This window comes from Thamnophis sirtalis, unplaced genomic scaffold (assembly GCF_051295495.1).
Source record: "Thamnophis sirtalis isolate CommonGarterSnake01/CBP01778 unplaced genomic scaffold, rThaSir2_p1.2 scaffold_5, whole genome shotgun sequence".
In the NCBI taxonomy this organism is placed as follows: Eukaryota; Metazoa; Chordata; class Lepidosauria; order Squamata; family Natricidae; genus Thamnophis; species Thamnophis sirtalis.
The window spans coordinates 24,360,475-24,475,474 of record NW_028261385.1 but is presented as its reverse complement, the minus strand read 5'-3'; the positions used below and the strand labels follow the sequence as shown (position 1 = coordinate 24,475,474).

Sequence of the window (115,000 nt, the reverse complement as noted above, 5' to 3'; positions counted from 1 at the left end):
TCCGCATAGCCTTGAAGAACTGGCTCGCCCGTCAGGCCTGGGGATAAGGATCGTTACCCCGCCCGAATGATGAATGTATGTTGTCTATTATTTTATTATATGTTGTTATCTTAATGTTGTATCCCCCCCTTCCTGGTTTTGTGTGAGCCGCCCTGAGTCCCCTCAGGGAAAAGGGCGGCCTACAAATGCTAATAAACCTAAACCATAAACCTAAACATCCAACTTATTTTGCAATTACCTTTTGAGGCTTTCCCTCCTTATGGAGGGTGTCAATGATGGTTTTCTGCACAACTGTCAGGTCAGCAGTCTTTCCCATGATTGTGATTCCTACTGAACCAGACTGAGAGACCATTTAAAGGTTCAGGAACCCTTTGCAGGTGTTATGACTTAATTAGCTGATTAGAGTGGGACACTTTGAGCCTAGAATATTGCACCTTTTCACAATATTCTAATTTTCTGAGATTGTGGATTTGGGGTTTTCATGAGCTGTAAGCCATAATCATCCCAATTATGACAAATCACAGCTTGAACTATCTTGCTTTGCATGTAATGAGTCTATCTCATATATTAGTTTCACCTTTTAAGTTGCATTACTGAAATAAATGAACTTTTGCACAATATTCTAATTTTTCGAGTTTCACCTGTATATCTTTCTTGTTAGTACTAGTTTTAATGAATACCCCAGCGTATCCCTCAAATGGTTCCAACCAATAAATCAGCTTGCACAGTGTCACTCTCATTGCCGCAAACTGGGATTTGAACCATTTCTTTGGTGGTGACAGGAGAATAGGGGAGGAAAACATAACACAATTTGTAACCTTCCAGAAAACCATAACACAACCTGTAACCTTCCACAGGCCTATCAATCAGAGGTGGGTTTCACATAATTTTACCACGGTTTGCCACACACTGAAAATGTGAATGTGCTCCTTCCATGCATGAATGCATGCAGCTTTCTGTGCATGTTTGCACGCATGTGCGTGGCTTAGAAAACGTGGCTAAATAGGATGGCACAGTGCCGGAGCGGGTAGCACAGCGCCAGGGCGGGTGGCCCATCCACAGGCCGTTACTACCAGTTTGCCCAAACTGGTTCAAACTAGCTGAATACCACCATTGTTACCAATCTATAAGGTAGTGATTTACCAGGGGTGAAATGCTACTGGTTCAAACCAGTTTACTTGAACCGGTAGTAAAAAATGCTACCAGTTCGGGTGAACCTGTAGTTCCGACCAACAGCTCTCAGACAATCAGCTGTGCTCCGCGATTTATATTCACTAGAAAGTCCTGCTTCCTAGCAAATCTAAATCACACGGCACAGCTGTTTCCCCCCCTTGCTGTTCTACTTACCATTGCAGACTCAGAAAAGGCTACTTAATCTGCTTTTTCAGTGCTTCACAGTAGCGCCTGCGGTGCGCATGCGCACATGAAACAAACTAGTAGCAGACTTCAGAGCATTTCATCCCTGTGATTTACCCTTTCCTTTCCTCTTTGACTTGCTGTTTTGAACAATAGTAATCACTCTTTTAGAAAGAAAGAAAATGCGCAAGTTGATGTTTCTCTTCACTCTCCCAAATGATTTGCTGGGAACAACATCTATTTCCGGGTCTTTCAAACTTGGCAACTGTAAAATGTGCAGAATTCAATGCCTAGAATTCCCTAACCATGCTGAAGGATTCTAAGAGTTGAAATCTATGCATTTTAAAGTTGCCAAGTTTGACTAGCAATGGTTTATTTGAATAAGGTGATAAAAGCTTTTTTCTTCTTTCTATAATTTATCCATCAAAACCATATTTTTTCTCTTTTACATAAGAACCACAAAGGTGTTTTGGGGCAGAACCTGGGTTTATAGCTGTTCGGTACGCCCAATGTGGCACATCTTACATAAAGATTTTTAAAATCCACATTGACTTGGTCTTTGTCATACTACAAATAACCATGCCACCAAAATCTCAGGCCATGTCCTTCTAACTCCAAGAGCTTTCTATTTCACATGGGAGTCACTTTTTCATCCAAACCAAACAAGAAGTTGCAAACTACCATTTAAAACCAGGTAAACACAATCTCCATTGTCCTGATAATCCATCTGCTTCAGACATCTTTTTCAGTTTAATCTGTTTTACAGTTTCCAAAATTTCCCTATTGTTACAGGTGCATTGATAATTTTCTCTATTCCTCTGTAATTCTCAGTAAATTTTGTTTCCATCTATTTTCTCTAGAGACAGGTCACTTCCTTTATACAAGTTAGAATAATATTGATGCAATGCTTTTTGTAGAGCTGTTATCCATTAATACAGTCATTCTTTCCCTCTTGCAATTTCAATTTTCTTTTCTTTTTTCTTTTCATAATTTATATGCCAACCACGTCTCTGGTTTATTTGCAAACTGAATGATTTTTTTATTACATAATTCATTTTATTTCCATTTCTCTCACTATTAACAGAGTTAATTGTCATTGTAAAATCTTAATTTGTTCAGAAATACTTCATCTTCTTGGGACATTTCTTTAATTCTTCTTCTCTTTTTATCTCATCCAAAACAGCTTGTGTTTTCTCTTGGCTCTTCTTTTGGGTCTTCACTATGATATAGGTTCTACATTTAGGCAAGAAAAACGAAATGCACAGGTACAGTATAGGTGGTACCTTGCTCAATAGTAGTAACTGTGAGAGGGATCATGGGAGTCCTAGTGGACAACAATTTAAATATGAGCCAGCAGTGTGAAGCAGCTGCCAAAAAACCCAACACAGTTCTAGGCTACATAAACCAGTGTTTTTCAACCACTGTGCCGCGGCACACTAGTGTGCCGTGACATAGTGTAAGGTGTGCCGTGGGAAAAACACCCTGCCTATAGTCAATATAGGCACAGAGTTAAAAATTTTTAACATTTTCTAATGGTGGTGTGCCTCGTGATTTTTTTCATGAAAAAAGTGTGCCTTTGCACAAAAAAGGTTGAAAAACACTGACATAAACAGAGGGATAGAATCAAGATCACGTGAAGTGTTAATACCACTTTATAATGCCTTGGTAAGGCTACACTTGGAATACTGCATTCAGTTTTGGTTGCCACAATGTAAAAAAGATGTGGAGACTCTAGAAAGAGTGCAGAGAAGAGCAACAAAGACAATTCGGGAACTGGAGACTAAAACATATGAAGAACGGTTGCAGGAACTGGGTATGTCTAGTTTAATGAAAAGAAGGACTAGGGGAGACATGATAGCAGTGTTCCAATATCTCAGGGGTTGCCACAAAGAAGAGGGATTCAAACTATTCTCCAAGGCACCTGCGGGTAGAACAAGAAGCAAAGGGTGGAAACTAATCAAGGACAGAAGCAACTTAGAACTGAGAAAAAATTTTCTGACAGTTAGAACAATTAATCAGTGGAACAGCTTGCCTCCAGAAGTTGTGAATGCCCCAACACTGGAAGTCTTTAAGAAGATGTTGGATAGCCATTTGTCTTAAATGGTTTAGGGTTTCCTGCCTAGGCAGGGGGTTGGACTAAAAGACCTCCAAGGTCCCTTCCAACTCTGCTATTGTATATTGTATGTAACCTCTAATGAAAGATTTACTTGCATCCCAAACCGTTCTTAAATCAATCCTTTACCTAAATTCTTTTCACTATAGCTACTTTCTGTAGCAAATTTCATTTGGTCTCCATTTAAAAGAACTAGATTTCCTTTTATAAACCACCAAGTCACATGACCACTTAGCCATGCCCCCTCTGCCGGTCCAGCCCCCCAACAGTCTGAGGGATCGTGAATAGTCCCCTGTTCAAAAAGTTTGAGGACCCCTGCCAGTGGGAGGTTTCAGATCCCATTGCAACCGGGACAGTGCAACAGGGCCCGGTGTCTCCCACATGCACGCGCGCAGCACAAATGTGTGTCCTTACCTCCACGACTCTCCAGCTGCTCGACGGAGTGTCACGCAGGTGCCATATGCTTCGTGCACATGCGCGGAGGTGCCAAAGAGCTCAAATACAGGAAAGGAGTTCGGGCGGGCGGGCCCTCTGGAGCACCGAACCAGAACGGTACCCAGTACTCCCAGCAGGCATTGGTATGCCCATACCGGGGCACACCGCCTGCAATCCATCACTGACCCCTGCCCTACACAATTTCTGACAGATGGCAATCCAGTTTCTTCCTTAAAAGCTTCCAGTGATGAAGCTCCCACAATTTCTGAAGGTAAGCTGTTCCATTGATTGATTGTTCTCATTATCAGAAAATTTCTCCTCATTTCTAGGTTGAATCTTTTCTTGATCAGTTTCCATCCATTATTCCTTGTCTGGCCTTTGGGTGCCTTGGAAAATAGGTTGACCCCTTTGTCTCTTTGACAGCCCCTCGAGTATTGGAACACTGCTAACCGTTCTTCATATGTTTTAGCCTCCAGTCTCCTAAATGTGTTGCTCTTCTCTGCACTCTTTCTAGAGTCTCAACATATCATGGTGACCAAAACTGGGTGCAGTATTCTAGGTGTGGTCTTACTAGGGCTTTATAGAGTGATATTAGTACCTCAATTGATCTTGATTTTATCCCTCTGTTAATGCAATTTAGGATTGCATTGGCTTTCTTTCGCTGGACACTGTTGACTCATATTTAGCTGGTTGTTCACTAAGACTCCAAGATCCTTCTCACAGTCACTGCAATTAAGCCTGGTTTCACCCAGTCTATATGTGTACTTTTGTTTTTTTCTTGTCTAAGTATAAGACTTTACTTTTCTCTACATTGAATTTCATTTTGTTAGATAGGGCCCAGTGTTCAAGTGTATCAAGATCCATTGGATCTTGAGCCTATCATCTAGGGTGATGGCTATTCCTGCTCTTGTCTTACACTCCACCAGATGAAATTTCTTGGCTGATAGATTCTGCAGTAATCTCCTTCTGACAGAAGATGTGTGTGTCTGTGTGTGTGTGTATGTAAAAAAAAATCCTTTGATAACTTTACATTTCTACAAGCATGAAAAGAAGAGATAGCCTTCAATCTGAAATCACCAGAAACTTTTCAGAATGTATTGTTTGAATTGGCATCTTTTTTTCTGCATGATCACTTAAAAACTTATCTATCTGCTATTTCATGACCTCACTCATTTGTAGATGTTAATAATTCTAATTATGGAGCCCAACCACATGGATAACTCAAGGAAAGTCCAAAGGGGTGAGGTCACCTTGATCGTCATCAACAGTTTACTGTCTAAATCAGAAATGTCAAACTCAATTTCAAATGTATGAGATAAAAACAAAGCTACATGATTGGAATTACGATATTTTTATATTTATAAATATTGAATAGACCAAATGTAAATAAGCATGGTGGTTATAATGTATAACTTTATATCTTAGTATGTAGGGCAAAGACTTTGCCAGGATGGTTACACTGTGTCCAATGTTTTAATTTGTGTTCAATAAAAAAACTTTATATATATATAAAAAAAGAATAATTCTACTCCAGAACATTGCTAACCTTGTTAGGGAAATCCTCTAATCCAGTGCTTCTCAACCTTGGCCTCTTGAAGAGAGATGGACTTCAACTCCCAGAATCTCCCAGCCAGCAAAGAGCTCTGGGAGTTGAAGTCCATCCCTATTCAAGTGGCCAAGGTTAAGAAACACTGCACTAATCTCTTTCCTTAACTTGCCTCACTTGTGCCCTTGGTTGTGATGACACAGTGTCTCGATGCTTCCAAGATGGGACCAATAGCACATCTAACTCAAAGGCTCTTAGAATTATTTCCCTGCAATGGTTCTTAATGGAAACTATTCTTTGCTGGACTAATAAAAACAGAGATGGGTTGTCTTGCATGTCCTCTATGGTTTGTGACTGGTAACTGTTTTGAGGAATGGAGAAAAGGAAGCTTAAGGCCATAGAAGTCAAGGCCTGAGATGAAATGGAATCAGTCTCAGCTGGACAAAGGCAAAACCTAGATTTTTCTGGCCATTCGGGGATATTATAAATAACCCATAAGAAAGGACTGTTAGATAATAACTAATGAGCATTAGAAAAAAGGTCAATGTTCACAGATAAGATCGGGACTTTTATTTCCTGATTCTCTTCCTTTTTTCCTCAGGGAGTTTTCAGGCACTAATATTAAGTCTTGCAGAAAGAGCATTTTACTTCAATCTTTACCATCTAACCTACCTTCTGGCTCTATTTTCTGAATACCTTGAGCCCATCCATTTTTTACTCTTAACTTTCACCTAACTGAAATACAGGTAGTCCTCGACTTACAATCACATTTGAGCCCAAAACTTCCATTGCTAAGCAATACCGTTGTTGAGCTTTGTCCTATTTTATGACCTTTCTTGCCACAGTTGTTTAAGTCAATCGCTGCAATGTTTAAGTTAGTAACACGGTTGTTAAGTGAATCTGGCTTCCTTGTGGGCTTTGATTGTCAGAAGATTGTAAAAGATGATCATGTGACCCGGGGACATTGCAACCGTCATAAATATGAGCCAGTTGCTAAGCGTCTGAATTTTGATCATGTGAGCACGGGGATGCTGCTATAGTCATTAGTGTGAAAAATGGTCATGAGTCACTTTTTTCAATGCAGTTGTAACATCAAACAATCTCTAAATGAAAGATTATAAATTGAGGACTTAAAGATATAGTACTTACCATATTTTTTGTAGTATAAAACACACCTTTTTCCCTCAAAAAAGAGGCTGAAAATCTGGGTACGTCTTATACATTGAATACAGCATTTTTTTGCCTCCTGAAATGCCGCCCCTTCACCAAAATGGCCGGGCAGAGCCTCTAGGAAGCTTTTAGAGAGCTCCTGGGGGTTGGGGAGGGCAGAAATGAACGAAAAATTGTGTGTTGCCCCCCCACAGCCTTCAGCAGCACTCTATAAGCTTCCTAAAGGCTATCCATGCCCTTTTTTGAAAAAAAAATGGGCCTGTTTTCATGAAAAAAAGGCCGTTTGTAGACTGCAAAAACTTTTTTTTAAATTTTCCTCTTCAAAACCTTGCTGGGTCTTATACTCCAGTGCATCTTATACTATGGAAAAATATGGTAAATGTTCTGTTCGGATTACCTGTTTAAGATTCCAGGCAATTCCCTATGGCATCTCTACAAAACTGTATTCCATTCCCAATTCCCACTGATTTTTGCCTAATCTCCAGCAGCCAATATGTTTTACTTCACCACGAAATCCACAGAATTCTCTGTTTACAGAGTCTGTTCCTTAGGATTTTATTTTTTTCCTCTGCTTTGGAACATCAAAAACAGAAGAATTGGAAAATATTATTTTTATAAGATCAGCCCAAAAGTGCAAATCCTGTTGTTTTACAGATGCCAGAGAAATAAGATTTATTCTGGGATTTTTTTGTAAAGATTATAGAAAGTGCCGAGATACATGCATTGCATCCGATCTCAATAATCCGAAATTGAACCCCAAGATCTGTATATTAAAATGATTCCAGACATATCCTTGAAACTGCTTGAAAAAAATAGTTTCAATCGATCAATCTTGCCCATTTGGGATAAACCAACAGGATACTCTGATGAGAAAACAAGTGACCCCGGATATTTCTGAACCACTAACTTTCAGAAGCCCAGCCAACATATCTGACAATGAGGAAGCTGGGAGATGTATTTCCATACAAAATGTTCTGCATGCAAATAATTAAAACTTCAGTTCAGGTTTTTCTCCTTCCGTTCAATTGTTTGCAGTTCTCAGAGACTGGATGGACAAATATCTGTAGTTTTCTTAGCAAAGCTATTTTTCAGAAATGGCTTGCTATTGCCTGCTTCCTAGAATTGAGAGTGACTGACTGAAGGTCACCCAGCTGGCTTTGTACCTAAGGCAGGACTAGAAATCATCATCTCTCAGTTTCTACCCTGATGCCTTAATCACTATAGCAAACTGGCTCTCTCAATACAATATACAAAATACAATAAAGGACTTTTATCCCAAAGGTGCTTTTGCCAAATAGCAACTGGACTTTTTTTCCCCCTGGTGGAACTGGTAAATAGTTTAATTTTAATTTTATTTATTTTGCCAAGCATGTATAAAATAACAGATATAAGTATAAACATGATTATGAATACAGGAAATGGATATGAATAAGTGGAGACAGTAGGACAGGGACGATAGGCACATTGGTGCGCTTACGCTGCCCCTTACAGATCTCTTAGGAATGGGGTGAGATCAAAAGTAGACAGTCTAAGGTTAAAGTTGTGGGGGTTTAGGGAAGAAGCCACAGTCAGGTAGTGCTTTCCAGGCATTGACCATTGACCATAATACCAAACTGCCTCACACTTCAGTTTTATTTGACCCCTTTTCTTGTACATCCTTCACACTGCAGGTTAATATCTATGTGTCTCATATTGCATCCGGGCAGCTTGGTATGCATTTCTCCCCTCCCAATTAAAACTATTTATTAGTTTATCAAAGTATAAAATACAAAGAAAAAAAAAACATGGAGAAGTAAGGAGAGAGGAAGGGGGAAAGAGGGGGTATAATGAAATGGGAGAAAAGAAAAGAAAAGAAAAAAGGAACAAAATTCTGACACTCTTTGTCCCAAAGATAGCAACATTACAACTACAACTTTTTCCTTTTACACAGAAATATGTACAAGCCATTTCTATAATAATGTCTAATTTACAAAAACTGAATCAAAGTTTCATCTTTTTTTTCTCATTGCAAACCGAAAATCCGGTATCTGCATTTCTGACATATTTCATGTTGTTCCAAAATATTGTAACAGGTTGTTTCTTTAATTCAAAGTCAGCAAAAGTGGGCAGCCACACAAGTTGCCTGCATGTGTATTTGGCACCTCGTTACCCAGCCTCTCTAAATAGCAAGCCTCTTGTGCTTGCTATCTAGACACAGAACAATGTCCTAAGATTCATCTCCAACACAATGTGAATTTGGGTATAAACTTTGGATTATCAGTTTTAAATGAAAGATGTTGATTATGAATGTTGAATGTTGAATGAAGATTATCAAAAATTAAAAAGTTCATTAAAAATGTAATTCCTTGTCAATCTCTGCCTAATCTTTTTACTGCTATACCATCCTGTTGTATTGCTTCCCTGCAGCTGGCTGTATCACATCTACTCACAATTGTCATATATAATGGCTTTCTGCTAGCAGTCTTACCCTGCATATTACTAGCTTTGGTTTCCTCCTTTACGTAAACACACAACTTCTATGAATATGCTGGGCTCCTTTGCAGTGGTGGGATTCAAATAATTTAACAACTGGTTCTCTGCCCTAATGATCAGCTGTGTGAGCGTGGCTCAGTGTTCATGTGACTGGGTGGGCGTGGCCAACTCAACATCACTCACGTCAATGGGTGCTTCACCTTAGCTGTTACAATGTAATAAGAGTTAACCAGAGAGGCAGTGTCTGTAAGCAGGGCAGATTAGGCTAGAAACAACACCAGAATGTTTCCTTCCTGCCTTTCTTACAGGATTAGCCCAGCAAAGTGGGAAAAAACAAAATGAGATTACCGGTTTGCCCGATCCTGCCGAACCGGCAGAAACCCACCTCTGTATTGAGGGCCACATCAGGTTCGTGTTTGCGCTGGAGGGGGGGTAGTGTGTGTGTGGCCAGCTCAACGTCACTCATGTCAGGGATTCCTGTGGTAGCCCACGTGCTCTGTCAGGCTCAGTTTTCAGCTGCGATGGCCTACTGCAACCCTCTACCAGCAAAAACGGAGCTCAGGAGGGCTGCGGGGGGCCCTCCCGAGCTCCCTTTTCACTGGCAAAGCACCATAGTCTGGTCCTTCGCTGTTTCCAGGGCGGCCCTGTGGGCCAGATCTAAACACTCTATGTGGCAGATCCGGCCCCTGGGCTTTCAGTTTGACACCTCTGACTTAGACCTTTTCTGACATTTGTATATTTAATTACAAGTGTAAATCATCATCATAGGCCTGGCAAAAATTTTGTATGTCACCCTTTGATACAAATCTAGTTTTTATGGCATTACAAGCTACATTTTCCACGAACATTGTTAGATAAGCTCCGTACACAGGAGTAGGCTGCTTTTCATGGACCAGGAAACATAGTTTGTTCCATCCAACCGGGTTATCATCGATAAGCTTGTTGATGGGTCACTCACCATCTTCTCCAGGATAGTAACAATCACTAATGAAAACAGCTGTCTGTATGTGGTATTGCGTATCAATACCAACTCTCCTTTAGCTACATCTGGTACATTCTGGGCCCATAACCATGTTAGGTAAGCTCAGGGGTGGGTTTCGACCGGTTCGCACCGGTCCCTGCGATCCGGTTGGTCGCCGAACCCGGAAGTAACTTCCGGGAACGGCGAAGCCCCCCCCCGCGCGCCCGCGCGCGCCTGCACACCCGCGCCCGCTCCTTACCCGTTTTTTTCGAATTTCGCGCTTTCCACGCATGCGCAGAACGCCTGCGCGATCCTCCAGGAGCAGCTGGAGCATCGCGCAGATGCTAGTGCGCATGCGTGCATCACGTGCGTGCACGCGCGCGTTACGTGCGTGCACGCGTGCGTCACATGCGTGCGCGAGGACGCCGCGTGCATGCGTGAGGACGCCGCCGGCCTCGTTCCAACCGATCCGGTTGGAACGGGGCGAGAAACCCACCCCTGGGTAAGCTCCCCGTTGGGAGAACGAATACGTTCAGAGAAGCATTGTGAGAGTGTTGTTGGAGAACACACAAACCAGCATACAGAGACACTGCAGTTTAAGTAGGCTTTTACTTTCGTGGAAATAGAGGTATCAGAGTCCATCAAACAGTCCAAGTCATACACAGATAAGACAGTCAGTCATCAATGTCTTTCAGTTAAGGGATAATCCAAATAACATAGTCCATAATCATACAAACAGTCTGGTACTCAAAGTTTGCTAGCAGTTGCACAACTTGCAATAGCTCACGGCACTTTCTAACAGCCAACTTCCAAAACACTCAGATCAGATCAGCCCAGCATCTAACAAACAGAGAGCTAACAGTCATTCTGGCTCCTTCTTATGGCCGATTGAGGAAAACAGCAACCAATCACATTTTACAGTATGATTTAAAGAAACAGGTATAGCATTGTTACATGATTTATATATTGCCAACCCAACCGTTAGATTATATTCCTAACAAACATCATGTGCTGTTTTGAAAACCCACTTATAAAAGCACACTTTTTAAGGCACTTTTGTATCTCTGTTAATCTATGTTTTAGTACAAGAATTCAATTTCTTTTCATGAGTTGTAATCATTTACACCCCTTGTCTAATTGTGCAGCACATTCTTGCAGGATTTATGATTCCTTGGTAAAATTTACGTGATCTTTATAATTCTAAGTGTCAACAACACTTTAAAAAAAGGTTACTACAGGTAGTCCTCACCTTGTGACCACAAATGGGACACACTACACCATTGCTAAGCACCACAATTGTTAAGTGAAACATCACATGGTGATAGACTAATGACTTCACTTCCACTATGTCGTTAAGCAAGACATCATATAATTATAATTTATGGTTTCTCTTCTGTGTTTTCCATTATCTTTGCTTGTACAAGCCATTTGGAAAACACACAAGTGGCAATCTTGTGACCACGAAATGCTGAGACAGTTGTAAATTCCTGCCAGTTGAGATGCAACTGAATGTTGATTACATGACCCTGGTGATGTTGCCCAGGTCTTAAATGCAAAGACAGATCCTAAAGTTATTTTTTCAGAGCCTTCAAACCAGTGGTGAGATTCAAAAAAATTTACTACTGGTTCTGTGGGTGTGGTTTGGTGGGTGTGGCATGGCATGGCTTGATGGGCGTGGCAAAATCCCCATTCCCTCCCAATCAGCTGGTTCTCGGGAAGCAGTGAGTAGATGGGGGCAGGGCCAGTCAGAGGTGGCATTTACTGGTTCTCCAAACTATTTAAAACTTCCACTACTGGTTCTCTAGAATTGGTCATAAACTGTAGAATACCACCTCTGCTTCAAACGAATACTAAATGAGGCAGTCAGTAAGCGAGAGCTGCATGTATTTCATATAGACCCTTCTGACTGTGCAATATTATTATAGTTGTTTGTCAGCCAGATGTTTAGACTGGATTTGGCATTTTTATCTACCTATGGATTCCTTTCCAAGGTACTAGTTGTTGTTTGATGATGTTAAAAGCATCGCTGATGTATGCAATTCCAAGTAAAACTGTCCTTTGCAATTGATTGGTGGTGATTTTGTTAATGCTGACAGTGTTCAAGTGGTGCTCCAGATGTTGATCTTGTTATTCCCTTTTTTGCTTCCTGGGTAGATACTCATACATCAAACTAGATTGGCTTGTTTACAGACTGCAGGCCATTTGGGGATATCCCTTTTTCTTCATTAAAATGAGCAACATTGAATGTATTTACTTTTCCAGTTCTTAGGTCCAAAATCTATAACTTTTTGTTCCTGTGTGGTACTATTTTTAACTGGCTTCTGTAATTTAATTTAATCCTTTTTTCTTTAAGAATAAAATGCATATGCTTAGCAACTAAATACCATGATAATTACAAAGCTTGCTCAAGCAATAACTATGCTGACTTGAGTTCTTGGAAATTTTACTCTAAAACGCTTAGAGAACTTCATGATAATTCTAGTACCATTTGATGCATGACTGTTCAGTATATAGTCTCAGTTGAGCAGCCCTTATCTTTCGCCACACTGGTTACTGAGTTATAATAAAAGTAATGTTTTCTATTTCTTCCAGCTGTATTTCCTGTCTTCTTTGACTGTTGCACAGAAGTAGCCCAGCATATCCCCAAGAGATGGTTAAGAAGAGTGGTGAAATATGAGAGACAAAAGAGTGATGATTTATGCAGAATACCAGCTGTGATGTAAGTGGTACACCACAAATACATGTACGCGCATACACAGCAACAGGATATTCCAACAAAATGGATATCCACACTACTTCATCAAAAAGTGCCTGACCACTCAACTCAATATAGCACAACCAACACAAGCTGCAAAAAAGATAACACTAGCATACATCAAAAACATTTCAGAAACCACCAATAGACTATTATAACCATGTGGCATCAGTATAGTACACAAACCATTTAAAGCCCTCCAAAACATCCTAAGTAAACCAAAAGTCCCAGCTGCCCAGAAGAAAAAATAGGAGCTACTTACAACATACAGTGTAAATACCGCAACAGCACTACATAGGACAAACAGGCAGGAGACTAGCAGAATACATCCATGACACCAACTACTGTGTTTTCCCAAAAATAAGACAGGGTCTTGTTTTCTTTTGACCCCAGAAATAAGCAATTGGCCTTATTTTCATGGAGGTCTTATTATTTTTGAGGTGCAGGAGGCGGCAAGCATGGTCACCTCATGGCTGCTGCTGTGTTGCAATATTTTGGGGAAGGTTTATTTTTGGGGGAGGGCTTATTTTAGTGCATATGCTCAAAAGCCCAATTAGGCATTATCTGGGGAGGTCTTATTTTGGGGAAACAGGGTAGCAGTCATAAGACATGACGAAAACTCTTTAATTTCCCAACACATGGAGAGACTTAGTCATAGTTTCAACTGGGAAACTGTGATCATCCTAATCCAAGCCAAGTCAAAAAAGCTAGAGAATTCCTGGAAACCTGGCCCTTTGACAAATCATCCATTGACAGGCACATAGACATAAACAATATCTATACACCATTCAAAAGAGACAAACAACAAGCCAAAAAGAGAACAAAAAGGAACAGCAATCAGCACCCAGATGAGCATAGATTAACTCCAAAATTAACATCAGACCAACATTCAAGAAGTAAACAATACCCCAATCAAGGATCTGCCAAACAAACTAACTGTAAACAGTCCAGCCAAAGAACCACCAAGACCACTCGCAATATTAACAGAGCTAGCCACTGGGATATAAATTGAGAGCAAACCCCACTCTTTACTAGTACTGATGATGTTATTTAGTTTGGGTAATGAAATGTATGCAAGGAAACAAAAAACACCAAGGACCTTTGTGCCTAATACCAAGCATTATCTTTGCTTTCTTTTGCCATAGTCATTATCTTTCTACATTTTCTTTTGTATGTTGAGAATTTCTCCAGTTCTCTCGCTTCTTTTCTGCTCTCTCCAGGTTCTGCAACATCCATTGTCCAGACTTTTTTTTTGTTTTTCTTATTGACAATTGTTAACTCAAGGGTGTTACATGACAAGTGCTTGTCTCTTTGAATTTTAAAACCCTGAGCACTTTAGATTCTTTATTTTCTCTTACTTTGTCCGTTTTATGATCCCTCCAGTTCTTGACTGCAGACAAATCATATTCTTTGCAGATATTGTTATTAGTTCCTTTTAAAATCTTTTTTTTTATTCCTATAGCCTTCACACCAGGCGCAAAAAGGTATGTGTAAGTCCACTGAATGAAAATGTGAAGAGATGGATAAAGCAGATGACCAGGTGTTGCCAGAAAAGTGATCCAGAGATCTGGAAGAAAAGGAAACTCAGAAGGGGGAGGAAAACTATGAGGAAAGATCATATATTTGCAATGTGCAAGAAAGAAATCTGTGCTACGCAATAAATATGACAAAAGTCTCAGAATAACAGATCCCATAAACATTTTGACTTGTCTTTCATTTAAAACTCCTTCCTGAAAAGAATACCACAGCTGAATGTTTGCAGATAATATTTGCAAGGAACAAATCATACAATTGTTCTTAGTTTGCACATTCTCTTTAAGTCATGACCTGTGATTGACAAAGCACATTGTGCAGGTCCATGCAACATGCTAACCATCATGCAATCATTGACTTTGGCTTATATAGGTAGTCCTTGACTTACAACCATTCATTTAGTGACAGTTACAGTAGCACAGAAAAAAATGATTTAGGACCATTGCAACCTGAATTAAAATAATTAGAACAATAAACTGTATAAACATGGCAGGAGCCCTACAGATACTACATCAAACACATTAGCCCCAGATTAGGAAACAGAGCCCGGGGATAAGGACTTTCTGGATCTGCACATTTGAGAGTGTGTGTCATTCTTAACTCTGGGGGCATGATGTTCTAGAATAGAGGTGGCATTCAGCCAGTTCGACAGGTTGTGGAGAACCGGTAGCAGAAATTTTGAGTAGTTCAGAGAACCGGCAAATAGGATGACCCCGCCTCTGCTGCCTCTCAGCCTCCCAGCAGACCTTCACTTGTTGCCCTGAACAAGAGAACAGAGCTGGAAAGCAGGTTAATCCAACCAATTTCGTTGTATTTAAGTACAACGACAATAAAGATGATACTTAGTGGGGTGGGGAGGGAATGGGGATTTTGCAGTGACCTTTCCCCAGGAGTGGGGAAGAAATGGGGATTTTGCAGTATCCTTCCCCGCCCATGCCCACAAAGCCATGTCCACAAAGCCACACCCACAGAACCTGTAGTAAAAAAAAAGTTGAATCCCTCCCCTGTTCTAGAAGGTGCAGGCTGGGGCAGAGAAGGCAGACTTCCTCAGCCATATACAATGGCAGCGCTAAATAGACTGGATCTGAAGTGTCCTCATTGTATCCAAATAAAGCAGGCAAGCAGAAACAAGTGGAGATAGGCCCTATGCCATGTTGCACGCACATAGACTTTTGCAATTGATGACAGGCGTGTGGTTGTTCTCACTTTTGAGCTATCGTACATATGTGTTAAAAGATAGCCACTTAACTCTTCTTAAAAATAACTCCTCGATTTCTATCCACACATCTGCCCTTACCACTGATCCCATGTTTCCATGACACTGAAATTAATCTTTTGCCACCACCATTAAAGATACACAGGGTGAAAAAGACTTCAAATAAAAATTGCTATCCCTGTCTATTAATCTTTGGGAGATATTAAGACTGGGTAGGGATACAATCCCAAAGGGCCAAGTCTAAGTTGGGGAGAACTTTGTCTTCTATCTCTTGTTTGCTTCCCTCTTCTTCCACACCTGCATTCACTCTAGAAGTCCTATGGCCATGGGGATGCCTCCCTCCCCCAGTAGGAGGGAAAGCAGGTGAGCAAAGCAGAGAAATTCCTTGCTTTCATCACATGTTCACTTTATGTCAGTGGTGGGTTTCAAAAATTGTTCGAACCTACTCTGTGGGTGTGGCCTCCTTTGTGGGAGTGGCTTGTCACCCATGTGACCGGATGGGAGTGGCTTGCCGCCCATGTGACCGGATATGAAGATGCTGACGACACTTGTCAGAACCACCTTAAATTACCTCACACACAGCACTGGCATGCATAAGAATAGGATGTAAACTTGTTTTTTAAAAGGCATCTTTGGTTTAAAACAACTTCAACACACGCAATGTTCTGATTGCACCACAAACGCAGTAGTCATCCTTACCTTTCACAGAGGCACTGAGTTTTATAAATATGAGCATGATAGTGTAGAATAATCATATCCAAGGACCAGTGGTGGGTTTCAAAAAATTTTGGAACCTCTTCTGTAGGTGTGGCCTGCTTTCCGGGTCCACTGGTGGAACCTCTTCTAACCGGTTCGGTAGATTTGATGAACCGGTTCTACTGAATAGGTGTGAACTGGTAGGAACCCACCTCTGCTTTATGTGCAAAGCATCCTGTCTCCCCCCACTCCCTCTGAGCAGCTATACTGATTCCCATCCTCAGAGTGCCATTCCTGCTTTCGTCCTAGCACCTGTCAGCTCCTCTTCATTAATTAATTAGGAAAGAAAGACCACGAGACTCCATGTGTGGAAATCAAGTGTACTTTTACTAATTAAGAATGATTAAAGGCAAAGCGTAGCGAAGTCTGATTATTTAGGCGCGAAAGCGATTGATATATAGAATAGCCCATTCCCCACCCCTTGGCATCATAGTCCCAGTCCAATAATTCTTTCAAGTGTCAGGTGTGAGATAACTTCAAAAGGCATCACGAAGATGGAATGTCGGTGCCGTTAGTCCTGGTGGGAAACACCCACGCATGCATAGTCCGATCAGTCGGTGAACTCCAGAACCTTCCTCCAGCACAATGAGTAACCCCTCCCAAATACCATGCCCTCCCTCCCCGTTTCATGGCAGCTGAAGCAACAGCAAAGCAGAAGCTGACAGCACCTGCTTCTGTTCATTGGATGCATCATCTCCATCCCCCCAATTGTTCCCCTTAAGATCAAGAATAAAAGAAAGATCACCTAATATCTGACTTTCCACCACTAATCTGCTGCTGTTATATAGCTATATTGCTATAAAAGGGTTAAAGCAGAAGAAAACGAAGGCGACTCCCTTTGGAATATCCCATGCTTATTGTTTCCAGAGGCTTCGGAAAGTTCTGTCTCCTTTTGATATAAATAATATGAATTATTGCTTATTTTCCTGTCTATATTTACTTGCTTTTGTCTGCCTTGTAAAGCATTTTACCAGTTCACTGCTATTTTAGGACTGAGAATGGGAAAACATAAAGCTAGCCGTATTGAACGGTGTGTGCACTTACTCTGATCTGTATACAGACTGGGAGCATGTTGGGTATAAACAACACTGGAAATTAGAGAGAGTAATGTTCCAATCCAACTCAGAGCAATTAGAGAATAAATTAGTCTATGCTGCTGCTTAAATAAAGGTTGCAGGCTGTGCTGAATCTCTCAGCTGCAAATGGCAGAGATGTTTAGGCCAAGAACAAAATATGAATTCTATTTAAAAACAAGTCTGATCTAGAGGTTAAGTCACTCAGGCTAAAAAGGAGAACATGAGTCCTAGTCTCACCTTAGCCATGAAAGCCACTGGCTGATCTTGGGCCAGTCACTGTCATTCAGCCTAACCCACTTCACAAGGTTGTCATTGTAGGGAAAATAGGAAGAAGGTGTGTTGGTCATACCAGCATGAGTTAGAACAATTAATTTCAAAAATTGATTGACTGATTGTTAACAGTTAGAATATTCTGCCTTTTCAATATTTCCTAGGATATTTCATTTTTCTGGGAGAGGGCTGGATGATAACTTCCCACAATACAAAAGTAAAACTGTAACACACAAGCTAAACCAGCTGCATTTTACAAAAGCATTTTATAATGCAATGACCGTCATAATCTTCCTCTTTAATCATATATCTCTTTCCCAAAACAGGCTGAACAGCTTTTTGGAATTTCATAAGCCATGAGAAAAAAATTATTTTCCTCCTGAATCCAAGATTATCTCACCACCATTTCAGATCTATAATATTTTGCCATTTTTATCTTTGGGGTGTGGTTAGAGTTGATATGACCCAAGGTAGGTTTGAGCATCTGGAGAGATTGAGATTATACCCTCTCCCTCTGATCATTAGCCAATTCTAGCACAGCCATTTCTCTTGTGTTTTCCTCCCAATAATTCGATCAGTGCTCCATCGCTCAGGCTGGGGGGTCAAATTCTATACCCCTCAGAGAAGGTTCGCAACTTGGGAGTCCTCCTGGACCCACAGCTGACTTTTGACCATCATCTGACGGCTGTGACCAGGGGGGCATTTGCCCAGGTGCGCCTGGTGCACCAGTTGCGACCCTACCTGAACCGGGAGGCTCTCACAACAGTCACTCGGGCCCTTGTGACCTCTAGGCTGGAATACTGCAATGTGCTCTACATGGGGCTGCCCTTGAAGAGCATCCGGCGACTTCAGCTAGTCCAGAATACAGCCGCGCGAGTGATTGTGGGTGCACCTCGGTTCACCCACATAACACCTATCCTCCGCGAGCTGCGCTGGCTACCTGTTGATCTCCGGGTGCACTTCAAGGTGCTACTTGTCACTCATAAAGCCCTTCATGGTAGTGGGTCTGCGTACTTGAGAGACCGCCTCCTGCCAATTACCTCCCTGCGACCAATTAGATCACATAGATTAGGCCTCCTCCGAGTTCCATCTGCCAGTCAGTGCCGACTGGCAACTACACGGAGGAGAGCCTTTTCAGTAGTAGCACCGACCCTTTGGAACGATCTCCCCGTGGAGATTCGTACCCTCACCACCGTCCAGACCTTCCGCACAGCCCTCAAGACCTGGCTAGCCCGTCAGGCCTGGGGACAAAGATAATTGCCCCCACCCGAATGACGAATGAATGTTGCTTATTATTTTACTTCTATGTATTGTGTGTGTCTAATGTTTGTATACCCCCTCCCCTCATTTTATGTAAGCCGCCCTGAGTCCCCTCAGGGAAAAGGGCGGCCTATAAGTATTAAATCAAAAAAAAATCAAAATCAAAAAAATCTTGCAGTATTTGCCCCATTGCATTAATGTTTTGTTTCCTGAATTCCTCTCCTATCAATCATCTCCTCCATTGGCTATTTTTGAAATCAATTTTTCTACAGGCTTTAAGCCAGATAAGGAGCGGAAAGCAGACCTTCACTGTTTTGTTTGATAGGAGATAGTAGTTTATTGTTTAAAGTCAATATTTCTAAAATTCTAAAATGGTAATGATGGATTTTTTTTTCTCTTTTGGCTCAAGTTACAAGACAGCTTTTCCTCGCTGAAAGTAATGGGATACATAATATTTGGAGTTATTATTTGTCAATCACACCCACTTCCCTACTCATGATTAGCCCCTGAACTTGGCCCAGTGGTTAGAGCTTTGGTTTCTATCACTGTACAGACCTAGCTGAAACATGATCATGACCAGGTCTGTCTCCTTTCTCTCTAGAACTGATTCTGCCTTGATGTGCCTTTTTGTCTTTGTCTCAGTGGTGGGATTCAATTTTTTTTACTACTGGTTCTGTGGGTGTGGCTTTGCGGGCATGGCAGGGGAAGGATACTGCAAAATCCTCATTCCCTCCACAAGCCACTTTCCAGCTCCGTTCTCCTGTTCAAGGCAATAAAAGAAGATCAGCTGGGAGGCTAACAGGCAGGGGGCCCGGGGCCAGCCTATTTTGCCGGTTCTTTGAACTACTCAAAATTTCCTCTACCAGTTCTCCAGAACCGGTTCTGAACTGGCTGAATACCACCTCTCTGCTTTGTCTGTATTGTCCACGTTATAATCTTTCAAATATTGCTTAATTAATTATGGAAACTGATGCATATTTATGATTGGAAATCACTTTCCCATATGCTTATTTCCCATCATTTTGAATTTGTGGCATGATTAGATGGGATATATGAAGTGACACAAGGAGGAAATATTCTTGAGAGGTTCAAGAAAAGTTCCAAAACTGTACAATTATATAATAATACAAGTCCCATCCCATTCATACTGCAGGTACCCTCCTACTTAATGCATCTCCACTGACATGTGACATGCTGAAAAGCTACAGCAATCGGTTGTTAAATTATTTGAATCCCACCACTAGACAGCAGCAAAACCCACACAGAGAACCAATCACCTTTCTTATAATGAGCAGCACCAGTAATTCCTGATGACTGTCTGAACAAGTCTCTGCAATTTTCCTGGCAAACCAGAAGTGTCTTTGCCATTGTGATTGGTGCAAAGTCACTCAGCTGGTTTCAGGTCTATGGCAAGACTATTACGCACAGTCTTCTTGTTTCTAGCCTTGTGCTTTAACCCCTACATCAACTTGGCTCTAATTCAGTGGTGGGATTCAAAAATGTTTTACTACTGGTTCTGTGGGCGTGGCTTTGTGAGTGTGGCGTGGCTTTGTCGTCATGGCAGGGGAAGGATACTGCAAAATCCCCATTCCCCACCCCACTAACCTGCTTTCCAGCTCTGTTTTCCTGTTCAGGGCAACAAAAGAAGATAAACTGGGAAGCAGGGAGGTGGGGCCAGCCTATTTGCCGGTTCTCTGAACTACTCAAACTTTCTGCTACCGGTTTTCCAGAACCTGTCAGAACTGGCTGAATATCACCTCTGCTCTAATTGGATATTGTGAAAGTTCAAATCCAACACATGAAATTGAGGAATATTTATGTAGTCCAACTTTCTGGTTTCAGAAGTACCTAGGAATGTGCTTTGTGAAAATCAGCAGAGCCAAGGAGTTCAAAGCTCTTTCAACAAAAAAAAGGTGTAAGAGGTGCAAAACTAAAAACAACACGTCAGAAATTCCACTGAAAAAGATTTCCCGCATGAAACAGCTTACATTATGCTAAACTGCTGCAGTCAAGCCAGACAAACAGGCAGAAATAAAATAAAAACTGAAATTTTAATCAAAGAGTTGTAGGCTTGGGGAGCTGTAACAATGTATTTCCTGGTAACTACACAGCTTGTTGATAAACCTGTGTGGTGCATGGATTCTCTTGAGATATTACATTGGCTACCTCTGTGGCAGCTTTTATTCTATAATAAGAGATTTAGTGAGAAAAATGAATAATTGTGTACTTCTCTGAAGGAATTAATGATGATAAAATAATAAATTGAGAAGAAGAGATAAATTTATTATCAAGATTTACTTTAGTGAGATACAAAAATATAATTCAAAGATCCAGTACACTTCAAATCTAAGACAAGACACAAATGCTGATTTAAGGTAGCAGAGATAAAACTAAAATCTATATCTATGCAAGTAAACTATTGTACATTCTGCCAGCAACAACATGAAATTTGGCGACTTTCTTAAAAAACTGCAGAATTGCAATCGGACAGTGGAAAAGCTAAATAAAATCAAACTGTTCTATCAAGCATTTGAAATATGTCATGCATTATATAAATGGTGGAGGAAATATTTACAGTAGTGTAAGGGCAATGCAAATACACGTGCCGCACAAACACACCCAATATTATTACATCAATTTCACTAGGACAAAGGTGCTGCCAGAGGGTGATATTACAGAATCTTCGTTTCAACAAACACAAAACTCATTGAAACTATTCTTTGTTTATTTGTCCATAGAAACTCATAGAGATGAGAAACAGAAGTAGATCTCATCTCAAATATCCATCCTAAGGCAGACATCGTTGGGAGCCTTTGCATTTTTCTTTCTATTTCCTTCTTTCTATTTTTTTTTTCCTTCCCTCAAAATTTTCTATTGCTTTTTAAAACTTCTCTTTGTATTTTACACTTTGATAAACTAATAAAAAGGTATTTTTAAAAAGGTCTTGTGGCCTCCTGACCAGAGGCTTTGTTAAAAATTGTAGTGTGGTCCTCTTGTTGTTGGGACCTTCTGCACAGAACCCAGGACTGACTACAGATAGTCCTCAACTTTCAACTGCAATTGTTTTGGGGAACTTCTCCAAAGGTACACATAGTTGTACTTGAAGAGCATCCGGCGACTTCAGCTAGTCCAAAATGCAGCCGCGCGAGTGATTGTGGGCGCACCATGGTTCGCCCACATAGCACCGATCCTCCGTGAGCTGCGCTGGCTACCTGTTGATCTCCGGGTGCACTTCAAGGTCCTACTTACCATTCATAAAGCGCTCCATGGTAGTGGATCTGGCTATTTGAGAGACCGCCTTCTGCCGATTACCTCCCTTCGTCCCATCAGATCGCATAGAGTAGGCCTCCTCCGAATTCCATCCGCCAGTCAGTGCCGACTGGCGACTACGCAGAGGAGAGCCTTCTCAGTTGCAGCTCCGACGCTATGGAACAATCTCCCCGTGGAGATCCGCACCCTCACCACCGTCCAGGCCTTCCGTACAGCCCTCAAGATCTGGCTATCCCGTCAGGCCTGGGGATAAGACTTTACTCTCGCCCCTCCTGAATGTTGAATGAATGTTGGGTTTTTTACTGCTAATTATTTTCAATCACATTTTCTTTTTGTGTTTTGTCCTGCACTCCCCCCCCCCCTATTATTGTAAGCCGCCCTGAGTCCCCTCAGGGAAAAGGGCGGCCTATAAATGCTTAATAAAATGATTTTTAAAAAAAGTCCTCGACATATCCACAATTTGGTACCAGAGCGTCCTTTGACAAAATGGTATTTAAGTGAATCGTACCTGATTTTACCACCTTTTGTGCTGCATTCTTTAAGTGAATCACTGTGATTGTAAGTGAATCACTGCGGTTGTTAAGTGAATCCAGCTACTTCTTTACTTGACAAAAGCCCCCTAGGAAAAGCCTTAAAAAGGCCATCTTAAAATTTGATCAGATGCTCTTCTGGTCCTAAGTGTGAGGACTGATCATGAGTCCCTTGTTTCAGCACCGCCATAGCTCGGAAGAGTTGTTAAATGAATGGTCATGTGTCGAGGACTATCATGTGGAAAATGGACCCCCTTGGACTGCCCTTAAGGAGCAACCAGGCGCAACCAGCTGTCATGCCTGCAAGCCTAATTTTCTTTTGGACTTCGGGCCTGCCACACTTTTTACTATGCATTTTCTACTGAGGGAAAAGGGGACTGGAAGCTAAAACATACGATGAATGGTCGCAGGAACTGGGCCTGGCTAGTCTAGTAAAGAGAGGGACCAGGGGAGACATGATAGCAGTGTTCCAATATTTGAGGGCTGTCACAGAGAGGATGTGGGTCAACCTATTTTTCAAGGCCAGACAAGGAATAATGGATGGAAACTGATCAAGGAGAGATTGAACCTAGAAATAAGGAAAAAAATTCTGACAGTGAGAACAATCAACCAATGGAACAGAAGTTCCCTTCAGAAGTTGTGGGAGCTTCATTATTGGAAGCTTTCAAGAAGAGACTGGACTGCCACCTGTCAGAAATGGTGTAGGGTCTCCTGCTTGGGCAGGGGGTTGGACTAGATGACCTACAAGGTCACTTCCAACTCTGTTATTCTTAGTAAGATTCCTAAGTAACTCAGTCTAATTTACAGGAACTGGTTGTTAAAACGACTAGCTGGAACAAAGCTGGCTGACTCCTGTGGAGAAATGGGCACTTGCCTGTCTGCTCTCAAAAGTACACAGAGTGAATTCTGATGACAGTTTACTGCAGGTGGCATCAGCCTTTGTACCATACTCATTCCTCTGGGCCTTTCGTACTGCCTCTCTGGAGGAGCCATACTCTGGGTGAGGGAGAACTCAGGTTGCTTTCAGTTGGCTTTGTGTCTTCAGCAGCTACAGAACAAATCGTAGTTCAAAGAGGGAGCTATGTTTGCAATGGCCCAGTGTGGTCTGCTGAGGTGCAGTAGACCACTTTGGGTCCAATGTTTCCCCCCCCCCCCCGAGATATCAAGAATAGAACGCAAAACCATACTACTTGGTTTTTGATCAGCATGCTTTTCCAGGCAGAATAAAAGCTATCCTATACAACTAAAAGTTCAAACCATGATTGACTCTTTTGTTTGTTAGATACTATTTCTAAAATGCAGTTTTATGTACATGACTGAAAAGATGGCCTGTAAGAATGTCAACCGAACAATTTCAGCCAATTGTCTTTATAAGTGAGTGTCTGAGTGTTGCAAATAACTGAACCACTACTACTTGGTTTCATGTATCTTAATTGAAGATTGGATATGTAACTACGAAACTGTAGGAATATCTAAACAAGAATTGCAAAACAGCTCTGGATTTCTCACGCATTTTAGGAAGATGGAATCTGTCATAGATCAAAAATATTCGTACCCCAAATCTCTTTTTATTAAGATGACCTGTTCAAGCTGAGCGGAGAAGTATAAATGATTCAAATAAAAAATATATACACATGATAGTATATTGACATCACATAAAACAGTATCATGTGCATCAGGGACATGCAGTCAGGGGAGGCAGGGGAGGCGGGGCCTCACCAGTGTCATGAGGAAAAGAAAAGAATAATTAAAAGGAAAAAAGCTAAGGTAGTTGCTGACAGAGTCACAGGGGATGACTCTGCTTAGTGCTTAACTGCAGGGGGAGGCGAGAGAACTACGGGCCTCCTTTACTCTAGCTTTATGATCACTTGAGCAGAGTTAAGCAAGGGTTAAAAGGTGAAAAATTCCTTATGCAAATGAGGCATGTGCTCTCGCCTCCTGTAAAGGGCATTTTTAGAGGCTTTTTAGAGTTCTCTGGGAGCAACTAGCTCAGTCTGACTCAGACTTCTGGCCTTTCTCTTTTTACATTTTTTTTCTTTTCATGAGGGCAGGCAAAAACAGAGTTGAAATCCTCTCTGAAACAGCTAGAAAAGGTGTGTGTGGGGGGAGGAATTCAAAAAGTTTGATTGCATGCAGAACCATGTTGCCTTTTCTCTCTCTCTCTCTCTCTCTCTCTCTCTCTCTCTCTCTCTCTCTCTCTCTCTCTCTCTCTCTCTCTCACACACACACACACACACACACACACACAGAGCTGGATAAAAGTATATAAGCCCAGCTTCACTGATTACAAGTTTGAAAAGGCAATGTGGCTTCACCTACAATCAAAGGCTTGGATCGCAAGGCAGCAGGGGAAGGGTGGCGTATGGCAGAGGAGCTGCTTTCAAGCCATTGGAAAATATATCCAATCCAACTTCTGTGTTTGTGTTTGTGTTTGTTTGAGAGTGAGTGAGTGAGAGAGGGATCCAACTTCTCTCTCTGTGTGTGTCTGTTTGAGAGAGGAGGGAGGGAGAGAGGGAGGAAGGAGGAGGAGGGAGAAGAAAAAGAATGGGAAAACTTATTTTGCAAGGGGAAAAAATGCTGTCGCTTTAAATTGGAACTGAGCATGCCTGGCTGTGGAATTCTGGGAGTTGAAGTCCACAAGTCTAAAAAAATTGCTGCCTCACCAGCCATAAAGCTCACCGCACGTTACTGATGTGCATCTATGTGACACACAAATGAGCATGCAATAATGAGAGGACTCTATAAAGTCATTCACACAACATAATAGCAACCTGGGGTGAGGCAAAACAGCAGGAACATTCCAGCATCTCACCAGTAACAACCATCCATTGTTGTTAACATAATCTTGTGTAGCTTCTTCTCTGGTAATATTGTACTGCTAACTAGAGCAAACAAAACATTTGCTAGACAAATTCTTGAATACAACACATCTGTCTGGAGCCCACACTGCATATCGCACATTAATACAATTGAGCAAATCCAGAGATATTTCACAAGAAGAGTCCTCTGCTCCTCGCAACAGAATACCTTATGCCACCAGGCTTGAAATTTTGGGCTTAGACAACTTAGAACTATGTCACCTTCTGTCTGACCTAAGCGTAGTACATAAAATTATCTACTACAATGTCCTTCCTGAAGCTGACTACTTCAGCTTCAACCGCAACAATGCACGAGCTGACAATAGATACAAATTTAAGGTAAACCGCTCCAAACTCGATTGCAGAAAATATGACTTCAGCAGCAGAGTGGTCAATGGCTGGAATGCACTACCTGACTCTGTGGTTTCTTCCCCAAACCCCCAAAACTTTAACCTTAGACTGTCTACCTCACCCCATTCTTAAGAGGTCTGTAACAGGCGTGCATAAGCACACCAAAGTGCCTACTGTCCCTATCCTAATGTCCCCATTTATTTGTATCCATTTCATGTATTCATAATCATGCTTATACTTATATCTGTTATCTTATACATGCTTGACAAATAAAAAAAATAATGAAGTATTGTCAGCATCCTACATCTATTTCATGCAAAAGACATGCAGCTTTGAGAATACAAAAAAGGTTTTCACAGACATTTGTATTATGTATAACACACACACACACACACACACACACACACACAAAAAGTAGGAAACAATCAAGCACAGTTCATGAAATCACTAAAACAGGGCATTATTTCTTAAGTACAGAAACCCTATCATGTTTTGCCAGTCTACTCCCTTGCTCATACAATAGAGTCCTATTTTGAGACAAAGGGTGCATCAGGCAGGTTGTATAGATTTCCCAATGTGCAATTAATCCTCTGTTGACTAATTATCATAACAAGATAGTCTCTTTAAATTGCAGTAAAGGCACATAAGACATCTTCTGCAAAAATAAAGGAGATCTGTCTAAAACAAGTAATCCTGTACTGTAATCCACTTAACTGAGAGCAAGTGCTACCTCAATGAACTTTCAGCTGAAGGTGGGGAAGCAATTAAGGGTGTCTTACTGCAAAGAGTACATAGCAACTAAAAAAAAGAAAACAATAAAGATGTTCAGTGCAATTTTATACATTTGCCTTTCTCAGCCTGATCCCTCCAAATCAGGGTGGGTTCCAGCTTCAGCTTCTGCTATTGCTCAGGAACGTGCTTCGGGCACACACACGCTTTGGGCGTGTGTGTGCTTGATGCGCACTACACGCACATGGTCAGTAGTAAAAAAAATGCTTAGAGATAGAACCAGGGGCGTGGCAGGCCAAATTACCACCTACTTGGCTGAGCCAGGCCGAACCCACCTCTGCTCCAAATGTACTTGGTTTAGAACTTTGCTCTGGAATTAGTTGAGTGGTGACCTGGCCTGTTTGGAGACTGCCATATTGAAGAGGGAATCTATACATTTCTTTTTAAAGAAAGAAGAAATTAAAGTCTTCTTCAAATCAAAATGGATTCTTGCTCAGTTTGTAGACTTATCCAGATGCTTTTCGTGACAAGTATATGGAAGCAGCTTGCTATCATGTTTCTCTAGCTTCCTAGACCAACCCATGGGAAGACCAGGAATTTTCTCTGGTCTCCTACCCAAGTAGTAATCAAGTCCAACCCTGTAAGTTTTGGGAGATCCACTAACCAGATTTACTGAGAAATACCTATTACAGTATTCATAGCACTCACACCCAAATGAATGTGGGGTTGCAATCTTCTTATCTATCCCTATGCTAAGCTGTTGTTGTTGCACTTGCAGTGTTGCATCTCTCCTACCTTAGTCATCAGGTATTCAGAAGACAAATCCTGTAAAAATATTTTACTTAAAATAATAATAACAACAACAACAATAACAACAACAACAACTCTGCCGTTGCCGGTCCCAAACCCAGATGAGAAAGGAGGAGGGTTGGGGTCAGGTTGGCAACCTGGCCCCATTAAAAAAAGCCACCAACCCATACAACATGGTGAAAGAAACGAATAAAAATTCTATACCGCATTGGTCGTCGCACGGGTTAACAAGGGCTGCGGTGGATGTTGGGGGCCCTGGACATCCGTCGACAAATGGGCTACACGTGGACCAGCCAACAAAACGACAAAAATATAGTGCAGATGAAAGCCGTGCCATAATGGCCTGTTACTACAACTCAGAGCCAGAAAAAAGAGGTTATTTAAAGTGAATGTATTATGGAAACAACAATATCCAGATTAAAATGTTAGTGAACAACGACTAGCAGATCAAAGGTGATTTACTATACGGAATAAAGTCTTTAGTGAAGTTAAACTTGAGGAAATTCAGGCAAATTGCAAAACCAAAAAACAACATCACAAGTGGAAATAACTGATACTCAAGACACAACTAAAGACATTGTAGTAGAACTCCCAGAAGAAGCTGTCGGGGAGGAAATAACAACACTACCACTAGAACCAGTTACCACTGAACCAACTGATGAACTAACTCACAAACAAAAAGAATTGAGGGATAAGATCATGGAGCATTTTCTGCTTAATGAGGAAAGGCAACGTTTACCATCACTAAAAACTGTGTCTAAGAAAATTTTCGCCCCAATCATGAAAATGGTTAATGCAGCGTTTTCAACAATTGAATCAGGATCCATCTTGGAAACGAACCAATTAATGTACAGTGCAGCTGTAATAGTCACTAATGAACTAGGCATTAAAATCAAAGTGCCTAGTCACACAACGGAAAAAGCATCAAAGCCAAAGTGGAAAATCCAATTAGAACAAAAAGTCAAAAAATTAAGGGCAGATGCTAGCAACTTAAAGAATATGCATGAGCAACGGCTTCAAAACAGCAAAATCATAGATCAATAGCAATAGCAATAGCAGTTAGACTTATATACCGCTTCATAGGGCTTTCAGCCCTCTCTAAGGGGTTTACAGAGTCAGCATATCGCCTCCACAGTCTGGGTCCTCATTTCACCCACCTCAGAAGGATGGAAGGCTGAGTCAACCTTGAGCCGGTGAGATTTGAACCGCTGAACTGCAGATAACAGTCAGCTGAAGCGGCTTGCAGTACTGCACCCTAACCACTGTGCCACCTCGGCTCAGCTAATCAGAAGATCTAGATTGGATACAAGAAACATCAATGAAGCTATAGAGATTGTAAAACAGCAGATAATAGCAACAGCTAGAAAAATTGAAAGATATGAAGCACGAATCATCCAATATAAACAAAATCAGCAATTTCGATCAGACCAACGGCATTTTTATCAAAGCCTTAATGTGAATGGTGACACCAAAAGTGAAAAACCAGAAAAGCAGGCCACAGTTGAATTCTGGAAAGAATTGTGGGAAAATGCAAAGGACTACAATAAGAAAGCAAAGTGGATAGATGACTTTGAGAAAAGCATTGGCAACAAACAAATGCAAGTATTAGAAATAACAACTGAGATGGTCAAAAATTGAGTAAAAAAAGTAAAGAATTGGACATCACCTGGAAAGGACCAATTACATGGTTTCTGGCTCAAATATCTGACCAGTTTACATGCAATATTGGCCAGGCAACTGAATGAAATTTTACAAAATGGCCAAATTGATGAATGGTTAACAACTGGAAAAACATACTTGATTCAGAAAGATGCAACTAAAGGAACAATACCTGAAAACTACAGACCAATAACATGCTTGCCAACAACCTTCAAATTACTCACAGGCATTATTGCAGATAACATGATGGATTATTTGGAAACAAACAACATCTTGCTAGTAGAGCAAAAAGGCAATAAAAGAAGGAGCAGGGGCACAAAAGATCAGCTCCTAATTGATAAAATGATATTATAAAATTGTAAGAATAGAAAAATGAACTTGAATATGGTCTGGATTGATTACAAAAAGGCATTCGACTCATTGCCACATAGTTGGATCATAAAATGCTTAGAAACAACTGGCATTAGCAAAAATATTACATCCTTTACTGAAAAGGCAATGAAACAATGGAGAACTGAGTTGGCAGTAGGGAATGAGAACTACGGAATGGTTAATATCAAGCGAGGAATTTTCCAGGGTGATTCGCTTTCACTTCTTCTCTTCATCATCGCGATGATCCCACTATCCGTAATCTTAAAAAAAATGAAATTAGGCTACCAAACAGCCAAAGAAGCTAAAAAATTTCGCATTTATTATATATGGATGATTTGAAACTCTATGGAAAGTCAGAAATAGAAATCCAATCACTGATAAACACAGTCCGAGTATTCAGCACCGATATTTCAATGCAGTTTGGCAGGGAAAAATGCGCCACTGTATCCATAAAAAGGGGCAAAATCACTACATGTGAGGGAATTGAAATGCCCAATGGCCAACTAATTAAATGCAACAAAAATGAAGCCTACAAATACTTAGGCATTCTGCAGTTGGATAACATCAAGCATGGAGAAGTAAAAACTATTGTCAGGCGAGAGTACACCAACAGAGTTAGGAAAATTTTGAAATCTAAATTGAATGGTGGAAATACAATCAAGGCCATAAATACCTGGGCAATACCAGTTATAAGATACACAGCTGGTATAGTTAACTGGACACAAGCTGATTTGGACATTTTGGACCGAAAAACCAGGAAACTAATGACAATGCACTACAGCTTACATCCCCGTGGTGATACTGATAGACTATACCTGCCCCGAAAATCAGGTGGCAGAGGATTATTACAAGTGAAGCAAATAGTTGAAGAAGAAAAACATGCACTGGCTGATTATTTAAAAGGAAGTCAAGAACATCTATTAACCGAAGTAAAGAACAAAAATCTATTGAAGGCCCAACAGACAAAACAAGAACACAGAAAAGATGTGATAAAATCAAGAATGGAGAGTTGGCAGAACAAAGCATTGCATGGCCAATTTCTGGAAAAAATAAAAGATAAAGTGGACAGTGGAAAAACTTGGTAATGGTTAACAGCAGGTACATTAAAGAAAGAAACAGAGTCACTAATCCTGGCTGCGCAAGAACAAGCTATCCACACAAATGCCATTAAGGCCAAAATCGAAAAATCCTCTGATGATGCCAAATGCAGACTTTGCAAAGAAGCTGATGAAACTGTTGATCACATACTCAGCTGCTGTAAAAAAATCACACAGACTGATTATAAATTGCGGCACAATTCAGTAGCACAAATGATCCATTGGAATTTGTGCAAAAATTATAATATTAAAACAGCAACAAACTGGTGGGAACATCAGCCTGAAAAAGTCACCGAAAATCAGATGGTCAACGACTATGGCACAAACCAGCAGTGGTAATTCAGTGGTAATTGGCACCCTGGGCGCTATTCCCAAAGCACTGGAATTACATTTAAAACAGTTAAAAATTGACAAAATCACCATCAGTCAAATGCAAAAAGCCGCACTGCTTGGATCTGCACGCATATTACAAAAATACGTTACGACGTCCTAGGCCCCTGGGTGGGGCCCGACTAGTAACCAATGCCAAATCTGGTGAAACAACTGGCCGCTGTGATACAATTGTATAATAATAATAATAATTCCAAATCATTCTGCCAGTCAGAATATCCGTAGTGTCCACTAAGTATGGCTCCTGAAACATGTGATAAGAAGACACTGTTGTTGACTTGTTTAGGTACATCTGACAACCATCTAGGTTGCTACTGTAAGAACAGAATGTTTTGGCTATTGGCCTAGGCCAGCATTGACATCAACACTTTTCCAGGGAATAAGCCAGTTATATTAGTTATTCATTCAGGAGAGAGCTAGGTTGTTTTCTAAATTTTGAGTCATGCCACTAAATCGAGAAGTGTTTTATTAACAGTGTATGGTTACATTTTAATAAATATTTATTAGAATGCAGAGAGTAAGTAGAAATGACTTAAGGGTATCTGAGGATAAATTTGGTTCTGCTTACATTACAGATCATCCTTCTCCAAACTGGTACCTTCTGGTTGCATTGGGTCACAAGTTACTATAGTCACACGGACTAAGAAAGATGGAAGGTGCATTTGGACAGTAATCGAGTTGGGAAGATTATTGTAAAATATCTGTCTAATAAGTGGCAACTTTAAATTAAGCACAGAAAAGTAAATATACAACATAGGAGTTGGGAAGGTAATGGCTATTTGAAAAATAAAGCATAAAAAATATATTGACAAATGGGACCACTGTTCTAATAACATGGATAGTAATCAAGGACTCATTTATACAGATCTGCACATTTCTAGAGAGTAACACTTGACACTATAGCCTGTAGTTGCAGGGCCTTTTTGCAAAATATTCAAATACTGTAACAAGTAAGTAAGTACCAAGAACGTCATTCAAAAAGAAAGTCATACCACTGGAGTTTTTTGTTAATGATTTTGGAAGATATAATTTTGGAGAGAAATTAATAAAATGGGTAAGATCATTTTACATTTCCCCCAAAACCACAAATGATTGCTAATGGAAATCTTTTTTAAAAATCCTGTGAAATTAAAAAAAAAAGAAGAAGAAGGAACAATAAAGGATACCTTCTGTCTCGGCAATTGTTTATTTTGGTTCTTGAAATACAGAATAGAGATATAAAACAAGAGGAGAGAATTGTGGGAGTAAAGATTTTTTTAAAACTTGTAAATTAAGGGCTTTTGCAGATGATTTAGTGCTGGTTATGGAAGTTCCTTTAAAGAGAATTGAAATATTAATGGAAAATTAAGAGAATGTGGTACATTAGCAGGTTTCAATATTAATCATCAGAACACAAAAATGTTAATAAAAAAATGAAAGTAGAAGATCAAACAGAATTGATGAATAAATGAGTTTTAAGATTGAGAACATAATAACATATCTGGGTATCACTATTACAGATATGAACTGTATGTTATTTCAAAATAATACCACTAAGATGGGGAATGAAGTTAAAAAGACATGTGAAGAAGAGAAAAACTGCTACTGCCATTGTTGGGGAGAAATTTTGTGATAAAAATGAATATCTTGCCGAGAATTATGTTTTTTATTTCAGATAATATCTGATGTACCATTCAAACCGTGGATATGTGTAAATTTGTATGGTGCTGGAAAAACCATAAATTAAATATAAGATGTTGCATAGAAATTGTCAAGAACATAAAAAAGTGCTTCAGATTTATGTTGAAAATGTGAATGACAAGAGAAGACATTTTATCATGTTTGGTGACCATGTAAAAGAATTAGAAAATTCTAGAACTAGAACCAGAAAACAACTAGAAAACACACAAATACCTCAGACTTTAACATTCAGATATTTTAAAGATTAATATACAATTGAGACCAGTTGTTTTTTTCTTTTGTGACTGACAAACAAACAGTTGGGAAAACGTTATGGAACTTCTTTTTTATACATGACAACTGCAGCAAGATTATTGGATGCACAAAGATGCAATGATTTGGAACTACCCATAATAGAGGAATGGTTGGTGAAGATGATGGAACTTACTGAGAAGGCTAAATTGACTTTTTTGATCACATAAGACAGTTATCTATGTTTATTGCTGACTGGAGAGCCCTGAATGGACTTTTTGTGTAAAACAGGGAAAAAAATGATCTCATGGGAGACGAGAGATATGTTGTAACCATAAATGTATAAATTTATGGTAAATTTATAATTGCACTGTAACTAATGTAAAGACTTTTGGAAGCTTTGTATCTTTGTTATTTTCTATTTTCCTTGGCTCCCCCCCCCCCCCCGCTTCTTGCACTTTTAGCTTTCTCTCTGATTTCTTTTCTTTTGCTTTATATTAGATTGTGTTATCTTTTTAAAAATATTTAGTCACGCCTAAAATATTTACTGTATATACTCGAGTATATGCCTAGTTTTTCAGCCCACTTTTTGGGCTGAAAAAAGCCGCCTCGGCTTATACTCGAGTCAGTGAAAAATTTGCCCGAAATGGAGGAGAAAAAGGGGCGGGGCCATGCCACTGGGTGACACTCGTGAATGGCCCAGTGCCCCTGTGAGTTTCCCCTCCCTCTGTGTCAGTTTGCCACGCAGCGCGCACCGCACCATCCCCCCTCCTCACGTTCTAATGTAATGCAGGGCTGTCTTACGATTCCCCTTCCTCCCCCTCCTGCCGCTCTGCAACGATGTCCCACCTCCTCCTTGTTATGGCAAGCAGCCACATAGCGATGTCCCACCTCCTCTGGTACAGTGATCCAATGATAGGAATCACTGTGCCGTGTGTCATAGGAGGCGGGACATCGCTCCCGCGGCTGCACGGGACATCAGCATCACAGCGGGACATCAGCATCATGAGGTGAGTGAAGTATTTCATTGAATACACCGCTAGTTTACTGTTTTTCTTTGAAATAAATATTCAAAAACATTATTGGTATCTATTTTTATTTTTGAAATTTACCGGTAGCTGCTGCATTTCCCACCCTAGGCTTATACTCGAGTCAATAACTTTTCCAGTTTTTTGTGGTAAAATTAGGTGCCTCGGCTTATATTCGGGTCGGCCTATACTCGAGTATATACGGTAGTCACATATATAGTACATATCTACATATCTGCCTACCATATCTCTCGCTGTCCCTCCTTCTCTCTCGTCCCCTCTCTTTCCCTCCCTCCTTCTCCAGATCACAAGGGTTTCTTACCAGGGTTGTACCAGTTGGTGAACTGGTAAGTAAATCTGTGCCCTGCCTTCTCTTCTGCAAAGTTGGGAACTTTTATTTTTGCTAAAGCACAAATATGATTTAAAAAATTGTGCAACCCACAGTTTTCAAGATTGCTTTTCTAGTCACCCCAAGAAAGTTCTCCTGGTCATTTAAAAAAAAAATCCCAACCAAATGTGGTGAGAAAGTACAAAGATGTGATTTCCTGTTGGATTTTCAAAGGGGAACAAACAAAACTTCATATGCTAAATAGCAGTGAGCAAAGCCTGGAGAGACAGAAGCGACAATTCACATCCTATCATCCAAAAGTCATTTGTTGAACAGAAGATATTATAGCCTTGCTTACTGTAGCCCTCAGCTACATACATACATATATACATATATACATATATACATACATACATACATACATACATACATACATACATACATACATACATACATCTCTCAGGCTGGGGGGTCAAATACTACACCCCTCAGACAGGGTCCGCAACTTGGGAGTCCTCCTGGATCCACAGCTGACTTTCGAACACCATTTGTCAGCTGTGACCAGGGGGGCATTTGCCCAGGTTCGCCTGGTGCACCAGTTGCGACCCTACCTGAGCCGGGAGGCTCTCACAACAGTCACTCGTGCCCTTGTGACCTCTAGGCTGGAGTACTGCAATGTGCTCTACATGGGGCTGCCCTTGAAGTGTATTCGGCGACTTCAGCTAGTCCAGAATGCGCCCGCGCGAGCGATTGTGGGTGCACCTCGGTTCACCCACATAACACCTATCCTCCGCGAGCTGCACTGGCTACCTGTCGATCTCCAGATACGCTTCAAGGTGCTACTTGCCACCCATAAAGCCCTCCATGGTAGTGGATCTGGGTACTTGAGAGACCGCCTACTGCCGATTACCTCCACGCGACCTATCAGATCTCACCGATTAGGCCTCCTCCAAGTTCCATCTGCTGGCCAGTGCCGACTGGCGACCACGCGGAGGAGAGCCTTCTCGGTAGCAGCTCCGACCCTATGGAACGATCTCCCCGTGGAGATTCGTACCCTCACCACCCTCCAGACCTTCCGCATAGCACTTAAAATCTGGCTATCCCGTCAGGCCTGGAACTAAGATTGTAACCCGCCCGAATGGTATGAATGTTGTGTTCTTAAAATTGTATTGTTCTATATGTCTAAAGTTTGTTTCTCCCCCTTCCCTTTTTAAGTTGTAAGCCGCCCTGAGTCCCCCCAGGGAAAAGGGCGGCATATAAATTTAATAAAATACAAAAATACAAATACAAATACATACATACATACATAATCGTTTCCCTGAAAATAAGACCTCCCCGGACAATAAGCCCAATAGGGTTTTTGAGCACATGTGCTAAAATAAGCCCTCCACCGAAAATAATGCAATACATCAGCAGCCATGAGATAACTACACTCAACACCTCCTGCATCTCACAAATAATAAGACCTCCCTGAAAATAAGGCCAAACGCTTATTTCGGGGGTCAAAAGAAAATAAAACCCTGTCTTTATTTTGGGGAAAACATAGTAGGTATATTAGAAGTGTGACTGATAGCTGTCAAAATATTGTCCACCCATCCTAAAACAGACTATAAAACATTAATTCAACAATACAGATAAATCAAATCAGAGGGCATTTGGTTACTGGTTAAACTCTTCGAAATCAATGAACTTTACCCTGGAATCAGTGTATTTAGGATAAAAGCCAACGTGTTCAAATTATAGCTGCAATATATCTGGCTTCATTGTCTAAGAATTCTTTTCCCTGTGGCATTGTAGATCAATTAGAATTGGATTTCATCATAGTATATGCAAATAAATTGCATGCAACTTTTTGACGCAAGTAACGTTTTCTAGGAAAAAAACAACTCTTTTGTAATGAATTGAGTTAACTTTGAGCAAGTCAATTTATGTAAACATTTATCAAAGATTTTTTTTAAATAAATGCCCTTATTTTCTTTTTCTCGTTCTTGGCCATGGCAAATGATTATATTCAGAATTACCTTAAGAAACCTTACCAATCTTTTTGCAAACCTTTTGGACTATCATGTCAGTCAAATGAGTAAATTGACATTTGCATGTTTGTCTACATAACAATATCATGCTAATGGGATTATACCGGGTACTAAATATTTATTATTAGGAACTCCTTGACTAAACTCTATGCCATCTCATAGAATTATAGTTCCCAAAGGAATTATTCCTGGAAGAAGGAATAACTATTTGTTTTACTGATTTATAGTCTGTCTTTTCTCCCAGAGTTTAAGGTACCTTAGCCAGGAAATTCGCTTCATTTTTTACACCCAATACGTCTGATATAAGTTGATCTCAAAAAAAGCAACTCGCCCAAAACTATCCAGGGAGTTTTCATGATTGATCAGATACTTGATCTAGGTCTCCTAGCTCTAATCCAACCCATTGACTGCTATATTTCATTGACTCTTAAAATCTTTGAAGTCTGTATGGCATGTACTGTATATGCCATCTGAAAATTATGGTACTATGTCTCAATCTCATCTGAAAAAAAGGCTAACTTCTGTTAGTGTGAGTACTGAGGATGCTTTAATCAAATATTTAGTGTGCTTTATGTGCAACTGAGTTCTTAAGGCTTCATCTTCAGAATATCTCTTAGGTATAAAGCTTTTATAGTGGTTTTGCTCTGCCTCGTTTGCAGTATTTTACTGGAGGTCTGGATATTACTGCCTTTATTTTCTTATCATTTCATGGTTTATGATACCATCTTTCTTTTTGTTTTGAATTTTTGAAGATATCTGTTAGAATGAAAAACTGGAATAACTGCATAAGGATTGGTAGCTGAAATACTCAATAACACAACTGCAGTGATCTATCTATGATCAAAATACTCAAGATGGCAAGTGTAACAGGGCAATTCAATAACATAAAAACAACTGTAGTTGCAATCAGTTGCAACTACAGTGGACACCCCGGATGAGTAACTTAATAGTAAGTTTGGAATGTGGCTGTCTTGGCTCCAAAATCATGTACAGTTGGCTAGAAAAAAACAGCACATTAGAAGAAAGCTATTAGAAGACACTTCTATCCCACTGCTTGGAAAACTACATATTTGCATCTATGTCATCCAAACATTTTAATGTTTTTTCCCAAATGCCTAGAAATTCCCCCCAGTATGGCACACAAAATAAGTATTCTCTACTTCCAAGTATTATTTCTTAGAGACAGTTCTTGCTCAGGCCAGCAAGAATGCAATAATTTTCACTGAATATAAAGTTAGCAATATTCTACTTTTTGCAAAACATTAGAGTAAACCATAAAGAATATTATTAATAAGTTTATATTCAGGAGTAATCATTTGTGTGCCTGCCTAAAATATGTTACTTCAAATATTTATTGAAGACAGGATATAAATGAAATAATAAAAGAATAGAATTAAAATAATTGAATAAACAATGCAAATTATCATTACTTTCCACAAGTAATGGACGTTTAATATTTTCAAAATATCAAAACATATTCAACTATATATTCTTCTCAACAAACTTACTTCCAAAAGCAGACAACCTGCTCTGGATAAATCTACAAAAGAGGACTGCCAGTCAGTAGTCCCTTTTTATTGGAAGTAATTAAGATGCATTAAGAGTTTCCACATGGTCACAATAGGCTCATTCCATACAGCACCAATTGTCTTTTAAACCGAAGATGTGAGGAAGTGAATAGAGGACCTTTTGAATCCCATGAGTTATTTTTACGAGATTTTCCCAATGTGACATCACTGAGAATCATTAATACCAACAGCATCATTCCCAGTATGTTTTGCTCCATCTTTGTGTCAGGTTTAACAGTTGCTGTTAATGTCCAAGGAAAGGAAGTTAACTTAACTATTTGATTTGGGACACATGGTATAATTGGTTGGAGAATAGAAGTAAAGATCAAGGAGGTTAAAGTAAATTAAGATCTGACAAAAATGTAAATATGTGTGTGTGTGTGTGTGTGTGTATGTATGTATGTATGGATGGATGGATGGATGGATGGATGGATGGAGAGAGAGAGAGAGAGAGAGAGAGAATTATAATAATAGTATACTGTATAAAATAGATATGCACATAAAAGAAAAGGAAAAATAATGTAAATAACTTATATGTACATATTAGATATACCAGAGCGTTGTAAAGATTGAAATTGTGTTACAAAATGAAGAAAATTGTTCAGTAATTTTTTTTAAAAAAAAAGAAAGGACGCTAACTTTTTAAATAACAATCACCAGAACTTTTACTTTTTCTCATACTGATTTCCCCCTCCCATTCATCCCCTTGGAGGAGTAACACGATTCTTTCTGCGCTCAGATAAGAAGAGCGCCTTCCTCCCGTTCCTAAGCAACCATCTCCTCTTTCTCACCAGAGGACCTACAGCCGCACTACCCTCACCCTGCAGTCAGCAGTGGACTCCTATTGGGCGCCGGAGTCTGACGTTACGCACTCCTTTACCGGCCTGGGTCTGAGAGAAGCGCCGATTGGTCGCCCATTCTCTGACCACGCGGCGTCACTTTCTCACACCACCCCCGCCCTTTTTTTCCATCTCGCTTCGCTCATTGGCGGCGAAAGAGAAGAGGGCGAGGCTTCAGAGCACCGGCTTCTGACAGGGCAGAGGGAGCTGCCACTCACCGGTTTCGAGTAGCAGCCGAGGCGGCGGGGCTGGTTTAAAGGCGCATCTCCAGAACTGTTGCCTACCAGAGCTACCGATTCGGCGATTGAGGTTGAAGGCGAGCCATTGCTGCACACAGGTGGGTTGGACCTGGAGGGAACGGATGCATTAATAGTATTTTTTATTATTGTGGTTGTAATTATTAAGTGTGCTGGCCGTATGGTCCAACAAAGCAAAGCAAAGCCGCCCTCTCCACCTCTCTATAAATTCTCAATGGGATTTACTTTCAGAAAACCTTGAATGCATGGAAGGAAAAGAAAAAAGAGTTGACTAGATAGGAAGGCGATTGCCCTTTGAGAGAGGATTCTTCCCAGATTATTTATGGAGTTACAGAATTAGATGGGAGTCGTCTTCTAAACCTTTGGTTTGTTTGCTTGGTTAAGATTGGATTTTTTTTTAATTTATATTTTATTTTGTTATTTTTATTTATTTGTCAACATGGACAAGGTAACAGGTATTTGTATAGACAGGGACATTATTGCATGAGATTATTGCATCTATTATATCCAATAGATGGATATAAATAAGTATTAACATGGCTATGAACACATAAAATGAGTACATATCAATGGGGACAGTAGGAAGGTACCTGGTGCACTTATGCTTTGGTTTTCTTGAAGGACAATGTAAAAATGTGTGAGTATGTGAATTCATTTTTAAAAGACCATCAGAGATCCCAGATATGATGAATCCCAGATACGGGAAGGGGGTTTATTTATTCACAAGGCTAGTTTAAAATTAAGGGGAGCTCTTTTTTTGCAGTAGGTCTCTGGTGCAAGCTCACCTTCCCTGCTCCCTCATGGGGATCCTGTCTGCTGAAGAACTGAATGATAACCCGCAGAGGGATAATAGAGCAAGTGGTGGGTGTGAAGAGTCAGCCATAATCTGATTTATTTGTTTATGAATAAATAATTTATTTGGTATCTATTTGGTGATGGTGCAGCAGAACATGTTCCCAGAGTGTGAGATTATTTGCTCAGCCACTTGCCTTGCTCCCTGGTAGGAGTTAGGTTTTACTGCAAAGCTCAGTCATTCACCCCATTCAGGGGCGTGGGTTGTCTCAGAGAGCTGCCTGCATCTCTTGCTTAAATTCTTCTTTTAGGCAGCATAGCAACAAGAAAATTGGCTTGTCTTAAATGGGCAGGAGCAGCAATTGAAACCGCTTTTCTTATGACAGTTGCATTAGATCTATTCTTTCCCACAGAGACTGAGGGAAGGCAAGTAGGTCATGGGAGTGGGCATTCCTTTGTCACTGACTTGTCTGCCTTCTTTCTGGGTGCCCTGCCCAAACAAAACCCAGAAGCGCTCACTCCTTAAAAATATTAGCCACTTGCCCATATATGCAAATAAATAAATTGTGCTTCCCCTTTCCTTCTCATGAATTTCTCTCAAATAACAAATGAACAAGATAATGATTAGGACAGGCTTTTCAATCTTGGCAACTTTTAAGTGGTGTAGACCAGCTCCCAGAATTCCCCAGCCAGTAAAAGAATTGCACTCCTTCAAATTCAAAATCTATGATCCCACCCACCCCCCTTTGACAATGTCAAAGAGGGAAAAAAGAAGCATGAAAGTTGTTCAAGATACAACAATTAACATTAAAAAAATAGAAAATATTAACAGAAAAGAATTCTTACAAATCATATTGGATTGAAACAAATATAAGGATATTTGGTCGTTTAAATATAATACTGGAATCAGGTCAGAGGTTGTCTAAAATAGCCAAAGCATTAAGAATTGGCAGTTTAAATAAAAAGAATTAAGACTTTCTCATTTGAAACAATAAATCTGGATTCCTAGTATGAAGAAATTTAGATATGATGTATCCTTGCTTGGCTCATTTTTACCATACATTATATTATCAACTCTAGAGTATTTTTTAGTTTGGTGACCCAACTTTCACTGATTGGGTTCATATAATACATTAAACCTTGTATGCTCGTATGGTTCTTAATACATTATGTGAACCCAGCACAAACCTGTATAATTGGATTGTCATTTGGAACAGCTGTCTTAGTTGAAGGGTAAAATTATGGACAGATGGTTAGATGAGGAGGATGAAGATTAGCTCCCCACTATATCTGTGAAACTAGTGAATGTTCTGTATTTTTCATCCAACATATAATAGTCAAACTACCAAACTTTAGGATGTCTCTGACTGAAATAGTCCCCACCAGTTCTACTTAGGGAATTTAATATTTCACCGGAATACAACTTGCAATTTTCTTGGCAGCTTTATAGAAACAGTCTGAGGTTGTCTTCTACCAGATTTGTTTTTTCTTCATAGTGCATAATGGGGATCCAATTTAATGCATTTTTCTCAGATGGATTAAGTGTTTCAGAAGGATACTAGGCATCTGTGATTTCTTTTATCTAAAGAAGCAGGAAAGGATGCTGGTTAACCAAGAGTGTTATTGGTTCCAGAGTGATTTTACAACTTCTCCTTAATTTCAGAGAAGCTGAACAGAACATTATGTTGGGGTTTGGAATGGTAGTTAGCCATTAGAGTAACCACACTTCCTCATTGCTTAATGAAATATACCAAAATGAAGACTTAACCGTAGGGTGAATATGCAAACTGGACACTTTTATTATGATGACTTTGGTAGAAATGTCTGCTAGTTCTAAGGATATCCGTCCCCATTTATAGATCAAAGATTATACTAGCAAAAAAAGAATTGTCTATGTGAACCAGCAGTACTAAGATCAGTGAGGCAAATTAGCTGTACATCTGGTACTTTCTAAGAAATTCAGAACTGTATTAGCCGTTGGGATTTATTTGTAAATAAATCTGCTACAGTTGCACTGTTGCAATTTATCTCTTTGATTTTGGCAGAGGTAATAGTAACTCTGTGTCCAAAAGTGTCTCACAGTTAAATTTCTAAAAATTTTAGCTTGGTTGAATTTTAAGGTGTGTCTGTTTCTGGCTAATGTTTTTAGAAAATTTTAAATTTAACCAAGCAGAATGATGTCATAAGTTGTTCAGTCTCTATTAAAAAATAAATTGGTTCTTTCTAGTTACACCTAAGTTCTTCTAAATTGCGTTGATGTCACTGATGTCTGCATATGTTTAAGTCCTTCCAAATGAAAACAGATTTAGAAGCTTCAATGTGTGCTTTTTTCCCCTAGCACACTGATCCTTTCCTGCTTGTTAGTCAAATAGTTAAATGAACAATGTAAAGATTCTATGATGAATTCATTTAGCAAATTTTCTATTCCCTTCCACTGCTCTATTTGCTCCCTATAATATGACATTTATTTTTAGAAAAGCACAAAAGGAATAATTTAAAATATAGGAAAAGCCGCAATCCACAACAAGGCAATAATTTGATTCAAGATCATAAAAAAGTGTGCAGGCTCTTTAAGAAGCAGCCTTTGTTGGCTAAAATTGTAAATATGGGCCATTAATAAAAGGCCTTCTGATGAGAGAAAATTTGCATTCATCGTTCAGTATTTGTAAATTTGTTTTGGTTTGAAAGAGAAACATTAGTTTGTCACTTATTTAGGAATTTTTCTAGAGGGGATAATTGTAAGAATGTGTGAAAAGAAGAAAAAGTAGAATTTTGTGAGCTTCTAACGCTTAATACATTGTGATGTAAGACTTTGCTACCCCACAGAGCAGCAGTTCTCAACCTGTGGGTTGTGACCCCTTGGGGGTTGAACGACCCTTTCACAGGGGTCGCCTAAGACCATCAGAAAACACATATTTTCAAAAAAATACGGAAAACCTAAAATAATTTTATAGTTGGGAGTCATCACAACATGAGGAACTGTATTAAAGGGTCGCGGCATTAGGAAGGTTGAGACCCACTGCCATAGAGTATTGCATCAGGCCCCCACAAAACAGTATTTTTGTGAATGACATCTTGAATGTCTTACATAATGAATGATTTTGGCCAATACTTGCATACCTAACAGTTTGGAGAAAAAGCTTTCTTCTCCCCAAAACTTACTAATTTTTTTAATTTGATTGACTTGATTAATGCCTTTTTCTATTATTCAGCTTCTTTAGTTGAGGTATGTCATGTTTTAAAAAAATTGAACTTAGCTTCCACAAACCATGGTTAAACGAGCAAGGTCGAAAAGCAGAAGTTGAATTCTACTCCCCCCCCCCTTTTTTTTTTGCACACAGGATTTAATTATCCGGTATATCTTAGAGAGAAATTTTTTTTAAAAATAGGTCCTCTTGGGTAGACTAGAAACAGCGACATCTTGTGGTTTTCTATAGTGATAAAAATAGAGCTAAAGTAAGTTAATTCTTATTAATAGTATTAAGTATGGATTAAGTAATGGCTTACTGGTAATTCAGAATGAGAGTGCTATAATTATTGTAAAGCATGAATGAATGAAAGAAATATGCATACCTGTAGGTCCTCAAATCAGGCTTCTATACAGTTTACTTCCAGGGCTTATCATATGAATAGACAGCCTACTATGTTGTGCATATCAGTTCCAAACTGGTGAATATATCATTTTGTACTTTCAGACATATACAAAATTAGATTTGGTTTCATAACCACAACCTTCTACAGTTGAAACGCATTATTTTTTTATTATTGGCAACTGACCTGATACTTATTGCACTACTGTATTTGTGGGGCTTGCAAAAAATAAAATAAAAATCTAGAGCGTGACAATGAGGGGATAAGATCAAATTTGTCTAGGCTTTCCCCCCATGATTGATACATGAACAAGCTGGACGGCCTACTTCTTCGCCCAGGCCTTTGGTGAGGGTGATAGAAGCCCTCTGCTCTTCTTTTTGTCCCACTGGTTCGTTATCTCTGCCATTTTGTTTGTTTCTTTTGTGCTGTTTTCTGGCTTTAATGTTTTTAACAATTTGTAAGCAGCCCAAAGTTGTAGGGAGTCAGAAGGCCTATACATTTCATAAATTGTTCTTATTCAAAGAAGACTATTATAATTATCACTTTTGGATAATAGATATGCAGAATAGTGAAGAAGTAATTTTAGAGCAGAAAATTAATACTTTTAACAGGCAAAATAGGCTCCAAAAGTAGATTGGAAGTTTCTCATTCAAATGCAGACTTAAAGACCGGGCTGTGTTTGTTTCATTGGAACTGGAAAGAAAAGACTGCCTTTCTGCTATTCCAAGCCACTCCGTTCCACTCTCTATGTCTGACATTTTTACAAGTTGTGAGTGAGTTATGGTTTGCTAACTTATCGGCTACAGTGACTAATCATGAGTACTACCCTGTTTTCTGAGAGGAACTGGAGCTAGGAAACAATGTTTTTCCCTCATGGCTCCAGCATTTTTTGAAGAGCCTTCCCCCAGAAGCTAGGTTTTCCTCTTCAGTGATTAAACACCAGAAGTATTGTGTTTTCATGTATGGCTGTTTATTTTGATTGGATGATATTTTTTTATGCTGTTGTCCTAACCTGCTCTGAGGCTAATACAATTCAGCAGCATGTAAGTTCAAAAAAACAAATAAAGCAATGACAAACTAATATAGCATGTTAACCCACAAATTGGTTTGTATGGTTTCCACTAAGTTTAGAAATTCCCCAATATTCTCAGTTCACAGGGTCCTTAGCATCTCCAAAACTGTATGCTTCGTGCCCCAGGGACAATTAGGACAGTTCACAAGGGATGTGGTGGCTCAGTGGCTAAGACACTGAGCTTGTCGATTAGAAAGGTCGACAGTTCAGCGGTTCGAATCCCCAGCGCCGGATAATGGAGTGAGTTCCCGTTATTTGTTACACCCCAAGGGAGATTTAACTGTATTTTCCATGTTTCATAAAACATTTAACAATGAGGCCTTCGCTTGACTATAGAAAAGGAACAGCATTTAATGCTACAGAATGAAAAGACAGCAAGTGACAAGATTAATGTGTCCTTTGTTTCCTGAGCATCAAAGCCAGAGAATTTACATAAATCTATAAAAACTCAAAGAGCAAATCTGCGTGAATCGTATTTTCCACCTTCTTTTCACAATACTGTGCTTTGAAAATAGAACTAATGCAATATTGCCATAATGGTTTGACATCTAGTTTTAAGCTAAGTCTACACATCACATTACAGGTAAACCATGATATGATTGGCTTCCGCTTATCATGGGAAGAAGGGGAATCTTTGGCGGGAAAGTTATGCTTTGATTCAGTGGCTGACCACTCCTGGTTTATGATTTGATATTAGAAGGTGGCAGCACCTGGATGACTGAGGTTGGAAACTCAACAGCATCAGGCCTTGTTAATACCCTACTTGGATCGGAGACTACAAAGGGATCTTGAAGCTAAGGCTATCCTTGGCATATCAGAAAAATACCACTGCCCTAGAAATCTGCCTTTGGTGATTTGAAGGTAGCATTTGGTTCACTATTGACGAGATTAGGGGCTAAATTAGAATAGTCTATAGCAGGGGCCCAATCCCCAGGCCATAGACCAGTAGCAGGCCATGGCCTGTTAGGAACCGGATAGCACAACTGGAGGTGAGTGGTAGGCAAGCAAAATCAAAACCACGGTCCCTGGTCCCGGTCCATGGAAAAATTGTCTTCCATGAAGATGGTCCCTGATGCCAAAAAAGTTGGGGACTGCTGGTCTACAGTAGACAAATTATTATGACCTATTCTTATGCTAAAAGGGACGTGGTGGCTCAGCGGCTAAGACGCTGAGCTTTTCGATCAGAAAGGTCAACAGTTCGAATTCCTAGTGCTGCATAACAGAGTGAGCTCCCGTTACTTGTCCCAGCTTCTGCCAACCTAGCAGTTCAAAAGCACATAAAAATGCAAGTAGAAAAATAGGAGACGTCTTTGGACAGCACTGGCTCTTTGGCTTTGAAATGGAGATAAGCATTACCGCCTAGAGTCGAGAACAACTAGCACATATGTGCGAGGGGAACTTTTACCTTATTATGCTACATAAAACTGTCTAGCAATAGCAGTAGCAATAGCAGTTAGACTTATATACCACTTCATAGGGCTTTCAGCCCTCTCTAAGCAATTTATAGAGTCAGCATATCGCCCCCACAGTCTGGGTACTCATTTCACCCACCTCGGAAGGATGGAAGGCTGAGTCAACCTTGAGCCGGTGAGATTAGAACCGCTGAACTGCAGATAACAGTCAGCTGAAGTGGCCTGCAGTACTGCACCCTAACCACTGCGCCACCTCGGCTCTACCTGTCCAACAAGTCAAGCATGAACTTAGAATTGCTCATCGGTTATTTCTATATTAATTCTTTCACACGTTTCCTTTTTATATGTTGACAATGCTATCATTTTATCCCTTATCATAGATCTAAATGTCAGTAATGCATTGTAGACTTATTTAGTCTTATGACAGATTTATGCAAAATTTAAATTGTAGTCTTTCTCAAGAGATGCAACAGATGTTATTAATTGAAATATAATTGGCATCACTATTGTGCAATTAATAGATGATTATGTTTTGATGTTCTTTAACATGCAAGAACCAAATAAAAGACATTAATGTGTACGCACAGAATACTTTCAAAACAATAGTTTTATTTGCCAGTTTCAAACGAAATAATTTTGGCTATCGCATGCAAAGATAGATTTGCAATGTAGTGTTATCTGCATAAGGAGGGTAGTAGAGAAAGTCCAGATTAAAGTTATCAGAGTATAATTTCTCTTGCATTTAGAAATATCTCTTCTTTCTACAGAGGTAGACTGTATGTGAAATGCTGGCGCAAAGTAAATTGTATGGAAGATTCCTTATACCCTTAAATTGTGAAGTTCACTTTCTCTCAGAAGAAAAACACAAATGCAAATTTAAATTACTGTTTACAATTACTGTTAACAAATGCAAATTTAAATTACTGTTTACAATTAAATCATTGATGTTTGCTTTATTGAGGCTACAACAAAAAGTCACTGGAGATAAAACAGCATGCACAATTCCAATAAGGAATCAATGATAATCTGTGCAAAAGGTCATTTATACTAGACACTTACTAATATTTTATTTCTTCCACTCTGGATAACTTTTTTACAGGGTAGAGTTAAAGTTTTGTCATCTAAATCTGGAGGAAAAATATAAAGCATTTCTGCAGGATTATTTCTGCATATAGAGGCATTTTCCCATGTTTTGCTGCATGGGCCGAGAGATTGATCTTGATGTTTTATACGAACAGACTAGTTAGCAGGCCAGAGGAGGAAAATGTTAGCAAACATTTAAGAATTATTTGCTTCGCAATTCCACCCCCCCAAAATGACTGAAGTTGTACACTAACTCAGTTATGCAGTGAATGAACAAGAAGCTTTCCTCCCTGATAGACATTGAAAAAAGAATCTATTAATATTTGTATCATGTACCTTTGGCCTCAAATTCCTAGGACAGTAAAAGATAGTGAGATTCACAAATCATTAGCAGTACTTATAAATAATAAGTGAAAGTACGGAGGTAATGTGCAGTATATCATAGGCCTTCTATGCAACTCTGGTTCTCTTTCTTGGAATATAAATTGTGCTAAAGGCTGGTTCTCAATCATTGGAGATTTAGCCACTGAGAAAAGATTACCATATTTTTTGGAGTATAAGACACACCAGAGTAAAAGATGCACAGGGTTTCAAAAAGGCAAATTAAAAAAAAACGTTTTTGCACTCTGCAAAAATGGCCTTTTTTTTTTTTTTTTTTGTGAAAATGGGGCCAGTTTTTTTCAAAAAAGGGCATGCTTATAGAGTGCTCCTGGGGGTTGGGAAGGTAAAATTGAGCAAACAATGGGCCATTTGTTGCTCATTTCTGCCCTCTTCAGCCGCTCTCTGAAAACTTCCTAGAGGCTATGCACGGCCATTTTGGTGAAGGGGGCGGGGTTTAGGGAGGCAAAAAATGCTGTGTTCAATGCATAAGACACACCCAGATTTTCAGCCTCTCTTTTGAGGGAAAAGGGTGCGTCTTATACTCCAAAAATACAGTAATTCCATTTCTTCTAGCAAGAGCCGCTGTGGCGCAGTGGTTAGAGTGCAGTACTGCAGGCTACTTCTGCTGACTGCCAGATGCCTGCAATTTGGCAGTTTGAATCTCAATAGGCTCAAGGTTGACTCAGCCTTCCATCCTTTCTAGGTCCGTAAAATGAGGACCCAGATTGTTGGATGCAATAGGCTGATTCTGTAGACCACTTAGAGAAGGCTGTAAAAGCACTGTGAAGCAGTATATAAGTCTAAGTGCTATTGCTATAAGCTAGGGCTCAGTGGCTAAGACGCTGAGCTTATCGATCAGAAAGGCCGGCAGTTTTATGGTTCGAATCCCTAGCACACTTTATAGGTAGCTGCATGGGAATATTATAAATGACAATCACATGACCCCAGGATGCTGCAACTATCGTAGACACATGCTGGTTGCCAAGTGTCCAAAATTTGATCATGTGACCACTGCAACAGTCATAAATAGGAGGACCAGTTTTAAGTCATTCCTTTTAGAACCATCCTAATTGCAGATGGTCATTAAATAAATGGCTATTGGTCAAGGACATTTAATTACTTTTCTGCTTTTGAAACTGGATTGTTGCACAGCCATACAATTTAACTATTACAATTTTTGAAGCTCTGATCTGTTCCTGGTACAAATGATTGAGAATGCATATTTGCCAGCTGGCAAATGCATTGGCTTCTACAGTATCTTGTCCACTCACATATGACACATTCAGAACCTCTTCTATTCCCTAATGCTTGCTTTCTTGACTTTATTTTATTGTACTTTTGTTTTTTTTCTAATCTGGGAAGTTCTACTTACACCAGTATTTCTCAAACTTGGCAACTTTAAGACTTCAACACAATTCTCCAGCCAGCCAGCTTGAAGTTGCCAAATTTCAGAAACACTGTAAAGTACTACACTACTACACTCAATGAAAGCTTAAGACCTAATCGATAGGGAAGAGGGGCTTTGGGAGAACACTTTTTCAAGCTGAGGACAAAATATTGTTTTTCTGACACCTACTTTGTTGCAAACTACCATATTTTTGGAGTATAAGACGTACCCTTTTCCCTCAAAAAAGTGTGAAAATCTGGGCGCGCCTTATACACTGAATACAGCATTTTTGGCCTCCCGAAACTCCACGCCCTTTGCAAAAATGGCCCACCAAAAAATGGTGTTTAGGAGGCTTCCAGAGTGTTTCCTGGGGGCTTGGAAGGGCAATTTCTTGCTCATTTCCCCCCCCCCCCAGCCCCAGAAGCATTCTATAAGCCTCCTAAAGGCTACACATGCCCCTTTTTTGACAAAAAATGGGCCCATCTGTAGAGTGCAAAACCTTTTTTTTTTTATTTGCCTCGTCAAAATCTTGGTGTGTCTTATACTCTGAAAAATACGGTAGGTCTTCCTGCCTTGATCTGTTCTCAGGGTGACCCTGTCCAGTAGACTGTTTGTATTACAAATTCAAAATAAAAAGCATGCCTAGAACATTTAGTACATGCCCCAAGTTGCTTGTGAACAGACTATATGCCCCATTTAATGATTTCCAGGAAGCTGCACACAGTACAACTGTATGAATATTTGCTTTTGATTTCTCAAACAAATGATGCAAAACTCTGAAATTGAGTAATGAGTATTGTTTCCAGAAAGTCCTCCAAACATTACTGCAACATCAGCATGTTTAGCAGTATTAAAGGTGAAGAATCACTAACCTCGAGTGTACAAATTCTAATCTCTTTTGCAACCATTTTCTTAATGTGGCTATCGAGGTATGCATTCAATCACAACTTCAATCATTTAATAATCTGTTGGTCTAGGATAGTGGGAAGCTTGCACTCAATTTTGTAAACATCCCAGTGGCTCAATTAAAAAAAGTGGAAGAACCATGCAGTGATTTAATAAAGATAGACCTACCTTTAGAAAGCTCAAGAGATAAAATCACAAGTCCTATATACATTGGAGGGCTCTGAATGGGGCAAATGCCGTTTGTAAAGTAGCCAGTTTGATTAAGGTGCTAGACTAATGAATCAAGAGATCATGAGTTCTAGTCCTACCATAGCCATGAAAACCAGCTGGGTGACTTTGTACCAGTCAAACTCTCATCTTATCTCATAAGAGGAGTTAGGGGGAAAACAGATGAATGAAAGAATATGCTCGCCACCTCATTTATAAAAATCATAAAGGCAGGATAAAATAAAAATGTAAAAAGCAATCCAAGGTTAAGTAGTGAAACTACTCTTCACCAATTGTGTATTTGTAGATGTGATAGCTTAGTGGCTAAGACTCTGAGCTTGTCGATCAGAAAGATCGGCAGTTGAGTGGTTCGAATCCCTAGCACCGCATAAGGGAGTGAGCTCCCATTTCTGCCAACCTAGCAGTTCAAAAGCAGGTAAAAAATTCAAGTAGAAAAATAGGAACCACCTTTGGTGGGAAGGTAACAGCGTTCAGTGATGCCGGCCACATGACCACAGAGATGTCTTTGGACAGCCCTTGCTCTTCGGCTTTGAAACAGAGATGAGCACTGCCCCCAGCACATATGTGCGAGGGGAACCTTTACCTTGAATTGGATTACAACTCCCATCAGATAGTAATGGAGCTTGTATTGGCACATCTGGAGCGCAGCCGCTAACCTAATATACAAGTGCTGCAAGTACGCAGACCTTTAAAAAAACACAATATCGAGGTATCTTAATAATGTTAGGGACGCCCTGGCGCTAATTATCCAAGGCGAAACCATGGCAGATAGGAGAATCCGAAATCCTCTCCGACTTCTCGGAGTCTTAAGGGTTCGTTCATCCCCATTTCAAGCGAAGACAATCCGTAGCTCCCAACTAAGCGTCGCTCGCCCGCTTCCTGCTTTACGCTCCTCCGCGTGCGCGCGCGTGTCCCCTGAGGGAGTGGCCGCCCTCGGGGCAAAAGAGAGGGGCGACCGCGCGAGCCACGGAACGGCGCCTGCCCCGCGGGCGGCGTCGGAGGACTCCCGATTTCTGAGAGAGGGAGGGGGGCGTGTCGCACAGAAGCTGGGCGGGCGCGTCAGAATGAAGCAGGGGGCGTGGCTCCGCGGAGAAGGAGGAGCAGGAGGGTGGGGGGTGGGCGGGGAAAAAGGTGCGCGCGCGGCCGCTTGGCTTTTAAGAGGACAGTACCGGTCTTGACGGGAGGAAAAGGCATGACATGTACGCATGCGCGGTTAGGGGCTCGCGGCGTCTGCCGGAGCCGGCGGTGGGATTCCACTGCGGGTGAGTAGCCGGGCGGGCGGGAGGCCTTGGCGGGCGGGATTCCAGGGCTGCCCGGGGGTCGGGAGGCTGTGGCGGAGCCGAGGGAAAGACGGAAGGCTCCTAGTCTTCTGCCTTGGCGGCATAAGGGGGAAGCAGGATGGGCATCTCCCCTTTCTCCCCTCCGGATCCCCGAGCGCCTTCAAGGAGGCGGCTGCGGCCAAGGGCATCGCGTGATTCGCGGCGAAGAAGCGCCTTCTCTCCCCTCGCCTTTTCCCGGCTTGTCTTTTGGGGGGGAATCGCGAGCGTTGCTTAGGGCAGATTCCTTTCGCCACCTCAGATGAGCCGGACTTCAACTCCCATGGATCCCTACCTTGGGGCTTGGGATTGTAGGAGCCGAAACCCTGCAGGTCTGGCCCGCCTGGGACTTTTGGAGGAAGCGGGCAACCTCCTGCCCGGAATGTGTGGGCTGATTTCAGACAGTTAATCGAGAAGAATCAGTTTCTGTTTCTGCAATAGAAACAAATCTGTCTCTGGATGTTACACTCCAGATCCTAACTTACATTTTATATGTAATGAGATACGCACGCACAAACAAACAAACTCACGTGTGTATGTATGTGTAGCAGATGGGTGTTATAATCGAGATCCTAACTTCTGGTTTCATTATATATATGTAATGAGAGAGAGGAAGAGAGATTCACACAAACACGTGTGTGTGAGAGAGAGTGTTTGTGTAGCAGATGGATATAGATAGAGAGATTGACACACACACGTTTGTGTGTGTGTGTGTGTGTGTGTTTGTGTAGCAGATGGATGTTATACTCCAGATCCTAACTTTTGGTTTCAGTATGTATGTATGTATGTATGTATGTATGTATGTATGTATGTATAATGAGAGAGATTGACACATACATACACATACGTGTGTGTGTGTGTGTGTGTGTGTGTAGTAGTAGTAGTAGTAGTAGCTAAAGTATTAACGAGTGGGGGAAAAATCTTCATTTTAACTATCTGAAGATATTGTCTCTTTACAAAACATCTGCCTTGTTACCAGCCCACCCCTGTCCCATGATCCTCAATATCTACCAGTAGGCATGCAGTATTTTCTTTGAAGCTGTTAAAGTTGAACTAATGTTTAGACTTGTGTCCATGGTGGCAGCAGTCTGCCACTATTCTGCCTTTTTGTGTGTGTGTTGTGTTTGCTGTTTGTAAATTTCTTCAGTTGGGTAGAAAAATGCACCAAATTTATTTTTCAGTCTTTCTGCTGAAGACAGGTGTTCAAGTAACATACTTAGTTGCTTTATTTTTATAACAACATGCCAATTTTATTTTTGTATTTTTTTTAAAAAAAAATGCTTTATATTGTGAGTAAAAAAAAATCAGCTGTCAATCTGGTCCAGAGTTTCTCTTGAGGGGGAAAAAAGAGGCTGTAAAATTCTGGTGTAGAGTGTGTATGTGTGTGTGTTTCGAAGTAAGTTTGTGTAAGAATACATGACTATATAAGAATGTGATTCCGTAACATAGGAATGTTTTATATAGAATTTTCCTTGCTGATTATATTGCTGTTTTAATCCTGCTTGCCTATAGTAGGATTATAAACTACTGATTCAATTGATAAACCTAATAAAATAAATTAAAATATAGTAAATATGTCTTTGAAAGGAAAAAAATTAAATACCTATATTTCCCTGGGGAAATCACTAATATAAAAAACCATGAATTAAGGACAACTCAGACAATTATTTTTTGACATTGACAGTCATGTTAATTTCTGCTTTGGTAGCTGCCAAGGTTGCCTTTTTATTCCTGAGGGCCCTGACTATTAAACTCTGTTGTTTGTTGTCATTGCTTAATTAGTTCATTAGAATATGCATTTATTTTCCAAGAATAAGTAGGGCAAAGGCCAATGGTTGTTCTGACTTTGGTTTGAAAACAAAGCAGTGCAAAGAGGAATGGGAGTGGCAGAAAGAAATCAAGTAAGAAAAATGTAATAAGACTAAATAGGTTATTATTATGAATTTGAAATAGTTGATTCTTGGAATTGCCTCTTCAATCAAGAGTGGTAATGTTCAAGAATGTTAGTAGCAAAGAGCTATTCAGTAGACCTGCCAGTAGGGCATGAAGTTTCATTCCAACTACAATATGTGGAAATAGAAACTAGCTGTTAATAGGCATATAGTTTCCATGTCTGGATACTGTATTATACATTTCTGAATTTCTTTAACATTCTTGTCATTTCTCTCTTGCATGTTTGTTTCTTCCCATTCTTTTCATAATTTTAAAAGAAAAATGATATTCCAGAAGATAGTGATTTTTTTAATGCTGTTCAATAGTATTTATATGCTGGATACTGTATTATATATTTCTGAATTCCAATAGGTATCTTTATGAACAGAAACAGCATTTTGTTGCTGTGGTTTATGTTTTTTAGGGGAAGAATGCAAAATTATATTTTCCATTCTGACAATATTTCTGCTCTTTTTTAAAATCTTGGACATTATTAAAAAGTGTGAAGCAAAGCAAGTTAGGTGTTCATCTATAGAGTAGGGAGAACACATTCTCCTTCAGTGCAAGATATCTGGTGGTATATCCTTTTAAAAGACTAAGCAAAATGAGTATTTGCTTTTTTTTAAAATGAATTCTTATTAAAATAATGAAAATCCACACAATTGCATGGATGCATAACTGGCTGGAGAATTCTTACAGTTAAAATCCACATGTCTTAAAATTGACCAGATTGAGAACACTGATAGACTAGAATTAGAAAGTAGCTGACATATATAGCATCAGTTGAAGAAAAAGATTACATTTCTATATGAACTATTCTTTCTGTTTACTCATAGTTGTTTCTGGAATAGCTTAAAATTGTCTAATAGATAATATTGTTCTTGACAATTACTATGTGAAATATTGGATTATTGATATTTTTTAAAACTAAATTTCAGTATTGTACATTGGTATAAAAACTATGACTTTTTTTTTAGATATACCAATATGCCTGGATCCCTACCTGTGAATGCTGAAGCCTGTTGGCCAAAAGATGTGGGAATTGTAGCTTTGGAGATCTATTTTCCTTCCCAGTATGTTGACCAGGTAGAGTTAGAGAAATTTGATGGAGTGGATGCAGGCAAATACACCATTGGCTTGGGACAATCCAAGATGGGCTTCTGCTCTGACAGGGAGGATATCAATTCACTCTGCCTCACTGCAGTCCAGAAGCTGATGGAGCGCAGTAGCCTGTCCTATGATTGCATTGGAAGACTTGAAGTTGGAACGGAGACGATCATTGACAAATCCAAATCTGTAAAGACAGTCCTGATGCAGCTCTTTGAAGAATCTGGTAACACAGATGTGGAGGGCATTGACACAACAAATGCATGTTATGGAGGCACAGCTGCACTCTTCAATGCCATTAATTGGGTGGAATCTAGTTCCTGGGATGGTAAGTTTGATCTGGGGCAACTCAAATCCTTGAATAAATTGAAAAAAGAGTCAACAAAGATACAATTTCCAAAACCCTCTATATAAGTAGCTTGGTACTTAACACCTACTCAAATCAAGATTCAATTATTGCCTCTTAGCCACACATTAGAAATGTTATAGAAATCCAGAGAGGTGAGATGCATTGCAAAATCCTCTGTTTACATTGCAGAAGACTGTTTAAAAAAAGTTTTAATTAGCACAGTATCTGTGTGACTCTATGGGAGGAACTAATGATGAATGCTTTTCAGCTTATAATCAAGTCTAAAGTATCTACCATATTTTTCAGAGTATAAGACGCAACTTTTTCCCTCAAAAAAGAGGCTGAAAATCTGGGTGCGTCTTATACACTGAATACAGCATTTTTTGCCTCCCGAAACCTTGCCCCCTTCACCAAAATGGCCATACAGAGCTTGTAGGAAGCTTTTAGAGAGCTCCTGGGGGCTGGGGAGGGCAGAAATGAGCAAAAAAAATGGGCCATTTTTTGCCCCCCAGCACCCAGCAGCACTCTATAAGCTTCCTAAAGGCTATCCATACCCATTTTTTTTTTTTTTTACAAAAAATGGGTCCGTTTTTGCAAAAAACGTCGTTTTTTGCTCATTCCCCCCCCCCCTTTTTCAGGAGCACTCTGCAGGCCCTCTAAAGGCTACTCATGTCTTTTTTAGAGGGAGAAATGGGCCCGTTTTCTCAAAAAATGGGCCGTTTTGGGGAGGTTTGCAGAGTGCAAAAACTTTTTTTTAATTTGCCTCTTCAAAATCTTGGTGTGTCTTATACACCGGTGCATCTTATACTCCGAAAAATACGGTAGTTGAAATAGTTGCTGATTACAACACTATACGAAGTAGGATGATGCAATGTTGACATGCGGAGATATCAGAAATTATCTGGGTGAGGATAGAGGTTTGTATCCTGATATGTGAGGCATGGAAACATTATAATCCCCAAAAAGATAACAACGGTGCTAGTCATTGTTCTATCTATAAAATAGGATAAATTCTGATTGTCAAATCACACTTAGTTGAGTAACTTTTGTAGCAGTTCTTGCTGCACTAGAAAATTGTTTGAGATAAAAATCTTGATAAGTGTCATTGAGTGTAGCAACTAACAGGTTTCTAATGGAGTAGGTCAGTTTAAGTTGAAATATAAGAATATTCTGAGATAATATCTTTACAATTTATCAGGCTTTCATAAGAAACCCAGCATCATCTAAAGCTATTACTCTATGAACATTTTCTGCTTATCCTACAAGTTCTATGGCAACCAATCTAGACATACTTTCCTCTGTGCTATTTCCTTTTATTGACACAAATGCCACTTATAAATGCTCACACTTGTCCTCATATACAAAATGCAAATTTGTATAGCAGGATATGTGTCAACACAATATAATCAGAAGATTTTAATAGGATTGTAAATGCTAAATGCAGAAATGAATGGTTGAGGTTGATTAAAATAGTTGCAGGTTGAATAACTCTGGATGGGATTGTTTCTGTTTGCATAAGGTTGTCGTAACTGACATGTCTCGTAATCTTGATGCCGTCCTTTCATAGCTTGTATTTATATATTTTCAGGGCGTTATGCACTTGTTGTTGCTGGAGACATAGCTGTATATGCCACTGGGAATGCCAGACCAACTGGAGGAGCTGGTGCTGTTGCTATGCTTGTGGGTCCAAATGCACCTCTCATTTTTGAACGAGGTTAGTGCTCTGTTACCACTTATTCCCTTGATGGCGAACCTATGGCACATGTGCCACAGGTGTCACGCAGAGCCCACTCTGCAGGCCCGCCACCCATTACCCCAGTCCAGCTCCACTGTGCACGCCTCCCTCCGGCTAGCTGGTCTCTGCCGCGCATGCACAGAGATTCACCAATCTCTGCAGTTTCCCCCCAGCGTGTCCTACTTTTCTTCCCCCAGTGCACCCTAGCTTTCTCCTGCATTCCTGCTGCCCGTGCCTTCCCCGATCTCCACAGGTTCCATCCTCCGCAGGTGCTGCTCCGTGGCAGGAATGGAGGAGAAGGTCTGGGCACGCTGGGGAGAAATTGTGGAGATTGCAAGCTCCCCCCCCCCCCGCACCCCGTTTTGGGCCTGAAAAGCCTCCTGCACCAATCCGGAAGCCAAAAGGGGGGGGCATGCGGGGGAATGTGCACGCATGCACGGGAGCAGGGGGCATGCTGGGGCGCTGGCATTGCATTTTGGGGATGGGGCAGAAAATTGTTCGAACCTACTCTGTGAGTGTGGCCTCCTTTGTGGGAGTGGCTTGCCGCCCATGTGACCGGATGGGAGTCGCTTGCCGCCCATGTGACCGGATATGAAGATGCCGAAGACACTTGTCAGAACCACCTTAAATTTCCTCACACACAGCACTGGCATGCATAAGAATATGATGTAAATTTGTTTTTTAAAAGGCATCTTTGGTTTGCGTTAAAACAACTTCAACATACGCAATGTTCTGATTGCACCACAATTGCAGTAGTCATCCTTACCTTCCACAGAGGCACTGAGTTTTATAAATATGAGCATGATAGTGTAGAATAATCGTATCCAAGGACCAGTGGTGGGTTTCAAAAAAAAAATTGGAACCTCTTCTGTAGGTGTGGCCTGCTTTCCGGGTCCACTGGTGGAACCTCTTCTAACCAGTTCGGTAGATTTGACGAACCGGTTCTACCGAATAGGTGTGAACTGGTAGGAACCCACCTCTGGGATGGGTCATGCATACAGTTCTACACTCACATATCTGGTTAGTTTAACTTCCAACATACGCAAATATGTATACCTCAGGGTTGAATTGTGGGTCCTTGCTGCTCTCCAAATTTGATGGTTTGCTTGCAGACATTTCATTACCCAACTAGGTAACATCATGCCAGTGATGAGGTCACTTAGTTGGGCAATAAACCGCGCTCTGAGCACTAAGGACTCATGCTTCAACTTTGATCAGAGTTTTTTGGCTAGCTTTGCCTGATGCGCAAGTCCAGGGCATTTGTTTGAGGTTCTTTGCCATGGTTGAGATAAAGTGCTTAAAGTCATTGAACCAGCATATCCTCTGTTAGCATTTATGGTAGCATATTCTAATTTTTGTTGACCCAGTGGTAATCCTTATCCTTGCACATATAGGTCAGCAAATGCTATTATGCAGGGCATGCTAAGGATAGGGATTAATGGATTCCTTAAGATTTATTTTTCTCCCCTCCCACCAAGTATCAGCCTGCTCTTTCAATGGGTTCTGCTGGAAAGAAAGAATCAGATTTTTGAGATATGGGTTGACTGGCCACCTATCAAAACCTGCCCAGACTTAGTACAAATCTTTTTGCCCAGGTCTGTCAAAGAAAAACCAACCACCAGCCAATTGTTGGTATTATTAACCGTTCAGAATGAGCTTAGGGCTACTCTGAAAGTGCCAATAAAAATCTGAAAGCACCTGCTCAAAGCACTTCTGCCAAATCAGAACTGATCAGCAGGTCATTCCAGAAAAGCAGTAAACATGTCTTTTAAAAACAGCTCTTACCCACTAGCATCATCATTCAGCCATTACAGGTGGTCCTCGACTTACAACCGTCCATTAGTGACTGCTTGAAGTTACAACGGCACTGAAAAAACTTAATGAGCATTTGACATGTTTGCAGCATCCTCATGGTCACGTGATCAAAATTCAGATGCTTGGCAGCAGTTCCTATATATAATGATTGCAGTCATATTTTTACAACCACCTGACCAGCAAAATCAATGGAGAATCCGGATTCACTTAACAACTGTGCTACTAACTTGATATCTGTTGTGATTCATTAACAGCTATACCAAAAGGGGTTGCAAAATGGGGAAAATGCACTTAACAATTGTCTCCCTTAGAAACAAATTTTGGACTCACTTGTGGTTTTAAGTCTAGGATCACCTGTATTCAGGCTGATCCAAGCGTTCAAGACAGGATTTAACTGGGAAACTTAACGTGGGTGGGGGAAAGATAAGATTGAAAGGTCTGATCTTCAGAATGGCTTTAAAAAACAGTGTCCAAGGATGAGAAGGGATTTGACATGTGTGTTGCAGCCTAAAGTAGCTAAGTGATGCTTGCTGATCCCACCTCTATGGTGAGATTAGCTGACTGATGGTTGCTGAGTATCAGATTGTAGCTACAGTTTGTTTCTCACTAAAGTGTGATAAATTGTTTTAAACACTGGAACAACCAAGGCTAACTTTAAACAGTCTCTTGGATAGGTTAGGGATGAAATAAAGGCAATCTCACATGAGAGCCACGCAGAGTTTTCTGGAATATGTTTGTGCCCTGATTAAGTACAACTGAGGAAAGACTGTTGTTTATGGCTCATTGCATTGTGCAACCCCAGAACAAAGGTTAAGTTAGTTACCACATCAAATGAATTTCGTAAACAATATCCATTGACAGTTTACTTGCTTTGCTTACTTTGGACTTTTGCACTTTTAAAACATCACAGTAACAAATCTGAAGTAATTGCCTGTTTTTCTACCTGTTAAGAGTACATTCATAAGCAATTTTCCAAGTATGGTAGCCAGGATGTTAAACGTATTCATTTTTCCGCTGGTAATGCAAATGGATTGTTTACATCAGCATTTATACAAACAAACTGGCTCAAAGATCAAGAGAACTGAATACAATAATTGTACAAAAGCGGTCTCTTTGGATGTTAAATACTGCACTTTCCCTTTTCTGAGAGAAATGAGAAATTGAAAATACTATCTCACTTCTTCAACACTTCCCATTAACTCTAGTTCTGCATAGTGCATCTCTGTGTTGGAAAAACAGCTTGTGAATATCTAACGCTTTCATATGTGGATTTTTCCCTTTAGGATTGCGTGGAACTCACATGCAGCATGCATATGACTTTTATAAACCTGATATGGTATCTGAGTACCCTGTGGTAGATGGCAAGCTTTCCATACAATGCTACCTCAATGCACTGGATCGCTGTTACAATGTCTATCGCAAGAAAATCTATGCCCAATGGCAGAAAGGTACGTCTTGCTAGAAAATGTAGTTATAGACTCAGGCTCCCCTTTTTTCTCTTTGGGATGTTCTTCTTTTTTATAACATTTTAAAAGCTACTACAGACATAAAACATTTTCCATCCACACTTGAAAATGGCACACAAATCTTTTACTGCTTTAGGAGCAAAACAGATCATTTCGAAACTAAATGTTTATTGCAAGGACATTGTAGCAATTTATTAATACCATTTTGACTCAGGAAGGGCTTTGTTTGAAATAATAATAGGTTTTGAGAGGTGTATTTTAATAATGCACAAGATCTATACCCGGGATGGCGAACCTATGGCATGCGTGCCACAGGTGGCACACAGAGCCATTTGTCAGGGCACGTGAGGTGTTGCTCTGCAGTTGAGTTCAGCCTTTTTAAAAGCCATTTTTTGCCCTCCCCAGGCTCCAGAGACTTTAGAGGAGCCTGGGGAGGGCAAAAAGAGCCTTCCCACCCCCCACCCCCCCGTAGGCCTCCGGAGGCTTCAGGAGCTTCCCCGAAACCTCCAGAGTGCCAAAAAAAATGGTCCTATGGGCAAGCCGGAAGTTCAGGAACGGAACGGTTTATTCGTAGGGGCGTTTTTCCCTGAAGCTCTTTTCGCCCTCCCCAGGCTCCTATAAAGCCTCTGGAGCCTGGGGAGAGCGAAAAAAACATGCAAAAAATGGGGAGCGCCTCGCATGCACACTGGGGGGGATGTCACATGTTGCATTATGGATGTGGCACGCCCATGCACGACTCCCCTGCACTCCCCCCACTTATGGCACACGAGCCAAAAAAGGTTCTCCATTGCTGACCTATACATTTTTCAGAGAAAGACCACCTGATAATTTTTAGAAAGTGGGTAAACACTGGATGGGGAAAAATAGGTATTTCAAAAGAGCAATAGCACTTATATACTGATTCATAGTGCTTTAGAGTCCCTTCTAAGCAGTTTATAGAATAAGCATATTGTCCACAATAATCTGGGTCCTCATTTTACCGATCTCGGAAGGATGGAAGGCTGAGTCAACCTTGAGCCAGTGAGACATGGGTATGCAAGAGTAAGGAATAACTAGAGCACATCAATAAATAAACACTCAGCCTTATGTGTTTTGAGGCTTTAATCAAACCGGGATGGTTTGTGAGTCTTCTGAGAGATGGTGTCAAATTTTATTAAAATGATAAGTGTAAGATTTGTAAATTGTAAACACTGTTTTCAAGAGTCTTAATCTTAAAATAACTAATATATTTACATTCCAGTATCATATTTGCTTACATGGAAATAAGCTCTGTTTTACAACAGCATATGTAGGATTTGCAGTTTTAAGACAGATCATTTCTAGTGCCATTGTTTTTTATTGTTTTCCTTTCTGATTTTTTCAGAGGGAATTGACAAGGACTTCACCCTGAATGATTTTGGCTTCATAATCTTTCATTCTCCATATTGCAAACTTGTTCAGAAATCTGTAGCCCGCCTGCTGCTGAATGACTTTCTTAATGAGCCAACACTCTCGAAAGAAAATGACATTTACAATGGCCTGGAAGCATTTAGGTAAACTATCCCAATACAAGAGATAACCTCAAAAGCAAGATTTGGCAAATATTTTTAACACTGTACTTAATGGCAATATATAATTGAGACCTACATAATTATGTGTCACCTAAATGTTTTATTCTCATTGGTTAAAGATAATTTGTACCAAGCCTCTTCACAGATGGGTTGTGTCCAACAATGTTTACCTACTAAAAGAAGAGGATGGGCTGAAAAGTTGATGTTTTTTGGACATGCTTATGGATAAGGGAAGGGATATGAGACAAAGAGTTATCTATTTAACTTTATAGAAGGTGAAGAGTGATTACATTTGTTTACACTTGTTTTGTTAAAGGTTGGAAGTTACTTCCTTATCTATTTGTTTTTTTATTATATTTCTTCTTTCATTCTTTTTTTGTCTGCTTATTAATCTTTCAATTTTATTTTCTTTACATTTAGCTTGTATTAGTTTTTACTATTGTAAATAAAATGCTTAATCAAATTATATATAAGAAAGAGCATGTGCCAACAGAAAAGATTATCCCTTTTATATGCCATCCTAATATGTGCCCGAGATTTACTGTTGAGTGCCCAGTGATCCGCAGTGACACACTAAGGGCATATAAAGAAAATGTTAAGAAGAAGAACTCGAGAGAAAGATTCTTTGCACAAGTCAAGATGATAGCTGAATTGTAGCATAAAAGTAAATAGAGTTTTTCAGAAATATTTTCTAAATAATTCAGTGGAATTTATATCCCAGTAAGTGAGTTTAGATTGTGAAGCTTTAGGATTGTTCCTCATATAATTCAATATATGTAAATCCTTTGATAAGACGTCTTCCAAATCATCACTAATCTCAAATCACCCAGCAGGTTGAAAAAAGGATTCTGTATGTATTTATTCTATATATTTATTTTATTTACAGAGATCTAAAACTGGAAGACACCTACTTTGACAGAGATGTGGAAAAAGCTTTTATGAAGGCTAGCTCTGAAATCTTCAGCCAAAAAACCAAGGCTTCTTTGCTTGTCTCTAATCAAAATGGAAATATGTATACACCATCTGTTTATGGCTGCCTTGCTTCCCTGTTAGCCCAGTAAGTATGATGGTAATAGTTTGAGATGCATTGAAATGATTTGACTGATTCAGATAGCATATTCCTAAAGCCCAGGTTTAATTTGTCAAGAAACAGAGACAAATCCCCAAGATGTTAATGGTATTTTTATTATGTTCCCCAAATATATTTTTTCTAGAAACAATATAGGAATTTCTGAAACTGAAAATCTTGGTAATTTACACACCATTAATGTACTCTTTCAAAAATCCATACATTTCTAAGAAAAATTGCTTTCTGGTACATTTTGTGGGTAGAAAACAATTGTGAATACTTGAGGAGAAGCAAGAAAGGAGAAAAATGTAGAGAAAAGGCATGTACCTTTAAACAACAAGGCTGCCTGTTTTTTTTTAATCTAAATGTAATATTTGCTTTTAGATTAACATCCAACTCTCCTATAAATGCATGTAGCATTGTACATGAAATGGAACAAAAGACAATAAGAATGGACTTGGCATTTTCCCAAGAGCAATTAGGAAAATGAGAAAAAAGTGACAATGCTATTTAATAGGAAATATTGGCTGTAACAAGCCAATAAGATTTTCTAGATAAATAACCACGAGATGCTTTCCTTCATCTTCTTTAAACTTTTTGCTAACTACTGGACTCCTGTGACATGCAGGTACTCTCCACAGCAACTGGCAGGACAAAGGATTGGAGTTTTCTCATACGGTTCTGGTTTTGCTGCTACCCTCTACTCCATCAAGGTTAGCCAAGATGCAACTCCAGGTGAGGAAAGCCATCCGGGGTGTCCGTGTGTACGTGTGTGTGCGCACTCATGCATGCACGCACAATAAGATATGGCCAATTTTGAATTCCCATTGGGTGTAAATACTAATAGATGTTTATAGTGCTTCGACTCTGTGCAAGCATACAATTCAACATGTTTAGAATCTTGAGTTTAAAATTTTCAAAAGGGTATATAGCACATGTGATTGTGGAGATATGCATAGATAGATAGATAGATAGATAGATAGATAGATAGATAGATAGATAGATAGATAGATAGATAGATAGATAGATAGATAGATAGATATGCATATCTCCACAATCACATGTGCTATATATATATATAGGTTCTCTGCCCTAATGATTTCTTCCAACAACCATTTCACCATACCGCTCAGAAAGTTAACAACTGAAGGTTCTCGCGAAGTGATACAAACTGGCTGAATCCCACCACTGAATTCAACCATTCTGGAGGGCAATAGATTGGGAAGGGAATCTCATGTATAATAGAAATATCTTTTGTACAAAACATTAAAACTAAAGGAAGTTGCTTCTGTGGTCTACTATAATTTTCTCTGAAGCAAATTATTTTAGAAGGTCTGGGCAGTGTTTCAGGTTAGATTCCAAAAAGGTATTTTGGCTTGGACCAGAGTGCGAATGTACCATTACTTGTGGCTCTTTAAAACAATTATATTGATTCAGATGCTTTAAGGAGTTTCTGACAGATCTTGCATTTCTGGCCTCACACGGTTTGAAGCATATTTTGGATACAGATCTGTAGCATTGTCCAGGCCTATTGCATAGATTTAAAATTTATCAGAATTCAGCTGCGATGATGAGTCCTGATATAATGTGGGATATAATTGTTTATGCTGGCATGAATGTCAGGAAACTTTTAATAAAAGTGAGTTTCTGCTTTAGTAGTTTCTTTGAGTTCCCCTTTTGGGTATCTATAGGAAATCAAAGGGTTGTATTACTAGCTTTATTCTTGCATGTCCAAGTCTGTAACTGTTTGTGTATTATAATATTGTTTCCAACAAAATATAACTTACTCCTTTATACTGCAGGCTCTTCTCTGGATAAAATAATAGCAAGCCTGACTGATTTGAAAGCAAGGCTTGATTCAAGGAAATGTATCTCACCAGAAATATTTGCCGAAAACATGATGCTGAGAGAAAAAACTCACCACTTAGGTGAGTAACGGAGAATCTATGATATTATTTGATCTTGATTTAGTCATAATTGGTGTATGTTCATGGAAATGAATAGGACCTATATCAGTAAATTTGTCAAATTTGGTGAGTTTGTTTATTTAAATCAAATCCATCTTTTCTAAGATGACATTAAGGACGATGTACTGTGCATTAAAAAGTTCAGATACATAAAAATATTGATAGTTATTTTTCTAACAACAATAATGAAATGAATCTATCTTTTCCAATTATTAGGAAACTTTCCGTTGAGTTAGAGATATGTGGATAAGTTAAGCCATATCTAGGAAATAAAACCATCCCATTTGTGATTAATAAGGATTTGCATCTTAAGCCCTGCTTCCATCCCCTTTTAACTTCTGAGCTGAATTATCTGAGTAACATATTTTGTATTCAGATAGTAAACCTTGATACATAAAATGTATTACAGTTCCCAATGAAGGAGATTTGCTAATAAATGGGAAGGTTATTAACAGATTAGGATCAATAGCTTTAAAAAAATTATATTTGTTGCACTAACATACTATATAGCCGTACTGCATTCCTAGAAACCATAACGCTTCTAACTACCGACTTATCTCTAAAAATATGAAAAATTGTAGAAAACAAAAATGTTTAGTAACTTTTGGGTTTCTGTGTTCATGTGTAAGATTGCTTTAGGTTTTTTTTTTTTTAAGAAATAGAATTTCAAGAAAAACATACTTATTAAACTTTAATTCACTTTTTATTTTTGGGACTCTTAACTTTATTCAAAGTAATGAGTCATCTGAAAAGGTGCTGATTGCTATAGTATGCGAATACCTGGGATAAAATGCCTATTTAGAATTTCTGCTTCCCCACCCTCCTAATTTTTTTTACAGCAAACTACATCCCCCAGTGTTCAGTGGATGATCTTTTTGAGGGAACATGGTACTTAGTACGAGTTGATGAAAAGCACAGAAGGACATATGCCCGTCGTCCCATGCTGGGTGACAGACCTCTGGAAGCAGGAGTGGAAGTTCATCTGAACCTGGCTGGCGAGGTAAGCGGGCAGTCATATAATCTCCCTCCCTCCCTTATATTCAAGGGCAAGTGCACATATTGACTGGGTTTAAGACTGCATAATTGCAAGTCTTAATTATTATTTAAAACTGCATAATTGCATATTCCGTCCCCTTCTATTTTAACTATGACTTTGCTGAAGTTGAAGTCTTGGCCAAATATAAATTCTGCTTAAATGCAAAACTGTGTGCCCTGAATACTATTGATGTTAGTGCTGATCAGTCTGTGTGACTCAAAGGAAGGGTATTTTTGTGGGAAGAAGTGCAGCAGTCTGCTTGCTTTCTCTAAACACATTTCCCTGCTATTTTGCATGTTCGTTTTCTCTTAATTGTCTCTTTCGTATTTCTATCTCCTACAAAATAAAGAGCTGTGCAACAAGCACATGTAGCAAAGTGCGTCTGTATTTGTTATTCTAGCAAATCAGAGTCTTAAATCCTATTAAATCATGTGTATTCTCACTTTCTTGAGCTAATGTAAAAGAGAATCTTCTCTCACATGTACACAGTTCAATTTCTCCTACGTACTCCATTTAGTTTTTGTGGCTCTATATATTGTCCAAAAATTATAAATTGGACTTTCATTAAATTTGGAACATAATACTCAGAATTATTTGTTTTCATTCTCCAAATTTTAAAGCATGCCAGATTATTTCATGCTGTTATCCAATTCTTACCTAATTATAATTTATTGTCACCAATGTCCTTTAAATCTGGGGCATGGTTTTCTAGGGGATTTTTGGCATTCATTGTTCAATTATTCAGTTGAGAATATATTGCCACCCCCAATATGTGCTGGGCTTTGACCTGTTTTCTCCCCATGTGCTTCAGTCCAGAGAACTGAAACTGCCACTTGGTTCAGGGGTGGGTTCCTACCAACGTCAGTACTGGTTCACTGCCCACATGCACAATTCACTGTAAATTGTTCTGCGCATGCACAAACATGAAAAACTACTAAAAACATGATGGCAATGGCAGCACAGACCGGGGAAATGGTTTGGGGGCGTGGCCAGCCTGGGTCGCTGCCAATTCTGCAACCGAGGCCAAATTACCACTACCGGTTAGCCCGAACTGGTGCAAACTGGTAGAAACCCACCTCTGACTTGGTTATGCTTTATAGAGAATTGTCTGCACTAACATTACTAACATTTTTCAACTTTGGCAACTTAAAAATGCATGGACTTCAACTCCCAGAATTCAGCCTGAACAGTATTTAGTACTATGTAGCTCAAGTATCTACAACCATGTATTTATTATTATGCTACTCTTTCCTTGTGTGTCATTAGGTTTTCTCATTACGTTTTGAAACACACATTTAAAATAACTGTCAGCTTTTTTTTTTTAATGGGTTCTAATCTATGGCTTCTTTCTCCTTTCCTAGCATATTCCCAGCCCTGCCAAGAAAGTACCACGAATTCCTGCAAAAATGGACACTGAAGCAGTTGCTGTTACCCTTTCTAATGGGGAACATTAAGACGCCTCTGTGAGGTGGAAGCCAATTAGATATGGGGAACATGGGGACATACATGGGATTAACCTGTTATAACCCACATTCAGCTGTACAATACTGCTTAACTGGGGCATGAAAAGTGTTAAGCTTGACACTCTGTTGTCTGATGCGGTTTGTTGATGTATGTAGTTTAATAACACTAAAGTTCTTGTGCTTCTTGGAATTAAAATTACCAAGGGCTCTTTGTGAAAACATAGTTTTTATTAAAAAAAATAGTCATGATTCAGGAATAGGTTATGTAACTTCAGTTGTCGTCCTCCTCCTACCCATTTTTTGACTAAGATCTATATAACATTTTCTGAAACTAGTTTCCAGAGGAGAAGCCAGATTTGTTATAAAAATCATTATTGTGATCAGTTATTGTGATTTAAAGCCTTTCATATCTCTATTTGATCTTAGTGTTAGGGTCCTATGTGCCTTAACAATAAAAATGCCCTAAATCTTAAATATGACTCTGATTCCACTTTTCAGAATTCCCCACATTTTTTAGGTCAGTGCAACTCACTTGTTCTTCAAGGTGCTAATAATTAGATATAGTGGGTTTTTTTTCCAGTTGTTCTTTCTACCCTATCAAGAAAGCTGCAGGCATGTAACTATTGATAAGATGGCTTCCAGTTTGTGTATGTGTGTGTTTACACTTTTGTAAACGCCTTTTGCTTTCCTTCTCCCAAATATAATGTTTCTGTTCTGAGCAGATTTTCTTCACTGAAAGTACTGTCCGGATAATGGCCATTTAATTAAAAAATGGTTGGAAAATAAATTTCTTGGAACCTCTCCCTTGTAATCTTTTATAAAGGTTACTCAAGAGTAGGGTTTGTATCATTGGCTTCCAGGTGACAAAGATCTGATCAGATGTTCAATCCAAGATCAATGATCCTGAACATTTTGTGCTGTTTTAGGGTTGTGTTGAAAGTTGTTCTGCGAGAATATCTGTGGCTTTGCACTTGTGTAAGTTGTTTGATATTTCGGGCTTATGTAACATTCAGTTTCACCTCTGAAGGCATACTCAAAGGCTGCCATCTCCAAATACTTAAAAGCAGACATGCCTCTTGAACACAAGCCACCAGATAATGCGTCTGGCTTGCTAGATGTGGCTCCTATCTTGATTGCCTATCTTGGACAGCAAAAACGTAGAGCATTAGTCAAGGGAAATGCATTACGTGTAAGTTGATTTTTGGCCTGTGAGTTATCCTTAAGCATAATTCAATAATTTCTGTAGATCTCCCATCACACTAAGCGTTTGAACCTTTGCAAATATAGGCTTCACTGAGAGAATCCATTTGCCTTTTGGATGAACTGGAACTTAAGAGAGAGAGAAATCTTCTTGGCTTGTAGAATATAATGCATTTACATTGAAGTTTCTGTTTTGGTTCCTTTTCCTTTTTTAAAATAGTTCAAAAAGCATTGTCTAATAAAACTTGAAGAACTAATGCAGATTGTGCAAACATCACAAGATGTGGTCTTGTGTTACACAGTTTTTGTTTTTTAAAGTGACAAAGGTTTGGCAATCTCTACGTATGTATATCCTTTGATTTAACATTAACTGATTAAACTGGTGGCTTAAGAGCTGTGGGATTCATTTTTATGTCAGAAATGTATCCAGTCCATTGCAGGCGATGGATAGGCTGAGAAAACTGTAGCACAAATTTAACCTTTATAAACCTCACAAAGCAATGAGGCAAATGCCTTGTAAAAATAAATGTTAAAACTCTTTGAATCTTTTGTGTCAGTGAAGTTATGCTTTATATCCTATGAACCTGTCAACAAGGAATTAATAGCAGGCATTTCCAAAGACAGATCTACATAATTAAGCCAATAAGTCATCCAAGTTTGCACTGGGTGCTATGGTGCTTTAAAGATTAGCCTAGTTCTATGTATATACTTTCTTGAATCCTGGTCCAGATGCATAAAGTACACAAGCCTTGTAAAAATAAAATGATCTTTGAAGTGCTGCAAAATTACGGGTGTTACTGCAAAAAAAATTAACATGGCTATTGCCTTCAGGCTGCTGTTTTACATTCAGATTATACATGCTTTGGAATCAGCACGTTTTGGCATGTCCTCTTCTGCATCATCATTTTAGAGGGATCTGATTCAACAAATGGATTTGGGGATTTGGTTGAGAGGCTAAATCAGCTACTACTTTCTGTCTCAAACATGTGAAAGTATCGGGGGAGGGAGAAAATTAGGATTCTCTTTTCACTCTATTTTAATGGGGGGGGGAGATGTGTCTTCTGATATTTTTCAGCTTGAAATTTTTTAATGCTTTCCTATTTCAACTGTGTTCTAATACAATTCCATATCTAAAGGAAAATGTTAACACGAGGAAATTGCCTTTTGGAGAACATGCTTCTGACCTTAACCCAGAAACATTTTGAATATTTATAGTTCATTCCCATTTGTAATGTCAAGAGTGTCAGCACAGTAGTATGGTGAGAATAGATGGATCAGAGTCATAGAACTGGTAAGGACAACAAGGATCATCCAGTTCAACCCTCTGCAATGCGTGGCCAACCAGTTAAACTATCCATGGGAAATGGCTGTACAGTTTCCTAAAAACTCCAAAAATGGAAATCCTACAACCTTCATGAGATCATATATCTTACTAAGCCATAATGTACTTTGTGTGCTTGTTTGCACTGATATGAACTCAGCCCTGGGGTATGCAATTTGTAAATGGTATAATGTGTTGGGTACATTCAGCTAACCATGACTTATTCAATAAACAATGATTTACTATGATTTATGAACTCCCATCAATGGACATGAGAATCAGACACATTTATGGGAAAGGCAACATCTATATATGATCTAGATCACGGGTGTCAAACACATGACATGCGTGTGACACATCTGGCCCACCGGCTGCCAATTTGACACCCCTGATCTACATTTAACACAAAAGCATGGATATTAAACATAACTACTGTTGAATTCCACTCCCATTGGAGTTGGGATCACCAACTTGTAAACCACCAAATATTTGAAGCAATCTAAATAGTATCTACAGATTACATGTTTTAAAATTGTATTTACACAGAGACGGCTAGTGTTTTATAAAAGCATTACATCCAGGCATTAATGAATGCTTGTTAATTCTGGGTGAAGAACTGGTCCATCTGCCTGGGCATGTTAGATGATCCAATGAGGTGGGAGTACCCCAATTTAAAAATCATACTCTTGGCATCATTTTGGTTTTCCTGCTGAGATTCCCAGGAAGCCGCTCCTCACTGGCTTCAGCTAACAGTAGAGAAAATATTAGACCACCAGAGCATCTGTAACTATAGCTTTCTCTTGACTTGCTAGATGTTTTTCTTGGATCTACATACCTAAGTCAGTGGGTTTTAAAGACTTTTCCTACCATTGTTGTTTGATGATTGAATGACAAATTTACATGGAAAAATACTGTGTTTTCATGAGAATTATGATGCTTAGAGTTTAAAAACCAAATGATGTGTCGTTTTCAGAGTCGGTACTGAAGGGCATATATATTAAACATAGCATGGAGATTCTCAGTCGTCCAGGTCATGGTTGTCCCAAAGGTGCTTTTTCAAGAGGCAACTGGATTTTGTTTTTTTTTTCTTTGAAGACGTGTGAAGTGAAGAAGCTTCTTGAATGAGAAGAGAAACTTCTTAAAAAAAAAACCCCAGAAAGTCCAGTTGCCTCTTGAAAAAGCACTTTTGGGAGTAAACATAGTTAATGTAGTTTCCCATCCAGAAAAACAAAAATGATTACTAAGAAAATACCAGATTGTGACCTGGCTCAAGACTTCAACAAGGGACAACATATTTTAATCCTATAGTTTCATTCATGTCAGGCTCTCCAGATAGGATGACTAGACCAGTGGTGGGTGCCGGATCCCGGTATGGTTGCAACAGGGCCCAGCATCCTCCACATGAACATGCACAGCGTGTGTATGTATCTTACCATCCAGCAACGCCTCCACAAGCCTCCACGATGCTCCAGCTGCTCGGCAGAGCATTGTTTGCACTGTATGCGCATGCGCAGAAGCACCAAAGGGTTTAAAGACAGATAAGGCGCACGGGTGGGCCCTCCAGAGCACCATACTGGAACAGTACCCGGTGCTCCTGGCAGGCTCCGGTACGCCCATACTGGGGCGTACCACCTGCAACTTACCACTGGACTACACAAATGTGATATTCAACTTGGTCCCAGATTTCTAACTTTACAAGTGCTTCCCCTCTTGGATATCTGCATGTTGTAGGATAGGATAGGTCCACTGCTAGTATTCCAGCTTGCTCCGTATCATCCCCTCTTGGTCTAGCAGGACCCTCTTTTCAACCTGCTGTCCTTATTTGTAGTGTCTACACCAGTGTTTCTCAACTTTGGCAACATTAAGGTATGTGGACTTCAAGTCCTAGAATTTAAGACTGACTGGGAAATTCTGGAAGTTGAAGTCTATGTATCTTAAAGTTGTCACGATTGTGGAATATTGTTCTACATCAGAGGTGGGTTCCTACCAGTTCGCACCTTTCGGTAGAACTGGTTCGTCAAATCTACTGAACCGGTTAGAAGAGGTTCCACCAGTGGACCTGGAAAGCAAGCCACACCTACAGAAGAGGTTCCAAACTTTTTTGAAACCCACCACTGGTCCTTGGATATGATTATTCTACACTATCATGCTCATATTTATAAAACTCAGTGCCTCTGTGAAAGGTAAGGATGACTGCTGCGTTTGTGGGGCAATCAGATCATTGTGTGTGTTGAAGTTGTTCTAACGCAAACCAAAGATGCATGCCAGTGCTGTGCGTGAGGTAATTTAAGGTGGTTCTGACAAGTGTTGGCATCTTCATATCCGGTCACATGGGCGGCAAGCCACTCCCATCCAGTCACATGGGTGGCAAGCCACTTCCACAAAGGAGGCCACACCCACAGTAGGTTCGAACAATTTTTGAAACCCACCACTGTTCTACATCTATAAATAAGCCATACAATGGCCAGAATGATCAAATAGCTATTTCACAATTGCATATTTCCATTAGAAACAGCAATGCTTTGCTTTCTTCATTGGAAGTACAACAAAATAAGAGAGTTGGAAGGGACCATGGAGGTCTTATAGTCCAACCCCCTGCTCAGGCAGGAAACCCGGTATTTCGGACAAATGGTTGTCCAATCTTTTCTGGAAAAAAACGTCAGTGTTGGAGCATTCACTATTGGAGGCAAGTTGTTCCACTGATTAATTGTTCTAACCATCAGGAAATTTGTAAAAGTGTGAAAGATGTGCGCCAGGCCACAAGCTGGGCTGTGCATGTGACAGTGCAGACTGACAGCAGTGGCTAATTGCTTTTGTTCCTGTTGCTGCCACAGGTTTGCAATATGTGGCACACAATAAGGTTTTTTATTCTTCGTTCCATTAAACTCTTAAGTCTTCCATGTAACTGAAGCCCATTTTCTTCTGTTCTCTTATATATGATACAGTCACGACTTCTTGCCCTCCAAGCAGTCTCACTGGTTGCAGTTTTAGAGGGGGGGGGGGCGGAATTGATGACAAAGTATTCATACACACTCTATCAAACAAACCTATAATGATGTATTTTAAAAAAGTTAATGGTGTATTTAAAACTTGTGCAATCACCTAAACCAGTTCCTAAAGCAGCATTTTGCAACCCACTAATTAATATGGTGACTCTCCTTTTGGAATCCAGGAAGCGCTCAAAAGAAAGGCAAGCCCAAAGTAAAGCCATTGGTCTCCAGTTGCGTTAAGGCAAAGCAACCAGAGCCTTTGCTGCAGTTGGGAGCCTGGAGCAATCTTCCAACAGGATTGGGCTTAGAAGACTCTTTCTGCAAAGACTTTGGGATAATAAGCTTTGTCTCACTATTATAGGGTGTACAGCAGGGGTGGGTTTCAACCGGTTCGTGGCGGTCCCCGCGAACCGGTTGGTCGGCGAACCCGGAAGTAAGTAACTTCCGGGAACGGCGAAGGGCCCACCCGCCCGCCCGCGCTCCTTACCGGTCTTTGAAGGTTTCTGCGCTTCCACGCAGGCGCATGACACATACAGCGGCTGTGTGATTCTCCGCGAGCAGCTGGATGACACATACAGCGCCTGCGTGAATCTCCGCGAGCAGCTGGAGCATCGCACAGGCACTAAGACGCATGCGTGAACTGCGCGCGTGCATGAGGACGCGGCAGGCCCCATTCCAACCGAACCGGTTGGAACGGGATTAGCAACCCACCCCTGGTGTACAGGTAATCCTTGACATAACGACACTTGGGATCAAAACTTCCAATGCTAAGCAAACTCATTTGAGACATTGTTTTGCAACAATTACTGCAGTTGTTAAGTTAATCACATGGTTGTTGAGCTAATCTGGCTTCTCTTATTGATTTTGCTTGTCAAGCAGTCTGGGAAAGTCACAAATGGAGATCACATAACCCAGGGATGCTGCAGTGTCATAAATACATACTGGCTGCCAAATACCCAAATGTTGATCATGTAACTGTTAGGATGCTGCAATTATAAGGGCAAAGAGCAAGCATAAATTATTTTTCTCATTGCCATTGTAATTTTGAATGGTCACTTAGCAGAAGGTTGTAAATTGAAGACTATTTTTAATGTTATTGTTAGGATTTATGCCGAATAGTGCTTCAATTTCTCTTGCCATTCATTATCTGGATGTTAAGGAAAGACTTGTCCCATCATGGCAAATGGGATTTTAGCTCCCAACTGGCTCTTCTTTGAGACACAGTTTGGTGTAATAGTTAAGCTAGTAAGCTGAAAGTTGCTGGCTGGGTGACTGGGACAGTCTCAGTCTAAGCCACCTCACAGGATTGTTGTAGAAGGAGAATGATATGTTTGCTGCCTTGAATTGCTTATAAAAGTAATAAAGTCAAGATAACAAAAAAAGCAATTTATTTTACAATTATAGCAGTTGGTCAACAATGATACTAATAAAATAATAGGCATGTCAGAAAAAGTGGCTTTTTAAAATGACTGGTTTGTTTTCTTAGCAGTGCGATAAGACATGAAAAGTTGAGAATTACCGTCCTACATTAATAAATGTGGTGGGAGGAAAGCAAATGTTGTGTTTATTTAGGACATTAACCAGCTGATGCCTGCATCTATCCCAACAAATGCAACACAGTTCTATGCAGCAGAAACTCCAAAAACGGAGTTTTATCTTCTCCTCAGACAGATTTTGAAGTCTAAAATAGCCTACAAAAAGAATTAAATCACAGAATGCATAGGCTTTGGCATTACGTTTTGGGAATGGAAACCATACATTAGGAGCTTTAAGGCATCCTTTTTAATTTTTCAAAATCACAAAAATGCTCAGGGCAAGGACTTCACTGCTACCAAACAAAAGGACTCCAAAAAGTCATTCTCCCTTTGCCCAACCCACCTCAAAGAGGAGTTGTAGGGGAAAGACGGAGTATTGCACATATTCGCTGCCATGAGTTACTTATAAAGTAATAAAGGTGGGATAAAATTCTAAAAAGAAATATGTTGTGTCAGACTAATCGAGGAAGGTGCTTTATAAAATCAAACAGAGTTTTGATGAATATTTGTGGCCCTGATAGGGACACAGATTTTTCTTTGACCTTTCTTTCTTGAGTTCAGGTTGGCTGACGAGAGGGACAATTTCCATGGCCCGTTTTCTCTGCACTCGGTGAAGAACAATTCTGTAAGTCCCAGTTACTGAGGTGTAGTAATCTGTCCCGTGGTTATTCTGAATGTGCTTTTCTGTGATTCCCAAATGGTTCAAAATGATTTTTACCTCAGCCTCTTCCTTCTGAAGAGTTTTGTCCTCTGACAAAAACCTGGGATCCAACTTAAAGGGTTCCAAGGGTTTGGGATACTGCACACCATTCATCCATTCACTGTTCATAATTTTGTCGATGGACCAGCGTTCTGACGGAACTGGTTGTAGGATCGCCCAAATCAGTCTCTGGCAAGGTTCAGACAGGAATGGTGGCACACTATATATCCCACCAAGAATGTACTTTTTTAGCTTGGCCACCGTGTCTGCTTGGAATGGCATGAACCCCGTGGTCATAAAATACAGCAGGATTCCTAGGGCCCAGATATCCACATAAACCCCAATGTAATTTTCATCTCTGAAAAGTTCCGGGGCGGCATAAGGAGGAGAACCACAGAAGGTGTTCAAGGGTTCCTCTTTTTGACTTACTGTGCTGAATCCAAAATCTCCCACCTTCACACACGTGTTACTGGCGTAAAAGATGTTTTCGGCTTTCAGGTCCCGGTGAATTATGTTGTTCTCATGCTGCAGAGTAGAATTTAAAAGTATAGATATAAGCAAAAAGCCAATGCAGATGGTGCAATATGGAAACTCATTCATTTTTTAGGGTTTTAAACTCTATCTGTGCTAAAAATGCAAATTTAGAATTTTTAATAAAAGCATTAAGGCAGAGATGCGAGAAATAATAAAGCGTGTTAAGAATTCTGTGCAAAATTATCAGGAGGACTGTTTTACAAGCTTCCTTAAGGATATTGCAATCTTTTCCTTCCATTTTCTCCTGGGCTTTTTCAAGATCGAATAACCACTTGTCTGGAATGATCTGAGAATTTCAGCTGTGAGTGGGGACCTCCAAAGTCCTTTCCAAAGTGTACAAGTCTATGATTCTATAAGCAATATAGGAAAATGGAAGACAGGCTGGGAAACACTGAACAATGCGATCAGTTCTGGCCACATAGTCTGAGTGAAGGCAGATTGAGATGGTTTAGGAATATATGAAGAGGCGAAGGAAATAGCAGCTGAAGAAACCCACAGCAGGTGGAGCTGGCAGGCAGAGCAATGGGGGCTATGAAGAATTAGAGAGTACTGAGCATGCTGCAGTATTGGATGCAAGCGAGTGGATGTTCAAAGGGATGAGGTTAACAAAAGGACGGGAGGAATCAGCTGAGAAACAGTATGGAGAGAAGCAACATTCAAGAGGTAGGCAGAGATGGTTTGGTCACTTTGAGGAATGTAACTGGGTATCTTAGACCACACCTAGTAGACTTCTGTCCCCTTGCCTTAATCATATGGCTTAGCATTGAATACACGGCTGTCGGTACCACTCATGTCCCTTGTCTTCTTCCTTGAATTTGGAAGCCACACCCTGATTTGCAACTCCTTCAATTAGGAGAAACTTGCAAGAGAAGCCAGTAGTATGAGCAAGAGGTAAAGAAAATGTGTTTGTCACAACTTAGGGCAGTAGGTAGCCTATATGGGTTTGTTACTTGCTCTGGGAACTCTCAAACTGAGGAGCAGGCTGTAACTTGGAATTAACAAATTCAGGGAAGATGATAGTGTTCAAAAAAAAACATGAATTGCTGCTACTATATAAAACAATAGATTCCATCTAGCTATAATAATTAAACAGAAGAAATTGTGGTGCCCTATGTACTTCCTTTTCATGCACAACTTTGACATGCAGAGTCTAAAAAAAATCTCTTGTCCTCAAAGAGTAGATTGAAAGGCAGAGAACTACAATACCTGGCCTTCAATCGCAATTACTATTTTTCTAACAGTTAATTTAGTTTTCAGCAGCTACTGAGCTACCACTCCAGAGGTGGTATTCAGCAGGTTCTGACCAGTTCTGGAGAGCCAGTAGCAGAAATCTTGAGTAGTTCAGAGAACCGGTAAATACCACCTCTGACTGGCCCCGCCCCCATCTATTCTCTGCTTCCTGAGTCCCAGCTGATCAGGAGGAAATGAGGATTTTGCAGTATCCTTCCCCTGGAGTGGGGAGGGAATGGAGCTTTTACATTATCCTTCCCCTGCCATGCCCACCAAGCCACGCCCACAGAACCGAATAGTAACACTTTTTGAATCCCACCACTGTACCATACTCATCAACCCCAGACAGAAAGGACTCACCAGGTGTTTAACGGCCGACACAATCTGAGCAAAAACGTGCTTGCTTTTTTCTTCCGATAACTTCCCATCTATGATGATTTTAGCAAAAAGCTCTCCTCCATTAGCATACTCCATGACCAGGTACAGTTTGGAGAAGGTCTCCATGACCTCATAAAGCCTGATAATGTTTGGATGGTGCAGCTTCTCCATGCTAGAAATCTCAGAAGAGAGGAGCTTCTTGGTATTGTAGTCTAATTTACTTTTATCCAGGATCTTAATGGCTACTTTTTCTGGAAAATATCATTTTGAGGTTCACATTGTTAGGCAACAAGGCTAAGAAAAATAGTACAAAACATTATTCAAGGATAACAAATTGAGAAGAATTCTGTCCTGCTGAGATGATAAATTATTCGTTCAAAGGTCTTTACCACAATCCAATTTAAATCAACTTCACATGAACCTGAACGCATTATTTTACACAATTATCAGCTTTTAAAGAAGATCTTGACTCCCCAAGTGAAGTAAGTCTTGCCACTTAGAAAGGAAAAAAAATAGAAAAATTGAATAGGTAACCTGAGTAGATCAATTTGTGCACAATCCTCAGATTGCTGATGCTTTGCAACTAAGCTTGACATGTGACTGGTATCTCCGTTGATCATTTGGATATACTTGGCTATTTGGGGCTTATGATTATCATATCCAAAGATTAGTAGTGGAGATTACAAAGACTTTTGAACCTAATTTAGTCCTCCAGCATGAACATCCAAGCCTGCTTGTGTAACAGAAAAATCTATCATTGGAAGTATTTCTAGCAGGATTACCAGATTCTGCAACAGCTTTGTTCCCTATGCCACCTGCCTGGTAAACTCGCAAGATTTGTTTTTCTCACCATGTACTTGTATACATCTGAACTAGACTGTGTTGTTTCTCTTAATATATGTGGGTATATGCATAACTTTATATTTATTTTGTCATGTTTATGTAATGTATATTGGAAGTGGTGACCCTTTGAGAGCTGTATGCAACAAAATTTCATTTTAATGCATGTTGATTAATGTACATTCAAGGTGACAATAAAGTTATCCTAAAGTCTTTTTTAAAAAAAATCTAAATATACTTGATTTACCCAATTTTTCTGCGTTAGGCATAGGGCAAAAGAAAAACACACACTTTGGGCTGCCTTTACAAGTTATTCCCATGTTTCAGTTCAGCTGGAATTATTGATTCTCTTGAAATGCTCCTGAAAATTGCAATGTAAGCTACCAGTTAATAAAGACTTTGCAAACTTGTAAATGAAAGAACATTCACTATTTCTTTGCCTTACATGAAATTCCATGATCCAGCACCAGAGCTTCATAGCAATAGCAATAGCACTTAGACTTATATATCGCTTCACAGTGCTTTTACAGGCCTCTCTAAGCAGTTTACAGAGTCAGCATATTGCCGCCAACAATCTGGGTCCTCATTTTACCAATCTTGGAAGGGTGGAAGGCTGAGTCAACCTTGAGCCAGTGGGACTTGAACTGCCAAACTTCTGGCAATCAGCAGAACTAGCCTGCAGTATTGCACTCTAACCACTGCACCTGCACAAAAGTGCACAAAGTATGCACAAAATATGTTTAAAAACCAGTCAATAAATATGTTAATCTTTCAGCCTTTGCATTAATTGGGATGATTTAGCCTGAATTGCTGCTTTCAGGACATTGTTGTGGCCTGCCATCAGCCAGTGGAGCTGGTAGCAGACTCAAGACAGTGAAGAGGCTGGGGAGGAACATGGGCCAGTCTTGGTGTCTGGGGAAGGCTCTGACGAGTCAGGGGCCAGGGCTGTCTGACAGTTATCAGCTGCCTTCAGAGTCAGACATCAATGGGGCAGAACAACAGCAGGGGCCTGTTCTCAATGTGTGCATGCGCAGAGCTGCCAGGAGAAGGGAACAGCTAAGGAACAAAGGGTCAACTCAGGAGTAAAGCCACAAGTGGACGGTGAATGGCCCCTCCCATAGGGAATAAAAAGGAGCGAAAGGGGAGTTGAGTTTGCAGGAGACAATTAGTTCAATTCATTAGGGTGAAGATCTGCTCCTGAATTCTTGCCAAGTATTGTCTTTCTAGAGTGGCATTTGGAAGATATTGGCCTGGCAATTCTCCAAGCCTGATAAAGGTCTGTAGTTGTGAAATCTCTTGAAAGACTGTTGCCTTGATTTTGCTGGAGAGGAATTCACTTTAAACTAAATTAAAGGGGTTTTATTGGGACGAGGAGTCGGCTTCGTGCTTTTGGGAAGCCTAGGTCAGAACAGACACATCTTTTCTGTACTGTATATATGGGAGTATATGTACTCCCAATATATGGGAGACACATATAACACAGGACTTTTTCAAACAACATTGTTTCGCGTCTTCTCTTTGGCCTACATGAACCCTCCATAATTCAAATTCCATTCACTGAATTGTTCTTACCTTTTGTCAGAGTGTGTATTCCAAGTTTCACTTGGGAGAAGTTCCCACTTCCAATTTTACCTCTGATGCTGTAAAACCCAATCCTCTTTCCCAGAGTTAATTCTTTTACTATTTTTTCACTCTGGGACATATCTAGTATAAGTTTCTCAAACGGGGTCAGTTGGTGTTGATTGCCTGGATGTGTTTCTGTGTTCAAAACTTCATTAGCATTGTTCTCTCCATTATCTTCATGATTCCCCCTAACATTACTGTGGCTCCCTGGATCTCCATTGCAGTGAACCATACTCATGGTCCATAGAAAGACACATATCCATGGGATATAATAAATTGATTCCAGGGAAACCTTAAAAAGGAACCTGCAATTGTAGAAGCAGCCATGAGTTCAAGATTAGTTCAGTATTGAGTATATGGAATTTCTGGGGTAGCCAGAGATGGCAAGTTTCTTCCAATTAAAGTCGATAGTTAAAGTGGATTAATTTCCTCTAATGTTCATTAGCCATTTTTAACTGCCAAGGAAGATGGTAGTGCTTATGATATGCAGGTTTAGTGAAAGATTTGCAATCAAAGCTACAAATTCATTAACTCCTAAGCAGGGAATGGTGGTGCAGCACCCAATTTAATACTTCTGAGGACTCGGGTTTCAAGATTCTAACCATTCACACAAATCCAGAGCTGATGATTCTGTATACATTCTGATCCCTTAGAATAGCTGATCACGTCAAAGAGGGGAGATGAGTGGAGGTTCTTCTTCTTCTTCTGATTCAGATCTCAGCCCAAGAACTGAACTGTTGCGATATTCATTATTATACCCTTTGGTCAGCCATGTTTCTGCTCCAACCTGGAAAGGCTTGGGCACTCTTGCAAAGTTCTGCTGTCATGATGTCACTTGTGTTCCTTCCGTTGTAGCTGCAGGGAAAAGGGGTGACACCAGAGGATGCTAGGAAGACTTTAAGCGCACAAGAGGCTGAGGGAAAGAGAAAACAAAATGTATTTTACCAATGAAGTCACGTGAAAGATCAGTGAAATGTCAACGAAAGGGCTGTCATTTCAACCATCTTCGGTTTAGAAGATGGCTTGCTTTCATATTCCCACTTCTCCAAATATTGCCAGCTGCATGCCTTCCTAAATGGAAAGAGATGCTATTTATTTAGTCATTCATTTATTTTAGTTTATTATCCATTTGCATAGACACCCATCTCAAACCATCTCTGGGATGCAAATAATCATAAATAAATGCAATCCTAGCAAGTCTTGCCTCATTTGTCGTGCAGGCCTCTGCGTGTATGTGTAACACACACCTTCAGGTTAGTTTTGACTCCTGGCAATTGCCTGGACAAGTCCCAGCTGTTTCATTGGCCAGATTTCAGAAGCAGTTTGCAATTTCCTCCTTTCTGGGGATGACAGAAAATGACCTGCCTAAGGTGACTCAGCTGGCTTTGTGCCTAGAGCAGGACTAGAAATCAGTCTCCTGGTTTCTAGCCAGTGCCTTAACCACTAGAGATGCACTGGGCTCTCTTGCAGGCCTGTAGGGCATCTGTTCACACTCTTCTAATTACGTACTGTTTACCCAAGTGTTACCACTGAATGCTTTTTACCAACACTGCGCAAACAGTGTTGATAAAAAGAGAGATGGTGCATTCTGACCCGTTACTTGTAGGCTGGCGCTGGTACAATGCTCTCTCCCTTTCTGTTTAACATTCACATGAAGCCACTGACTGCAGTCACTTGCTGCTTAACTTGGATATCATCAAAAAATGATGATACTCAAGCTGTATGTTTCAACCCCAATCTAGCCAAATGATGCTGTCTCCATCCTATTCCTATGTCTGAAAGTTGTGTGAGTTGGATGAGGAGGAACAGATTCAGGTTCAGTCTGATCAAGTGGCTATGATCAAGTGGCCCTCCTCTAAGCTCTTGGGTGTGCTTTATTTCAGTAGTATATGGAATTGTCTTGTATGGCCACAGATGGGTTTTTCCCAGATAATGGTGATGATTTTAATTATAAGTTGCTCTGAGTAATTCTGGAGTCAAGTAGTATTTAAATCTAATAACCCAAACAACAGATAAAGAACGAGTCATAGGTTGCTCTTGACTTACAACCACAACTGGAACTTCTGTTGCTAAATTGTTAACTTCTCTTGGTGATCATTAAGTGAATCACACCCAATTTTATTATCTTTTTGCCGCACCCATTTATCAAATCACACAGTCATTAAACTAATCCAGTTTCCACAATTGATCTTACTTTTTAGAAGCTGTTTGGGAATGTTGAAAATGGCAATCACATGACCCGGACTGGAGGCTAAAACATATAATGAAGAGTTACAGGAACTGGGCATGGCTAGTCTATTGAAGAGAAGGGTCAGGGGAGACATGATAGCAGTGTTATTTCCTGTCAACTTAGTTGCAGTGAATGAATCCAATGTTCATTGTTACAGGATGAAAAACAAAAATAAATAATTCTGTTATTTTCCTTTTGTTTTCAAGTTGTATTAAGAAATCCCAAGTGTTTTAGCACAGTTTTATTTAATTAAGCTCACTTTAATTTGCTGTGGATACTACTAGAAAAATGGATATTTTGGAACAGATGCATTTTCCCCAGTTCAAAACAAAAATAGTACCATTCTAGTTTAGGAACATGACCATCATGATTCATAATTCTCTCTTTGCCTCCAAGGAGACAGTTAACATCATATTGGTTCTTTTGTATCTTAAAATGCCTCTTATTTTGTTAAAGCACCTCAAATTTCTGGACAGGTTTTCTACCCATCACTATATAAAGTGAGCACTGTGAAAATGCAGTTGAAGAAAAATAGCAATTTCAAACAAATTCCTTGATGTAACTTGCATTGCAATTACCAACCTTCTACTTTAATGATATTTCTTTGGCAAGCTTTTAATCTCTGGGTGAAGTTGGCAAGACTTTAACCAGCCTGCTGCAGTTATATCACTTTCATTGCTTTTAACTCAAGGAGATGTAATTTACAGTAGGGTATATTTAACTTCGACTGTTGGCGGAATGATTTCTGTGCTCTTTTCAAGAAGCATGAATTTCAGAGCAGTCCCTTAGGTGAAAAATGAAGCGGCAATGTCTTTCTCATAAGATATCTTATAGGCATGATGGCCTTCAACTCCCATATTTCTTTGCCAGCAGAGAGGGCATTAGATTATGGAACACTTCAGAGGAGTCTTGCAAACGCTGTAATAATAATTTTGGGGTATGTGCATACCTTCAAGTCAATTTTGACTCCTGGAGACTGCCTGGCCTAGTCCTTGCAATTTTCTTGGTCAGATTTCAGAAGTAGTTCCCATTGCTTCTTTCCTAGGGATGACCAAGAGGGATTCACTCAAGTTCACTCAATTGGCTTCGTGCGTACAGCAGGACTAGAATTCACAAGTCTCCTGGTTTCTAGCCTGATGCTTTAACTATGTAATAATAATAATATAAATTAACAAGTTGACTAGTTTAGTGCAGAAGTGTCAAAACATGTGTCGTCCTGGCAGCATCACGTGATGTATCGGGACTTCCCCCCCCCCTTCGCTAAACTGGGCATGGGCGTGGCCAGCATGTGAAATATCCAGCCCATGGGCCGGGAATTTTACAACCCTGATTTAGAGTTTTCAATGTTCTATTTTCTTTCCTGCTCCCTTCTAATGCATATATTTCACCTACGAAGGTTTACAAGTTTTAAACTCAATATAATGTTTAAGAATCAAATCCCAGGAAACAGGGTAACATCGAACTCCAGTTGTAGAGTTTAATCAATATCTGATTTTAAGCTAGGCTTCAAAAGAGCTATTGCTTTGTTTTCAAGGCATAAAAAACATGAAATAATGCAGCCTCTAATTATTTAAATGGATTTATTAAGTATTGTGTTCCTTTCCTAAAAGCAGCTGCAGCAGCTTGGCATAAAAAAAAAATCACACAGCTGCAACCTCCTCCTCATCTGATCCTCTCGTGTTTGTATTTTTTCCTTTGGTCACACTAGTCAACCATTCTCCCACCTCTTTGAAATACAAAGTACACAGTCCCCCCAAGTGGGGTTCTAATGAATAGGAAATATTTTAAATTAACCTTTTCCTTGGTTCACATTTTCATTTGTTTTTTGAAGTACCTTTGCCACTACTCTACCACAGGTGAAATGGAAGAGGGGATCTCTTATAATAGCCATTTTCACTCTTTTCAATGTTTCCTTACTGTCCTTTATCATAATAAACTAACTTTCTACCAGTGTTTGCATATTTTAATAGTTATCCTTCTTTAATAAACATTCTACCAACCTGCAGAATGTATACACCAACTCAACTTTTGCCATTTGAATCTAACTTGAAACTGTTTACTACATTTCTTTTTCAAACACAATTATCTTGCTCTTTATTATATTAATTTCCAGACCCATACAGCCGGCTCCATCATACAATCTTTGGAACATTTTACTGCAAGTAATCTGGGTTTCCAGCCAACAGTACAATAATATCTGCATACCAAAGTACCTGAACATTCATATCCTCAAGTGTCACATCTCTAATATCATAAGAACCATTCCTTCTACATTTACCCATTAATACATTAAAGAACCATGAGCCATCCAATATCTCACCTAACACTGAACTATTACCTAAGCATTCATTCCATTCTTCTTTTTCCCTCAATCATTCCCAGCATTAGGCTCTTCTCCGGTGAGTCCTTCCTTCTTATTAGGGGGCCAAAGTACTTGAGTTTCATCTTCAGGATCTGGCCTTCTAAAGAGCAGTCAGGGTATCATCGAATAGAATTAGGTGACAGCAAAACAGACGTTGTTGTTACAAAAAACTACAGCTGCAGCTGTGTGCCTACTATAACAGCCAAAAACAGTATGAAAGCTGAGAATTGCATTTAGTCTCTGGTTTATCCCTGGATATTTCTTTGAAAAAGAGTTTGCTTTCTGATATCTATAAACTTAGTTCCCTGAAATGCAAGACTACAGTAGTATGAATAGAGAAATCTTCTTCTACTAGAATTAGAGAAAAGCTCTTGCAGCTTTTAACTGGATGGTCATGCAGGGAAGGAAGATAATCCCTATTATTTTTGCTAGATATATTTCCACGGAATACACAGACACATACCCATGCTCATCTTAGTCCATGTCGGTTACAATTAGCACCAATCTACCTTGCCCATATATATCAAAGCCCAACATTTCAGCAGTGCAGACCCCAGGATCCCACATAAAAGCAATCTCCTCTACCTTCAGAATGCCAAGGAAATGTTCCACATTGAGAATCCAGACTACAGTAGGAATTCTGAGATTACTATCCAGTATTTAAAGCCCAAGAGAGTCTGCAAGCTAATACTGTACTCTGGATCTCAAGATTCAAAAGAGCTAAAGCTATTTTTATATCCATGATCATACACTCCTTGTGGCATTTCTTTCACTCACTAATCCATTCAGGATTTGCCTAAACTTTCGCCCGATACCAGCCTGCACAAATCACAGCAACTCCTTCAAATGTATTTGTTTACATTCATTTTGCAATTTAGAAGCTTTACCGACTGGGTGAGAGTGTTGGTCTGCTTACAGTATTAACAACTGTAAACAACAGCAAGAGAAACACAGGCTATGTAGTTCTGGAAAATCACATAATCTAATAAACTGCATGACAATTTGAGTTTGGGGCCCTGCCTTAAACCATCAGTGCACGTTTTCCCACAGTTCTATGAGTGACCAACAGATCTGGAAGCCGTGGAATTTTTCATTGCATCCAATCAATTGACTCTTTTGTTGCTTTGGCAGCTATATTTGAAGGAAGAGACCTATAGCACTTAGCAATAGCACTTAGACTTATATACAGCTTCACAGTGCTTTACAGCCCACTCTAAGCAGTTTACAGAATCGGCCTATTGCCCCCAACAATCTGGGTCCTCATTTTACTGACCTGGGAAGAATGGAAGGTTGAGTCAACCTTGAACCTGGTGAGATTTGATCTGCCAAATTGCTGGTACCCGTTGTTCAGCAGAAGTAGCCTGCAGTACTGCACTCTAACCCCTGCACCACCAGGGCTTTTATACCAAGAATAAGTTGATTTTTCCAGTTATGGTAAAGAGTAAGATGGCAAGAGAACATTGCAAGCAAACTTACAGGAGCAAAAAACCATTCTGATGATACTGCAGATTTAATATTTTTCCTGGATTATGTACTGAGCCAGTTGGAATATCACACCAAATCTTAATTCACTATGATAAGAATAAGGTACACCAAATCAAAAGTTGGGTTCACAGACATCCTGTTCTCACAACGCATTTAGGTGGAACCAGTAAAAATATGTTAAAAGCCCAGTCAGGTAACAAATTCAGCTATACCAGAGTAACAATAATTCTGCCCACTTGAGGGGTCTTAAGATTGCTTAAACCCAGTGACTTTGCTTAGTCCTTCAAGAAAAAGAGGTAGAGATTCTAACTCTTCAAATAAATATTCCATCTTGTACACCTAAATATCTATGGAGATTCTCAGCCATCCAGGTCATGGTTGACCCAAAGATGCTTTTTCAAGAGGCAACTGGACTTTCTGGTTTTTCTTTCAAGACGTTTCACTTCTCATCCAAGAAGCTTCTTCAGGCTCTGACTGGATAGTTCTTCTTCCATTCCCCACTGTCCAGTCAGAGTTGAAGAAGCTTCTTGGATGAGAAGTGAAATATCTTCAAAGAAAAACCAGAAAGTCCAGTTGCCTCTTGAAAAAGCATCTTTGGGACATCTTGTACACCACTGCAGGCAATTGTTCTCAAATGGGGAGTCTTTTCTTTCAAGGGCCCATTTGGTTAGCAGCATCTTTTTTTAAAAAAAAGAAAGAAAAAAAGACAGTTTTCTGACTCTTTGCTGCCATCTAATGGTCACTCAGATTTTTGCAACTGAGATTTGGTAGCCCTGTTGGAGAAGAAACAAGAAACTTGAATTTTCCATACAATACTAACTCTTAACTCTTCTTGATGATGAACAACTATTTCCAGCATCTTCAGTTAAGAACAATGTGACCTCGGAATGCATCCAGCACCCCAGTATTTTGGAAATGGGTTCATTTTAGTTAATCCCAGGCCATTGAGCTCAGACATTATTTTCCATTTCTTTCTACTGGTGAGCTAATTCTGAAATTGAATTTCTACTGATGAGCTTATTCTGAATTAATTAACATCTCAGTGGAGTCATAGTTGTCAGGACAACAAACAGAAAAATGCATCCTCATTAGACCTCTTGGAACAAATTTATTTTTATGTAATATAGCCAATCATAGGTTATCAGAGAACCCTCATAAATGCTTTTTATATACTGTAGATTTTTTAAAAAATCTCAGGAAGCTGAACAACAAAAGAAACCCATCTTTTTAAGGAGATGGGCTGTCCATTATAACTCCTGTCTGCAAAGCCAGTTTTTCTCAATCTCAACATCTTTAAGACATGTGGACTACAGACTTCCAGAATCAGCCAGTTAGCATGGGGAATTCTGGGATTTTTAAGTCCACAGTCTTAAAATTACTGAAGTTGAAAAACCCTCAACCACAGTAAGCCAACACGACAACAAACTACTAGAGGGAGTTACAGTACATCGTGTGGATGGATTCAGGTTTTCTACACCTGATGTGAACTATGGCATACAGCAAGGACAAAGTGAATGATTGTGAATACATTTGGAGCAAGCCTGAAGAAATAAATTCAAAACCCTTCCATTCATACAGCATTCATGAAGAGAGTCCTTTCCTTTATAAAACAGTCAAAGAGTCAAAATGAGGCAAATGTACCCAATATCCAGGAGATGTTTTAACCTGACACTACTGGGGCAGTGATGAGATCTGATTATGAGAACAACCAAGATACCACTGAGAGATCTAAAAGGCCAATTTTAGATAGTCTGGGAGAGAATATGATTGCTAAGAATCAACAATGACTTGATGGCTCATAGTTAATCAATCAGTCAATCAATAACCTAGGACAGTCTTCCCCAACTCGATTTCTTCTGAATGGATAGCTCAACCTGTCTGGACATTATTGGACCTTAAGACTGATCTAGTCAATTCTAGTTGCTGAACAGAACTCCTTCTTTCATGCAGAATAGATACATCCTTAAGTGATGCAAGCAAAACCACAAAATGCACACACTAAGCAACAGGACTGTGCTTCTCACTCACAGAGGAGGAAGGGGAAGGAAACAGAGAGAACAACTTTCCTGAAAAGTTTGATAATGCTTCCACCAATGACATTTGTCTAACTGGATGATTAGTGGCATGAAATTATGCTATGCCAATGGCATATAACAATACTGTAAAATCATGCTGTTTAATCCCAATTAAGGGTACAGTTTATCAATGCCACATTCTACTGTGCCTAGATTTCTCTGCTTTACAGTTACTAATATTGATAGTGCACAGTTATGTCTCCAGTAGTTCATAGTACAACATCATTGCGGATATTTCCTTTCCCCAATATTTTTTTTCCTTTCAAGGAAATATTTCTTTTTATGCAATAGTCTTTTGCAATAATTATGGACCTATTTTAAAGCATCATCTGTGAAGTTCACAGAACTTAAGTTTCCATATATGGATTCCTCTTGTATAGAAGAATTAATATAATGAATATTTAGAGGAATTTTACATTCACAAAGAAACTTTGCACAGGATCTAATCTAAAACTAATATTACACATGAAAAATAACATTGCTAATTATATTAACCTGGATTCAGAATGAACTGTAATAATAATAGAAATTTTTTTACAGTAACAGAATTTCAGACCTAGTTAAGAAAAACCCTAACCCTTAACACTTGATCAAGGATGTTAAAATAAAATTCAGCTTTCCAAAAAATACATGCATCCACAGGCAGCTTCCTATGTTTCCTGTAGGCGTACCTGCGCATGTTGTGAGGATGACACATACATGCATGTATATATTTACATATTAGGAAGATGCAGCTCTGCATTATCCTTAGTTGCCCAGCCAAGCCAAATAAAGCAGTTACCGCCCTATTGAGCCTTAACTCCCAAGAATAGTTTCCTGGTTATTGTTTTGATGCCAAATATGAAGGCATAATAAATTATAGCACCTTTGGCTGAAGATATCAGACGGAAGGCAAAAAAAAAAAAAGCCTTGGGAAGCTTCACTTCCCCATCCTGCAGGGCAGTTTTTCACAATCCTTGTGTGATACGTTAGAATAAATCATAATTCTTATTCATATGGAAGAAGAAGAATGAATAAACAAGAAATAAAAATAATACATAATAATTTCCTATTCAGGTAGAAGAAACGAAGGCGGGGAAGGGACCCGAGGCTACCCCCGACCCTTCAGTCCTTCCAGGCGCCCGAATGAACTCCAACTTACTTCCTCGCCTCCGAAGAGCCGCCCTGTCCCCGCTTGCCTCGCTGACCCAGGAACAAAGCCGCCCGGAGAAGAAGGCGAAGAGCGGCACCGGCCTCGCCCGCCGCCCGCAGTTCAGAGAAGTCGCCTCCGGGCTGGGCGGCCGCCCGACAGCTTCTCGTGTACGCTCTGTGAGTCGCGCCTAAGAAAAGGAGGTCGCCTCAGGTCGGGAGGCGTCCGGCCACGTGGAACCACCGCGCATTAGCGGGCAGCTGGTCGAAGAAGGAGACGGTTGCAGTTTTTGCCTAGGTCGCCATTCGATGCCTGCCTGCTGCTCCCTTGGGAACCAAAGTTAGCTGGTTGAAGAGAGGGACGCTTGCAGTTCTTGCCTGTGACGCCGAAGGTTATTAGCAGGGAGCCCAGTCTATTTAGTTAGAAATATAAATATATTTTAAATGCATAGAGCGGGCTGCCTGTTAATAGCCTCCAGAGTCATCAAGCAGGCAAAATTGCAACACCCCCCCCCCCTCTTCAACCAGCTAACTTTGGTTCCCTAGGGCAGTGTTTCTCAACCTTGGCAACTTGAAGATGTCCAGACTTCAACTCCCAGAATTCCCCAGCCAGCGAATGCTGGCTGGGGAATTCTGGGAGTTGAAGTCCGGACATCTTCAAGTTGCCAAGGTTGAGAAACACTGCCCTAGGGAGCAGGCAGGGATCCAATGGCGACCTATTTTTTTTCCCCTCTCCAACCAAAGGTGTCCGGAGTTGGGATGTGATAGCCTTCATGGAGATCTTGTAATCTTCACTTGTAAAACAGAAGAGGCTGTACTTCCTGAGAATGGTAAGGAAGATCAATCTATCTCAGTATCTATTTCTGTCCTACTAGCAGCACCATTGAGAGTGTCCTGACATAGGGCATTCTTGTATGGTTTGGGAGCAGCTCTGCAGTGGACAAAAAAGCTCTACAGAGAACCATTAAAATTGCCCAGAATATCACTGGGCTCCAGCTACCAGCCCTGGATGACATCTTCGCATCTCGCTGTTTGAGGAAGTTGCATAACATTTTCAGAGATTCTTCCCATCCAGCCTACAATCTGTTTGGACTGTTGCCTTCTGGCAGAAGACACAGAACAATTAAAACTAGGAACGCACGTCTTCTGAATAGCTTTTATCCCAGAGCTATAATTGCACTCAACAATGAACTAAAGGGTCACCATCAGTGAGCTATTGGACAGCACTACTTGGTCTGTTGTGTGGATGCTTGGGTGGTTTAGGGGTGGGGAATTTTTGGTGGTTAGGGGTGTGTTTGGGGATTGTTATGTGTGTTGGGCCTGGTCTCTGGGTGTTATGTGAATTCCGTTGTATGTGTATACTGCGTACATATGTACAATGACAATAAAGTCCTCAATGGAACTGCATCTACACGGGGGGAGGTATGCAGTGGAGTACCCCAAGGTTCTGTTTTAGGCCCAGTACTCTTCAACATCTTCATCAATGATTTGGATGAGGGAATAAATGGGGAACTCATCAAATTTGCAGATGACACCAAGCTGCCAGGAATAGCCAACACTCCAGAAGATAGGCTTAAGATACAGAAGGATCTTGACAAACGTGAACATTGGGCACTATCTAATAAAATGAAATTCAATGGTGAAGAGAGTAAGGTTCTACAATTAGGCAAGAAAAATGAAATGCACAGGTACAGTATAGGTGGTACCTTGCTCAATAGTAGGAATTGTGAGAGGGATCTTGGAGTTCTAGTGGACAACCATTTAAATATGAGCCAGCAGTGTGCAGCAGCTGCCAAAAAGCCAACACAGTTCTAGGCTACATAAACAGGGATAGATTCAAGATCACATGAAGTGTTAATACCACTTTATAATGCCTTGGTAAGGCCACACTTGGAATACTGCATTCAGTTTTGGTCGCCACGATGTAGAAAAGATGTGGAGACTAGAAAGAGTGCAGAAAAGAGCAACAAAGATGATTAGGGGACTGGAGACTAAAACATATGAAGAATGGTTGAAGGAACTGGGTATGTTTAGTTTAATGAAAAGAAGGACTAGGGGAGACATGATAGCAGTGTTCCAATATCTCAGGGGTTGCCCCAAAGAAGAGGGAGTCAAACTATTTTCCAAGGCACCTGAGTGTAGAACAAGAAGCAATGGGTGGAAACTAATCAAGGAGAGAAGCAACTTAGAACTGAGGAGAAATTTCCTGACAGAACAATTAATCAGTGGAACAGCTTGCCTCCAGAAGTTGTGAGTGCCCCAACACTGGAAGTCTTTAAGAAGATGTTGGATAGCCATTTGTCTGAAATGGTATAGGGTTTCCTGCCTAGGCAGGGGGTTGGACTAGAAGACCTCCAAGGTCCCTTCCAACTCTGCTATTGTTTTATTGTAAGTAAAGTAAAGTAATCCAAAGCATAAGAGGAGCTGTCCTGTATCGTGAGCAGGGCAGGGGTGCCTCGTCTGGCTGCTCCCACCAAAGCTGATTCTTAACATTCTGCAAAAAAACATTGGCAGAGATGCAGTGTAAGTGGTCACTCTTGTCCTACAACCACAATTTCTGGTTCCTGCTGCTAAGCAAAGCGGTTGTTAAGTAAGTTCCACCTGATTTTATGTCCTTTTTGCCACATTGAAGTGAATCACTGCCGTTAAGTGAATCATGTGGTTTTAAAGCAAATGCAGGTTCTCCCATTCGTATTGTCAGAAGTTTTGGCTTGGAAACTTGTAATGATGACGTGACCTCAAGATGCTAACTGTGGTTTATTCAACAAACCTTAATTAACAGGAGGCTTAGCTTTGTATGAATGGGAATCAATTTACATGAAATAGTTCTTTTGTGCCTCTTCTGTTCTCCGCAGTCCTGACTCATCACCATTTAATTTTGTAACTTGCCCACTCCTGTGAGAATAACCTAGTATGATGGATAGATTTTTTATTCTGTCTTTTTATAAAGCTGTATACTTGATCAACCCAAGGTAGCTTACTTAATACTCATACCTCCTAATTGTTGCCCTATCCACAACAACTTTGTAAGGTGGCTTGAGCCAAGAATGGGAACATTTTTTTTATCCTTATGAACCTCTTTCAGATTTGTCTTATTCAAGTTTGTCTTTTATTTTTTCCAAGAAAATGTGGCCGCTGTACTGATGTTTCCATGTCAGAAACACCAGTGCTTCTGTAGTGAAAGGATTTGCTGGTGACTGCACCGTAGCCTTGGAGCCTTCTTTTGAATAGAATAACAGTTGGAAGGGACCTTGGAGGTCTTCTAGTCCAACCCCCTGCTTAGGCAGGAAACCCTATACCATTTCAGACAAATTGTTATCCGATCTCTTATTAAAAACATAGTGTTGGAGCATTTACAACTTCTGGAGGCAAGTTGTTCCATTGGTTAATTGTTCAGGAAATTTCTCCTTAGTTCTAAGTTGCTTCTCTCCTTTATTGGTTTCCACCCATTGCTTCTTGTCCTACCCTCAGGGGCTTTGGAGAAGTTTCACTCCCTCTTCTTTGTGGCAGCCCAATATAGATAGATAGTGCCAAATATTCAAGCCTGTCAAGATTCTTCTGTATCTTAAGGCTATCTTCTGGAGTGTTGGTATTCCTGCTAGCTTGGTGTCATCTGCAAATTTGATGAGTTCCCCATCTATCGCCTCCTCCAATTCATTGATGAATATGTTGAAGAGTACTAGGCCTATAACAGGGCCCTGGGTTACCCCACTGCATTACCCCCCCCCCATGTAGATGCAGTTCAATTGAGCTCTGCATTGAGTTCCATTTCCCTGTGAAGTTGCTCACCAAAGTGGTACTCATCTACTTGCAGTCACCTGCTTTTGAACCGCTGGGTCAGCGGGAGCTAGTGTGTGTGATGGGAACTCACTCTGCCCCACAGCAGCAATGGATCTCGAAAGTGAAGCTGCTGATTGCCAATCCAGCGTTCTAACCAGGTGAGCCATCCTGCTCCCAGAGGCCACTGTACTGGTGCTATATATTTTTACAAAGCAGGGAGTGTCTTCCAAATGTTGAATTTCAAAGTGCCATCAAATCTAAGGACTAAGTCTTGATTTGCCTGGTAACTTTGGGTCTCTCATCAATTTTTAACATACAAGCCTTAGACAAAGATGGAAGGCATCACTTCAGATAACAAAAAGTCTTTGGTTGGCACTAATAAATTGAAGACAGACGTAATGTCCATATGGTTGTTGAAGAACCAGGACCGCAGTTTCTTCGAGAGAAGAACCCAGGTAACCTCAAAATGTATTGATTCTACTTTCTACAATTCTCAGGGCTGGTCTGAGTGAAATGTATCTAACTGAAGGCTGGTCAGCTTCAAAAAAAAAAGTACCTGTGGAATTTACAGTGATGAAAAATTCACCCCTCCCCCCTCAAAACTATATCCATCCCCAAAGAAAATAGTACTGCATTGACTGAAAGCTTATGATAGGTACTGTTTTATTGTCCAATAATACTGATTAAAATATTTACACTCCTACGTCTGTAAATCCACAGTTAAAACACTCATACTTATGGCTTTGGATTTTTTTTCAAACCTTTTAAGCACAAGATCTTTCAATCATGGGTCATAAAGTTTAAATAATAAAACAGTAGCCTGATGCATTGCGTAGACACATTTACTTCGTATTTTTAATGTTTTTCCTTTAAATATAAAATGTACCTTTTTTTCCTAAAAAATAAAAATCTGGTGATAAGATGCCAGTGCAACCTATTAGCCAACTCCTATCTTGTTACAGATGCAGCTGCATTTTTCCAATATAATTGGCCCTTTCAATTGCCAGTGTTCAATCCATTTTCTCCCATCCAAGTTTATTTTAATGCAGAAAAAAACCCTGATAGCGAACAATTGAAAGCAAGATTACAAAGCACTATACAGTACTATGTACACTGCCTTTTCTATTAGCTTTGTAAGAATTGTAAAAGCTTTGTGGAAGTTTAATTACTTTATTGTGTGAAGGCACAAAGGTTTTTTTTTTGTTGTATTCACAAAACCTAAGCACACTCTACCTCCATCCCAATAATCTTCTAGACCTTGAAAATAGTGCTTAAAGTTAGGAACATCAGCAAATAATGCAACTACTGCAAAATATTAAATGGGAAAGAAGGAAAAATATCTTTTTTCTTAAAGCAGATTACCCAAATTTATAGATAATCCATACTAACATTGCCATTTTAACACTAAACTCATATTCTGAAAGGAAAATAGAACTTGCTTCAGAAATTTCTCACAATGACAAAACAGTATAATCTAGCAAAACTCTACAATTAAACTTCACACAAAGCTGTTCATCTCCAGAATAGCCTTTGCTCCGTGGTATTTTAAGAAAACACACACACACACAAAAGGGTTTTTTCCTTCCTAGAAATAAAGAAGGGGAGTTCAATCAAATATTCTAACTTTGGTCCACCTGTCCACTTCCCTAAGGGCACCGATGTAAGAGAGCTGTCCCATGGGTAGGGCAAAAGTCAAACAAGTAATTTAACAAAAATAATTTGGTATTAACTTTTCCTCCCAAAATCACATATAATGCAGTCAAAATTGTTTAGCTCTCCACCTTTTCCTCTTGCGTTGCCATTATTGGCTGAGTTTTTAAATCAGATTCTTCATGATCTATTCCATGTGCTTCCACCTCGTCCACCTGAACAGTTGTGCTTGCTGTCAATTCTTGATCCATGGGCACTGAGTCTCCCTGTTCTAGATCATGTTCCTCCATAAGCTGAGCCTGAACTTCTTCCATTTGTAACTGGTTCACATGTTCCACATCCAGCTCTTCCATGTGTACTTCAGTACCTTGTTCAGTCTGAATGTGTTCAACCTCTAAGTAGCTAATTTCAACCTGCTCTTGTAGCTCTGCTATTTGTTCATGTTTTTCTTGATTATTCTGTATCAAATCTGGATGTACCTGTTCCACAGTCACTTGGGCTGGATCCACCTGGACTTGAATTACAGGCAAGACGTGAACTTGTTCCACCTGCTCTATAATTGTCATGGACGCCACTGGATCACTGTCCACTGGAAGAATATCCTCAGATACTAGTCGCTCTGAAATGTTGTGCATATCTTGCAGATGCCTCCGGAGTTCACTGCCTTGCATGAACCAAACATCGCATAAGGTACAGTGGTTGGGTTTGTCACCTGTGTGTATTACCAAATGGTCCTTGAACTGATCCCAGCTGTTAAACACACTGTTGCAGACCTGAAAGACCAAAGGCAGTGATTTTAGGAAAGCTATTTAAACATTTAATATACAGCTGATGATTTTGGATATTAAAATTCAGTTGATCCAAGAATAAAACAAGTTGATTTAGAACTGGACCACCTCCTGACACATGTCAATCCATTTCAGGTTTTAAGGATTTTTTGCTGAACCCCTGAACTGCAAGGTCTAGAGGAGATTAAATAGAGTGGAACGACCCTGCAAATAGGCTAATCTGGCATCCATTTGTCCGTCCTTCCTTCCTTCCTTCCTTCCTTCCCTTCCTTCCTTCCTTCCCTTCCTCCCTCCCTCAAACAAGGCAATACTTTTTATTTAATGTGCTAAGTCATTATGTCTCTTGGCTCTGTGGATCCTCCCATTAAAAAAACAGAATCATGGTTTAAATATACACAAAGAGATCCTGTCTCGTGGTTCATTGTCCAGAGAATATTGTTATCCTGATATGACCACAGGCAATGAATTTTTGTTCCCAGCAAGTGGCAGCCTCAACCAGTCTAAGAAGCTAAGCAGCAGTGGGTCCTGCTAGATGGGAGTTTTCCAGTAAATGTGATTTAGACTGGAAAATCATCCCAGAAGAAGGCAATGGCAAACTACTCCCATAGTATAATGTGAGCTGCCAGGAATCCACTGAATTAGATGTAATAAAATATAAGCAATGTAACAAAAAAGCAAACCAAAAGATATGCTGGGGGTGGGGTGGGGGAGGACATGACATCACCAAAAATCAAACATGTCTGAAGGAGACATAATAAATCTTCTGTTTACTGTAGGGGTATCAAACTACATCAGGGTTGTGTTTGATCTCAGGGGACCGGGAGTGAGCATGGTTGGGGTGGGTGTGGCCAGCTCGATGTCACTTGTCGAGGCTGTGTTTTTGGCTGCAATGGCCTCCTGCAGCCCTCTGCCAGCAAATGGGCTCTGTTTTTGGCTGAGACAACCTCCTAAAGCTCTCTGCCAGCAAAAACAGAGGTTGGGGGGGGGGGCACTGCCCGGGCTCCATTTTTGCTGGCAGAAGGCTGCAAGAGACTGTCATAGCCAAAAACGGAGCTCAAGAAGGCCATGTAGGGGCACTGCAGGCTGGTCCTTCGCTGTTTCCAGGGTGGCCCCACGGGCCAGATCTAAGCACCCCGGCCCGCAGGCCTTGCGTTTGACACTCCTGGTTCGCTGAATACAGAGTAACAGCAAGGAAGTTGAAGAAAAAAATCTGTAGGTTTGCTATAAAAGAGTGGATGAAACAAAAACTAGGCAGTTTTCTTCCTTATATACAGGGTCAGGGAGTTTTAAGCCTTGCAAAATATTTAAATATCCATTTTATTCTTTCAAAATCTCCAACTCCCCATGAAAAAAAAAGAGGCGCTGTCTTTTCTAGTTTTAAAGCACAGCTCAGGCCACCCAACGGTCAGCACATTCCTGAAGGCCAAAAGGTTGTATTGCTCTAGAGTTGAGGGCAAAGTAGTATTTTTTTTAAAAAAAATCTTCCATCTCTTGGAAGAAATCAATATCTTGGAAGAAGAGCAGCATCAAGGAGATACCCAATAGCCATTCAGGTAGTTTCTCAGCTTTGATCAGTTTCCTAATAGATGCTTAGGCAGGTATGAAAAGAATAGTTATCCCTCATCTATCTTCAGTTAGAACTGAAGAAACTTCTGGGATGAGAAACAAAACATTTTCAAAGACAAAAAAACCCCAAAGAAAATCCAGGTTGCCTTTCGGAAAAAGCATCTTTGGGACTCTCACCTATCTATTCTTTATGTTTTCCTGGTACAAAAATAGTTTTAAAATAAGATATTAAGTTAAGGAGAGGATCATGTTGTTCCTCCTTAATTTTGCTACTATGCCATTAAGAAATTCAAACCCAATTATTTTCTTTATTACGAACCTGGCATTCATAAAGCTTCTTCCGTCCCTTTTTAGCACCTGCACCAGACTGGCATGCTGTCAAGTGACATTTGAGGGTGCTGTTTCGAGCAAAACGTTCGTGGCAATTTGGACATTCAAATGGTTTTTCACCTATCAAGGTAAATAGAAACAAAAATTCATTTAAAGACCACCATACAGGATCAGTCATCTATTGCATTCCATCTGTAAGATTAGCACTGTAGATTGCTGCATTGAAAATTAAGACACTATTTACAACTATAAATTCATTCCAGAAATTGAAAAATTTCCTAAGGTAATATTAAGCTATAATGGGCAAATCACTGACATAAGATATAAAAAGATAAAACATTGCTGTTAAGATAATGCCTCAGTTGTGACCACACTGATTAAAGTTGTTGGGAGTTCAAATCAAGGAGAGTTACAAGTATAATACAAAATATCAAATGAAGAACTACATTTCCATTCAATACACTTCATAAATTTGTACATTAATGAAACCATATGAGAACACATATCAAATTAATGTGAAATTTACTTTCATTGTTAATACGGCTGAAACGGTAGTTCTTCAAAGATGTACCAGAAAACCTTACTTCATTTTACACTACTCCTTTAAGTAAAGCCAAAACAAGCAGCTCTCTTAGGATAAAAGACTATTTTGCTTATCTAGTTATTACATTCAATCTAATTATTCAGATTTCTTCAAGCTCAAGAAAAAAAAAAAGAACCCAGCAATTTCCATCCGATTTGTTCAAGTCTTCAACCATGGGACTCTTTCTGGAACTTATATCATAATTCAATGCTCCATGGAGTTTTGTTTCCAGTCAGTATGTACCAACTCACAGAAAAACATAGATTATGCTTACCCAATTTGTTAATCACTCCAGGAGTAACAAATGTCCTGGCTTGTCTACATCAGTAAACATCACCACTCTGCCACTTCATATAGGAAAATAAACGATAGATAACCAAGACCAAAAGCAAATGTTTTCCTGTTTCTCTTGCAAACCTTGGAATTGAAATCTCACTGTCTGTAGCTTATTCTTGCCTTATGCCTGGAAGAAGTGGCTACAATGGGTGCACAATGGTAGGAAAAGATGTGCTTGGTTCAAAGTTATCTACATTCACATCCTCACACTTCTGAAGCACTTTTTTGCCATTGAATCTAAAGCACTGCACAGCCTTAAGGTATATCGTATTGAAGTAAGAGTTTAGCATCTCTGGGCAGAATTATGGAAAGAGATGTAGCCAGTATACAACTAAAATTGCAGGTACCTGTGTGTTTCCGAAGATGTTCTTTAAAATGTCCAAAGTGATCAAACTGCTTATCACAGTATTGGCAAACGTGTATTTTTTTGCCAGGTCTTTGTTTTTTGTTTGCTCCACCTTCATCAAGGTGGTAACAAGTAAGGTGCTGCTTCAACGCACTCTCACGCAAGTATCTTTTGTTGCATAGGTCACACTTGTAGCTTTCGGTGGAATGTGTTTTCATATGCTCCTTAAAGTGGTAAAGGAATTTAAATGTGCGATTGCACTTTTCACAATGGAAAAGATTGTTGACATGCGACAGCTGAAGTTCCATGATCTCAATGCCTTCCACATGTTTGCCCATTGGATCAGATAAGTTGTTACATTCCTCCTGAATTTCATTTTTCCTTTCTCCATGGCGGAACTTGCTGGTGATATCTGCCAGAAGAGCCAAAGCAGAGTCATCTGAAGTACCTGTAGTCTGTATGTACTTTATTGGCTGTTCACCAGAAGCCACTTCCTCAAGAGACTCAATGTTATTTTCCTCCACATCCAGAGCTCCTTCGGTAATCTCCACCTCAATTTCAACTGGTTCAGATTCTGCACAAGGCAGTGTTTCAGTAATAACATTAGAGGTCTCTGCTATCTTCCTCTTTTTGGCTTTATTTTTATCTTGAACTTGATTTGATTCAAGCGATGATGTGTTTTCCTTGTTCCTAGAGAAGATCATGAAGGACATAGTAAGGCATGAAAAACGAAAAAGAGCCAAAGTAAGTTGGCTATTGATATAGGGCTGAACAAGAAACAGGATTAAAGTTAAGTGCTGCAACACTGCTAAAGAAGCAATGCTTTGCTATACCTAGACTTGATAGCAGGCATGTATTCTCCTTAAAGGGAAGGATTGGGGAAATGAAAATTGCTCCTAAGCAATTCCTGATACTTAAACAAGATTAAATCATAAGGGAAAAGGATGTCCACAATATTGTCCATTGCAATATATGCAACTTCTACCAACATAACAATGCTATGTAAGTTTATTTAGGTTTCAGTCCTATGATGATTGATTTGTCAAATGCTAGTTTGTAAGGGAAAGAGATTTCAAAGCTTTTCTGAACATTGGTACCATGTTAGGAACAGACTCCCAGAATTTTGGGGTAAAGTTTCTGATCAGAATGTTCCTTCATTTGCACATTTGTGATGCGGTAGCCAATCAGAATCACAAATACTCATGTTGAATAGCACTTTAATACCTTTAACAAGAAGACTGTGTAATAATATTGCTATATCAGATTTAAAATATCCTGCATTTTATTAGTTAAGAAGGTTCTTTCTTCTTCTATTGGCTGTGTCTCCCATTTTCCACTTTTCTAGAATTCCAGCACTAATGGTTGAGCATTCCATGTTGTTTAAGCATAAGCTTTCTCTACTTATTTTCCAAAGTCTGGTGTTTTGGAGATAAGGCTTGTACTTCTTTCCCAGTTAACGTGTAGTAATATTCCCGGATGTCCCATTAGTATCTACCAGCCCTGAGTGGGCAGTTACAGAAACTTTGTGGTTGTCTATAATAGTGCTTCCCAACCTGGAGAACTTAACATGTAGACTTACAAAAAACCCAAGCCAGCTTGCTGACTGCAGAATTCTGGGAGTTGAGGTCCATGCAATTTAAGTGGCCATGGTTAAGAAGCATTGGTTTAGACATTCCTAGACAGCTGAGTAATACAAGTTACTCTTCCACTAGCCATGGTTTGTGATGACCCAAGTACTTGGGAATTTCTCCACCCAGTCCTTGCTCAATTCTCTCCCACAATTCCCATGCTAGTAAGCTGACACTCCTTGTTCTCTCTTCATAAATTGATAAAATTTTATGTGGTTATATTCCCTGGTTAAGTCTTATCAGGGAAGAGGATATAGGGCAAGGCAGGACTCCTCCCAATAGTTGGTACCCACTTACAATGCCACATAGCCTTAGCTGGCACTGGTAGAAATACTATATTAAACACTGGTGGTGTTCACCAGCATAATGTTAACACAATCTCTATATTTCAATCTTTTATTTTTATCACTTTTACAACCGTATCAGCCTGGCAAATTCTTCCAGAATCAGCTAGTCTATCTATCTGCTGATTCCTATCAACTGTTATTTCTAATCTCTCATTCTTTCTATTGTACCTAAGTGCATCTGTCTTTGTCTCAGTCATGATTTTATGCTTATTTTCCATGGCGACTTCTCCATACAGAAAATGGTCTCCCTTTTTTCAACATTATCCACCGACTACACTTTTTTCTGTAAGCTCCTTAAATCCCTAGCTCTCTTCTTAACTTATTTTGTTCTGATTATGCTTTCCTCCCATCCAACTGGGTTGCCAGGGGTACAAGCTCGAATTCAGATTCGATTCCCAGAATAACATACCCCAGCTATTTCTTTATAAAGCCTGGTCCTCTATGATCAAATACGTTCTGCCCAGTTCATTTAGACTGCAAGCTCTTTGAAGGGAGACCATAACTCTTCTGCATTCTGCAAAACATTAAATAGTAGTGCTTGGCTTTCAACAACATTTTATTCTACAAACATTAAAACTGTACACAGAGGGTAATTCACTAACAGACGTGGAATCCTCTTGCCATCCAGATATTGTTAGGCTTCAGTTGTCCTCAGTCCAAGACACCGTGGCTAACTATCAGAGACTATGGGAGATGAAGGCCAGCAATATCACAATGATAACCCCTAGTTCCTCATCTCAGCTTATTGCATTAGGACAGTAGATTTTATCATCTATTGTTTGTTTCAACTTACATATGTTCAGCATCATAAAGTCTACTTTACTGTGCAGCCTAAATGCCTTCAAGCAAATCAAGAATCATGCTTGGCCCAACTATATGTTATGGTTTTTCCAGGATGCACATATTTTAGATTGGGAACATGTGCTTAAAAATAATATGCAGGAAAATGAATAAACCTCACAGTTTCTCCTGGGAGTAAGAATTGAGTGTGTTTCTCTATCAAATTGCCTTTTCAGCTGCAAACACTGCAAGGTGTATATATAAAATCTCCCAGCAGCACTGTCATATTTCAGAGACATGTCAAAAGGGAATGAAAATGTAATTTGACCACACTCACCTGATTTCAAGTGCTTTAATGGCTTCTAACATCTGAAGATACTCAGCTGCTTTCCAGACATCATTTGCTTCCTCTTCTCCTTGGACCATTAGTTTTGCAGTATATGTAAACTCAATTAAATGACGAAAGGCCATGTTACTTACACCTGATTGTGGACAAAAGACAAAATATAGAACTCGATCATACATTTTTCACAGATTTGTGGCTGTAAAATATAATATTTGTTGCACAAGGGTTGCTTTTCAGAAACATAATATCTAGCACTTTTCTACAACAAATGGTCATTTCCTATATTTCAAAATTAAAAGCTATAACATCTCCAAATATGAAAAAAATCATTATAGATGTGCACTATGAGAACAGAATGAGAACAGTTATTTCCATACATATCTAAAGCAAAGATGAGCTGACTGTTCAGTATTTTGGGCCTATTTTTATACCAATATTCAGTATATAAGTTGTCTGAGAGCCAATGTCCTATCATGATTAAAGTGCTAGGGAGCAGAGAGAAAAAGATCCGAGTTTCTTTAAGGCACGGAAGCCAACTGGGTGACCTTGGGCCAGTTACTCTTTCTCAGCCTCATAAAAATTCAAAGCAACTCATCAACTTCCACTGGATTTTTGTAATTGATTATGATCCATAAACTTCACTCTTCAGTACATTGTTTAGGTTGATAAAAATAAATAAAAGTTGGTTTGGTTTAATGGTTAAGGCCCTGGACTAGGAACAGGGAGTTCTAATCTCGACTTGGGCAAGGAAGCCAGATGAGTGACTTTGGACTAGCCACTCTCAACAAAGGGAAGAAGGCAAGGGCAAAGCCTCTAGACATCCCAAAATGATGCCTAGAAAATTGCATGTCTATGTAATTATCAGATGTTGAAACTGATTTGAAGATGACATCACCATGTAATTAATTTGTAGACCCAATATTTTAAAATCTATTAAGAATTATTAGGCAGAAACTAATATTCCAGCCTAAGTTTATTAAAATTAATTTTGATAAAATTGTGATTATGTAGTCTTGCTGAAGTATATAGAATATTTTTTGCTGGATCAAGTATTTACATGGCATCTGTCAGTATTCCAACTTTTAATAGGTATCGATGAACTAGAAACTGGTTACTGTTTCATCATTGAAGAGAGCCGAGGTGGCGCAGTGGTTAAATGCAGCACTGCAGGCTACTTCAGCTGACTGCAGTTCTGCAGTTCGGCTGTTCAAATCTCACCGGCTCAGGGTTGACTCAGCCTTCCATCCTTCCGAGGTGGGTAAAATGAGGACCCAGATTGTTGTTGGGGGCAATATGCTGACTCTGTAAACCGCTTAGAGAGGGCTGAAAGCCCTATGAAGCGGTATATAAGTCTAACTGCTATTGCTATTGCTATTGGACCAGGACCTTCTCTCTTTCTCCTGAACTACAAATCGGGTTTTTCAAAAAAATATCTAGTGATCTAATGGTCCGTAGTGGAATGAAAACAGAAATCCAAGCTTTGCAAGACAATAAATAAAGGTAACTTCACACATTCAAAGATCTGAAAAGGGCAATTTAGTCTCACTCTAGAATGCATGTTTAATGAAGAACAATTTGAAGATTAAAAAAAAAATCACAACAGTCAACTATCCAGCAGCCCCCTAAACACCTTAATTGAAAATAGTTTATTACTTCTTTAATTGTGAAAGTGTTCTTACTGTTAAAAAAAACCCTTGCCCTAGCAATCAATTGGAATCTGTCTCCTTGTGATTTAAATCCATTATTCCATGTCCAGAATTTTGGGATAAAGAAAAATAAACATTGGCTTTCTTCTGTGGGACACTCCTTCCAGTTATTTGAAAGGTATTCTCCCTCCTTCAGCTTCTATATTCAAGAACAAATAGGGCAAACTTATTCAGTCTGACTTCATAGGACAAGTTCTCTGATTATCTTCACCGCTTTTATGAATCTATCCCAGTTTGTCCGAAATCTTGGCCTGGAGTGGCTGCTGCTGGTTAGCAGAGGGTGCGTGAGGATGCACAAGTAACAGTTGTAGGGAGTAGTAGCAGGGAGACATGGTACAAACATGGCAGGGCTTGGTGTGACAACTGCTAGGTTGGAAAAGGAAGGCTTGGTTCAAGCACAAAGAAGCTCAAGAAGGTGCATGTGTACCAGGAAGGCATGGTGCAAGCATGATAGGGCTTGTGGCTGTTGGAGGGTGAGAGAGGTGCACAAATGGCCAGGGAGGCACAATGTGAGGGCAGCAAGGCTCAGGAATGATGTGTGTGTGTGTGTGTGTGTGTGTGTGTGTGTGTGTGTGTGTGTGTGTGTGTGTCGAAGGGGAGGAGGATGTGTTGCAAGCCTGGTGAAGGGGAGGCTTGGAATAGCTCCTGCCAGTTGAGGGGTGGGTGTGAATAGCCAAGGATGCTCAGAACAACCACATCATGGTTCAGGAAAGGTGTGAGGATGTCCATTGACTTTGCTGGTATGAAGCCAACAGGTAAGACTAAACCACAGTCACACAGTGGTGTTGGAGTAGCTGGGACTTAAGAGGACCGGTCATAACCACCACTCCTTCAGCACCATTGTGACTTCAAACAGTTGTTAAACAAAGGTCGTTAACTAATAATTGCCCGATAATTTTTATTTTGCAGCCAAAAGAGCCAAATAGTGTATAGATATAAACTAAAACTTGGCGTTAGATAAAAAAGCTTAACAAATAAACTGATAAATCTTACACAAAACATTTAAAACTCAAACTATTAATGTGTTACTAAAGAATTGTCTTCTAGGATAATTACTAAATTTGGAGAAAAGAGAATGATCTTTTTTTCCAAATTAAAAACATTCTCCAAGCAGAAGGAATGTTTCACTTGACTGGGACAGAAGTATAACCCGGCAAATACTAGTTCATCAGCCAGAATACTCCTTTGGACCACAAACTGATTTTATCTAGAAAACAGATTTGAAACACTGGAAATAGTTTATAATAATCAATGAGGGTCTCACAGAATATATAAAACAGCATTACAATAGAAATAGTTTAACAAACAATGTTCAATTAGTGTCGACCAAGCAAGTTTTTTTTTAATGCAGCCAATGAAGATACAAAAAAAAAGAAAAAAGAAAAAAAGAATAAGGCATCAGAAAATGTAACACCATCAAAACTAGACTGAATTACAAGTCCTTCTATTCTCTTTCAATATCTTCTGGCCTTTAGCGTACTCCAAGTTTGTTGACAACCCAATGCAACAACTGCATTTATCACTATTAGTCTGGTTGACTTCCAAGATTGATTAAACCTTACTACCCAATTCAGTAGTAAGAACTAGTGTAAAGAAAAGTTGCCTGGAGTTAAATCACAGTCAGTTTTTTTTTCTTTTGTAATCCTGCTATGATATTATGTCTACCAGAGTAGATGGCTTCCAAAGCATTCCATGAGCCCTTTTATATTATATCCCCTAGTATTTCTGTACATGACTGAACCAGTAAATTACCTTCAATTTCTACTAGAGGCTCCTGAGTGAAGTCTTGGAAGAATTTGTAGAAAAACTGACTGCAAGCAGCGAGAACAGCTTTATGAGCTTTAAAATGATGACCTGGAAATGAAAAACAACATCACCATACTATATGAAACCCCATTTTGGATATTACTGGAAGTAAGAAAAAATATGTAATATCAAATTTATGTTAATTGTCTATTGTTGACCAGTCATAGTTCTCAAAAAAACCTGTCCAACAAGACTCTCTTCCTTACACTTACAAGTACTTAACAAGTTTTGCTGTTGTTTCAACTTTATAAAAGAAAGATAGTGCAAATAAAAGCTTTCAGATGACCTGCTGAGAAATTTTAAGTTCTAACACTCCTAAAGATATTTGTAATTTGTTTTAAGGAACTAATAGTCTGTAGCGTAACACAATTTGTCTCTTACAAATATGTGAGCTCCAATTCTATGTATATTGATTTTGGTGTCCCAAGCTCCAGTTATATATATTTCCTAGATACGTATATAATAATTAATTTTAAAACTTTAACCTTTAGGTTAAATGACCCAGGCTCCACCCACTTCATGTAACAGAGCAATCTTATAGCAATTTTGAGAGCAGTTTGATGTAAGATTTGGAACAGAACTGCCAATTTTAAAAGCCTGCTGGCTTCATCTGAGCAGGTGGTGAGAGAGCTCCCTGTTCTACTGCTTGCAGTATGAAGAAATACACTATGCAGGTTTTAGCACAGTTAAGAGGAAGAAGAAAAACTAACAAGACTGGCAAGGAAATCATGGTAAGAAAAAGGGTTGCTACCCTCCAAGGAGAATTTTAGAAGTATCTCTCTCTCTCTTTTCTCCCCCCCCCCAACTCCCTCTACCTTTCACCAAATCCAACAGCTCTTCATCCAGCTTTACAGGTGGCAGAGAATTACTCCTTAAATAATTTCAATTTTAATTTATAACCAGATACTTCAGATTAACGTTTCTGTGGAGTAGACCTGGACTGAAGCGTGTCTAATTTGATTTTGTTTGCATCATCATAACATACCATCCACAATCAAAGTGATGTCTGTAAATTGATCCTGTTCCCGCTGTTCATTTAATCTGTCCAAAATTACTTTATAATGTTCTGGAAATTCCTGAATACAATCCATCGTCTCTTCAGCTTCCATGGCTAATAAATTTGTCTAGGAAAAAGATCAGGAAAAAGTGGACATGGATTTTTGCCAAGATGAAAATTTCAAATAGGAAACACAATTGCTTAATAATAGTAAAAATAGAAGGCATTATACCAAATATCTTGGTAAATAAGTTTCCATCTTCTGAAGCCATATTTTTTTTAAAAAATCTTCCAGTTCAAAAATTCAACTCAGAAGCAGATGGAAACAACATGAGTCTTGTAACATGGATATATATATCCATATTTTATATTTTTGGATATATATATATCCAAAATCAGCTATTTTGAAATCCAGCTGAGCACGTTTTTTGAATATTGAGCCTAGAGAAGACAGTCTTTCAAATATAATGACTAAACGTAAGCTATTCTTAAATTTTGGATTTAAAAAGCAAAAAAAGAAGAAGATGAAAATGCTTTAATGAAATAAAATCATTGTGAAGGAAATACTTTGGGGTGGTGATAGCTTAGGCATCTGAAACACACTTCTCACAGCCTCTCCATTTCAGCTATTCTGAAATGCAGCAGAAGGGGTTGACATCTCCTGTCTTTAACTACAACTAATTAGAGAAGATTAAAGCAAATCCATCTATTGATTAAATACATGTACTCTATTTAATATATTCTTATGTTGCTTTCAACAGGAACAAGAAAGCAAAGGAAAAGAAAGAAGGGCCAAATTGGCCATTTATGAGCATGGCTCAGAAAAAAGCTCAATAAATATTGGAAAGCAAATTGTATAGATGAAGACTAATAAAAAATAAAGTTAGTCCCATTGCTGCATCTCCTGAAGTGATGGTGCAAAAATGGTTGCTCCGTGGCCATGAATGAAACTGCATGTCTTTATTTACAACATTTATATCACTATCTTTCTTTAAAAAGTGCTCAGGTAATTTCCCATCCACTGATCAGACCAAGGCTATTAACAATGCCTTTACGTGAAGGGTGAGTAATTGGTTGCTCTGAAATTGCATGTGATATTCAAGGCCCTTTTTTGCAGCTCTCAAAGCTATAGTTGAATACCATTAGCACACTTTCGGTACAGATGAAAATGACACTAAAAAAATGCACCATGGCATAAATAAACCACTTCAAACTCTTCTTCACCCTATGTGTTTGTGGCTCTCCACCTCAAATACCAACATGTTTTTTATTTATGCATGTACTTCAATTTTAATTTCAAAATTTAGAAGTCCCCTGATCTTCTGACAACTGTGTGGCTTACAAGGCAAAAACAGCAGAAATACAAATAAAAGCCTGACCAACTGGAAAACAATGTACCAGCCATTTCAGCACACACAACCCCCCTCAAAAGGGAGGGGCTCTTTCCAAAAGCCAGGGAGAATCAAATCTTCAGGGCCTTATAGACCACCAAGAGGATGAAAGCCACATGGATTTCAGGGGCAAATCTCCTTTCAGAGGTGAAGCACTGCACAAGAAATGCACTTTCTGGGTCCCACAAGATGACTTTTGTGTCATCTTGATGGGACCTGGAGCACATCCATTCTGTTGCATTGCGCTGGATGGGCAAAAACAACTGGCAGGCAGTTCTTCAGGTAGCCAGGCTCCATGTCAAAAGATGGTCCACCATTGCTATGTCTTAGCAGCACCTAAATATTGCAATTAAAGGGAAGGAGCATACAATATCCCCCCCCCCGCCCCATGTACAGTCCTAAGGCTGTCAGTTGCAACCATCTGGACAGTGGCAGAAGGGAGCCATGAGCAAGACCTTCAGGCTTTCGCTCTTTTCTGTATTCTAGGGGTCTTGCCTCCAGCTCTGGTAACCCCTCTCTTCGTGCCCATAATAAAGCCTTGTTGTGGCCACTCTAACGGGCGTGGAGATTTGCTCGTTTTGGGATGACAGAGGAAGAGGACTTGGCTGTTGACTTCCCCTCGTGCGGATCACACAGAGACCCCAGGGGCTGGCTGGCCCCAGACACACACCTGGCCGTAACTACAGCACTGCACGTACGTTAACCGGCAGTTCCCGGCGCCAGCCATCGTGCTTATGCCAGCTGGGGTTGGCACAATCCTCGGGCCGGCGGGGAAGGCTACCTTTGGGGACCCACACTGCGGATGACCCTATTGGGGCTGCCTGTCAATCATCTCCACAACTACCAATCGGACCCCGGAACGGAAGAGAACGGAGCCAATGAGCGCTCAGAGCGGGCTAAACGGAAGGCCTAACCGCTGGGGGGCGCCGAGGAATGAAAGGGTCTCTTAAAGAGAATAAAGGGCGGCGAGGGAGAGGCTAAAGCGAACCGGGGCGAAGGGAAAGAGGCTACAGGAGCCGGCGCATGGACCAGCGCAACTCCTGCGGTGGCTCCGTCTCCAGAGCCGTTATTACGTCATCAAATCGCGCATTAAATCGATCCCTTTTCGACGCCCGCCTCGTCCGGAGGGAGCGCCGGCCCCGACAAAGTCGGACCGTTCGGCATAACACTCACCGGGAAAAATCTCTTGCCCCGCCAAGCCGCATCGGCCGCCGCTTTTCCTTCCTGCCCGCCTATCTCGGCGAAAAGCGGGGAAAGCGCCGGCCAATAGCGCTACTCGCATTCCCGTCCTGCATTGCGCACCGGAAATGGCGAATTCAGTGACCTCCTTTACCTGTCAGGGCGCTCTCGGGAAACTGGTGGGGCCAAGTGCATGCTGGGAGAGACTGACTTGGCCTCTCAGCTGTGCAATGCATTCTGGGAGGGGCTGAGTTTTGCTTAGGTTCGGGTTATAGGCAGACGTCAATTTTTGCTTAGTAAAGAAAGCCAGGATGTCATACTGGGCAGCCTACATAGTCATTTATGAACATATATTAATGCTAATGCACACATAGCATTCTTCAATCTCGGTTTACACAAATAGGCAGTGAAATAAGTTTGTTTGGATACCATGAAATATCAGGAAAGAAAACTGAAAATGAGTTTACATTCTGCATGTAAAATAGACCTCTCAATAGCAGCACCTGTCTTAGTATGTTAAACGATAACTACTATCATTTAAAATTCAAATTGTTAAATGATATTAGCCCATGAAAAGGAGACCACTAGGAAGTATCTGGATTATAGGTTAAAAACTGGAAAGAAATTTTAAAAATGGCAGAAAGTGACATTGTTTCTCCCCAAAAAATATAGTGCACTCTTCTGAATCATCAGAACACAATATCATTTAGCATGTATGAAATTATATTAAACTGTTGTCTAATTTACTATGAAAATGTTTTTGTTTTTATAGCAAAAAACATAAATGCTCTTCTTTGTGAACATATTCAACACGTGTTTTAAAATTAAATTTTGTGATAATTGTTGCTCCTTTAATAGAAAAGATTTTTTCTAAACATCCTTCAAACTAGCCTGAGATACTTGATTTAGTGACAAATATCTGAGACAGTTTTTATTAATTATTAGTTAGAAAACCTCCCCAAAGAATGGCTAGTTAAGAACTACCAAGTAGCACTAGCAAATGAATTAGACTCTTTTTCTCCTTGCATATTTTGAAGAGGGGAGCAGACTGTAAGAGAGAGAGAAGAACAATTTGGGATGACTGGAGAAAGAGATATCTGGATCCTCCATAAAACGTCAACAACAAAGCAGGCAAAGATTTAGGCAGTAATTGAAATGAGTCAGTATACTTTTGATAGCTAGCACCACCAAGATCTAACATGGTATTTATCATAGTTAATCCTGGGTTAGGAGAACAAATGAAGAAGAGAGAGAAAAACAGGAAGAAAGCACCCTTGAGTTCTAGTCAGTTATTCCATACAACTATTGAAGAAATTGATGGTATAAATCACATTGCTTCCTTAGTATGCTCTTAACCCACATCTAAAATAAAACATACTGGGCTGCTCTCCATAGAGCCCCACGTAACACTGCAAGGGTGATCACTGGCAGTTTCCATTGGCTAAAATTCAAATGTCGCAACTGTAGGAACACCAGTCTCCCATGCCCTACTCCACCTTGCTATAAGAATGTGTATTGTGATAGGACTCGTCAATCATTCCCCCCCCCCCCCCAAAAGGATTGTCCATTTATTGACCTTATAACCACTAGATGGCAGGAAAGTGTTCATCTCTGCAATGCAGTTGACTGGATTTTTGCCGCCCAGACTCAAATGCATCAATGTCTTTTAGGCAGTGCCAGTATTCAAGAAAAGTATGCAACACATGTACATGTTCCAAAATATTTTTTGATCTGTTAACTGATTGATCTATCAATTATTGGTGATGGTAAAGAGAACTTTGTCTCTTTTGGCTACCATCTGGTGACTACCCAGATTCATATTGGATAGTGTTGAAGAACCAACATTTCAGAAATGTTATTAATTATTGTGTAAAATCTCAGGATATACAAAAATGGGTAGGAAAGGGAAGGAAAATGGCTATATATTGAGGCCATACCAGACTATGGAAATTCCAGAGCAGAGACTTTTCAATCACACATCCAATGACATGGGTTGAATGGAAATGCAGAGAAGAGCAACTAAAATGATTACAGGCCTGGAGTCTAAAATATATGAAGAATGGTTGCAGGAACTGGGTATGTCTGGTCTAGAGAAAAGAAGGACTGGGTGACATGATAGCAGTATTCCAGTATTTATTGAGGGACTGCTACAAAGAAGGGGGGTCAACTTATTTTCCAAACTACTAGAAGGCAAGAAAAGAAACAATGGATGGAAACTAATCAAGCACTCTACATGGGGCTGCCCCTGAAGAGTGTCCAAAGACTACAGCTGGTCCAGAATGCAGCCGCGCGAGTGATAATGGGTGTACCGAGGTACACCCATGTTACACCTATCCTTCGCGAGCTGCACTGGCTTCCTATCAGTCTCCGGACTCACTTCAAGGTGCTAGTCATTACTTTTAAAGCCCTACATGGTATCAGACCTGGCTACCTGAGAGACCGCCTCCTGCCATTTACCTCCCAACGACCAATAAGATTACACAGGTTGGGCCTCCTCCGGGTGCCGTAAACCGGACAATGCTGGTTGGCGGCTCCCCGAGGGAGGGCCTTCTCTGTAGCTGCACCGACTTTGTGGAACGAGCTTCCTGCTGAGATCCGGACCCTCACCACCCTCCCGGCCTTCCGTAAAGCGACTAAGACCTGGCTGTTCCGGTAGGCCTGGGGCTGTTGAGTATTCCATCCCCATTTGTTGAAATGGATGCTGTGTTGATTTTAATTTTGTAATTTTAAATGTTTTAAATGTTTTTATTTGCTGTTTTTATTTGCTGTGAGCAGCCCAGAGTCCCTAGGGAGTGGGCGGCATACAAATACCATTAAAGTTTAAAGTTTAAAGGAGAGATGCAACCTGGTAGTAAGGAGAAACTTCATTCCATTGAGAACAATTAATCAGTGGAATAGCTTGCCTTCCGAAGTTGTGGGTGCTTCATCACTGGAGGTTTTTAAGAGATTGGATGGCCACTTGTCTGAAATGGTACAGGGTCTCCTGCTTGGACTACAAGACCTCCAAGGCCCCTTCCAGCTTTTATTTTGATAAAAGAATTAAAGGGTTAAGCCTGGGCCAGGTTTTCAACTTCAGGATTTGGAACCATTCAAGAGATGTGAAAAAATGAAAATGGTTCCAGTCTCTTTCACAGCCAAAATACTACTATAGAACAAGCTCCGGGCCCAGGAACTGGACTGAATGGGAAAGTTACTGCCCAGCCAAGGGGTAGCTAATTCTCAGGCCTCCTCTTTTTTTCATGTACTGGGGAATGTCTGGATGGCATGTCTTCTGCTTTCCCAGGAAATACATTATTTTAATCTGGAACATCTAAAACTGGTTCCAGCCTATCTCTGTAATGTCTGCCTACAAGTTGTAGGGGCCCTTGTGAGGATATTTTCTCAATAAATACTACAGTAAATGAGGCATCTTCACATCACAATAAGCTTGCTGTGTGGATGACCCTTAAGTATAAGAGGTCAGTGAAACTTAAATTTCTTTCCTAATGTGTATCTCCTTGTGTGTTGATTTATCCAGCCCCATTCTAAGCTATATGAATGTTGTGGAATTTTAATGTCTGTTCCTTTTAATTTTTATATGTTCCCCCTTCCTGCTTTATCTGTAAGCCGCCCTGAGTCTCTTGAGAGTGGGCGGCATACAAATCCTAATAAACCGTAAACCGTGTGTTCAATTCTCCATGAAATATGGTGCACTGAAACAGGGAATTCCATACTTTTATGTCAGTTCTCATAATGATTCTTTAGAAATATGGCAGAGTAAACTTAATGTAACACCTACTAAACCCCATAGTTCTGTTTAATTATGAACTATCACACATATTAATTAAATAGTCCTCAAATGTAATCAAAAGATACTCCAAAGTTTCCATTGGAAATAATTCCTGACGTTGCCCAGAATGTAGACGATTTATACAACAAATACTGTTATTATAATACAGATTGTCCCAAGGACATGAAATCTTTCCTCCACATGGTAAATACAACTCTGACAAACTCCAACCTGCTTTATCCAACCCAATTAACACTTGCTTTTCTGAGAACTTGCATAGGAACTTGAAACTCCATTAATTCTTGGCTCATGAGCTGGTCTAGGTAAGTGTTTACATGAATTCCACCCACCCCCTCCTCTAAGTAGATTTTCACACAAACCAGTTCCAGCCTGGTGGAATTGCTATCATATTTTGGGAGTAATAAGAGATGGTGATTTAAGAACTCACTACAGCTCCAGCAATGGCTGCATAGCACTTGAGTGAGTGAATTCAGAGTTCATCAGGGTCGTTGTCCCTTCATCTTTCCTTTGGGAAGACTCCAGTTGCTAAGTCTGAGAAGGCTGACCTCAGTTTTGCCAAGGTGGCATCTACAAAGGTAGTCATAGCGAAGTCCATGTAAATAGCAGGCATTTCAGGTATCAACCACCAAAAGCAGTGCTACTGATAGGATTTCTCTCTAGAATAGACAGATAGGAAACTGTCTTCATAGTTTGAAGCCAGCCTCCATAATGCCCAGTCCATGCAACTCAACTGTGACAACTGAAATCAACACATTGGAGTATTATATTGCTTAATGCAGCGTTTTTTAACCTTAGCAACTTTAAAGCAGTGGTGGGATCCTATCGGATTAACAACCGGTTCAGTGATTGCTGCATGTGCATGCACAGTTTTGAGAAAAAGTACCTTCCGCATTACTGCTGGGGAGGAAAACAACTGAGGTGCAGCAGAGCACATGATTCAGCTGAGAAGATATAGGTGAGTTAAGCACAGGGGTCAGGAGGTGGGCCCATTTCATCATCTGAGCGAACCAGCTGAGGGTCGGAGCTATCGGTTCGCCTGAACCAGTCTGAACCGGTAGAATCCCACCTCTGTTTTAAAGTACGTGACCTTCGACTCCCAGAATCCCCCAGCCTGGGTTGTGGGGATTCTTCACACTTTAAACTTGTCAAGGGTGAGAAATACTGGCCTAATATATGCAGTCATGGTGTGCTCAAAATGCAAAGAAAGCATTTTGCTTTCTGCTTGTGAATACAGGAAAGAGGCCAAATGATTGTAAAAATGCATACTATAGCAAGTTCCTCACCCCCCCCCTCACCCCTCAACCCCCAAGCAGGGAAATACTTTCTATCTCCTTCCTTGAAACATTTGCTAATAATTCACATATTTGTCTTCTCCATTCATTTTAATCTGTTTCCAATCCTGGATGAGCTTCCTCTTTCTAAGTCAAAGTCCTTGGTGCTTAGCAACATTCAGAGATAAAGTATTTCTTAACTTGTTTTTTTTTTTTTTTTGTTTAAAATTAAATTCCAAATTCAGCAAATGGAATGCCTGAAATAGCTGCTTGGCTTCCTTTTTGAAGAAAGTAGTTATTCATCAAAAAGCTTACAGGGATACAGTCCCAGAGGTCAGAAACTAAGGAAAAACAAAGTTGCAAATATCTAAATTAAAAAAAAGAAGCCTAGGAAAAACAGATACTTGGAGAAACCCTATCCTTGAATTTTATTTTATTTTTTGCTCCAATATTGGAGGTTTTTACAAAGAGATTGGACTACCATTTGTCTAAAATGGCATAGGGCTGTGATGGCAAACCTATGGCACAGGTGGCACACAGAGCCCCTCTGCGGGCACTCCAACCATTGCCCCAGCCCAGCTCCACCACTCATGCACGCATGTCTCCCACCGGCCAGCTGGGCTTCAGATCTCTGCATACGCGGGGGCGGCGCACATGTGCGGGTGTGGGTGTGTTTGCATTGCATTTTGGGGCTTTGCATAGCTCCCCGCAGCCCATTTTGGGCTTGGAAAGCCTCCTGCACCAACCTGGAAGTCAAAAATGGGCGAGGGGAGAGGCATGCATGGGGGGAAGGGGAGCACAGGGGAACCACATGTGCATGCATAGAGGCATGGGGGGTGGTCACATGCGCATTGCATTATGGGTGCGGGCACGCAATTGCGCTATCACTCACATACATGCTGTCAGTGCGCAAGGACAAAATGGTTAACCATCACCGGCATAGGTTTCCTGCTTGAGCAGAGGGTTGGACTAGAAGACCTCCAAGGTCCCTTCCATTTCTGTTATTCTGTTTTCTGAAGGGGTTTAGTCCTAGTTAACTCAGAAACCCAGAAAGGAACTGCTGATTTAATTTTTGTCTATGTTACAGAAATACATGAACGATCCCCACCCCCCCACCCCCTGGAATTTGCCTGGGTAAGGATAGGTTCAAAAGTAAACAAATACTTAGTCTTCTCTTCTTGAGAAAAGAGTCAAAATGCCAGTTGACCTCAATTTCCTCTTGTGGTTTTTTTTTTTCCTTGCAGTAACATCAGGTGGCAGCATTTGGTGGTCCTCCTTTGGGCTCCAAAACTAAGCAGTCTCAGGCTGATTAGGATTTGGCTGGGAAACTTTCAGGGAGTACAAAACTGCAATGAAGCTAAGAAAAACATCGGGGAAGATGTAGAAGCAAAACTCTTCCATGTTACTGCAAAACAGAAGGAGAAAAGAGAAAAGGGTTTCTCTGCTCTTCCCCTGCCTTCTTATCTGCAAATAATTATGTAGACAAAGAAAATATATACCTAATGCAAAGAATCTGGAAAAAAAACCATAATTACAATATAGAAGAAATGTAACTGGGTTGTATCCTGAATGTTATGATTCCCACAATGAATTCTTTATTAGCCCTCAACTTACAACTACAATTGGGACCAGAATTTGCAAGGCAGTTGTTAAGCAAATTGTGCCTGATTTTGCAACCTTTTTTTTTGCTACCATTATTAAATGACTCACTGCAGTCGTTAAGTGAATCATACATTTGCTAAGCAAATCCCAGCCTCCTATATTGACTTTGCGCATTGGAAGTCAGTTGGGGAAGGTCAAGATGCTGCAACCGTTGTAAATATATGCCCATTGCGAAGCACACATATTTTGATCACGTGAATATAAGCATGCTGTAACAGTCATAAGTGTGAGGACTGGTTGTAAGTTGCTTTTTTCAATGCTGTTGTAACTTAATGAACGGTCAGTAAACAAATGGTTATAAGTCGAGGACTACCTAGTGAACATTTGGAGAACGGATCTAGCAAAAGTTATTCATTTAAAACTCATGCCTCCAAAAACTAGTTCTGGGAACAACAGGTGAGGGAATGTCTTTGAGTTTTGTTTCTGTACCTTGTTAAGTATTGTACTGGTTACCCAGCTATTCTTCCATTTTAATTCTATA

General features: G+C 40.0%; 3 protein-coding genes across 5 annotated transcripts; 1 reads left to right on the top strand and 2 right to left on the bottom strand.

Moving 5' to 3' along the window:
• The first annotated feature begins 38,912 nt into the window (after positions 1 to 38,912).
• HMGCS1 (3-hydroxy-3-methylglutaryl-CoA synthase 1) lies at positions 38,913 to 68,350 on the top strand. 2 transcript variants are annotated; one of them, XM_014065687.2, is made up of 10 exons: positions 38,913 to 39,029; positions 54,027 to 54,484; positions 56,094 to 56,219; positions 59,339 to 59,503; positions 60,885 to 61,053; positions 61,958 to 62,128; positions 62,769 to 62,875; positions 63,943 to 64,068; positions 64,947 to 65,107; positions 66,505 to 68,350. In XM_014065687.2, exons 2-10 carry the CDS (start codon positions 54,037 to 54,039, stop codon positions 66,595 to 66,597), a joined length of 1,566 nt encoding a protein of 521 aa, XP_013921162.2. In that variant the 5' UTR covers positions 38,913 to 39,029; positions 54,027 to 54,036; the 3' UTR covers positions 66,598 to 68,350. The 2 variants fall into 2 exon arrangements, with proteins under 2 accessions (XP_013921162.2, XP_013921161.2); XM_014065686.2 differs by lacking the exon at positions 38,913 to 39,029 and adding an exon at positions 50,935 to 51,063.
• Positions 68,351 to 73,488: 5,138 nt separating this feature from the next.
• NIM1K (NIM1 serine/threonine protein kinase) lies at positions 73,489 to 88,365 on the bottom strand. Of its 2 annotated transcripts, XM_087715468.1 has the most exons (4): positions 88,251 to 88,365; positions 78,907 to 79,870; positions 76,477 to 76,745; positions 73,489 to 74,877 (listed from the first exon to the last, which is right to left on the bottom strand). In XM_087715468.1, the coding sequence occupies exons 2-4, from the start codon at positions 79,193 to 79,195 to the stop codon at positions 74,128 to 74,130; spliced, it is 1,308 nt and encodes a 435-aa protein (XP_087571594.1). In that variant the 5' UTR covers positions 79,196 to 79,870; positions 88,251 to 88,365; the 3' UTR covers positions 73,489 to 74,127. The 2 variants fall into 2 exon arrangements, with proteins under 2 accessions (XP_087571594.1, XP_013921159.2); XM_014065684.2 differs by lacking the exon at positions 88,251 to 88,365 and having other exon boundaries at positions 78,907 to 80,790.
• A 4,298-nt stretch (positions 88,366 to 92,663) lies between these two features.
• On the bottom strand, positions 92,664 to 107,907 carry ZBTB35 (zinc finger and BTB domain containing 35). Its single transcript, XM_087715467.1, has 7 exons — positions 107,791 to 107,907; positions 105,215 to 105,353; positions 104,176 to 104,277; positions 100,709 to 100,853; positions 97,618 to 98,306; positions 96,341 to 96,471; positions 92,664 to 94,440 (listed from the first exon to the last, which is right to left on the bottom strand). The coding sequence occupies exons 2-7, from the start codon at positions 105,336 to 105,338 to the stop codon at positions 93,787 to 93,789; spliced, it is 1,845 nt and encodes a 614-aa protein (XP_087571593.1). The 5' UTR covers positions 105,339 to 105,353; positions 107,791 to 107,907; the 3' UTR covers positions 92,664 to 93,786.
• Positions 107,908 to 115,000: the final 7,093 nt, after the last annotated feature.

Coding starts and splice junctions, on each gene's coding strand:
- HMGCS1 (XM_014065686.2), top strand. CDS start 50,999: ATGTACGCATGCGCGGTTAGGGGCTCGCGGCGTCTGCCGGAGCCGGCG. Junction 62,129..62,768: donor CTTGCTTCCCTGTTAGCCCA/GTAAGTATGATG, acceptor TGTGACATGCAG/GTACTCTCCACAGCAACTGG. Junction 65,108..66,504: donor ATCTGAACCTGGCTGGCGAG/GTAAGCGGGCAG, acceptor CTCCTTTCCTAG/CATATTCCCAGCCCTGCCAA.
- ZBTB35 (XM_087715467.1), bottom strand. CDS start 105,338: ATGGAAGCTGAAGAGACGATGGATTGTATTCAGGAATTTCCAGAACAT. Junction 100,854..104,175: donor GCCTCTAGTAGAAATTGAAG/GTAATTTACTGG, acceptor GTCCACAATCAG/GTGTAAGTAACATGGCCTTT. Junction 98,307..100,708: donor ATTAAAGCACTTGAAATCAG/GTGAGTGTGGTC, acceptor GATCTTCTCTAG/GAACAAGGAAAACACATCAT.
- NIM1K (XM_087715468.1), bottom strand. CDS start 79,195: ATGAGTATGGTTCACTGCAATGGAGATCCAGGGAGCCACAGTAATGTT. Junction 76,746..78,906: donor AATACACACTCTGACAAAAG/GTAAGAACAATT, acceptor GATATTTTCCAG/AAAAAGTAGCCATTAAGATC. Junction 74,878..76,476: donor TGTCGGCCGTTAAACACCTG/GTGAGTCCTTTC, acceptor TCTACTCTGCAG/CATGAGAACAACATAATTCA.